Source organism: Ranitomeya variabilis, chromosome 7, assembly GCF_051348905.1.
Source record: "Ranitomeya variabilis isolate aRanVar5 chromosome 7, aRanVar5.hap1, whole genome shotgun sequence".
Classification (NCBI taxonomy): Eukaryota; Metazoa; Chordata; class Amphibia; order Anura; family Dendrobatidae; genus Ranitomeya; species Ranitomeya variabilis.
Window position 1 is genome coordinate 67,347,606 of NC_135238.1, and position 144,179 is coordinate 67,491,784.

The 144,179-nt window shown below is 43.3% G+C and overlaps 1 protein-coding gene across 4 annotated transcripts; it reads left to right on the plus strand.

The window, feature by feature from the left end:
- Window positions 1-6,830: 6,830 nt before the first annotated feature.
- Window positions 6,831-90,628, plus strand: LOC143786052 (lipopolysaccharide-induced tumor necrosis factor-alpha factor homolog). Of its 4 annotated transcripts, none has more exons than XM_077275227.1 (10): window positions 6,832-6,932; window positions 7,089-7,129; window positions 14,807-14,877; window positions 40,908-40,967; window positions 50,096-50,155; window positions 53,214-53,273; window positions 63,751-63,810; window positions 64,167-64,193; window positions 87,468-87,630; window positions 89,940-90,628. In XM_077275227.1, exons 3-10 carry the CDS (start codon window positions 14,823-14,825, stop codon window positions 90,046-90,048), a joined length of 594 nt encoding a protein of 197 aa, XP_077131342.1. In that variant the 5' UTR covers window positions 6,832-6,932; window positions 7,089-7,129; window positions 14,807-14,822; the 3' UTR covers window positions 90,049-90,628. The 4 variants fall into 4 exon arrangements, with proteins under 4 accessions (XP_077131345.1, XP_077131342.1, XP_077131344.1 ...); XM_077275228.1 differs by having other exon boundaries at window positions 6,897-6,932; window positions 7,086-7,129; XM_077275230.1 differs by lacking the exon at window positions 53,214-53,273 and having other exon boundaries at window positions 6,831-6,932.
- The last annotated feature ends 53,551 nt before the right edge of the window (window positions 90,629-144,179 follow it).

Sequence of the window (144,179 nt, forward strand, 5' to 3'; positions counted from 1 at the left end):
TTTTTGTGCACATGCTGCGTTGTTTTCCTGAGCGGAATCGCATTCCAGAAAAAAACGCAGCATGTTCATTAAATTTGTGGAATCGCGGGGATTCCGCACACCTAGGAATGCATTGATCTGCTTACTTCCCGCATGGGGCTATGCCCACCATGCGGGACGTAAGCAGATCATGTGCGGTTGGTACCCAGGGTGGAGGAGAGGAGACTCTCCTCCACAGACTGGGCACCATATACCGTATTTTTTCGGCCTATAAGACGCACCGTACTATAAGACGCACCCCAAATTTGGGGTGAAAAATGCAGAAAAAAAGATTTTTTATAAGATGGGGGTCCGTCTTATTGTCCGAATTTAAGATCTCTTACCTGAGGGCAGGCAGTGGCAGAACAGGGTCACAGGAGGCATGGTGGTGGCAGAGGTGAGGTGATGCTGAGGTGCGGTGGGCGGAACGGCGTGCACCTGAGCAGGGTCCCATCCTGCTTAGGTGGGCGACGCCATGGCCTGGTGTCCATGGGGAGGTTGCTGTGGCGGTGGCAGACGTGCGGTCACTTCCTCAGGTGGCAGCGGCCAGGGTCCCTTCCACATTTGAGGTGACGCCACAGCAGTAGTGAAGGAGAGCAGCAGAGCTGGGTGGTTTTCCTGGTGGCGGCGGGCTTACCGGCATTGTGGCGGCGACAGAGGTGCGGGCATGATGTGGCACGGTGAGCTGTATGGCGTGAGCAGGTCCCATCCATATTTGAGGTTAATCCGCGGCCCGGCATTGATGGAGAGCAGCAGCGCAGGTGAGTTACGGTATTTTCCGGTGGCGGCGGCCATCTTGCTGAGGCCGCGCGTGCGCAGATTCACTACTCTGCGTCCCAGGGCTTCAGGAAAATGGCCACCGCGATCTCCATCTGCGCACACGCGGCCTCCCGCGGCCATTTTCCTGAAGCCCTGGGACGCAGAGTAGTGAATCTGCGCACGCGCGGCCTCAGCAAGATGGCCGCCGCCACCGGAAAATACCGTAACTCACCAGCGCTGCTGCTCTCCATCAATACCGGGCCGCGGATTCACCTCAAATATGGATGGGACCTGCTCACGCCATACAGCTCACCGTGCCACATCATGCCCGCACCTCTGTCGCCGCCACAATGCCGGTAAGCCTGCGTTCCAAATATAAGACGCACCCCCCATTTTCCTCACAATTTTTTTGGGGAAAAAGTGCGTCTTATATGCCAAAAAATACGGGTAATTGTTAAAATAAAAAGAATTACAATAAAAAATCGTGATATACTCACCCTCTGATGGCCCCGGAGTCTTCCCGCCTCTCAGCGGTGCACGTGGCCACTTCCGTTCCCAGGGATGCTGTGTGAAGGACCTTCGATGATATTGCGGTCACATGACCGCGATGACGTCATCGAAGGTCCTGCACACAAAGCATCTATAGGAACGGAAGCCGCTGAGAAGATCGGCTGCCTGCGGAAGGTGAGAATAACCATTTTTTAAATTATTTTTAATATTCTATCTTTTAGTATTGATGCTGCATAGGCTGCATCAATAGTAAAAAGTTGGTCACACTTGTCAAGCACTATGTTTGACAAGTGTGACCAACCTGTCAATCAGTTTTCCAAGCGATGCTACAGATCGCTTGGAAAATGGTAGCATTCTGCAAGCTAATTATGCTTGCAAAACGCTACTTTTTAGAGGGAATATGCATGCCAATTCCGCATGCGATATACCCGCGGCAGGAGTTGCAGAATTGCCGCGGAAATTTCCGTGGCAATTCTGCAACGTGTGCACTTAGCCTACCCCTAGCCACAACCCTACCCCTAATCCTAACCCTACCCCTAGCCACAACCCTAATCCTAAAGGCCCCGTCACACACAGCGACGCTGCAGCGATACAGACAACGATGCTGATCGCTGCAGCGTCGCTGTTTTGTCGCTGTGTGGTCGCTGGAGAGCTGTCACACAGACCGCTCTCTCCAGCGACCAACGATCAGGGGAACGACTTCGGCATCGTTGAAACTGTCTTCAACGATGCCGAAATCCCCCTGCAGCACCTGGGTAACCAGGGTAAACATCGGGTTACTAAGCGCAGGGCCGCGCTTAGTAACCCGATGTTTACCCTGGTTACCAAAAAAAACAAACAGTACATACTCACCATCTGATGTCCGTCAGGTCCCTTACCGTCTGCTTCCTGCTCTGACTGAGATCCGGCCGTACAGTGAGAGCAGAGCGCAGCGGTGACGTCACTGCTGCGCTCTGCTCTCACTGTACGGCGGCACTCAGTCAGAGCAGGAAGCAGATGGCAAGGGACCTGACAGACATCAGATGGTGAGTATGTACTGTTTGTTTTTTTTGGTAACCAGGGTAAACATCGGGTTACTAAGCGCGGCCCTGCGCTTAGTAACCCGATGTTTACCCTGGTTACCAGTGAAGACATCGCTGGATCGGTGTCACACACAACGATTCAGCGATGTCAGCGGGACCTCAACGATCAAAAAACGGCCCAGGCCATTCCGACACGACCAGCGATCTCGCAGCAGGGGCCTGATCGCTGGTACGTGTCACACATAGCGAGATCGCTACTGAGGTCGCTGTTGCGTCACAAAACTTGTGACTCAGCAGCGATCTCGCTAGCGATCTCGCTATGTGAGACGGGGCCTTAACCCTAAAGTTTGGGAGCTCTAGGTGTGATAATAAAGGGTTAAATCACGGAAAAAAATGGCGTGGGCTCCCGCGCAATTTTCTCCGCCAGAGTGGGAAAGGCAGTGACTGAGGGCAGATATTAATAGCCTAGAGAGGGACCATGGTTATTGGCCCCCTCCCGGCTAAAAACATCTGCCCCCAGCCACCCCAGAAAAGGCACATCTGTAAGATGCACCTTTTCTGGCACTTAGCCTCTCTCTTCCCACTCCCGTGTAGCGGTGGGATATGGGGTAATAAAGGGTTAATGTCACCTTGCTATTGAAAGGTGACATTAAGCCAGGTTAATAATGGAGAAGCGTCAATAAGACACATATACATTATTAATCCTATAGTAATAAAGGGTTAATAAAACACACACATTCTGGAAAAAGTATTTTAATGAAATAATGACAACAGGTTTTTGACCACATTTTTTATTGCACATCAAGGGTTAACAAGTTTACAACGGGACCGATGCTAATGCAACCAGCCCCGCTGTAAACCACTCCCATGGCTGCCCGGAGATGAACTGATAAGCGTGGGAAATTTTCCCACGCTCCAGAGTTCACCTCCGGTCAGCCGGGGAGTCCGCGCAGCCGCAGTGACTACCAAACGAGTTCACCCAAGCAGCGCGAGCTGCCTTCAGGAGAACTCGGTATACAGTGAACGGGATCGCTTTACGATCCTGTTCATTGTATCGGTGGCCGCGGTTTAGAGCAGCCGCATGTTATGTGGCTGCTCTAAACTGTAGATCATCGTGGGACACTCGTTTAATTGGATGCTGCGGAGGGTAGGTATACATTGTGGTTTGTTTTTTTTACTTTTTTTTGGGACGAGGGCTTTGTGACCGCGAAGTCATCGAAGGTCCTGCACACAAAGCATCTATAGGAACGGAAGCCGCTGAGGAGATTGGGGGCCATCAGAAGGTGAGAATAACCATTTTTTTATTATTTTTAACATTCTATCTTTTACTATTGATGCTGCATCAATAGTAAAAAGTTGGTCACACTTGTCAAGCACTATGTTTGACAAGTGTGACCAACCTGTCAATCAGTTTTCCAAGCGATGCTGCAGATCGCTTGGAAAACGCTAGCATTCTGCAAGCTAGTTATGCTTGCAAAACGCTAGTTTTTAGCGGGAATATGCATGCCAATTCCGCATGTGATATACCCGCGGCAGGAGTTGCAGAATTGCCACGGAAATTTCCGTGGCAATTCTGCAACGTGTGCACTTAGCCTAAAAGGTGCTTTTTTTTACAAGAACAGTCTTTGCATTTCATTATACTAACTATAATTTCTTATATTTCTACTGACAGAGTCATGTGAGGGTTTGCTTTTTTGCAGGGCAAGTCAACATTTTTAGGCCGGCGTCACACTAGTGAGTTTTACGGACGTATGAGAGGTGCAGAAAATACGGATTGCATACGGTTCAATAATTCTCTATGGCCCAGCTCCTATCTGCCGTATTTTACTGATCAGTATTATACGGTCTTGTACGGCCGTAGAAAATCGCAGCATGCTGCGTTTGTCACCGTATTGCGCAAAAAAAAATCGCCAATGAAAGTCTATGGGGGCGAGAAAAATACGGATTACACACGGACCAGCAGTGTGACTTGCGAGAAATACGCAGCGGTGTTCTATAGAAAAGTCGGTAATTCAATTGCCGGCTTTTTCTTTCTCCTTCACAAACCCGACATGATATGAGACATGGTTTACATACAGTAAACCATCTCATATCCTTTTTTTGGGGATATTCCACACTACTGTTAGTAGTGTGTATGTGCAAAATTTGAGCGCTGTAGCTTGTAAAATAAAGGGTTAAATCGCAGAAAAAATTTGCGTGGGCTCCCGCGCAATTTTCTCCGCCAGAGTGGGAAAGCCAGTGACTGAGGGCAGATATTAATAGCCTAGAGAGGGTCCATGGTTATTGGCCCCCCCTGGCTAAAAACATCTGCCCCCAGCCACCCCAGAAAAGGCACATCTGGAAGATGCGCCTATTCTGGCACTTGGCCACTCTCTTCCCACTCCCGTGTAGTGGTGGGATATGGAGTAATGAAGGGTTAATGTCACCTTGCTATTGTAAGGTGACATTAAGCCAGGTTAATAATGGAGAGGCGTCAATTATGACACCTATCCATTATTAATCCAATAGTACGAAATGGTTAATTAAACACACACATTATTACAAAGTACTTTAATGAAATAAAGACACAGGGTGTTTCAATATTTTATTATTCTCTTAATCCACCTGAAGACCCTCGTTCTGTAAAAAAGGAAAAATAAAAAATCAACAAGGGGTTAAATCATTTTACAGCCAGGAGCTGTGCAAATGCAGTCGCTCCGGTCTGTAAAATGTTGTGAATGAATGTAATGCAGGGGAATGTGCTGTAGTTACCTTGAGTTGCGGTGATGTCCTCATATGAACTCGAGCATGGGAACTTTTCCCAGGCTCGGGTTCATATGAGTTCATCCAGCAAGGGCGCATCACCGCAACTCAAGGTAACTACAGGAGAGCAGTAACTTTTCTATTTTTACACTAATGGAGCTGTATGGCAGCTTGTTTTTGTCATTTTGATTGCGTTTTATTCTACTTTTTTCCTAGCAATATGATGAAAAACCATAGTTTTGCCACGTTTTTTTTTCATGACGTTCACTCTACGAGTCAACGAGTGTGACAGTTTTATAGATCAGGTCGTTCCAAATATGTGTACTTTTTTTTAACTTAAAAATGCATATGTATAGGTATAATTTGTTTATGTTTTATTATTTTGTGATTTTTTTCCATATTTTTTTTTTAAAATGTAAATGTTTTAAAAATATTTTACTTATTCCCTCTATGGGACTTTCACTTTTTTCACTTTGATCGCTGGTACAAAGCCGTGGACAGCATGAATCAGAGCCTGGCTGTATGATGGCAACCAGGTATATTCTTCTAATAAAAAAGCTCTGACGTTTCAGAGAAAAAGTTATTTTACAGATCCGGCCAGGGACCATAGCCAGAGATGAGCATAAATGGATGATGCCCCTAGTCAACTCTTCCCAGTGCTGTTGCAGGTGATTGATAGGTCTCTCCTTCATATATACATAGCGAGGCACCTGCCATTCACCTGCGCCAGCAATGGCATTATTTAAATACTGATGTTAGTAATTGACAGCAGCATTTAACGGGTTACAATTCAGCAATTGCATCATCTGTCTGAAGGCCTGTGCTTCATACAGCCCTTAGCAACCTGTGACAGAAATGTAGGTCATGGGTTGATATGAGGTTAATCATGTTTCAAATGGCAGCTGGGTATAATATAACAAGGATGACTAGTTGACTAGTTGAAGGGGCAAGATCCCGGTGGCTTCTCCAGTTGACTTACAGGACTCTCAGTATACTTTATTTTTGTCTTGAACTCTTTTTACACGTTTGGCAAAAGATTGCAAAAATGTTTGATGTATATAAAATCGCTTGGTAAGGGAGTACATTTACAAAAAAACATCAGACTTTCGGAAAAGTTGGAAATGATGACTCAGGTAAAATCGTCTGGAAAGTCTAAACTGAACACAAAAAAATGGCTTTAATAAATATGCAAATGAAAAGATAAAAATGGCACAAATCAAAAGCTAGTTAAAAATATATATAACTACAAGGTGGGCCCTTTATATGGATACACCTTAATAAAATAGGAATGGTTGGTGATATCAACTTCCTTTTTGTGGCACATTAGTACTGCATATGGGAGGGGAAAACTTTTCAAGATGGGTGGTGACCATGGCGGCCATTTTGAAGTCGGCCATTTTTAAATGCAACTTTATAAATGGCCCACCCAGGTGTATCCATATAAATGGCCCACTCTGTAGACAAGTAAAAGATGCAAAAGCAAGGATGAATTGGCCCCTTTATATCTATTTTTATTAATTTCCTAGTCTCCGTTGATACTATAGAAGAGCAGGAGGCATGGGAGTAATTGCTACGGACATTGATAAGTAGAGCCCTGCCGGTACTGTTGAGAAAGAGGAGGTACGGCAAAGAGAGAAGGGAACAGGGAAGGGCGAACCGTTCAGGGAAAGAATAGGAGGCACGGAAGTTACTGCTTTATTTCACAGATGCCTTAGAGCAACAAGACAACTTACTGAAAACTCTATGCAAATTTACTTTCCCTTGCACTCCTCTTGTTTGACCTGTTTTCCATCGATACCGCATTCCTATGTTTTAAAGTTGAAGCTTTAGTTCACTGTTGCCATTACAAGAAAGTACAGCAGCAAGGATTAGTCTTTGCAGGTATTCATATTGGGCATTTCATACGAATTACTTAAAAGACTTCAATTTTTGCTTTTTTAAAATGTAGTTTTTATTTTGTTTGCCTTTGTTAAGGGGGTTTGGAAGACACAAATGCTTTTGTACTGATTGTTCCTAAATGTTGTTTTGTTAAAGCAGATGTGAAACTACGTGAGGGTTGAATCGTCTCCCGAATTTTGGTATGTACAAGCTCCTCTGCCCATACTTAGGGTGTAGAAAGAATACCTTGCTTTAGTTTCTATAGTTTATTTTAGTTGATTTCTTAAAGTAAGGGCCATTGTGAATACCTCTCCCAGTAGTCCTGATTTAACCTGTTACATGTGATCGACAGAGCTTTATTATATAATCTGTTACTATTTCTTTCCTTTTTTGTGATTGATGGGGCTTGGTTACATATTTAATGTAACAAAAATGCTAATTATTGGAATCAGTTACAATTTATAATGATGCTCAATGCTAAAGCCAGGGCCGTTTCTTCAACAGGGCGGGCAGGGCGGCCACACGGGGCGCCGTGGGGCCGGGGGGCGCAGGAGAGGCCTCGGGCCCCGGTGGTCCCCTGCCCGCTGCTGCTGCTGTTTAAGGGCTGTCAGGGGCGCGGATGCCGCGCTCAGTGCTGAGCGCGGGCGCGCCCTGCCCGAACTCAGCTGCAAATCTGACAGCTGAGCGGTCAGATCATCGCCTCGCGTCGCCGCGCCCCCCCCCCCGCACCGCACATAATGGTTGCGGCCACCTCGGCGCCGCCACTCACCTCCGCTCCGCGCTGGTATGTGGAAACATTTAGCTCCTGCTGATTTCTACTTGGCACCAGGCGACAATGCAAAGGTGTCAGTGACAGCGACATGCCCCAGTTATCTGCCTCTTCTCTCAAAAGTGACTGCCCCGATATACTATGCCATTCACATGCCCCCCAATATACTGTACCATTCACTTGCCCCCAATATACCGTGCCGTTCACCTGCCCCCAATATACCTTGCTGTTCACCTGCCCCCCAAATTACTGTGCCATTCACCTGCCCCAATATACCGTGCCGTTCACCTGCCCCCAATATACCGTGCCGTTCACCTGCCCCCAATATACCGTGCCGTTCACCTGCCCCAATATACTGTGCCATTCACATGCCCCCAATATACCGTGCCGTTCACCTGCCCTAATATACTGTGCCATTCACCTGCCCCAATATACTGTGCCATTCACTTGCCCCCAATATACCGTGCCATTCACCTGCCCCAATATACCGTGCCGTTCACCTGCCCCCAATATACCGTGCCGTTCACCTGCCCCAATATACTGTGCCATTCACATGCCCCCAATATACCGTGCCGTTCACCTGCCCTAATATACTGTGCCATTCACATGCCCCCAATATACTGTGCCATTCACATACCCCCAATATACTGTGACGTTCACCTGCCCCCAATATACCGTGCCGTTCACCTGCCCCAATATACTGTGCCATTCACATGCCCCCAATATACCGTGCCGTTCACCTGCCCTAATATACTGTGCCATTCACATGCCCTAATATACTGTGCCATTCACCTGCCCCAATATACCGTGCCATTCACCTGCCCCAATATACCGTGCCGTTCACCTGCCCCCAATATACCGTGCCGTTCACCTGCCCCAATATACTGTGCCATTCACATGCCCCCAATATACCGTGCCGTTCACCTGCCCAAATATACTGTGCCATTCACATGCCCCCAATATACTGTGCCATTCACATACCCCCAATATACTGTGACGTTCACCTGCCCCCAATATACTGTGCCGTTCACCTGCCCCAATATACTGTGCCATTCACATGCCCCCAATATACCGTGCCGTTCACCTGCCCTAATATACTGTGCCATTCACGTGCCCCAATATACTGTGCCATTCACCTGCCCCCAGTATACCGTGCCATTCACCTGCCCCAATATACCGTGCCATTCACCTGCCCCCCAATACACTGTGCCATTCACCTGCCCTAATATACCATGCCGTTCACCTGCCCCCAATATACGGTGCCATTCACATACCCCCAATATACCGTGCTGTTCACCTGCCCCCAATATACCGTGCCGTTCACCTGTCCCAATATACTGTGCAGGGGCGCCGCGCTCTCGGCTGAGCACGGGCGCTCCCTGAGACAGTGATCAAAGAGCTAAGCACACACACTATCACTGTCAGACTAGGCTGCCTGGCTGTTGCCAATTTCAATGCTGGACAGGACAGGCTGCAGTCTAGTCTGACAGTGGTAGCAGTATAGCAAAAATGCCCACCCCCTGCCTATGGATTAGTCCTTCCCTTCCCAGCAGCCCCAATATCCGGAAATTCACGAGGCTCTCCTAGATTTGGAGCAAAAGGTTGATGATCCCACTCTTGCTTCTGAAGCAAAGTCACTGTCAGTGATGTTGGAAGACTTTGCCTTTCTAATCACACTGGTAGTATGGTATGACCTTTTATTTCAGGTACAAATCGTAAGTAAATCTATGCAGTCAAAAAATATGGAGATGACTCGATGCAACGATTTGTTGAAGAAGTGTACCATATTTGTAAAAGAATATCGTGATTCTGGCTATGAATCTGCAAAGACCGTGGCCACTGAAATGGCTACAGACTTGGGCATCGAAGCTAAATTTACAATAAATAAAAGGCCCAGTAAAAAAAAAAAATTGTTTGACTATGAAAGTCAGGATGAGTTAATTACAGATGCAGAGCAACATTTTAAGATTTCTGTTTTCTACCCTCTTGTAGATAACATGGTTGCATCACTGGAGAGGCGTTTCTCACAACTGTCTGAGCATAATAAATGTTGGGGCTTTCTATACAACATTAAAGATTTGCCAGAAAAAGAACAACTTAAAAATATGTGCAAATCGTTGGAAAATATGCTAAGCCATACTGCAGAGGTAGACAAACTACAATGTGACATTGACGGCAATGAATTGCTGGAAGAATTAAAACATATTCAGCCAATGATTTCAAATTCTTCTATAACACCACTGGAGGTTTTGAAGCACATAAATTACACGCACTCTCATGACCTGTTTAAAAACATATGGATTGCCATGAGGATATTACTAACTATTCCGATTACAGTTGCAAGCAGTGAGAGAAGCTTTAGCAAACTGAAGCTGATAAAAACATATCTTCGTACCACAATGACAGATGAGAGGTTATCATCTCTTGCTATTTTATCAATAGAAAATGAACTGGCAGAAAAGCTGAATTATTCGGAAGCTATTAATGCTTTTGCAGCGGCTAAATCTAGAAGAGTCAGTTTCTCATAAATCTGCAACCTACAATTTTTAGGATCTGTTTCCAAAATAATTAATAGATATTATTTACCTACAACTTTGTTCTCACCGTTAATAATTAGCATACTTGTCCCTTTTCCCCAAGTTCTATATAAGTTAAAGGCAAATTATAATTTATTAAAAAAAGGGAAGATACAAGCCTGCTCTCTATTTATTACTCAAGCCCACAAAAATAATGTTTATTATTTTCGGTGCCGGGGGGGGGGGGGGGGGGGGGAGAAATTTCCTACTCTCGCCCTGTGTCATTTTTGGGCTAGAAACTGCCCTGGCTAAAGCGTTGGTGTTTTATCCCTTGTGGCTTACATCATCGATAAATATTATTTTAATGAGTGGCTTCCATATCATATTGTTGTTATATCAGAGTAGTATTGCAGAATTTCCTGTAAATATGACTGTTCAGCTAATGGCTACATATTGGATTCACGTTGTACGTGCCACATGCAGGGGTAAGTTATCCCTATGGACAATTTGTAATTATCATGTTTCATTTGCAACACACTGCTGGGGTGATATATTAAGATCAGAGTTTTTTCAAAGGTCATTTTTTTCCTTTTCATATTTTTTGGAATATTTTTTATGCTGGTCTTAATACGAAGCCCCCTGAAGTGTAAGGTCCCTAATTTAGTAAGAGGTTAATGCTTCTTAGGCCGGTTTCACACGTCAGTGTCTCCGGTATGTGTAGTGACAGTTTTCTCACGTACCGGAGACACTGACACACGTAGACACATTAAAATGAATGAGAGCTGGGAGCAGGCAGACATTTGAAGTATGCTATATGCACACGCCCGGCCACATTCTGACTAGACATGTGGTGCCTTACTAGAGTCACTTGTATAGAGCAAAGCCTCACACGTCTAGTTGGAATGTGGTCACAGATACGCATGTTGCATACAGTCATATGAATGCCAGTCTCGTCGCCTGCATGCTGTGCACGAGTAAATTGACTGTAGACTTTTGTGCTAAACCCGGACACCCCCCTTTAAGGAGAAATATAAAGCTAGGATCTTATCTCCATTTTGAGCACTGAATTTCTCCACAAAATTATTTTCCCTGTGTACTTAAAAATTATGATAATTTTGCCCACATCTTTTCCGGCACATGTTAGCTGATTTCAACAGTTGGCATCAAAACCTGGGGTCTGCACGAGACCCCTGTGCTTGTCATATCTGGATAGCTATGAGCGCTGCCCAGTGCCCATTGTTGCAACAAAGTAGTACAAGCGAACGGATGATCGCAGCTTCTAGACTCCCATGGAGACAATTGAAGCAAGAGTAAAGTAAAATAAAGTTTTTAAAAATATAAAAAAATAAAAAATATTATAAACATTTAAATCACACCCGATTCGCCACATTTAAAATAAAACAATAAAAAAATAAAATACACATATTTGATATCGCCGGGTTCAGAATCGCCTGATCTATCAATATATAAAAAGAATTTATCTGATCGATGAATAGTGTAATGAGAAAAAAAAATAAAAATGCCAGAATTAGGATTTTTTGGTCGCAACAAAATTGCATTAAAATGCAATAACGCGTGATCAAAAGATCATATCTGCACCAAAATGATATCAATAAAAACATCAGCTCGACGAGCAAACAAATGAGCTCTCACCCAGCCCCAGATCACAAAAAATGGACAAGTTACGGATATTGGAAAATGGCACGGTTTGTTTTTTTTTAAACAAACTTTGGATTTTTTTTCCACCACTTAGATAAAACGTATACATATTTGGCATCTACGAACTCGTAATGACCTGGGGAATCATAATGGCAGGTCAGTTTTAGCATTTGGTGAACATGGTAAAAAAAGACCCAAAAACAATTGTGGGATTGCACTTTTTTTGCAATTTCACAGCACTCGGAATTTTTTTCCCATTTTCGAGTACACGACATGGTAAAACCAACAGTGTCGTTCAAAAGTACAACTCGTCCCACAAAAAAAACAAGCCCTCACATGGCCAATTTGACCAAAAAAGTTATGACTCTGGGAAGAAGGGGAGCAAAAAATGAAAATGCTAAACTAAAAATATCTCTGGTCATTAAGGAGTTAAATTAGGTAACTTTGGGGGTTTTTGTTTACATTTTTGTGTGCCTTTTTTTTTTTAAATGCGCTTTTTTAGTGTTTTTGATGCTGCGGTTTTGTCTCTTCTTCGTGTATTGCTTTAAATAAAGCTGCGTTGTTTTTGATACTACCTGGTATTTGGCTATGACAAAACCTTATTGATACACTTAGGCCGGCGTCACACTAGAGAGTTTTACGGACGTATCAGAGGCGTAAAAACAACGCATTGCACACTGACCAATGATTCTCTGTGGCGCAGCTCCTATCTGCCGTATATTTCTCGGCTGTATTTTACTGGCTGAGAAAATCGCAGCATGCTGCGTTTGTCACCGTATTGCGCAAAAAAATCCGCCAATGAAAGTTTATGGGGGCGAGAAAAATACGGATTACACACGGACCAGCAGTGTGACTTGCGAGAAATACGCAGCGGTGTTAGTGAAAAGCCGGTAATTCAGCACGGTGTACAGTAAAATCACACTGACATGTTAGAATAGAATAGATCAAATAAATGTCTACACATAGACTAGGTATATATGAGACACATATATACTGTACATATATATTTATATTTAATACAGCGCTAGATAGTAGAAAAGCCGGTAATTCAATTGCCGGCTTTTCATTTCTCCTTCCCAAACCCGACAGGATATGAGACATGGTTTACATACAGTAAACCATTTCATATCCCTTTTTTTGCATATTCCTCACTACTAATGTTAGTAGTGTCTGTGTGCAAAATTTGGGGGCTGTTAAAATAAAGGGTTAATTCACGGAAAAAACTAGCGTGGGCTCCTACGCAGTTTTCTCCGCCAGAGTGGGAAAGCCAGTGACTGAGGGCAGATATTAATAGCCTAGAGAGGGACCGTGGTTATTGGCCACCTCTAGCTAAAAACATCTGCCCCCAGCCACCCCAGAAAAGGCACATCTGGAAGATGCGCCTATTCTGGCACTTGGCCTCTCTCTTCCCACTCTCGAATAGCGGTGAGATATGGGGTAATAAAGGGTTAATCCCACCTTGCTATTGTAAGGTGACATTAAGCCTGGTTAATAATGGAGAGATGTCAATAAGACACCTATCCATTATTAATCCAATAGTAACAAAGGGTTAATAAAACACACACACATTAGGAAAAACGTATTTTATTGAAATAATGACATAGGGTGTTGTAATAGTTTATTATACTCTTAATCCAAATGACAACCCTTGTTCTGTAAAAGAAAAAAAAGAAAAAAACAACAATATCCCATACCTTTCCGGCGCTCAGTCACGTCCCACGCTGTAAATCCATCTGAAGGGGTTTAAAATTTTTACAGCCAGAAGCCTGCTAATGCAGCTGTGCTCCTGACTGAAAAATCTGGGGAATGAATGGAAAGCGGGAGCCAACGCCAGTTTTTTCCACGATTTAACCCTTTATTTTAACAGCTAGAGCCCCCAAATTTTGCACACAGACTCTACTAACATTAGTAGTGAGGAATATGCAAAAAAAGGGGATATGAAATGATTTACTGTATGTAAACCGTGTCTCATATCATGTCGGGTTTGGGATGGAGATAGCAAAAGCCGGCAATTGAATTACCGGCTTTTCTGCGATCTTGTGCTGTATGAAATATAAATATATATATGTGTCTCACTGACATATATATATATATATATATATATATATATATATATACAGTGTATAAATATAGCCTGTATATATGTTTTCACGAATATTTGAGCTCATGGATCCATTCTATGTCCATTTTGCAGGCCGGCGAGAAAATCTCGCCGTACGGATGCCATACGGAGGTTTACATGCGCAAAATACGCTGCCACACCCTGCCTACGGATGACATACGGATCACTGTTTTGGGATCATTTCTGTGTATTACGCCTGTAAAATACGGACCGTATTTCCCTATGCTGAGTGTGACGCTGGCCTTAGGTGTGGATTGCATGCGTTTTTGATGTGCTTCCACAGTGGAAACGCACTTAAAATGCATGTGTTTTTCACCTGTGGAATTTCTGCACTTAATTCAAGTCAATGGGGAAATTTGGCACATAAAACTCAACGTACCCACCAGAGAAAGTGACATGCTGCAGATTTGAAACACACTGCCGGTCAGTTTACACAGTGGGCATGAGATTTCTATAAATCCCAACCAATTTGCTGGAACTGTAAGACGCTGCATTTTTTGATGTAGAAAAAACATGCAGTGTCAAAAGTGCACCAAAAGCTCATCATGGGAACGTAGCCTAATAGGGGATTATACAAGTGCTGTCCAACCAAGATAGCCTTTAAGAGATATTAGTTTTAAATTGTTTTCACCATAATTTACTCATCATTGGTCCTATTTCAGTGAAATCATATCGCTATTTTCTAACAATTTCATTATGTTCTATATCAATTATAAATAGTGATAAGCGACATTATAAATTTGGGCTGATACTTTGTTATCTGTTATCATGGGATGACGATTTTTGAAAATCTAATTTTTCTTCTCTGCAGATGAAAATAAATAATCATGTATGAGCATGGAAAGGGATACCCACCATCCGCTCCAGTCTACTCACAACCAGGTGGGTTTATCAGTGGTTAGGTTACTATTTCCAGCATTTATTTCAGCTCTAATATTTTACGCACATTTTTGGGTTAAGAAGCCGTGAATTGTGATAAAGTGTGTCCTCATTGGTTTTGCAGTCATAAAAGCCTATTTTGAATCAGAGACTAAACATTTTGGCTAGGTGTCTGCAAATTGAGATACTGGTTTGGCTTTTATCTTAAGTCATGTGACAAGGCTCGTTAAAGGGTCGACATTGACTGTTAGGATTACTACTTCCAATAGGTGGCACTAGAGTTCTAGTCCTCTTCCTCTCTGAAGAGACAATTTGCATATTTCCCAGAGGAGCATTGTGGCTTTAAGTCTCCTCACCTCAATATGCTTAACATGTCACTCTCCGCAAGGAGAAACGATACTTCTTGGATCCTGGCTTGATTTCAGAAAACTCTAATCAACATTCTTCCAACTTCAAGACACTCACGTTTCTAAGAAGCTGATATATGGAGGTCATTTTGCTGCATCTCCAAAAACTGAAGATCATCTTTAGTTTGTTTTTTGCTTTGTTTTTGTACTTACTAACAAAAATGATTGACAAGGTCAAAAGTAGAGATGAGCGGTGTTCGAGTCGAACTGTTCGCCAATTTCAAATTCGAGCTGTTTTGGGCGGTGTTCGAGTCATTCGACGAACCCGAACAATTTGCTTAAAATTCGGCTGTTCGAGTTTCTGTTCGATAACTGTTCATTCACCAAAAGCCTAGCTTGATTTGCACATTAAAACTGTTTATCATTGTTAATGGACTGTTTCAGTGTATAGTGGGCAGGGGAAGGGGGGGGCGGGGGATAGATCTGTGCTGAAATAACGCCGATCTCCGTTTTTATTTTTTCTTTCCCGCATTTACAGAGGGGCAGTGATGCACACAAGCAAGGGCATGTGTCATTGGCTGTGTATGTCACATGTCCTTGCCCTAAAAGAACCAGCCATTTGCCCCATCGCCACCATTTCCTCACTGCTGCAGCTTAGTGTTAGACGGCACCGCTGCTGCTGTGGGCGCTATACAGACTAAGTGTTTTTTTGGAGCGAATTGTCGGAGAGATAGGTTTAGGGAGTCAGGAGGAGTCGAGACTAGTTGTAATATCAGCCCTTTTCAGGGTAGGTTACAGCAGTTCATAGCACTTTTGCCAGGCAGGTCTGTGCCAGTGCTGTGCAAGTGTTAGTCACAGCATTCGGTGTAATCTAGCTCAGCCAATCCTTTTGGGCTAGTAGCATTGTCTGATAGTCATCTGAGTAGCCCGCCTGTGAAGCTAGCTACACCGCCTGTGTATCTCTATTTTCACTGCATCTAATCCAGTTGATAGTTTTTGGCCTAGTAGCATTGTCTGCACGTCAGCAGAGTAGCCCGCCTGTGAAGCTAGCTACACCGCCTGTGTATCTCAATTTTTACTGCATCTAACCCAGTAAATCGTTTTGGGGTTTTGAGCTTAGTAGCAATGTTTGCACATCAGCAGAGTAGCCCGCCTGTGAAGCTAGCTACACCGCCTGTGTATCTCTATTTTCACTGCATCTAATCCAGTTAATAGTTTAGGGCCTAGGAGCAGTGTCTGCACGTCAGCAGAGTAGCCAGCCTGTGAAACAAACTATACCGCCTGGGTATCTCAATTTTTACTGCATCTAATCCAGTTATTAGTTTAGGGCCTAGGAGCAGTGTCTGCACGTCAGCAGAGTAGCCAGCCTGTGAAACAAACTATACAGTCTGTGCACTATGCACTTTATTAATGGCTTTTGATGGGGAACCAGTGTATTAACTTTGTATGGGCACTGCCCTTTGTTTACCATATAGTGGCAACAATTGTCTATAGGATTATGCACTTTATATGTGGATATAAAATCCTCCCAAATTTGCACTAAATTGGTGGCTCTCCCCTTATTTATGTGACCTCTTGCCAGAGCTCATGTCTATTTATATTCATATATGAAAATATGCAGGGGCGTTAACAACAATACATTTTGAATACTGAATACTATTATAATTTGTCCCTTGCATAGCCTCATTTGGCAAATAATGTCCTGTGCCTCTCTGAGATTTTCTGTGTATTGTTTTAGTTGGTGTCTTATGTGTTATAATAAAACATTCTGGTTTTACTAAGTTGTCAATCAGTATTTTTTCAGGTAGTGGTTTTTGGTTATATGTTTCTGGTTCTACTTGGAATGCTAAAATTTTGGGTTTGAATTTTCTCCTTGGTTTTTGGTTAAAACGTTAGCAGAGTAGCCCGCCTGTTAAACAAACTATACCGCCTGTGTATCTCAATTTTTACTGCATCTAATCCAGTTAATAGTTTTGGGCCTAGGAGCAGTGTCTGCACTGTCCGACGAGCCCTGGTGCAATATGTTATGACGTTCAGCCTGGGCCAACGAGCTCAAGAGGTGGGGCAAATCACGCTTCAGGAGTGGTCTCAGATCAGGGACCTATGCACCCTTCTGCACAGTTTTGAAATAGCAACAAAGATGTTTAGTGCTGACGATGCCATTATCAGCATGACTATTCCGGTGATTTACATGCTGGAGCACACCTTACACAGTGTTCGGAGTCAGGTGGTGGAACAAGAGGAGGAGGAGGAACAGGAGGAGTCGTATGCGGAAGGGATCATATCTCCAAGGTCAAGATGGTTGGCAGCACCAAGGCGGCTGGCATTGGAGGCTGGGGGAGAGGGATTACCGAGGGCGCATGTAGCAGCCAAACTGTTGAGAAAGGTGCAGGAGGCGAGGAAGAAGTGGAGGACGAACTGGCGCTGGGCATGGAAGACTCATCAGATGAGGGAGACCTTGATCAAATTTCTGTTGTGCGAGGTTGGGGGGAGAGGGCAGCCGAAGGAGGCATGATTCTCACCTCGCCACCACCAAGACAACAAGGACTTTGTCCTCCTGGATGCGCAAGACACATGAGTGCCTTCTTGCTGCACTACCTGCAACATGACCCTCGGATTGTCAGAATCCGAAGTAATGCCGACTACTGGGTTGCCACACTCTTAGATCCCCGGTACAAAAGCAAATTTGGCGAAATAATTCCTGCCATAGAAAGGGATTCACGCATGCAGGAGTATCAGCAGAGACTGTTACAGAATCTAACATCTGCTTTTCCACAAAACACCAATCGTGCACGTAGTCAATCTCTGAGTTCTAACTTGCCAACCATGGGACTATCAAGTCATCACTCTAACCGTAACAGTAACATCGTATCTGGTGGTAACAGCAATTTTTTCCAATCGTTTCAAGATTTTTTAGACCATCGTTTGCAAGGCCACAGGAGACAAGAAGTCTGACACACAGCCAACGCCTAGAGAGGATGGTACAAGAGTATCTCCAAGTTAACATCGATGCCATGACTGTGGAACTGGACCCTTGCTCATTTTGGGCTTCCAATCTTGAAAAATGGCCTGAGATCGCCACTCATGCCTTGGAGATCTTGTCCTGCCCCGCAGCCAGCGTTCTCTCTGAACGTGTGTTCAGCGATGCTGGTGGTGTGCTGACAGATAAGCGTGCGCGGCTATCCAGTGACAATGTAGACAGACTAACGTTCATCAAGATGAACAAATCCTGGATACGCAAGGACTTTTTGACCCCTGTGTCATCTTGGGGAGACTAAAAGCTTGATGATTTTTGAAAATCACCTCACCAACCATTTTAAAAAAACTCTGGCGAAATTGATGCCACTTAAGTGGTGTCTGTGGCCGAATTTTTTTGAAAAAATGGATACTCTTTTATTTAGTCCCCTTGCTGAGTTTTACATGACGTTGCCATTGTCAATTCCAGGTGGGTGGGGTCGTCTGCAGAGTTGTTTACTCATACTATGGCCTGGGATTCAGAGGTCTGCTCCAAAGCTTCAGTGTCTGCTAGTCAGCAGAGTAGCCCAGCCACCCACCGCCTGTTTACCTAAGTACTATTTTTAACGGCATCTGGCCCAAGAAATCCTTTTGGGCCTAGTAGAATTTGGTGCTACTCAGCAGCGCACCCCACCCATGAAGCAAGCTACACCGCCTGTTTACCTAAGTACTATTTTTTAACGGCATCTAGCCCAGGAAATCCTTTTGGCCTAGTGGAATTTGGTGCTACTCAGCAGCGTACCCCACCCATGAAGCAAGCTACACCACCTGTTTACCTAACTACTATTTTGTAACGGCATCTAGCCCAGGAAATCTTTTTGGGCCTAGTAGAATTTAGTGCTACTCAGCAGCGTATCCCACCTATGAGGCAAGCTACACCGCCTGTTTACCTAAGTACTATTTTTAACAGCATCTGGCCCAGGAAATCCTTTTGGGCCTAGTAGAATTTGGTGCTACTCAGCAGCGTACCCCACCCATGAAGCAAGCTACACCGCCTGTTTACCTAACTACTATTTTGTAATGGCATCTGGCCCAGGAAATCCTTTTGGGCCTAGTAGCAATTTCTGCTACTCAGCAGAGTACCCCATCCATGAAGCAAGCTTCTTTCTTTCTCAATCTAACCCCTCAGCTCTGGGGTGTCCACTCTCCTTCCAGCTCTCTCCTTCTCACAGGTGGGCTACCGCATGTTTTCACACTGTGGCGAATCTTTTGGGCCCAGGCATAAGAAGTCGTCGAGGTAATGGATAATATGTGCCGCCTTACAAAAGTCCATGACGACACATTCGAGGAAGCAACTAAATGCCTCAAATGGTGAGCAGGATATGGAGCACCCCATGGGCAAACAGCAATCTATGTAGTATGCTCCTTCACAGAAGCAGCCCAATGGGAGGACACTATTCGGAAGCACAGGTAGTAACCGGAACAATGTCTGTTTTGGCCATTAGGGTGTCCCTTCCCAACTTCTTGACCCGCCTGATTGCCTCGTCAAAGGAGGTACAGTACAGTGTACTGTACTTGCTTCCGCGTCGATGTTGTCGTTTACTGACCTGCCTCTTGGATATGACAAATGGTGGATTAGTCTGAATGTATTGGGTTCCTTTTTTGGCACAATTCCCAACGGGGGTACCACTACGTCTTCTAAGGAAAGTGTTCTGAATGGACCCGCCGCCATTCTACCTAAATTAAATTACCTTATTTTTTAATTTTTTTTGCCACGATGTCTGGGTGTTGGTAGGGTGATTTTAGATTTTACTCCAGCCTTTCTTGATTTTAGAAGGGCATGACATGGAGACATGAGACAGGAGAAGCCATTATTATGGGGGACTTCAACTACCCTGAAATAGATTGGGGGACAGAAACCTGCAGTTCCAGCAAAGGTAATCGGTTTTTGACAACTATGAGAGACAATTACCTTTCACAACTGGTTCAGGACTGTTATGATCCCAATGGCAGGGGACCTCAAAGATTACAGCAAAGTCTGCAAAACATAAATACCAGCTCATAGGGAAGTGGTAACTAGGCTGACCATATACCTGATCCTAGCGCAAACACTAACAGCAGCCGGGGAACGTGCCTACGTTGATTCTAGACGTCTCGCGCCAGCCGGAGAACTAACTACCCCTATCAGGGAAAATAAGACCTCTCTTGCCTCCAGAGAAAAGACCCCAAAGTAATACAAGCCCCCAACAAATAATAACGGTGAGGTAAGAAGAAAAGACAAACGTAAGAATGAACTAGATTTAGCAAAGAGAGGCCCACTGACTAATAGCAGAATATAGTAAGAAGACTTATATGGTCAGCAAAAAACCCTGCAAAATATCCACGCTGAATATCCAAGAACCCCCAAACTGACTGACGGTGTGGGGGGAGAATATCAGCCCCCCTAGAGCTTCCAGCAATAACAGGAATCACATTTGTACAAGCTGGACAAAAAATATGAACAATGCAAATGATCAAGAGTACGAAAGCAGGACTTAGCTTATCTTGCAAAGAACCAGGACCTGAAGACAGGAGCAAACAGAAGTGAACTGATTACAACGATGCCAGGCACTGGACTGAGAATCCAGGAAGTTTAAATAGCAACACCCCAGGCCTAACGAAGCAGGTGAGCACAAACCTGGTAAAAGACAATCCAAGTGCCAAATCACTAGTGACCACAAGAGGGAGCCAAAAAGTATAGTTCACAACAGTACCCCCCCTTTAAGGAGGGGTCACCGAACCCTCACCAAGACCACCAGGGCGACCAGGATGAGCAGCGTGGAAGGCACGAACCAAATCGGCCGCATGAACATCAGAGGCGGCCACACAGGAATTATCCTCCTGACCATAGCTCTTCCATTTGACCAAATACTGGAGCCTCCGTCTAGAGAGACGAGAATCCAAGATCTTCTCCACCACGTACTCCAACTCACCCTCAACCGACACCGGAGCAGGAGGCTCAACAGCAGGAACCACAGGCACAACGTACCGCCGTAACAAAGACCTATGGAAGATCCAAACGAAAAGAAACCGGGTTAAGAACTTCCAAAATTTTATAAGGACCAATAAAGCGAGGCTTAAACTTAGGAGAGGAAACCTTCAGAGGGACATACCGAGAAGACAACCAAACCAAATCCCCAACACGAAGTCGGGGGCCCATACCGCGGCGGCGGTTGGCAAAACGCTGAGCCTTCTCCTGTGACAACTTCAAGTTGTCCACCACATGATTCCAAATCCGCTGCAACCTATCCACTACGGAATCCACCCCAGGACAGTCAGAAGACTCAACATGACCCGAGGAGAAACGAGGATGAAAACCAGAGTTGCAGAAGAATGGCGAAACCAAAGTAGCGGAACTAGCCCGATTATTAAGGGCAAACTCCGCCAATGGCAAGAAGGTCACCCAATCATCCTGGTCCGCAGAAACAAAACATCTCAAATAAACCTCCAGTGTCTGATTAGTTCGCTCCGTTTGACCATTAGTCTGAGGATGGAAGGCAGATGAAAACGACAAATCAATGCCCATCTTAGCACAAAAAGATCGCCAGAATCTGGACACAAACTGGGATCCTCTGTCGGACACGATATTCTCCGGAATGCCGTGTAAACGAACCACATTCTGAAAAAACAAAGGAACCAGATCGGAAGAGGAAGGCAACTTAGGCAAGGGTACCAAATGGACCATCTTGGAAAAACGATCACACACCACCCAGATGACAGACATTCCCCGAGACACCGGAAGATCAGAAATGAAATCCATGGAAATGTGCGTCCAAGGCCTCTTCGGGACGGGCAAGGGCAAAAGCAACCCGCTAGCACGAGAACAACAAGGCTTAGCCCGAGCACAAGTCCCACAGGACTGCACAAATGACCGCACATCCCGTGACAAGGAATTCCACCAAAAGGACCTAGCCACCAAATCTTGGGTACCAAAAATTCCCGGATGCCCTGCCAACACCGAGGAATGAACCTCGGAAATGACTCTGCTGGTCCATTTATCAGGAACAAACAGTCTGTCGGGTGGACACGAGTCAGGTCTACCAGCCTGAAATCTCTGCAACACACGTCGCAAATCCGGAGATATGGCCGACACGATCACTCCCTCTTTAAGAATACCAGCTGGCTCCGAGACTCCAGGAGAGTCAGGCACAAAGCTCCTAGAGAGAGCATCAGCCTTAACATTCTTCGAACCAGGCAGGTATGAGACCACAAAGTCAAAACGAGAGAAAAACAATGACCAACGAGCCTGTCTAGGATTCAGGCGCTTAGCAGACTCGAGATACATCAGATTTTTGTGATCAGTCAAGACCACCACACGATGCTTAGCACCCTCGAGCCAATGACGCCACTCCTCAAATGCCCACTTCATGGCCAACAACTCCCGATTACCAACATCATAGTTCCGCTCAGCAGGCGAAAACTTCCTAGAGAAAAAGGCACATGGTCTCATCACAGAACAACCAGAGCCTCTCTGCGACAAAACAGCCCCAGCACCGATCTCAGAAGCATCCACTTCAACCTGAAAGGGAAGTGAGACATCAGGCTGGCACAAAACAGGCGCCGAAGTAAACCGGCGCTTCAGCTCCTGGAAGGCCTCCACGGCTGCAGGAGCCCAATTAGCCACATCAGAACCTTTCTTGGTCATATCCGTCAAAGTTTTAACAATGCTAGAAAAATTAGCGATAAAGCGACGGTAGAAATTAGCGAACCCCAAGAACTTCTGAAGACTCTTAACAGACGTGGGCTGAGTCCAATCATGAATAGCTCGGACCTTGACTGGGTCCATCTCCACGGCAGAAGGGGAGAAAATAAAACCCAAAAAGGAAACCTTCTGCACTCCAAAGAGACACTTTGAGCCCTTCACAAACAAAGCGTTATCACGCAAAACCTGAAACACCATCCTGACCTGCTTTACATGAGAATCCCAATCATCCGAGAAAACTAGAATATCATCAAGATACACAATCAAAAATTTATCCAGATACTTCTGGAAGATATCATGCATAAAGGACTGAAACACTGAAGGGGCATTAGAGAGCCCAAAGGGCATCACCAAGTATTCCAAATGACCTTCGGGCGTATTGAATGCAGTTTTCCATTCATCTCCCTGCCTAATGCGCACAAGGTTGTACGCACCACGAAGATCTATCTTGGTGAACCACTTGGCGCCCTTAATCCGAGCAAACAAGTCTGACAATAGCGGCAACGGATACTGAAACTTAACAGTGATTTTATTCAGAAGCCGATAGTCTATACAAGGTCTCAAAGACTCGTCTTTCTTGGCCACAAAAAAGAATCCCGCACCGAGAGGGGAAGAGGATGGACGAATATGCCCCTTCTCCAAAGACTCCTTGACATAAGAACGCATCGCGGCATGCTCGGGTACAGACAAATTAAATAATCGTCCCTTAGGAAATTTACTGCCAGGAATCAAATCTATAGCGCAGTCACAGTCCCTATGAGGAGGAAGAGCACTGGACCTGGACTCACTGAATACATCCTGATAGTCACACAAATACTCAGGAACTTCTGAAGGAGTAGAAGTAGCAATAGACACCGGCGAAGAATCGCAATGAATTCCCTGACAACCCCAACTTGAGACAGACATAGCCTTCCAATCCAAAACAGGATTATGGGTCTGTAACCATGGCAGACCTAAAACGACCAAATCATTCATTTTATGCAGAACAAGAAAACGAATCACCTCCCGATGTTCAGGAGTCATGCACATGGTCACTTGTGTCCAATACTGCGGTTTATTTTCCGCCAATGGCGTAGCATCAATTCCTCTGAGAGGAATCGGAACCTTTAAAGGCTCCAGGACAAAACCGCAGCGCTTGGCAAACGACAAGTCCATAAGACTCAGGGCAGCACCTGAATCCACAAATGCCATAACAGGGTAGGAAGACAATGAACAAATTAAAGTCACAGACAAAATAAATTTAGGCTGCAAATTACCAATGGTGACAGGACTGACAACCTTGGTTAGGCGTTTAGAGCATGCTGATATAACATGTGTAGAATCACCACAGTAAAAACACAGCCCATTCTGACGTCTATGATTTTGTCGTTCGGTTCTAGTCAGGATTCTATCGCATTGCATTGAGACAGGTGTCTGTTCAGACAACACCGCCAGAGGTTTAGCGGATTTGCGCTCCCACAAACGCCGATCAATCTGAATAGCCAGCGCCATAGAATCATTCAGACTTGTAGGAATTGTAAAACCCACCATCACATTCTTAATGGCTTCAGAAAGGCCATTTCTGAAATTTGCGGCCAGAGCACATTCATTCCATAGAGTAAGCACGGACCATTTCCGAAATTTTTGGCAGTACACCTCAGCTTCATCCTGGCCCTGAGAGATGGCCAGTAGAGCTTTTTCTGCCTGAATTTCAAGATTAGGCTCTTCATAAAGCAATCCGAGCGCCAGAAAAAACGCATCAACATCCGCCAATGCAGGATCTCCTGGCGCTAACGAGAAAGCCCAATCCTGAGGGTCGCCACGCAAGAAAGAGATAATAATTTTGACTTGCTGAGCTGAATCTCCAGACGAACGAGGTTTCAAAGATAGAAACAATTTACAATTATTCCTAAAATTCCTAAATTTAAATCGATCTCCAGAGAACAGCTCAGGAATAGGTATCTTAGGCTCTGACATAGGACTGCTAACAACAAAATCCTGAATGCCCTGCACACGTGCAGCAAGCTGATCCACACTAGTAATCAAGGTCTGAACATTCATGTCTGCAGCAAAGCTTCAAGCCACTCAGAGATAAAGGGGAGGAAGAAAAAAAAAAAAAAAACCTCAGAACTTCTTTTCTTTTAATCCCACTTCAGCAATGCATTAACTATTTATTGGCCTGGCATACTGTTATGCTCCCAATGGCAGGGGACCTCAAAGATTACAGCAAAGTCTGCAAAACATAAATACCAGCTCATAGGGAAGTGGTAACTAGGCTGACCATATACCTGATCCTAGCGCAAACACTAACAGCAGCCGGGGAACGTGCCTACGTTGATTCTAGACGTCTCGCGCCAGCCGGAGAACTAACTACCCCTATCAGGGAAAATAAGACCTCTCTTGCCTCCAGAGAAAAGACCCCAAAGTAATACAAGCCCCCAACAAATAATAACGGTGAGGTAAGAAGAAAAGACAAACGTAAGAATGAACTAGATTTAGCAAAGAGAGGCCCACTGACTAATAGCAGAATATAGTAAGAAGACTTATATGGTCAGCAAAAAACCCTGCAAAATATCCACGCTGAATATCCAAGAACCCCCAAACCGACTGACGGTGTGGGGGGAGAATATCAGCCCCCCTAGAGCTTCCAGCAATAACCGGAATCACATTTGTACAAGCTGGACAAAAAATATGAACAATGCAAATGATCAAGAGTACGAAAGCAGGACTTAGCTTATCTTGCAAAGAACCAGGACCTGAAGACAGGAGCAAACAGAAGTGAACTGATTACAACGATGCCAGGCACTGGACTGAGAATCCAGGAAGTTTAAATAGCAACACCCCAGGCCTAACAAAGCAGGTGAGCACAAACCTGGTAAAAGACAATCCAAGTGCCAAATCACTAGTGACCACAAGAGGGAGCCAAAAAGTATAGTTCACAACACAGGACCCAACAAGGAGGGGGGCACTGCTAGACCTAATATTAACCAACAGGCCAGACCGCATATCAAATATAAGGGTTGGGGGTCACTTGGGGAATAGTGATCACAAAATAATAAGTTTTCATGTAACCTTTAATAAGATGGGTAGTAGGGGGGTGACAAGGACACTAAACTTCAGGAGGGCAAATTTCCAACGGATGAGAGAGGATCTTGGTGCAATTAACTGGGACGATATCCTGAGACACAAAAATACACAAAGAAAATGGGAGACGTTTATTAGCATCCTGGATAGGACCTGTGCACAGTATATACCGTATGGGAATAAACATACTAGAAATAGGAGGAAACCAATATGGCTAAATAGAGCTGTAAGGGGCGCAATAAGGGACAAAAATAAAGCATTTAGAGAATTAAAGGAAGTAGGTAGTGAGGAGGCATTAAATAAATACAAAAAATTTAATAAATTCTGTAAAAAGCAAATCAAGGCAGCAAAGATTGAGACAGAGAGACTCATTGCCAGAGAGAGTAAAAATAATCCCAAAATATTCTTTAACTATATAAATAGTAAGAAACTAAAAAATGACAGTGTTGGCCCCCTTAAAAATAGTCTGGGTGAAATGGTGGATGAGGATGAGGAAAAAGCCAATATGCTAAATGACTTTTTTTCATCAGTATTTACAAAAGAAAATCCCATGGCAGACAAAATGACTAGTGATAAAAATTCCCCATTAAATGTCACCTGCTTAACCCAGCAGGAAGTACGGCGGCGTCTAAAAATCACTAAAATTGACAAATCTCCGGGCCCGGATGGGATACACCCCCGAGTACTGCAGGAACTAAGTACAGTCATTGATAGACCATTATTTTTAATCTTTAAAGACTCCATAATAACAGGGTCTGTACCACAGGACTGGCGTATAACAAATGTGGTGCCAATATTCAAAAAAGGGGCAAAAACTGAACTCGGTAATTATAGGCCAGTAAGCTTAACCTCTACTGTGGGTAAAATCCTGGAGGGCTGTTGTGAATTTGGATTCTGGGCTCCCCCGGTGGCTACTGGTGGAATTGAACTGGTGTCTTCATCTTCTCTGTTCACCTGTTCCCATCAAGATGTGGGAGTCGCTATATAACCTTGCTGCTCTGTTAGTTGCTTGCCGGTCAACAATGTTATCAGAAGCCTCTCTGTGCTTGTTCCTGCTCCTAGACAACTACTAGATAAGTTGGACTCTTGTCCATGTTTGTTTTTGCATTTTCGTTCCAGTTCACAGCTGTAGTTTCGTTACTGTGTCTGGAAAGCTCTTGTGAACAGGAATTGCCACTCTGGTGTTATGAGTTAATGCCAGAGTTTTAAAGTAATTTCTGGATGGTGTTTTTGATAGGGTTTTCAGCTGACCATGAAAGTGTCCTTTCTGTCTTCTGCTATGTAGTAAGTGGACCTCAAATTTGCTAAACCTATTTTCATACTACGTTTGTTATTTCATCTCAACTCACCGCCAATACATGTGGGGGGCCTCTGTCTCCTTTCGGGGTATTTCTCTAGAGGTGAGCTAGGACTAATATTTTCCTCTGCTAGCTTTATTTAGTCCTCCGGCTGGTGCTGGGCATCTAGAATCAACGTAGGCATGCTACCCGGCCACTGCTAGTTGTGCGTTAGGTTTAGTTCATGGTCAGCTCAGTTCCCATCTTCCAAGAGCTAGTTCCTATATATACTTATGCTATGTTCTCTTGCCATTGAGATCATGACAGTTTGACCGGCCCACAAAGTGTTAATTGTTTGGGCTGAAGCAGGAGAAAAAGAAGTGTTGAAGGGAAATTTTTTTTTTTTCCCCTCAGAGTTTTGCTGCCTAGCCCTTAATTGCTGTCTAGCTGCTTCTTACCTCCTCTTAACCCTTGAATGGCTCTGGGTCCACCTGTTTGTAATGGATCTTCAGAGTGTAACTGCAGGTTTGAATAATCTCGCCACGAAGGTACAAAATTTGCAAGATTTTGTTTGTCATGCACCTGTATCTGAGCCGAGAATTCCTTTGCCGGAATTTTTCTCGGGGAATAGATCCGGGTTTCAGAATTTTCGAAATAATTGCAAATTATTTTTGTCCCTGAAATCTCGCTCTGCCGGAGACCCTGCACAGCAGGTCAGGATTGTGATTTCCTTGCTCCGGGGCGACCCTCAAGACTGGGCTTTTTCATTGACACCAGGGGATCCTGCGTTGCTCAATGTGGATGCGTTTTTTCTGGCCTTGGGGTTGCTTTATGACGAACCTCATTTGGAGCTTCAGGCAGAAAAAACTTTGATGTTCCTATCTCAGGGGCAAGATGAAGCGGAAATTTACTGCCAAAGATTCCGTAAATGGTCTGTGCTTACTCAGTGGAATGAGTGCGCCCTGGCGGCGACTTTCAGAGAGGGTCTCTCTGATGCCATTAAGGATGTTATGGTGGGGTTCCCTGTGCCTGCGGGTCTGAATGAGTCCATGACAATGGCTATTCAGATCGATAGGCGTTTGCGGGAGCGCAAACCAGTGCACCATCTGGCGGTGTCCACTGAGAAGTCGCCAGAGAGTATGCAGTGTGATAGAATTCTGTCCCGAAGCGAGCGGCAGAATTTTAGACGGAAAAATGGGTTGTGTTTCTATTGTGGTGATTCTACTCATGTTATATCAGCATGCTCTAAGCGCACTAAAAAGCTTGGTAAATCTGTTTCCATTTGCACCTTACCGTCTAAATTTATTCTATCTGTGACCCTGATTTGCTCTTTGTCATCTATTACCACGGACGCCTATGTCGACTCTGGCGCCGCTTTGAGTCTTATGGATTGGTCCTTTGCCAAACGCTGTGGGTATGATTTAGAGCCTTTGGAGACTCCTATTCCTCTGAAGGGGATTGACTCCACCCCATTGGCTAATAATAAACCACAATACTGGACACAAGTAACTATGCGTATTAATCCGGATCACCAGGAGATTATTCGCTTTCTGGTGCTGAATAATCTACATGATGATTTGGTGCTAGGATTGCCTTGGCTGCAATCTCACAACCCAGTCCTCGACTGGAGAGCTAGTTCTGTGTTGAGCTGGGGATGTAAGGGGGCTCATGGGGATGTACCTGTGGTTTCCATTTCATCATCCATTCCCTCTGAAATTCCTGAGTTCCTGTCTGACTATCGTGACGTCTTTGAAGAATCCAAGCTTGGTTCGTTACCTCCGCACCGAGAGTGCGATTGTGCCATAGATTTAATCCCGGGTAGTAAATACCCAAAGGGTCGTTTATTTAATCTGTCTGTGCCTGAACATGCTGCTATGCGAGAATATATAAAGGAGTCCTTGGAAAAGGGACATATTCGTCCATCGTCATCTCCCTTAGGAGCCGGTTTTTTCTTTGTGTCAAAAAAAGACGGCTCTTTGAGACCATGTATTGATTATCGGCTTTTGAATAAAATCACTGTTAAATATCAATACCCATTGCCGTTGCTGACTGATTTGTTTGCTCGCATAAAGGGGGCCAAGTGGTTCTCTAAGATTGACCTTCGTGGGGCGTATAATTTGGTGCGAATCAGGCAGGGGGATGAGTGGAAAACCGCATTTAATACGCCCGAGGGCCACTTTGAGTATTTAGTGATGCCTTTTGGTCTTTCTAATGCTCCGTCAGTTTTCCAGTCCTTTATGCATGATATTTTTCGCGATTATTTGGATAAATTTATGATTGTGTATCTGGATGATATTCTGATTTTTTCGGATGACTGGGACTCTCATGTCCAGCAAGTCAGGAGGGTTTTTCAGGTTTTGCGGTCTAATTCTTTGTGTGTGAAGGGTTCTAAGTGTGTTTTTGGGGTACAGAGGATTTCCTTTTTGGGATATATTTTTTCCCCCTCTTCCATTGAAATGGATCCTGTCAAGGTTCAAGCTATTTGTGATTGGACGCAGCCCTCTTCTCTTAAGAGTCTTCAGAAATTTTTGGGCTTTGCTAACTTTTATCGTCGATTTATTGCTGGTTTTTCGGATATTGCTAAGCCATTGACCGATTTGACTAAGAAGGGTGCTGATGTTGCTGATTGGTCCCCTGATGCTGTGGAGGCCTTTCGGGAGCTTAAGCGCCGTTTTTCCTCTGCCCCTGTGTTGCGTCAGCCTGATGTTGCTCTACCTTTTCAGGTTGAGGTCGACGCTTCTGAGATCGGAGCTGGGGCAGTGTTGTCGCAGAAAAGTTCTGACTGCTCCGTGATGAGGCCTTGTGCCTTCTTTTCCCGTAAATTTTCGCCCGCTGAGCGGAATTATGATGTTGGGAATCGGGAGCTTTTGGCCATGAAGTGGGCTTTTGAGGAGTGGCGCCATTGGCTTGAGGGGGCCAGACATCAGGTGGTGGTATTGACTGACCACAAAAATTTGATTTATCTTGAGACCGCCAGGCGCCTGAATCCTAGACAGGCGCGCTGGTCATTATTTTTCTCTCGGTTTAATTTTGTGGTGTCATACCTACCGGGTTCTAAGAATGTTAAGGCGGATGCCCTTTCTAGGAGTTTTGAGCCTGACTCGCCTGGTAACTCTGAGCCCACAGGTATCCTTAAGGATGGAGTGGTATTGTCAGCCGTTTCTCCAGACCTGCGGCGGGCCTTGCAGGAGTTTCAGGCGGATAGACCTGATCGTTGCCCACCTGATAAACTGTTTGTTCCTGATGATTGGACCAGTAGAGTCATCTCTGAGGTTCATTCTTCTGCGTTGGCAGGTCATCCTGGCATTTTTGGTACCAGGGATTTGGTGGCAAGGTCCTTCTGGTGGCCTTCCCTGTCACGAGATGTGCGAGGCTTTGTGCAGTCTTGTGACGTTTGTGCTCGGGCCAAGCCTTGTTGTTCTCGGGCTAGTGGATTATTGTTGCCCTTGCCTATTCCTAAGAGGCCTTGGACGCACATCTCGATGGATTTTATTTCAGATCTGCCTGTTTCTCAGAAGATGTCTGTCATCTGGGTGGTGTGTGACCGTTTTTCTAAGATGGTCCATTTGGTTCCTCTGCCCAAGTTACCTTCTTCTTCCGAGTTGGTTCCTCTGTTTTTTCAAAATGTTGTTCGTTTGCATGGTATTCCTGAGAATATCGTTTCTGACAGAGGGACCCAATTCGTGTCTAGATTTTGGCGGGCATTCTGTGCTAGGATGGGCATAGATTTATCTTTTTCGTCCGCTTTCCATCCTCAGACGAATGGCCAGACCGAGCGGATTAATCAGACCCTGGAGACATATCTGAGGTGTTTTGTGTCTGCTGACCAGGATGATTGGGTTGCTTTTTTGCCATTGGCGGAGTTCGCTCTCAATAATCGGGCCAGCTCTGCCACTTTGGTGTCCCCGTTTTTCTGTAATTCGGGGTTTCATCCTCGATTTTCCTCTGGTCAGGTGGAATCTTCGGATTGTCCTGGAGTGGATGCTGTGGTGGAGAGATTGCATCAGATCTGGGGGCAGGTGGTGGACAATTTGAGGTTGTCCCAGGAGAAGACTCAGCTTTTTGCCAACCGCCACCGTCGTGTTGGTCCTCGGCTTTCTGTTGGGGATTTGGTGTGGTTGTCTTCTCGTTTTGTCCCTATGAGGGTCTCTTCTCCTAAGTTTAAGCCTCGGTTTATCGGCCCGTATAAGATATTGGAGATTCTTAACCCTGTTTCCTTCCGTTTGGACCTCCCTGCATCCTTTTCTATTCATAACGTTTTTCATCGGTCATTATTGCGCAGGTATGAGGTACCGGTTGTGCCTTCCGTTGAGCCTCCTGCTCCGGTGTTGGTTGAGGGTGAGTTGGAGTACGTTGTGGAGAAAATCTTAGACTCTCGTGTTTCCAGACGGAGACTCCAGTATCTGGTCAAGTGGAAGGGATACGGCCAGGAGGATAATTCTTGGGTGAATGCATCTGATGTTCATGCCTCCGATCTGGTTCGTGCCTTTCATAGGGCCCATCCTGATCGCCCTGGTGGTTCTGGTGAGGGTTCGGTGCCCCCTCCTTGAGGGGGGGGGTACTGTTGTGAATTTGGATTCTGGGCTCCCCCGGTGGCTACTGGTGGAATTGAACTGGTGTCTTCATCTTCTCTGTTCACCTGTTCCCATCAAGATGTGGGAGTCGCTATATAACCTTGCTGCTCTGTTAGTTGCTTGCCGGTCAACAATGTTATCAGAAGCCTCTCTGTGCTTGTTCCTGCTCCTAGACAACTACTAGATAAGTTGGACTCTTGTCCATGTTTGTTTTTGCATTTTCGTTCCAGTTCACAGCTGTAGTTTCGTTACTGTGTCTGGAAAGCTCTTGTGAACAGGAATTGCCACTCTGGTGTTATGAGTTAATGCCAGAGTTTTAAAGTAATTTCTGGATGGTGTTTTTGATAGGGTTTTCAGCTGACCATGAAAGTGTCCTTTCTGTCTTCTGCTATGTAGTAAGTGGACCTCAAATTTGCTAAACCTATTTTCATACTACGTTTGTTATTTCATCTCAACTCACCGCCAATACATGTGGGGGGCCTCTGTCTCCTTTCGGGGTATTTCTCTAGAGGTGAGCTAGGACTAATATTTTCCTCTGCTAGCTTTATTTAGTCCTCCGGCTGGTGCTGGGCATCTAGAATCAACGTAGGCATGCTACCCGGCCACTGCTAGTTGTGCGTTAGGTTTAGTTCATGGTCAGCTCAGTTCCCATCTTCCAAGAGCTAGTTCCTATATATACTTATGCTATGTTCTCTTGCCATTGAGATCATGACAGAGGGCATTCTAAGGGATGCTATGCTGGAGTATCTGAAGAGGAATAACCTCATGACCCAGTATCAGCACGGGTTTACTAGGGACCGTTCATGTCAGACTAATTTGATCAGCTTCTATGAAGAGGTAAGTTCCGGACTGGACCAAGGGAACCCAGTGGACGTAGTGTATATGGACTTTTCCAAAGCTTTTGATACGGTGCCACACAAAAGGTTGTTACATAAAATGAGAGTAATGGGGATAGGGGAAAATATGTGTAAGTGGGTTGAGAGTTGGCTCAGGGATAGGAAACAAAGGGTGGTTATTAATGGAGCACACTCGGACTGGGTCGCGGTTAGCAGTGGGGTACCACAGGGGTCAGTATTGGGCCCTCTTCTTTTTAACATATTTATTAATGACCTTGTAGGGGGCATTCAGAGTAGAATTTCAATATTTGCAGATGACACTAAACTCTGCAGGGTAATCAATACAGGGGAGGACAATTTTATATTACAGGATGATTTATGTAAACTAGAAGCTTGGGCTGATAAATGGCAAATGAGCTTTAATGGGGATAAATGTAAGGTCATGCACTTGGGTAGAAGTAATAAGATGTATAACGATGTGCTTAATTCTAAAACTCTGGGCAAAACCGTCAATGAAAAAGACCTGGGTGTATGGGTGGATGACAAACTCATATTCAGTGGCCAGTGTCAGGCAGCTGCTACAAAGGCAAATAAAATAATGGGATGTATTAAAAGAGGCATAGATGCTCATGAGGAGAACATAATTTTACCTCTATACAAGTCACTAGTTCGACCACACTTAGAATACTGTGCACAGTTCTGGTCTCCGGTGTATAAGAAAGACATAGCTGAACTGGAGCGGGTGCAGAGAAGAGCGACCAAGGTTATTAGAGGACTGGGGGGTCTGCAATACCAAGATAGGTTATTACACTTGGGGCTATTTAGTTTGGAAAAACGAAGACTAAGGGGTGATCTTATTTTAATGTATAAATATATGAGGGGACAGTACAAAGACCTTTCTGATGATCTTTTTAATCATAGACATGAGACAGGGACAAGGGGGCATCCTCTATGTCTGGAGGAAAGAAGGTTTAAGCATAATAACAGAAGCGGATTCTTTACTGTAAGAGCAGTGAGACTATGGAACTCTCTGCCGTATGATGTTGTAATGAGTGATTCATTAATTAAATTTAAGAGGGGACTGGATGCCTTTCTGGAAAAGTATAATGTTACAGGGTATATACACTAGATTCCTTGATAAGGCGTTGATCCAGGGAACTAGTCTGATTGCCGTATGTGGAGTCGGGAAGGAATTTTTTTCCCCATGGTGGAGTTACTCTTTGCCACATGGGTTTTTTTTGTCTTCCTCTGGATCAACATGTTAGGTTAGGCTATGGGTTGAACTAGATGGACTTACAGTCTTCCTTCAACCTTAATAACTATGTAACTATGTAACTATGACATGCCTATATCTGTGTCTCCTCCTCCTTTTACTCCTCCACCTCTTTTCTTTTCCCATGACTATATGTAGTTGTGACTTTTCCATGTGTTTGTTGTGTCTTCTGAGCAGTTTGTCAGCTTTTGGACACCTTTTAAGGTGTTTTCTATGTGTTTTTCATGTGTTTGTATGTGTTTGTGTTTTCCTGCCATTGGTTTCAATGGGGTTCGACGGTGTTCGTCGAACGTTCGACGAACAGTTCGTCGAACACGGCCCTGTTCGACAAACTGAACCGAATCTGAACACTAGGGAGGTGGCTCATCTCTAGTCAAAAGACAATTAGTGGTGTTCTTCAAGGCAACTTTGTTAGTAGTCGGAGAAATAAAGCACTGGTCCATTGGGGCTCAATCGGGAAGGGGTCCATTGTTATTTTCAAAGAATCCTGCTACTGACTTTCAGACTGTATGTAAAGATTGAGCTCTCCTATCATATCTGTTCTAACAAATATTGAAAATAGCAATACTGGAGATTTGTAGTTTGTTGTTGATGTAGTTTTGCTTTATTATGACGTAACAACAGTACATAAATGTCTCCTAGATGTCTTCTAAATGGTATCCGAAAGATAAAATATACTAAGAATATAAAAGTTAACTTGGTAAATGGCTAGGTATGGGACCTCTAGAAAAAAGAGTGACTGGTCAGAAAATTCAAAAGATCTCGCATCTTTACGCTCATTAAGACAAGCGTATAAACAATCCATGTGCTGTCCATGTGCACTACAGACTACGCACAAAGAGCACACGGACAGTCTCAATGGAAAAAATTGGAGCATGCATTCCTTTTTTTGGTCCATTTATGGACCAGAAAAATGCATGCAACATAGTGACAGCTCCTGCACGCATTCGCAATACAGACACGCACACAAAGCTAGTAGATACATCTTAAATTTGGGGTTGTGACTGGCCTGATTTCCAACACAGCCAACTAAACTCAACCTTAGGGGAAAAAGACAGAATGGAGGGTATTCTAGGCAGGATGTTGTAGCAACATTGAGGTGTCACGGTTCCACCTCTCAGTGTGTCTGGGATGCAGATACTGACAGCTCAGCCGTCCAATCTGGTACAGGGGCAAGCTGCGCTTGTGCCGTCATTGAGTGACGGATCCTGGGACTCGGGCTGCAGCGCTTCCAGGTCCATCACCGCTAGCGCAGATAGAGCATCTGCTAGCTCTATCTGCGCTAGCGCGATCACATTTCGGCACTTGCGTTAACGCAGCCCGTTTCACGCAGGTGTTGAACGAGCTGCATTAACGCAATGTGAACCTAGCCTTATACATGGGCATGCAGGTCGTTGAATAAAGGGATACTTTGATATCTGCGATACTATGACTTATTCCAAAGAAATCCATATTTTGCTTATTTGTAAATGAGCTGTTCAGGACTATGGGCCGGACACTGATCTGCATAAGACTCTGCTTTTATAGCTTATTTTAAATAAAAGGGGGGGTTATGTAGAACAGTGTATGACTATATCTGACACATCTGCAGGTTCCGCTCTGTTCTTCTGCTTCCATCTCACGGGCATCCAGTGTTCCAATAGTTTTGCATTGCAACAGAGCTGTGAGAGCTGCAGTTGCTAACGTGTTTGGTATGAAACAAAGTTCAGTTCTACTGTTCTGTGCTGGTTACATATCTCACACTGGTAATAATGCCCTCTTTCATTTAAAATAAGCCCTGGAGGCAGATTCTCAGGGAGATTGGTGTCCTGCCCCATAGCTTTGAACAGCTAATTTACATATAAGAAAAAGGTGGATTTGTCAGGAATATATTGTATTTTTTGGACTATAAGATAGACTAGACCATAAGATGCACCACACATTTTCAGAAGGAAAATAGGGAAAAAAAAATAATGTGTCAAATGAAATTATAGGCCAGTAAGCTTAAGCTCTACTGTGGGTAAAATCCTGGAGGGCATTCTAAGGGATGCTATACTGGAGTATCTGAGGAGGAATAACCTCATGACCCAATATCAACATGGGGTTACTAGGGACCGTTCCTGTCAGACAAATCTGATCAATTTCTATGAAGAGGTAAGTTTCGGACTGGACCAAGGGAACGCAGTGGACGTAGTGTATATGGACTTTTCAAAAGCTTTTGATACGGTGCCACACAAACGGTAGATACATAAAATGAGAATAATGGGGATAGGGGAAAATATGTGTAAGTGGGTTAAGAGCTGGCTCAGGGATAGGAAACAAAGAGTGGTTATTAATAGAGCACACTCGGACTGGGTTGCGGTTAGCAGTGGGGTACCACAGGGGTCAGTATTGGGCCCTCTTCTTTTTAACATATTTATTAATGACCTTGTAGGGGGCATACAGAGCAGAATTTCAATATTTGCAGATGACACTAAACTCTGCAGGGTAATCAATACAGAGGAGGACAATGTTCAATGTTATATAACAGGATGATTTATATAAACTAGAAGCTTGGGCTGACGAATGGCAAATGAGCTTTAATAGGGATAAATGTAAGGTCATGCACTTGGGTAGAAGTAATAAGATGTATAACGATGTGCTTAATTCTAAAACTCTGGGCAAAACCGTCAATGAAAAAGACCTGGGTGTATGGGTGGATGACAAACTCATATTTAGTGGCCAGAGTCAGGCAGCTGCTACAAATAAAATAATGGGATGCATTAAAAGAGGCATATATGCTCATGAGGAGAACATAATTTTAGCTCTTTACAAGTCACTAGTTCGACCACACTTAGAATACTGTGCACAGTTCTGGTCTCCGGTGTATAAGAAAGACATAGCTGAACTGGAGCGGGTGCAGAGAAGAGCGACCAAGGTTATTAGAGGACTGGGGGGTCTGCAATACCAAGATAGGTTATTACACTTGGGGCTATTTAGTTTGGAAAAACGAAGACTAAGGGGTGATCTTATTTTAATGTATAAATATATGAGGGGACAGTACAAAGACCTTTCTGATGATCTTTTTAATCATAGACATGAGACAGGGACAAGGGGGCATCCTCTACGTCTGGAGGAAAGAAGGTTTAAGCATAATAACAGACGCGGATTCTTTACTGTAAGAGCAGTGAGACTATGGAACTCTCTGCCGTATGATGTTGTAATGAGTGATTTATTAATTAAATTTAAGAGGGGACTGGATGCCTTTCTGGAAAAGTATAATGTTACAGGGTATATACACTAGATTCCTTGATAAGGCGTTGATCCAGGGAACTAGTCTGATTGCCGTATGTGGAGTCGGGAAGGAATTTTTTTCCCCATGGTGGAGTTACTCTTTGCCACATGGGTTTTTTTTGTCTTCCTCTGGATCAACATGTTAGGTTAGGCTATGGGTTGAACTAGATGGACTTACAGTCTTCCTTCAACCTTAATAACTATGTAACTATGTAACTATGACATGCCTATATCTGTGTCTCCTCCTCCTTTTACTCCTCCACCTCTTTTCTTTTCCCATGACTATATGTAGTTGTGACTTTTCCATGTGTTTGTTGTGTCTTCTGAGCAGTTTGTCAGCTTTTGGACACCTTTTAAGGTGTTTTCTATGTGTTTTTCATGTGTTTGTATGTGTTTGTGTTTTCCTGCCATTGGTTTCAATGGGGTTCGACGGTGTTCGTCGAACGTTCGACGAACAGTTCGTCGAACACGGCCCTGTTCGACAAACTGAACCGAATCCGAACACTAGGGAGGTGGCTCATCTCTAGTCAAAAGACAATTAGTGGTGTTCTTCAAGGCAACTTTGTTAGTAGTCGGAGAAATAAAGCACTGGTCCATTGGGGCTCAATCGGGAAGGGGTCCATTGTTATTTTCAAAGAATCCTGCTACTGACTTTCAGACTGTATGTAAAGATTGAGCTCTCCTATCATATCTGTTCTAACAAATATTGAAAATAGCAATACTGGAGATTTGTAGTTTGTTGTTGATGTAGTTTTGCTTTATTATGACGTAACAACAGTACATAAATGTCTCCTAGATGTCTTCTAAATGGTATCCGAAAGATAAAATATACTAAGAATATAAAAGTTAACTTGGTAAATGGCTAGGTATGGGACCTCTAGAAAAAAGAGTGACTGGTCAGAAAATTCAAAAGATCTCGCATCTTTACGCTCATTAAGACAAGCGTATAAACAATCCATGTGCTGTCCATGTGCACTACAGACTACGCACAAAGAGCACACGGACAGTCTCAATGGAAAAAATTGGAGCATGCATTCCTTTTTTTGGTCCATTTATGGACCAGAAAAATGCATGCAACATAGTGACAGCTCCTGCACGCATTCGCAATACAGACACGCACACAAAGCTAGTAGATACATCTTAAATTTGGGGTTGTGACTGGCCTGATTTCCAACACAGCCAACTAAACTCAACCTTAGGGGAAAAAGACAGAATGGAGGGTATTCTAGGCAGGATGTTGTAGCAACATTGAGGTGTCACGGTTCCACCTCTCAGTGTGTCTGGGATGCAGATACTGACAGCTCAGCCGTCCAATCTGGTACAAGGGCAAGCTGCGCTTGTGCCGTCATTGAGTGACGGATCCTGGGACTCGGGCTGCAGCGCTTCCAGGTCCATCACCGCTAGCGCAGATAGAGCATCTGCTAGCTCTATCTGCGCTAGCGCGATCACATTTCGGCACTTGCGTTAACGCAGCCCGTTTCACGCAGGTGTTGAACGAGCTGCATTAACGCAATGTGAACCTAGCCTTATACATGGGCATGCAGGTCGTTGAATAAAGGGATACTTTGATACTTTTTAACATATTTATTAATGACCTTGTAGGGGGCATACAGAGCAGAATTTCAATATTTGCAGATGACACTAAACTCTGCAGGGTAATCAATACAGAGGAGGACAATGTTCAATGTTATATAACAGGATGATTTATATAAACTAGAAGCTTGGGCTGACGAATGGCAAATGAGCTTTAATAGGGATAAATGTAAGGTCATGCACTTGGGTAGAAGTAATAAGATGTATAACGATGTGCTTAATTCTAAAACTCTGGGCAAAACCGTCAATGAAAAAGACCTGGGTGTATGGGTGGATGACAAACTCATATTTAGTGGCCAGAGTCAGGCAGCTGCTACAAATAAAATAATGGGATGCATTAAAAGAGGCATATATGCTCATGAGGAGAACATAATTTTAGCTCTATACAAGTCACTAGTTCGACCACACTTAGAATACTGTGCACAGTTCTGGTCTCCAGTGTATAAGAAAGACAGCTGAACTAGAGTGGGTGCAGAGAAGAGCGACCAATAATAATAATAATCTTTATTTTTATATAGCGCTAACATATTACGCAGCACTTTACAGTTTGTACACATTATCATTGCTGTCCCCGATGGGGCTCACAATCTAAATTCCCTATCAGTATGTCTTTGGAATATTAGAGGACTGGGGGGTCTGCAATACCAAGATAGGTTATTACACTTCAGGCTATTTCGTTTGGAAGAACGAAGGCTAAGGGGTGATCTTATGTTAATGTATAAATATATGAGGGGACAGTACAAAGACCTTTCTGATGATCTTTTTAATCATAGACCTGAGACAGGGACAAGGGGGCATCCTCTACGTCTGGAGGAAAGAAGGTTTAAGCATAATAACAGACGCGGATTCTTTACTGTAAGAGCAGTGAGACTATGGAACTCTCTGCCGTATGATGTTGTAATGAGTGATTCATTACTTAAATTTAAGAGGGGACTGGATGCCCTTCTTGAAAAGTATAATGTTACAGGGTATATATATTAGATTCCTTGACAGGGTGTTGATCCAGGGAACTAGTCTGATTGCCATATGTGGAGTCGGGAAGGAATTTTTTTCCCCAGTGTGGAGCTTACTCTTTGTCACATGGGTTTTTTTGCTTTCCTCTGGATCAATATGTTAGGGCATGTTAGGTTAGGCTATGGGTTGAACTAGATGGACTTAAAGTCTTCCTTCAACCTTAATAACTATGTTACTATGTAAATGGGGGTCCATCTTACAGTCCAAATTCAGCTTACTGAGGGGGTAATCAGCAGCGCTGGTGGAGCGTGGTCACAGGTGGTGTTCGGTGGTCCGGTGATATGACTCCCATCCCAGACTGGTGCGGCAGGTTTGGCAGTGCTCTGTGGTGCGGGGACAGCGCCGGCATTTTGTGAAAGCCCGGAGGCCCCCGTACATCCATTGCTGTGATGCCTCCGGGAAATCCCATCCAAGGCTTCTTCGGCGGTGTTCTGTGGTTGCCGAGATCTCAATCTGAGCATGTGCCGCCCCCGGCGGCCATTTTCCAGCGGGCCAATGCATCGCAGCAATTAATGTGTGGGAGGCCTCCACAAATTGCTGGCGGAGCCCCCAGCACCACAGAGCACCGCCGAAAGTGCTGCACCAGCCTGGGAAGGGAATGTGATCATCGCCCTGCAGCATCGGACTGGGACCGCTAGAGAATCGCCTGCCGCCACACTACTTGTAAGTATATTCCGACTATAAGAGACACACCCATTTTCCCTAAAAAATTTTGGGGAAAAAAGTGCATCTTATAGTCCAAAAAATACGGTAGATATTAGATCACAGATATCAAGGTATCATTTTATTTAGCAACTTATGACCTGCATTAACATATAAATGGCCTAGAAGAGTTGATTTTACTGACAGATTCCCTTTAAATGTTGCTGCAGATATTGTAAAATTGAAGTTGAACGTTGCATATCTGGACTAGTCTGACACCACTGCCACTCATTCCAGCATTGCACTATTATTACACTCACAGTGGTGTGACTGATATCCCAAAGTGTGAAGGAAGGAGGACATAAGAACATATTAACCTTTTATCGTGGCTTGGATATGATGCTATCTGACAGTAAATCCTTACATATCACTGTAAATGTCCCTTTCATTTTTGTTTTTTTAACAGATTTTGGAGGAGCTCTTCCACCCCCACCACCATATGAAGTTGGAGGGGCACAGCCCACAGGTATAGTGCAGTAATTACATGTACATACAGTATATGCATAATTTTTCTTTTGGTGTCCTGCACTGTTATGAACTGGTGGCCTAGGAGCAGCATAAGACGTACTCTGGAGAAGGTGGTACCTGTACTGACCGCAGACCCTGAACTTAACACCGCAACTAGAAGTAGCCGTGGAATGTACCTTTCACTCCCTAGACATCTCGACACAGCCGGAGGACTAATTACCCCTAGAGATAGAAAGGGGAAAACTATCTTGCCTCAGAGAAAATCCCCCAAAAGGATAAACAGCCCCCCACAAATATTGACTGTGAGAAGAGAGGGAAATAACATAAACAGACTGAAATCAGGATTTAGCAAAGGAGGCCAATTCTAGCTAAATAGAAAGGATAGGACAGAGTACTATGCGGTCAGTATTAAAACACTAGAAAATATCCACCACAGAAAAAACAAAAACTCCACATCTAACTAAAGGCATGGAGGGTATATCTGCATCTCCAGAGATACCAGCTTGGCTAAACAAATCCTTATACAGACCAAGCTGGACAAGACAAAACATGGAAAGTAACTAGAACGATCAGGCCCACAGCATGTGGACTGCAGAAAACAAAGCCAGCACTTATCTTTGTTGACATGAACAGCAAGCAAGAGAGACCAGGCAGGGAAGTGAATCCTCCAGGAAACAATGGACAACTGGCACTAACCAAAGGGTCAAGCAAGACTAAATAGCCCAGTCAGAAATGCACTAAGTGGACACACCTGATGACTGCTGCGATCCAAAGACAGCAGCACTACCACTTATAAACACCGGAGGGAGCCCAAGAGCAGAATTCACAACAGTACCCCCCCTTGAAGAGGGGTCACCGAACCCTCACCAGAGCCCCCAGGCCGATCAGGACGAGCCAGATGAAAGGCCCGAACCAAATCAGTAGCATGGACATCCGAGGCAAAAACCCAAGAATTATCCTCCTGGCCGTAACCCTTCCATTTGACAAGATACTGAAGTTTCCGTCTCGAAAAACGAGAATCCAAAATCTTCTCAACCACATACTCCAACTCCCCATCAACCAACACCGGGGCAGGAGGATCAACAGAGGGAACAACAGGCACCACATATTTCCGCAGCAAAGATCTATGAAAAACATTATGGATGGAAAAAGAGGCCGGAAGGGCCAAACGAAAAGACACCGGATTGACAATCTCAGAAATCCTATAAGGACCAATAAACCGAGGCTTAAACTTAGGGGAAGAAACCTTCATAGGAACATGACGGGAAGACAACCAAACCAAATCCCCAACCCGAAGCCGGGAACCAACACACCAACGACGGTTAGCAAAACGCTGAGCCTCCTCCTGAGACAACACCAAATTGTCCACAACATGAGCCCAAATCTGCTGCAACCTGTTAACCACAGAGTCCACCCCAGGACAATCAGAAGGCTCTACCTGCCCTGAAGAAAAACGAGGATGAAAACCAGAATTACAAAAGAAGGGTGAAACCAAGGTAGCAGAACTAGCCCGATTATTAAGGGCAAACTCGGCCAATGGCAAGAAGGCCACCCAAATCGTCCTGATCAGCAGACACAAAGCATCTCAAATAAGTTTCCAAGGTCTGATTAGTTCGTTCGGTTTGGCCATTTGTCTGAGGATGAAATGCGGAAGAAAAAGACAAATCAATGCCCAGTCTAGCACAAAAAGCACGCCAAAACCTAGAAACAAACTGAGACCCTCTGTCGGACACAATATTCTCCGGAATGCCATGCAAATGAACCACATGCTGAAAAAACAACGGAACCAAATCAGAAGAGGAAGGCAATTTAGGCAAAGGTACCAAATGAACCATCTTAGAAAACCGGTCACATACCACCCAGATAACCGACATCCTCTGGGAAACTGGAAGATCTGAAATAAAATCCATAGAAATATGCGTCCAAGGCCTCTCAGGGACCAGCAAAGGCAAAAGCAACCCACTAGCACGGGAACAGCAAGGCTTGGCCCGCGCACAAGTCCCACAGGACTGCACAAATGAACGCACATCCCGTGACAAAGAAGGCCACCAAAAGGACCTACCAACCAAATCTCTGATACCAAAAATCCCAGGATGGCCAGCCAACACAGAACAATGAATTTCAGAAATCACTTTACTAGTCCATCTGTCAGGAACAAACAATTTCCCCACTGGACAGCGATCAGGCTTATCGGCCTGAAACTCCTGAAGAGCCCGACGTAAATCAGGGGAGATGGCAGAAAGAATCACCCCTTCCTTCAGAATGCCGACCGGCTCAAGGACCCCAGGAGAATCAGGCAAAAAGCTCCTAGAGAGGGCATCCGCCTTAACATTCTTAGAACCCGGAAGGTACGAGACCACAATATCAAAACGAGAGAAAAACAGGGACCATCGGGTCTGTCTAGGATTCAGCCGTCTGGCAGACTCGAGGTAAATCAGATTCTTATGATCAGTCAAGACCACAATACGGTGCTTGGCCCCCTCAAGCCAATGACGCCACTCCTCAAATGCCCACTTCATAGCCAACAACTCACGATTGCCGACATCATAATTGCGTTCCGCAGGCGAAAACTTTCGATAAAAGAAGGCACACGGTTTCATCAAGGAACCATCAGAATTCCTCTGAGACAAAACGGCCCCTGCCCCAATCTCAGAAGCGTCAACCTCAACCTGAAAAGGAAGAGAAACATCCGGCTGACGCAACACAGGGGCAGAAGTAAATCGGCATTTAAGCTCCTGAAAGGCAGAAACAGGCGCAGAGGACCAATTCGCCACATCAGCGCCCTTCTTCGTCAAATCGGTCAGGGGTTTAACCACACTGGAGAAGTTGGCAATAAAGCGGCGATAAAATTAGCAAAGCCCAAAAATTTCTGAAGGCTCTTCACAGAAGTGGGCTGGATCCAATCATGAATGGCCTGAACTTTAACCGGATCCATCTCTATAGATGAGGGAGAAAAAATGAAGCCCAAAAAAGAAACCTTCTGTACTCCAAAAAGGCACTTAGACCCCTTCACGAACAAAGCATTCTCACGAAGGATCTGAAATACCATCCTGACTTGTTTCACATGAGACTCCCAATCATCTGAAAAAAATCAAAATATCATCCAAATATACAATCATGAATTTATCAAGATAATTCCGAAATATATCATGCATGAAGGACTGAAACACAGATGGAGCATTAGAGAGCCCGAATGGCATCACAAGGTATTCAAAATGGCCTTCGGGCGTATTAAACGCAGTTTTCCATTCGTCACCCTGCTTAATACGAACAAGATTATATGCCCCTCGAAGGTCAATCTTAGTAAACCAACTAGCCCCCTTAATCCTAGCAAACAAATCAGAAAGCAAAGGCAAAGGGTATTGGAATTTGACCGTGATCTTATTCAAGAGGCGATAATCAATACAGGGTCTCAAGGAGCCATCCTTCTTGGCAACAAAAAAAAAACCTGCTCCCAATGGTGAAGAAGATGGCCGAATATGCCCCTTCTCCAAAGATTCCTTTACATAGCTCCGCATGGCGGTATGTTCTGGCACAGACAGGTTAAAAAGTCGACCCTTAGGGAACTTACAACCTGGAATCAAGTCGATAGCACAATCACAGTCCCTATGCGGTGGAAGGGAACTGGACTTGGGCTCATCAAATACATCCTGGAAATCTGACAAAAACTCAGGAATTTCAGAAGAGGGGGAGGAGGTAATTGACATCAAAGGAACGTCACCATGAATCCCCTGACAACCCCAACTAGTCACAGACATAGATTTCCAATCTAATACCGGATTATGCACCTGTAACCATGGGAAACCCAGCACAATAGCATCATGCAAATTATGCAACACCAGAAAACGACAATCTTCCTGATGAGCTGGCGCCATACACATGGTCAGCTGTGTCCAAAACTGAGGTTTATTTTTTGCCAGTGGTGTAGCATCAATGCCCCTCAAAGGAATAGGATTCTGCAAAGGCTGCAAAGGAAACCCACAACGTCTGGCAAATTCTAAGTCCATTAAGTTTAAAGCGGCGCCTGAATCCACAAATGTCATGACAGAAAATGAAGATAATGAGCAGATCAGGGTCACAGATAACAGAAATTTAGGTTGTACAGTACTGATGGTAACAGAACTAGCGATTCTCTTAGTACACTTAGGGCAATCAGAAATAACGAGCAGAATCGCCGCAGTAAAAACACAACCCATTCTGACGTCTGAATCCTTGTCGTTCCGCTCTAGACACAATCCTATCACATTGCATAGGCTCAGGACTCCGCTCGGAAGACAACGCCACAGCGCGCACAACTCTGCGCTCGCGTAAGCGCCGATCAATCTGAATGGCCAAAGACATAGAATCACTCAGACCAGCAGGTTCCCACCATAACATCTTTAACAGATTCCGAAAGACCCTTTCTGAAAATTGCAGCCAAGGCATCCTCATTCCACTTAGTCAGCACAGACCATTTTCTAAATTTCTGGCAATATAATTCTGCCGCTTCTTGACCCTGAGACAGAGCCAACAAGGTCTTCTCAGCATGATCCACTGAATTAGGTTCATCATACAATAACCATAGCGCTTGAAAAAAGGTGTCTACATTAAGCAAAGCAGGATTTCCAGCTTCCAGGGAGAACGCCCAATCCTTAGGGTCACCGCGCAGCAGAGAAATGACTATTTTAACCTGCTGGATGTGATCACCAGAGGAACGGGGTTTCAGAGCTAAAAACAGTTTACAGTTATTTTTAAAGCTCAGAAATTTGGACCTGTCTCCAGAAAACAAATCAGGAGTTGGAATTCTAGGCTCTAAAACCGGAGTCTGAACGATATAATCGGAAATACCCTGTACTCTAGCAGCAAGCCGATCCACACGAGAAGCCAATCCCTGAACGTCCATATCAGCGCCAAACTCCTGAACCACCCAGAGGTAAAGAGGAAAGAAGAGGCACAACAGACTACAGAAAAAAAATGGCTCAGCACTTTCCTTTCCTTCTTCTGAGATGCAATTAACTCATTGTTGGCCAGTTGTACTGTTATGAACTGGTGGCCTAGGAGCAGCATAAGACGTACTCTGGAGAAGGTGGTACCTGTACTGACCGCAGACCCTGAACTTAACACCGCAACTAGAAGTAGCCGTGGAATGTACCTTTCACTCCCTAGACATCTCGACACAGCCGGAGGACTAATTACCCCTAGAGATAGAAAGGGGAAAACTATCTTGCCTCAGAGAAAATCCCCCAAAAGGATAGACAGCCCCCCACAAATATTGACTGTGAGAAGAGAGGGAAATAACATACGCAGACTGAAATCAGGATTTAGCAAAGAAGGCCAATTCTAGCTAAATAGAAAGGATAGGACAGAGTACTATGCGGTCAGTATTAAAACACTAGAAAATATCCACCACAGAAAATACAAAAAACTCCACATCTAACTAAAGGCATGGAGGGTATATCTGCATCTCCAGAGATACCAGCTTGGCTAAACAAATCCTTATACAGACCAAGCTGGACAAGACAAAACATGGAAAGTAACTAGAACGATCAGGCCCACAGCATGTGGACTGCAGAAAACAAAGCCAGCACTTATCTTTGTTGACATGAACAGCAAGCAAGAGAGACCAGGCAGGGAAGTGAATCCTCCAGGAAACAATGGACAACTGGCACTAACCAAAGAGTCAAGCAAGACTAAATAGCCCAGTCAGAAATGCACTAAGTGGACACACCTGATGACTGCTGTGATCCAAAGACAGCAGCACTACCACTTATAACCACCGGAGGGAGCCCAAGAGCAGAATTCACAACACTGCACAGAATATGGCTCCCTAAACAAAACCCAATTTAGTGCTCCACCCTAATAATATATATATTTGCTATAAGTTTCCATAGCCATATACAGTATAAGGTTTTGCTGTAAGGCCGGCGTCACACTCGGCGTAAGACAATACAGTCCGTTTTTTACGTCCGTACTACGGCCGTAATACGGAGAAATGTTCCCAAAATAGTGATCCGTAGTCAGGGTGTGTCAGCGTATTTTGCGCATGGCATCCTCGGTATGTAATCCGTATGGCATCCGTACTGCGAGATTTTCGCGCAGGCTTGCAAAACCGACATCTAATGGATTTATGTGCTCAAATGTTCGGGAAAACATGTATACAGTATATATATATATATATGTCATTGAGACACATATATATATATATTCTGTATTTAGATTTCATTCAGCGCGATATCTGTGAACAGCCGGTAATTCAATTACCGGCTTTTCATTTCTCCTGCACAAACCCGACAGGATATGAGACATGGTTTTCATACAATAAACCATCTCATATCCCCTTTTTTTTTGCATATTCCACACTACTAATGTTAGTAGTGTGTATGTGCAAAATTTCAGCGCTGTAGCTGCTGAAATAAAGGGTTAAATGGCGGAAAAAATTGGCGTGGGCTCCCGCGCAATTTTCTCCGCCAGAATGGTAAAGCCAGTGACTGAGGGCAGATATTAATAGCCAGGAGAGGGTCCATGGTTATTGGCCCCCCCTGGCTACAAACATCTGCCCCCAGCCACCCCAGAAAAGGCACATCTGGAAGATGCGCCTATTCTGGCACTTGGCCACTCTCTTCCCACTCCCTGTAGCGGTGGGATATGGGGTAATGAAGGGTTAATGCATTAACTTATTACAACAACCGCTGTGTTTATTTCATTAAAATACTTTTAAATCATGTGTGTGTGTGTTTTTTAACCCTTTCCAACAATTGGATTAATAATGGATAGGTGTCATAATTGACGCCTCTGCATTATTAATCTGGCTTAATGTCACCTTACAATAGCAAGGTGGCATTAACCCTTCATTACCCCATATCCCACCGCTACAGGGAGTGGGAAGAGAGTGGCCAAGTGCCAGAATAGGCGCATCTTCCAGATGTGCCTTTTCTGGGGTGGCTGGGGGCAGATGTTTGTAGCCAGGGGGGGCCAATAACCATGGACCCTCTCCAGGCTATTAATATCTGCCCTCAGTCACTGGCTTTACCAGTCTGGCGTAGAAAATTGCGCGGGAGCCCACGCCAATTTTTTCCGCCATTTAACCCTTTATTTCAGCAGCTACAGCGCTGAAATTTTGCACATACACACTACTAACATTAGTAGTGTGGAATATGCAAAAAAAAGGGATATGAGATGGTTTACTGTATGTAAACCATGTCTCATATCCTGTCGGGTTTGTGCAGGAGAAATGAAAAGCCGGCAATTGAATTACCGACTTTTCACTAACAGCGCTGCATATTTCTCGCAAGTCACACTGCAGGTCCGTGTGGAATCCGTATTTTTCTCGCCCCCATAGACTTTCATTAGCGATTTTTTTGCGCAATACGCTGACAAACGCAGCATGCTGCGATTTTGTATGGCCGTAGAAAGCCGTATAATACTGAACCGTAATATACGGCTAATAGGAGCAGCCCCATTGAGAATAATTGTGCCGTATGTTATGCGAGTTTTACGGACGTAGTTTCTGCGCTCTTACGTCCGTAAAACTCGCCAGTGTGACGCCGGCCTTAGTCTGTATATCTCAGATCTCACTCATAAGAATCTAAAAAAAAAACTTTGAATTTTCCATGGCATCCAATAAGTAACATGGTGGGTGAAAATCTCTCCCATATACGTCATCATCTGCCATTGGCTCTGTCATTTGTATCAGGATTTTGGCGTACTTTTTCATTTCAGCTTTGGTGCATTAGTAAGCTGAAAAAATGTATGCCACTACATGCAATATTTATAATGGCTTTATTCATATGTTTTGCTAAAGAAGCAGTTTTCACATCAATTTTTCTCAAAAATGCAAATTTTCCCTTTTAAAGTCAAGAGGAAAAGAAATGAAGGCCATGCTGACAGCTAAACTTACATTCAAAACGTTTTTCCAAAAATAATGAGTTTCCTAAATGAGTCAATATAATGTTGAAATCATGAAGAGTTAGAGTATTAATCACGTTATTGGACAAATCTCCCAATGATAACAGTATTTTTTCAAAGATAAAACAAACTCAAAATGCACTGTACCAGAATTTTATACACAACACAATTTCCAAACATTTTATAGGCTGCAAAGAACTGAAATTGTAATTTCTTGAATTTGAAGCAAAAGATCACATTTACTGAAATCAAAAGCATTTTCAAGTAAAAACATCGTAACAGGCCAAGATGCATGTTAACATGACCCATTCTTTGATATCATCTTCACAATTCTTGAATCCATTGATTTTTTTTTGGAGTCTTTGGATAGTCTCTCCTTGAATTTCTTTGCAGGATGTCAGAAGAGCCTCCCAGAGCTGCTCTTTTGATGGGAACAACCTCCTATACTTTGCAGAGGTCATTTACACACCTTCAGGAACCATAAAGGGGCCTCCTAGCATCGCTCCCCATGATTCCAGCCCAAACAGTCTGCCACCTCCTTACTGATATCACAGCCTTGTTGGGACATGGTGGCCATTCACCAACCTTCCACTACGCCATCCTTCTGGACCATTCATGGCTGCATGGCCCTCATCAGTAAACACAACTGATTTAAAATCAGTCTTTAGTGCTTGTGAGCACTGTTTAGTGGTGGCCAAATGATAGATTTATGCACAGCTGCAAGCCTCTGGTGGATCCGGTTTGTTGAACTCCACAGGTTGCAGCAACGTTCAATACCTATTTGCTTCTTTGTAATGATATTTTAGCATCTGATCTCTTAATCTGATTAATTTGCCTGGACAAAATCTTCCTCATTATGCCTTTATCTGCATGAACATATCTGTGCTCTGAATCAGCCACAAATGTTTTCTAAGTATGATGATAACGCTTAAATTTGTGTGAAATATCTTATGTTTTCATACCTTTTCTAAGGCATTCCTCTATTTGTAGAATTTATATTTTTTATTCCTAAATATTAAAGTCAGTGCTTTTTCTATCACGGTACTTTTTGCTGCAGAACTAAGAGGTATAGGCCTAATGATTTGTCTATTTTAGTGTCTTTTTGAGGTGGCATCATACTTCTTACTGGGTAAAGTAGGTGACATTAAGTGGGAATTCATAGTATATCCAAACATGTCATCTCAGCATACATATCCCTAGTTGCCCTGTCTTCTGAAACATTTCATTTTTATTGTTTCTCAGATTTAGGAGGAGGATATCAAACCTCACCACCTTCTGGATTTGGAGGGTTTCAACACCCAGGTAGAGCCTAATAGTTCCTTCCTTGTACTTATTTGATTGCTATTGTCATAATATACCACATTATAGTCAAATATTAGAAATCAGTTGCGATGGTTTGGTTTTGGGACTCGATCCGATAACCTTTTGCTGTGTGGTTTGTTTCCCTCTCTATTGAGCCACAGCCCACTTTGTCTCTGTCCAAATGATGATTGTTCTTTTGTCCTTGCTTACCTTTTCTTGGTTTGCTTCTTTTCAGTTGTTTTCTAGTTTCTCTTTTGGTTTTGTCCTATCACATTTTTGCATGGGCTTTATAAAATCATCTCATACTGACTTTCTTTGCTGGCTATACTTCTATGTAGATGGTGGTAGAAGTTCCATCTCCTCAACTAGGGACTATCTTGCTCGATTAAACCCATTTGCTTTTCCAATGGTCTGTCTGTGAGTCCTCTTTCCCACCACCCTTCCCTTTCTTTTACGTTTCTGGGTCAGGTTTTTTTTCCAGTCAGTTGGTTTATTTGTTGGTACTCTGTATTTATTATAATCTGCGTTTAGTTTCTTACTCTGGGTTCTTGTGTCTCACTTCATGGTCTTCTTTTCCTTTGTAGGAGTTGGGTTGTGGCCTCCCCTCTGGTTCCTCAGGAGTAATGAGAAACCCCTGGACTACCTTTTAGGGAGACAGATTTGAGGAGGTGTTTTGTAGTTGTGTGATTAGGGACTTTCCTACTTTGTACAGGGACCAGATGGGTGCTGGTACATTGTCTATCTTTTTCAAGTTCTTTCCTTCAACCATTAGCAGTGTGAGTGTGTGAATGTGTTCATAACATCAGTAACCAAAAATATCATACTGTACCCATATAATATGCCACACTGTAATCAAATCATATGCTATAACAAGCAGTCATAATACAGCAATATTGTGTCTTACTTTCCATAGATGTGGATAAATATTAATGCAGTTGTTACGGATATGATTCTATTTTATCTTAAAGGGCTTTTACCACGAACGGATGTAATTTTAATCAACATTTTAATCAATTCAACCTTGAATAATAAATAAGTTCCATAATTGGATGTGTTTGAAAAAAATGTTCCTGTGCTAAGATAATCTTATAAATGTGACCCTGCTGTGTACTGTGTAATGGCCGTGTCTGACAGTGCAAAGACATGGTCTGATCATACCACAGCTCCTGGCCAGGGGAGGAAGCAAAACACAATCTGCAGACAGGACAGCAAAGGGTTCACTGATAATTCTTTCTTTGAGGTAAAACATTGATTAAAACAGGCAGAGAAATAATTTGCCCCACAAAAAGAATCAGCTGTGATCCCGTGCTGTAATGTCTGTATACTCTCTTTTGCTTCCTCCCCTGCCCAGGAGCTGTGGTATATCAGACCATGTTCCTGTACGGTCAGACACGGCCATTACACAGTACACAGCAGGGGCACATTTATAAGATTATCTCAGCACAGGAACATTTTATTTTAAACATCCAATTGTGGAAATTATTTTTATTCCAAGATCTGTTAGTTAAAATGTAATTTGTTTGCGGGAAAACACCTTTAAGTATCGTTTTTTGGTTACTCTTCTTTAAAATCTTGTTTTTTTCATACAGGTCTAGAATAAGCTTACCCGCCGATAGGACCAAAGTCCATAGATATAGTCCTAAAAAATTGGTGTAGAATTATTTTTTTGTTTGAGGGGAGTATAAAATAAGGATTTATTGAGTAAATATGCAATGCTGTATAACACTTGACAGTTTAACGTATCATAATTAGTGTTCCCATGTGATGAGCAATAAGATCTTGGACTATATTTTCATAATGGATCAAACTGTCTGCTGTAAAAGCACCTAGCTTTAGTCCTATTGCTTATGTAATTAAAAAATATATTTTTACTCTTTTGAAAATGGAATATGACTTATTGTAGATTGGCGTGGCTTAAAGGGACTCTGTCGACACAGAATGACTTTAAACTATGTCCCACATTCACGAAGGGTCAATCTTTTATATACACCTTCCCACCTGCTTGTTTTCTCCCAATCTGCTCACCCTCTTCTTTGATTGACAGCTCTGGCTTCATAGAGCCGGAAAAGGGAGAAGATAGATGGAAACCAAGCAGGTGGGAAGGTGAATTGAAATGATCATGGTCATGGAGCACCGAGCGCCTGTACAAGGTTTGAACAGACATCCTGTGCTGACAAAGTCCCTTTAAGATATACCAATATATTCCAAACTTTTGATGCAAAAATTGGCCTAAAAGTAAGTGAACCAATAGGTGGAGTAAAGTTAGATAAAACAAACAATGAAGCCATAGCTGTATCCAACAGGTAATTATGGAGGTTGGACCATGACATTTGTGCGCAGGAGGCTGTAGACCAGCACTCAGGGTCATTGTAGTGTCTTACTATGGAGTCCTCGGCAAGTTACATGGTTCCCTATTCAAAGCTGTATATAGGGACCCCATCCCAGCGAAAGAAGGGAAGATGTGTTCTCTTACCAACGCTGTGTCTGAGACTATGTGTAAAAAGGTTCCATAGACATACAGAGAACATTATCTAGCAATGACCTTTCTGTCTGCCAAGTACAGGAGCCTAATCGATCCTACCTCTGCTTATCAGTATAAGGTGTTAATCACAAGTTAGTATTTTTCATCAAAATTTGTAAGTCAAAACCAGAATAAGCTCCAAAATTCAGAAAAGTTGTGACTCTTTCAGTCATAGTTTATCTTTCTATAAGTTCTACTCTTGATTTGGGCTAACATATAATACTGATGCAAAAACTTATTCATATCAAGTATGCCCCTGATGGAGCATTTGTGCTCCGTTTATGCTCTTTTATCACAGTGTTCATCTTTATGTTCTTGTGCCCAACTAAAGTTGACATGCCCACTATATAGGTCAAACTTACAGGTGGACCCAGGGATTTATACATTTTAGTGTTTTCGAGGCTGTACTGCATTGCTTCCTAGAATAAGCTGGAGACATTTAATGGGAATTTACAGCATCGCTAAACACATCATGTCAGCATAAGCATCCCCTGTAGTCCAGTCTTCTTGAAATTGTCACTTTTATTTTTTATAAAGGAGTTGGAGGAGGATATCAAACTTCACCACCATATGCAGTTGGAGGGGCACAGAATCCAGGTATGTAGTAATTATACCATATTGTACCAAAATAATAGTACTCAGTTCCCCATCATGCTCAGATAATATACCACAGATTCAAATAATCATCTAAATATTAAGTCATAACTGTGACGGGGTGTACGGCAGAGCAGGAAGGGACAACAGGCCGAGGGACAATCCAACGAGATTTATTAAAGCAGGGAGCATACAACATCAAATATCCATAATGTCCTTCAAGTCCACGAGAAGTCCACAATAAGTCCAAGTAAAGAAACAGATCTGGAGGTGCTTTCCAGTAATCCCGCACCCGATAAACGAAACAATAGTCCTTCCACGAGTCCAACAGATCCACCACAATCACACGGATACCGATTGCTTCCTCAGACAGCTTCGGTTCCTTCTCTTCCAGTATCCAACACACAACTGGCTATATCACACATGGGTCTCTTGTCTGTGCTCCTGGGGTCAGCCCATGTGTGTGTAGGGGAGGAGGGTTCATCCGAAGCTTCCAGAATGGTAGGCTCCGGTGTGTCTAGAAGTTTGTGTATTTGGAGTTATCTTATACATAAATTACAGCTAATAGAAACCAGAGAACAGTTACATACATCAAATGGCATATTATTCAAATACAGGACAGGGCAAAAGTACATATCATGACAATAATGAACACAGATAACATGATATTCTTTGTCAACATAAAATGCAATACAGTGCACAAATAATAAACCAATTGTTACATGGACACAATGCTCACAATAATAATAAAATTATAATAAATATATATAAATAAATAATAATGTCTCATAATAAATCTTTGCAAAACAAGTATCCTTTTTGATCTGCCTTGAGTGAGTGGCACTGGCAGATCATGCTGCAGTCTCCAGCAAATATATTATACTTCAATGCTGGATTCACAGCCACACGGCTCAGTACTCTTAGGCCGGCGTCACACATGCGTGTTTTACGGACGTAAGAGCGCAAAAACTACGTCCGTAAAACTCGCATGACATACGGCACAATGATTCTCAATGGGTCTAGTCCTATCAGCCGTATATTACGGATCCGTAATATACGGCGTTCTACGGCCGTACAAAATCGCAGCATGCTGCGTTTGTCAGCGTATTGCGCAAATAATACGCCAATGAAAGTCTATGGGGGCGAGAAAAATACGGATTCCACACGGACCAGCAGTGTGACTTGCGAGAAATACGCAGCGGTGTTAGTGAAAAGTCGGTAATTCAATTGCCGGCTTTTCATTTCTCCTGCCTAAACCCGACAGGATATGAGACATGGCTTACATACAGTAAACCATCTCATATCCCCTTTTTTTTTGCATATTCCACACTACTAATGTTAGTAGTGTGTATGTGCAAAATTTCAGCGCTGTAGCTGCTAAAATAAAGGGTTAAATGGTGGAAAAAATTGGCGTGGGCTCCCGCGCAATTTTCTCCGCCAGAGTGGTAAAGCCAGTGACTGAGGGCAGATATTAATAGCCAGGAGAGGGTCCATGGTTATTGGCCCTCCGTGGCTAAAAACATCTGCCCCCAGCCACCCCAGAAAAGGCACATCTGGAAGATGCGCCTATTCTGGCACTTGGCCACTCTCTTCCCACTCCCTGTAGCGGTGGGATATGGGGTAATGAAGGGTTAATGCCACCTTGCTATTGTAAGGTGACATTAAGCCAGATTAATAATGGAGAGGCGTCAATTATGACACCTATCCATTATTAATCCATTTGTCTGAAAGGGTTAAAAAACACACACACACATGAATAAAAAGTATTTTAATGAAAGAAACAAACAGGTTGTTTTAGTATTTTATTGCTCTCTCAATCCATCAGGAACACCCTCGCTTGGCAAAATAATAAACACACAAGATACATACCTTCTGATGTCCTATCACGTCCCACGAGGTAATCCATCTGAAGGGGTTAACTAATATTACAGGCAGGAGCTGCGCTAAACCACTCGCTCGTGCCTGTAATCCCCGGGTGCTGAAAGGAAAGCAGAGTGATCTATACTTACATTCAGTCGCTGAATGTATTTTAGCAGCTACAGCGCTGAAATTTTGCACATACACACTACTAACATTAGTAGTGTGGAATATTAAAAAAAAAAAAGGGATATGAGATGGTTTACTGTATGAAAACCATGTCTCATATCATGTCGGCTTTAGGCAGGAGAAATGAGAAGCCGGCAATTGAATTACCGGCTTTTCACAGATATCGCGCTGAATGAAATATAAATACAGAATATATATATATGTGTCTCAATGACATATATATATATATATATATATATATATATATACACTGTATATATGTTTTCCCGAACATTTGAGCACATAAATCCATTAGATGTCGGTTTTGCAAGCCTGCGAGAAAATATCGCAGTACGGATGCCATACGGATTACATACGGAGGATGCCATGCGCAAAATACGCTGACACACCCTGCCTACGGATCACTATTTTGGGAACATTTCTCCGTATTACGGACGTATAATACGTGGCGTATTGTCTTACGCCATGTGTGACGCCGGCCTTATACTGAGCTGCTGCTGCTGCCTCCGATTACAGAGAAGGAAGATTCCTTCTCTCTATGTGAGCTGTGTGATGGGTATATCAGCAGCTAGTTTCCCCCCACTAGTTAAGAGACAACGGAAACTCAGAGACAGAGCTAGTGGATGAGAAAACTGGTGATAACAGCAGGACACATGTCATATAATTGCCAGAAATAGTGATATTTCTCATGTACAAACATGACAACTTTTTTTTAAAAGTAACCTGAAAGACCTGGTCCACTTTAAATACAGGAATGCAAGACTATATTCTACCTGGATATCTATATGTTTTACATAGTTTTCAATTCTTTCAAGTTAGCCATAACTTTTTTTAATGTTTTCCAAAAAATAACCAAATAAGGGCTTGATATTTGTGGGATGAGTAGTAGTTTTTAACAACACCACTTATGTTACCACACAATGAATTTAAAACTGGAACAAAAAATTGCAAGTAGGGTGAAATGGTAAAAAAAAAAAAAAAGTTCTTTAGCTTTGTTTTTACAAAAACAGTAAAAAATAACCTGGCAACATGATTCTCCAGGTTGGTCCATATACAGCCTCACCAAACTTAAGGCTTTATGTTTTTACATTTTAAAAAAAATTATTAACATTAAAAAAAAAAGTTTGTGTCACCATTTTCTGAAACCCATAACTTTTTGTTTTCCCGCCCACATGAAGCTGGTTGAGAGCTAGTTTTATACATTCTTAGCTGTGTTTTTTATTGATATCATTTTTGGGCACATAAATAATTTTGATTTCTTTTTTTTTTTGTATTTTTAGGGAAGTGCAGCGACCATACTGTAATTCTGATATTTTGGTTTTTTTTTTCCACTTGATGTTTACCATATGTTTTAACATAGATTGGACATGGCAATACCAAATATGTTTATTTTTTTCATCTTTTCAGTTTATTTTTGAATGGGAAAAGGTGGTAATTAAAAGGGGTGTCCACTACTAAGACAACCCCATCTTGATCAAAATGCTTGGCCCCCACAAAATAATAAAGCTTATACTCACCTCCCATACCGACACTGTTCCCACAGTGTTGGCACTCACAGTCCCGGGGTTTTCATACGGTTTGGGTGACATGTGACGCCAGTGCCCAATCAGCGTTGGCATCACCAGCCCCATCTTCGAGCAAATCGAACATCGAAGAGGAAGTCCATGCTGGAGATGATCTCTGACTTCCTCTTCATACTCAAATAGACAAGAGGCGGTGTCAGTGATGCCAGTGCTGATTGGGCACCTGGCTCACGTGTCACAACAACAGCGTGGGAGCCCCGGGAGCCGAGTGCCGACACCATGGGAACGGCACCAGCACGAGTCTCTCGCATCAATACCCAGGCTTTATTATTTTATGGGGGCCAAGTGAGGGGTATGAAAAGAAGTTGTCCAAGTAGTGGACTAGAGATGGGTGGACACCTGGATGTTCGGGTCTGGCAGGTTCGGCCGAACAGTTACCAAATGTTCGGGTTCGGGTACCAGAACAGTACCCAATCCCCATTCACTTGAATGGGGGCCCCGAACATCCAGTGTTTGCTATCATGTCATGTGCATGCGGAGGTAACCTCGATGACGTCACCGCTGGTCACTGAGGCTGCGCTCTCAGCAGTTCAGTCACCAGTGGTTCTCAGCCTGGACAGTTGCATCTTAGCATCTGGGATATTTTCTGTCTTATAGACCCCTCAAAGTCACTTAAAATGTGATGTGGTCTCTAAAAAAATTGTTTTGTAAATTTTGTTGGAAAAATGAGAAATCGCTGGTCAACTTTTATCCCTTATAACATCCTAACATAAAAAATTACAGTATGTTTCCAAAATTGTGCTGATATAAAGTTGACGTGTGGGAAATATTATTCATTAACTATTTTGTGTGACATAACTCACTGATTTAAGGGCACAAAAATTAAAAGTTTGAAAATTGCAACATTTTCTAAATTTTTGCTAAATTTCCATTTTTTTCATAAATAAACGCAAGTGATAGTGAAGAAATTTGACCACTAACATGAAGTTTAATATGTCGCAAAAAAGGTAATTCTCAGAATCTCTGGGATCTGTTGACGCGTTCCAGAGTTATAACCTTATAAAATGACAGTGGTCAGAATTGTAAAAATAGGCTTGGTCATTATGGACAAAATTGGCTCTGTCACTTAGGGGTGAACAGACAGAGCCTAAGATAAAAACAAAATGAGCATATAACCTGTAGTAAGTAAGTGAATAGTCATAGTACATATAAATAAAACAGATTACTTAAAAAAGGCATAAATGCCATCCTACCGTGTACCCAATCTGGACAGTTAGTATCTCTGGTTGGTCATCTCACTATGTCTCAGCACTCAGCAGACGTACAAGTAGATAAAGGCAGAGTAGGGCAGGGTCCCAACTGTGTGCCACCTATCCATGGAAAGCTATATTAACAAAATGGATGACCCAAAATGCTAATGATATGCAAACAGGGTAGGGTGGATCGTTTGAAATTCAAATTTGCTAGGTACTTCAAATTTTCCCCAAAATTGATTTGTGAATCACTTTTTATATAAATGAATACAGGAAAGCTATATACAGTATCTTGGTACCGTGTTAGCCAGTAGATAGAAAAATAGTTCCATAAAGAGGCGGTACATTCTGGTATCCTCCTATTTTTCTATATAAATGAATAACACTCTGAGGTCTCCTGGGTATTTTGGTGCCATGTATAAAATTAATACTACAACAAGGAAATGTGCAAATATATATCTACTATATAATTGTCTAAGGGGTACTTCCGTCTGTCCCGGATATTCATTGGTCGCGGCCTCTGTCTGTCACGAAAATCCAACTCGCTGATTGGTCGTGGCAAAACGCCCACGACCAATCAGCGACGCGCACAGTCCGGAAGAAAATGGCCGCTCCTTACTCCCCGCAGTCAGCGCCCAGCGCCCGCATACTCCCCTCCGGTCACCGCTCACACAGGGTTAATGCCGGCAGTAACGGACCGCGTTATGCCGCGGTGTTACGCACTCCGTTACCGCTGCTATTAACCCTGTGTGTCCCCAAATTTTTACTATTGATGCTGCCTATGCGGCATCAATAGTAAAAAAATGTAATGTTAAACATTATAAAAAAACAAAAAACCTGCTATACTCACCCTCGGTAGTCCGCCGAGCCGGCCGCCATCTTCCCTTCCCGGCGATGCATTGCGAAATTACCCAGAAGACTTAGCGGTCTCGCAAGACCGCTAAGTCATCTGGGTAATTTCGCAATGCATCCTGGGAACGGAAGATGGCGGCCGGCGCGAGCGGCTCGGCGGAGCTTCGGTGGATCCCAGGGGGTGAGTATATAACAATTTTTTATTTTAATTATTTTTTAACAGGGATATGGTGCCCACACTGCTGTATACTACGTGGGCTGTTAGATACCGCGTGACTGCTATATACTACATAGGCAGTGTTATATACTATGTGGGCTGTGTACTGCGTGGGCTGTGCTATATATTACGTGGCTGCTATATACTGCGTGGGCAATGTTATATAGTACGTGGCTGCTATATACTGCGTGGGCTGTGTTATATACTACGTGGCTGCTATATACTGCGTGGGCAGTGTTATATACTACGTGGCTGCTAAATACTGCGTGGGCTGTGTTATATACTATGTGGCTGCTATATACTGCGTGGGCTGTGCTATATATAACATGGCCCGTGTTATATACTGCGTGGCCTGTGTTATATACTACGTCGCCTGTGTTATATACTGCGTGGCTGCTATATACTGCGTGGGCTGTGTTAGATAGTACGTGGCTGTGTTATATACTGCGTGGCCACTGTTATATATTGTGTGGCCTGTATTAACGCATCGGGTATTCTACAATATGTATGTATATAGCAGCCACATAGTATATAGCACAGGCCACGTAGTATTTGTCTGCTATATACTACATGGCTCCTATATACTACGTGGCCTATGCTATATACTATGTGGCTGCTATATACATACATAAATACATATTCTAGAATACCCGATGCGTTAGAATCGGGCCACCATCTAGTATATATATACAGTATACGTACAGTGTATATATATATATATATATATGTATATTTTTTTTTTTTTTACAATGTGCAGACTTTGTAAGTTAAATAGTTATGTTAAAATTTATGAATTATGGGGATTTATCTTTACAATATACAATATGGCATGCGATTAGGGATCAGCTAACGCCGCACAATATGAAGAAGGCAGAGGGAGATGAGTGAGAGGCGAAGATATGCACTGCGCATACCCAGGAATCCCAGGCCCGCAGTGTGAATAAATCAGAAGACACTGCGGGGTGGGATCTCGGGCAGCGCGGCCGCACAGGCGCAGTCAGCCTGACATCAAATGATGTCAGAAGACAGGCAATGCTAACTGCGCATGGCCAAGGGATAACATAACAGCGCAGGCTCCGGGACAGATTCAGACAACGCTGGGGAGGCAAAGGGACACGAATGACGGCTGTGCTGCATCTGATTAGGAAGGAAAGTCCCGCCCCCCTGGCGATTTCACGGTATGAGGGGGCACATTTTATAAGTGTTTATTTCAGCATGTGCAAGGAGCATAACTAAAAGAGTCACCTTGTCCAAATGCAGCATTAGTGCTGCACAAGGTGGCTTTTAGTTACAAATGTCTGGGGGGGGGGTGACAGGTTCCCTTTAAGTGGCGAAAACAAAATTCAGAAATTTGTATGAAAATTTTTTGCGCTTGTCGCCATTTACTGAGACCAGTAACGTTCTAATTTTTAGTGATCAAGGGCTGAGTGAAGGCTTATTTTTTGCTCCCCAAACTGACGTTTTTATTGATACCATTTTTAGGTAGACACAATGTTTTGATCGACTATTAATACATTTTATTGCAAAACGTAATTCTGGCATTTGAATTTTTTTTCTCGTTACGCTGTTTGCCGATCAGATTAATTTACTTTATATTTTGATAGATCAGAGATTTCTGAAGTCAGCGATACCAAATATGTGTATTTTTCATTTTTTTAATTGTTCTATTTTTAATGGGGCCAAAGGAGGATGTTTTAAACTTTTGTATTTCTTTTCTTTTTTAATACTTTTTTCACTTGTTACTGTATTTAATAATCCCCTTATGAGACCTGAAGAAGCGATCGTCTGATAGCCTGTGCTATACATAGCAGTGCTTCAGCCTGGATCTCGGATTCACCTGAAGCTGTTCGAGGTGTCTAATAAATCAACCATACAGTGCAGCGAATGATGCGGGCTCAGCGTCGGAGCCAGCATCAAAGGCAGGGACAACAATGATGACGAAAATATGCATAATTGATCGTGAAGAGGTTAATAACCTCATTAATAGTGTGCATTTCTGCACTTGGCGTTCATACTCAATACTGAATAAATCGAAATATTTTGAAAATGTTACTATGCCTATCAATCCTATGATTTCCATTACCTTTCCTTCTTGATGTTGCAATTTTAATGTTGAGATGTACATATTTAATAGACAAGAATATAGTTTGCAGTGCACACATGGCTAAAAAAGCAAACAATCAACAGCAACGGAATAAAGAAACCAGCAGGGAACCAGAAATCATTGAACCGGAGTGGTGGGATTGACTGTAGCAAGTAAAGTAAACAAAGATCAGCAAGGAGAACCGGAGCTTTGATGCTGGGGTGATGGCAATCTTACTTGTTAGCATAGATTCTCTCATTATTTCAGCACATTTCTCCCATTTGTCCAGTTTGCCTGCTGAACTTGAAAAACTCCTTTCAGATCCTGAGTCAAATTATGAGATACAACTGAGAACTGTAGTTAAAGGGAACCTGTCACCAGTTTTGGCCGATATAAGATACAGCCATCACCTTTCAGGGCTGATATATTAGCATTCCATAATGCTGTATATAAGCCCCCAATCCGACCTGCAAGAGAAGAAAAATAACTTTTATTATACTCACCTGCAGGGTGGTTTGGTATGAGGGGTGTCGATCTTCTTGGTCCGGCGCTTCCCATCTTCTTGTGATGCCGTCCTCCTGCTTGCTTCATGTGGATGACACATCCCTACGTCATCCACACAGTCTCCTCGACACCGTGCTCCTGCCCATGCGCACTTCTCTGTCCTGTTGAGGGCAGAGCAAAGTACTGCAGTGCGCAGGCGCCGGAAAAGGTCAGAGAGGCCCAGCGCCTGCGCACTGCAGTACTTTGCTCTGCCCTCAACAGGTCAGATAAGTACGCCTGCGCAGGAGCGCTGTGCTGAGGAGACTGTGTGGATGATGCAGGGTCGCGTTATCCAAAAGAAGCAAGCAGGAGGACAGCATCGCAAGAAGATGGGAAGCGCCGGACCAAGAAGACCGACACCCCTCATACCAGACCGCCCCGAAGGTGAGTATAATAAGTTATTTTTCTTCTCTTACAGAATTATAGAATGCTGTAGATAAGCCCTGAAAGGTGGTGGCCATAACTGGTATCGGCCAAACCTGGTGACTGGTTCCCTTTAAAAATAGAATTATTGCTGGGTTTCCAGAACATTTCCAAAAAGATTTCTAGAACGCTCCATTTAAATCAAGCATTAAACCAATAGTGAGCTCTAAGAGATAATTATCAGCGTTGAGCGAACATGATTGGATAAGGTGTAATCCCAGCATGCCCGGGTGTTATCTGAGTGTCTTTGGCATGCTCGAATAATTATGTTTGAGTCCCCACAGCTGCATGTGTTGTGAGTGGTCGACAGCCTGTTTCTTAGGGCTCATTTCCACATGCGAGTCACAAGTCCGTATCTCGCATGTGGAAATCAAGCAGTGGAGCCGCGGCACTCCAGAGCGGAGTGTACGGCCGCATAGGAACACATGGAGCTGCACAGCTCCGCTCCTGAGTGCCGGCACCAGGGCTTGGTTTCCACATGCGAGATACGGACGTGTGACTCGCATGTGGAAATGAGCCCTTAGGTAATCCCTGCATGTGATGTGTCTTTTGAACAGCCGTGAGACATGCAGGCTCGGAGCCTCGAACATATCATTTGAGCATGCTGAAGACCTTCAGTTAGCCCCGAGCATGCTCAGATAGCACCTTATCCAAGCACGTTCGCTCATCACTAATAATTATATAAGGACAAGGATGATGCCCCCAGCAGAGTTGTGTGTAGGAGACTGTATAGCGGCAGTAAGCAGATAAGTATCCCTTGTCATCCTTCATTTTTATATGTTATATGGTTGGAGACGCTTATAAAATTGCATCATCGTATGGAGATGGAGGGGCGCAGCTCCGTGTATAGTGCAATAATTACTTGTACATATATAATCTTATTATTTTCTAATTAAATCAATTTAATATTAAGTAATGTACTCAACAGTAGAAGGCCAGGTTCTAGTAGGCCATCACATGTGACAACGGGTGTTGACGCCTCCGAATTTCCGATGTCTGTCCTTGTCTGCAGTGCTGACAGCAGCGCACATGCCAATATATCGGGCAGAGCTACTGACAGCCTGCAGGGCCGACAATGTGACATCAGCGCTGCAGACAATAACAGACACCAGGATCAGTGGCAGTCATTCACAACTGGATCCAGGGAGAGTAGGAAATCACAGGATTAATGCAGGAACGGTGTTTCTGAAACCAGAAATCCCATCCCCTTTAGAATGCTATTGTTGCTACACAATGTGTCTACAATTACACCAGACCCTGCAGGTTGTGATGGGTAAAGGTTGATTTTTACATACAGTAACATTGGGGGTCGTATATTAAGTGTAAGAAATGATCCAACAATTTTACAGGAATACCGTAAATTAAACTTCTATATACCGTATTTGTTTTTTTTTAAACATGGACGGTCCGAGCGATTAGTCCGTTATAATGCTTAGCGGTGCTGCTAGGCTATATCTACTGATAATTTAGGAATTAATACCCCATTAACTTTGGATTGTTATAATGTTGTGCTAAACTTTCCTTTTGGTTTTCTATATAGGCGTTGGAGGAGCTTATCCACCCCCACCACCATACGGAGTTGGAGGGGTACAACCATTAGGTATGGTGCAATAATTTCCTGCACATACACAAAGGTTTTCTTTAAAGGGAACCTGTCTTGAATATATAAATAAAATAAAAATAAAGACTTGAATATAAAAATATCAATCATAGGACATATAAAGCGTATAGAGCACATCATATGGCATCATTTCACAAATAATACAGTGCACAAGGTCTTCACAATACACCATACTAAGCAATAATAACAAGGCATACAGTACTCTGCCATGATGGGAATATATTAACATTTACATGACTATGATGCCATCTCATATTCAGTTAATCCTCACTTATCGGTGTATTTATTCCTTGTTCGCAGTCTTCTTTAAACTGTTGTATATATTTTTTATACAGGTGTTGGAGGAGGGCCACAGACCACAGGTATAGTAAAATAACTACATCTACATGTATGAACCATTTTTAACACATAAGATTGCAGTTTACACTTAGTAGTCCAGAGTGACCATCTTGAGTTAGTCCTAAAAAAATTAGATCCAAAAAGGATCATCACTGGGACTAAAAACGCTTCCATAAAGTGAAATGCCATTGCAAACAAACGTTGGTTATAAAGTAAAGTACTATATGTAAGGACAAGGATAAGGTCCCCTGCAGAGCTGTGTGCAGTAGGCTGTATTGTGATACTGTAAGGAGATGGACATATTGCCATATTCCCCTTGAAGACATAAATAATGTAAAGTGTGATATTGTGATGTGGTGTATTGTAATGTTTTGCACAGTAGTGTTGGGAAGCTGATTTCTGTCCAGCAAAAGAGTAAGTAAGGTAAGACATAGTTACGTGTTGGGACTAGCCCATAGAAGGAGGGGTTATGTAACAGGATCAGAGAGGACTTCCTGATAGTGACTCAGACAGGGGCTCACTTGCAGCTAGAGCAGACATTTGATCTGAATGCTAAGCAAGACCACGTGCAGTGGGTGGTCTGTGGCAAGAGAGAGAGATCTGGACAGAGGTAGCGTGATCCTGAGGAACGGACACAGAGAGTTACAGAGATGCAGGACAGAGAGAAGGACAGTGACAGCTCAGAGGACTGACCAGAGAGCAGAGTGACCAAGCGAGAGTTGGGAGTTGGGATTAGGGTTAAAGGTGTGTTTGGGTTAGGGTTTCAGTTAGAATTGGGGGCTTCCATTGTTTAGGCACATCAAGGGCTCTCCAAACGCGACATGGCGTCCGATCTCAATTCCAGCCAATTCTGCGTTGAAAAAGTAAAACAGTGCTCCTTCCCTTCCGAGCTCTCCAGAGCGCCCAAACAGGAGTTAACCCTAACATATGGGGTATCAGCGTATTCAGGACAAATTGTACAACAACTTTTGGGGTCCAATTTCTCTTGTTACCCTTGGGAAACTAAAAATTTGGGGTGCTAAAAAACTATTATTGTGGGAATTTTTTTTTTTATTTTTCACGGCTCTGCGTTATAAACTGTAGTGACACACTTGGGGGTTCAAAGTTCTAACAACACATCTAGATAAGTTTCTTGGGGGTCTAGTTTCCAATATGGGGTCACTTGTGGGGGGTTTCTACTGTTTAGGTACATTAGGGGCTCTGCAAACGCAATGTGACGCCTGCAGACCATTCCATCTAAGTCTGCATTCCAAACGGTGTTCCTTCCCTTCTGAGCTCTGCTATGCGCCCAAACGGTGGTCCCCCCCACATATGGGGTATCAGCGTCCTCAGGACAAATTGGACAACAACTTTTGGGGTCCAATTTCTCCTGTTACCCTTGAGAAAATACAAAACTGGGGGATTAATAATTTTTGTGAAAAAAAAAAAGAATTTTTATTTTCACGGCTCTGCATTATAAACTGTAGTGAAACACTTGGGGGTTCAAAGCTCTCACAACACATCTAGATAAGTTCCTTATGGGATCTACTTTCCAAAATGGTGTCACTTGTGGAGGGTTTCAATGTTTAGGCACATCAGGGGCTCTTCAAACGCGACATGGTGTCCCATCTCAATTCCAGTCAATTTTGCATTGAAAAGTCAAACGGCGCTCCTTCCCTTCCGAGCTCTGCCATGCGCCCAAACAGTCGTTTATCCCCACATATCAGATATCAGCGTACTAAAGACAAATTGTACACCAACTTTTGGGGTCCAATTTCTTCTCTTACCCTTGGGAAAAAAAATTGGGGGCGAAAAGATCATTTTTGTGAAAAAATATGATTTTTTATTTTTACGGCTCTACATTATAAACTTCTGTGAAGCACTTGGTGGGTCAAAGTGTGCACCACAAATCTAGATGAGTTCCTTAGGGGGTCTACTTTCCATTATGGTGTCACTTGTGGGGGGTTTCAATGTTTAGGCACATCAGGGGCTCTCCAAACGCAACATGGCATCCAATCTCAATTCCAGTCAATTTTGCATTGAAAAGTCAAACGGCGCTCCTTCCTTTCCGAGCTCTTCCATGCAACCAAACAGTGGTTTACCCCCACATATGGGGTATCAGCGTACTCAGGACAAATTGCACAACAACTTTTGGGGTCCAATTTGTTCTCTTACCCTTGGGAAAATAAAAAATTGGGGGCAAAAAAATAATTTTTGTGAAAAAATGATTTTTTATTTTTACGGCTCTGCATTATAAACTTCTGTGAAGCACTTGGTGGGTCAAAGTGCTCACTACACATCTAGATAAGTTCCTTAGGGGGTCTACTTTCCAAAATGGTGTCACTTGTGGAGGGTTTCAATGTTTAGGCACATCAGTGGCTCTCCAAACGCAACATGGCGTCCCATCTCAATTCCAGTCAATTTTGCATTGAAAAGTCAAATGGCGCTCCTTCCCTTCCGAGCTCTGTCATGCGCCCAAACAGTGGTTTACCCCCACATATGGGGTATCGGCGTACTCAGGACAAATTGTACAACAACTTTTGGGGTCCATTTTCTCCTGTTACCCTTGGTAAAATAAAACAAATTGGAGCTGACATTTTTTGTGAAAAAGTTAAATGTTCGTCTTTGTTTTTTTTAAACATTCCAAAAATTCCTGTGAAACACCTGAAGGGTTAATAAACTTCTTGAATGTGGTTTTGAGCACCTTGAGGGGTGCAGTTTTTAGAATGGTGTCACACTTGGTTATTTTCTATCATATAGACCCCTCAAAATGACTTCAAATGTGATGTGGTCCCTAATAAAAATGGTGCTGTAAAAATGAGAAATTCATGGTCAACTTTTAACCCTTATAACTCCCCCAAAAAAATTTTGGTTCCAAAATTGTGCTGATGTAAAGTAGACATGTGGGAAATGTTACTTATTAAGCATTTTGTGTGACTTACTGTATGCCTGAGATTTAAGGGCATAAAAATTCAAAGTTGGAAAATTGCAAAATTTTCGCCAAATTTGTTTTTTTCACAAAAACACAGGTAATATCAAATAATTTTACCACTATCATGAAGTACAATATGTCACGAGAAAATATTGTCAGAATCATCAGGATCCGTTGAAGCGTTCCGGAGTTATAACCTCGTAAAGGGACAGTGGTCAGAATTGTAAAAAAAAATTGGCCAGGTCATTAACGTGCAAACCACCCTTGGGGGTTAAGGGGTTAAAATGCTCTGTATTAATGAAGAAACCTGCGTGAAGTTGTGTACATTTTAAATGGGAGTTGGCCGGTTTAAAATGACATATCTGCACTCATTCCATGCGACTGCAGACTTGTGAATCCTCCCAGCGCACACTGCTCGCTGTAAGAATTCTCCGCTGTCAGCACCGGGAACAGCTGCCACGTGCCCGCAAGTATGCGGTATGCAAACTCCTGGCCAGAACCTGACTAGACTTTCCAGCCTTTTGCAATATACTAACATTGAGCGTGGCAAATGCAGTCTAGTCAGGTTCTGGCTAGGAGTTTCCATAATGCATCGCTGTTCCCAGCACTGACACCGGAGAATCCTCACAGCTTTAAGTGCATGCACTAATGGGATTCACAAGTGTGCAGTCACACATAGTGACTGCAGACTTGTCATTTTAGACCAGACAACACCTTTAACCCCTTCAAAACATATGACATACTTATATTTGTCGATAATGAAAAACGTCCTCAATTGTAGACATTGTTTTAATAAATGTCAAGGTCAGCTCGCGACTTTGTCCAAGTTTTTAATTTTGGCCCTCTGTGTATTTGAGTTTGACAACCATGGTCTAAAACAACTCCTACTTATCCAGTTATAAAAGACTTTATCTTCTAACCCTGGGGGAGGTGGGGAATTGGATTGCCCAAAATAGGAAACACAGAGGAAGATAATGGTAAGATATAAGAACATACCATGAGTACAACAGGCAAGGGTGGCCCCAATCGTGCGGAGTAGCTGTCAAGGGGATATTTACAAAGCTTTGCTCAATACCAACCAATGCATTCCCCTTATCATTCCTAAACTAGTCCAAGATTCTAGACAGGTAAGAGGCTATATAATGAGATCTGAAATCAGGCAAGGCTATACCCCCTGAGGACTTTGAATTATAAATTATGGTTTTGCTGATATGGGAGAGTTTACCAGACCATATGAACTTGGTTTGGATGGAAAAAAAGCATCCTGAAGAAGGACGTGGGGACCGCAACTAGGAGGGCTTGAAAGATATACAAAATCCGCTGGAGAATGTTCATTTTAAAGAATGTGCTTCTAGCAGAGCATGTGAAAGCATTCTGTCATGCTGCTGCAGTGCAGTATAATGCAATCTCCACCAGAGGGAGCTTGAGAGGGAAGTGAGACTGCATACACAGAGAAGCACCACGGAGCAGCAGCATAGGCGCCACCAAGTGGTGAGAGAGTGGTCAAACAAGCCGAGTAAAAAAAGAACAATAGGAAGAAGTACTAAAGGGATCAGCAATACATGTGGTCAGGAGCAAGCCAGGAGGTTCAGCAACGGTCAGAAGCGGATAAGACAAAGTCAGAAGGCAGAAGAGAGTCCGAATACAAGTAAAGTCAGAAGCCAGAGAATCAAAACCGAAACACAGGGAAACGCTGGGAAAAGGGCAGACAGAGGGAGACAACAGACATGGGGCAAGTCAGGGATCACAGCAGGACAAACCAAGAGCTACCAGAGTCAGGTTCACACGCCGAAGGCAGAACTATAGCTGACACCGCCAGCAGGATGCATGGGAACTAAATAGCAAACCTGAACCCAGAATGAGGCAAAGTTAACCTTTGACATGATCCGCCCGGAAAAAGGGCAGACAGGATTAAACCCTGGAACGGATCATGACACATTCTTCATTCATCTTGAACAGCTCCCATGTACTGAGTGAAGGAATTTAGGGAAATTAAGAGAGTATGTCAAATCTATGTCTCTCGGTAATAGTATGCTTAGGAATTTTATTGCTGAATTGCCCCATTTGAGCTTTTAGGGGCACCAAGATAGATGGGGATGTGTTGATGTTCAGGCCATGTGCACACGTTCAGGATTTTTCGCGTTTTTTTCACGTTTTTTCACTATAAAAACGTGATAAAAACGCGAAAAAAAACGCTAACCTATGCCTCCTATTACTTACAGTGTATTCCGCATTTTTTGTGCAAATGTTGCAATTTTTTCCGCGAAAAAATCGCATCGCGGAAAAAAAAGCAACATGTTCATTAAAAATGCGGAATTGCGGGGATTCCGCACACCTAGGAGTGCATTGATCTGCTTACTTCACGCACGGGGCTGTGCACACCATGCGGGAAGTAAGCAGATTATGTGCGGTTGGTACCCAGGGTGGAGGAGAGGAGACTCTCCTCCACAGACTGGGCACCATATAATTGGTCAAAAAAAAAGAATTAAAATAAAAAATAGTCATATACTCACCTTCGATGTCCCCGGAGTGTTCCCGCCTCTCACCACTGCATGCTGCCGCTTCTGTTTCTATAGATGGTGTGGTTCAGGACCTGCGATGACGTCACTGTCTTGTGATTGGTCGCGTGACCGCTCGCGATCAATCACAAGCCGTGACGTCACCGAAGGTCCTGAACCACACCGGCATCTATAGGAACGGAGGCTGCAGAGGGTGAGTATAACCATTTTTTTATTTTTTTTATTATTTTTAAACATTCTATCTTTTACTATAGATGCTGCATAAGCAGCATGTATAGTAAAAAGTTGGTCACACTTGTCAAACAGTATGTTTGACAAGTGTGACCAACCTGTCAGTCAGTTTTCCAAGTGATGCTACAGATCGCTTGGAAAACTTTAGCATTCTGCAAGCTAATTACGCTTGCAAAATGCTAAAAAAAAATGCGAAATAAACGGAAAACAAAACACACAAAAAAAAATGCGGATTTCTTGCAGAAAATTTCCGGTTTTCTTCAGGAAATTTCTGCAAGAAATCCAGACGTGTGCACATACCCTCAGGGTCTCTGATTTGGAGAAGTGGATTTTAAATTAGATAGGCCTTTGTATGCATGGAGTTCTGCCATTAAATTTGGGAGTAAACTGGCCAGGCTATTGCTGAAAAAAGCATATTATCTGCATAGGCCGCAATCTTGCAAGGAGACCCTTGAATACAAGGGCCATTATGCTCCTGTTGGGACGAATCCTTCTGAGGAGAGGCTCCAGTGTGAGTATGAAAATTAAAGGAGATAATGGGAATCCTTGACCCGTACCGTTGCATATAACGAGCTCCTGAGATAAGACCCTATTCACCTTTATGCTGGCTGTCGGCTTTGTGTATAGGGCGGATATCCTACGTAGCATGTTAGATTTTAGGCCTACACCTGAAATTGTCTGAAATTGAGTAGAGATGATGTTGTCCATAGTAAAAGAAGCGATATACAATGGGAATGTGAGAAATTGTTTTATAAAGTTAGAGGACAATGTAGTTACCCTGCGTATCTGAGATAAGTATTCCTACATTTGCATAGGCATCAGTGGCCTACTGATTGGGTTTCTCTGTTGCTTATTGTTGTTTCTCTGTGTTTCCAATGTCTCTCTTTTATTCCACTCCTCCTCCCTCCTTCCCAGCATATCATTGATCAGACTTATGCTCACCTCAGGTGGAGGGTAGTTGAATTTAGTGTGATTTAGGAGAATCGGGCGTATTTTAGGGGCATAAAAGAAGTGAAGAGTTAGGTGGTTGTTAGTAGTTGTGAAGATTGTTAAACTAGTAAGGCAGTAGATGGCAGTCTTGTGCTGTGAATAGATCAAAATAGCCAATAATGTAGAATTTACTCTTCTGGAAAATATGACCCGCAGGAAGCATGCAGAAGAAATACACTGTAGTTATGTCCCATGCAGAGTCAGTAAGGGACAGGATTTGCTGGAGGTTACTTCTGTGTCCTGATATATTCTTCTACAGTACCCCTGAGTGTGAGTGTTTTGTGGGGGTTTGCTGCTTACCCCTTTTCAGGCCACAAGTATTATGATGGAATGGGGACCTTAAATTCATGTGAGCAGGGAGACCAACAACAGATTTAAAATGTTAAAAACAGCTTAAGGCCCCTTTCACATGTCTGTACTTTATGTCCTTATATGGTCCATTTTTTAAGGACTGCAAATATGGACATACGCACACCTATTGTATTCAATGGTTGTGTGCACTTGTCAGGTTTTTCACACATACCGTGTGTCTGTGTGAAAAGCAACAGATGTCCTTATTTTTGTGCAGCATGGAAAAAAAGTGTGTATCATCCATGTGCCATGTACCGGCGCCTGGGAAAAAGCTGTACAGTTACCTCTGTTGCCAGGTGCCGGGTGTTGAAGGGAGCCCTGATCATTGTTGCCTGGTCTTCCTGAGATCAGTGTGACCAGGAGACAGTGATGGGGGTTGTAATCAGCACCCGCTGTGTACATCGTATATAAAATAAATGACTAAAATTAAAAAATGGCGTGGGCTCCCTCACAATTTTTTGCACCAGCAGAGGGAAAGCCGTCTGCTGGGGTCTGATGTTACTATTGTGAGAATGGGCCAATAGCCATAAACATTCCCAGGCTATTAATATGTTTGGACTGGCGGAACGCACCAAATAATAATTGGAGATGATATAAGGTGCGTTCGCAGTCCAGGGTCCACTGTGCAGCTAAGACATCTGCTGCTTGGTAATGATGGACTATATGGCGGTATAATATGAGTACACACACGGGTTAGCTTCATCCAGTATGAAGGAAGCGAACCCTGTTGCGTCACAGGGCCGCGATACCGTACAGAGAGTGCAAGCAAGGCGACACAGTACTCTGCCCCAAGACTCGGGGTAAGAGTCCTTCTAGATCTCTTGTGCTCGACACCGCTACTGCGGTGCCAGGGAAACAATGAAAGTAAATATTTACTGCACAGGAGTGCGTGCAGTGCCTCTCTGGCGGACGCCACTAACCACCCTAAACAGGGCCAGGAAAGCTGCTCACTATCTGCGCACGGTGCCGCTCTGGCAGTCACTACTAACTGAATTCAGCAACTTGTGCAATTGTGCAGGATAGCACTGTCGGGCGCTAGGTAGCTCTACCATTCGCGAGCAGGCAACAACATTAGGGATGGGAATGATTTGGAGCTTTCATCCATCGACAGGCATTCATCCACACACACAAGTTAATACGTTTACACTAGAGCATGGCAAAGCGGCCATGCGAACCTTTTATAGCAGTAGTGCTCCAGGACCTTCCTGATGGTCCAATAGGAGCTGCAACAGGACCTGAGCATGTGACCCCCGACCTAAAATGGGAGGTCATCCCGTGGGCATGCTCAGTGTGGGAAAAGCAGGACTTAGTCTCCAAAACCCCTGCTCGCTGCTGAACAGTGCTGGCTACAAAGGCAGAGCCTGGAAAAGTAGTAGCACCCAAGCGCACTGTCTCAGCTTGAGCCAGACGCTGGGAACGATGTCTCTGCTGAGCAGGTTCCACTGCGGCTGGAGGACAATGGGAGACAACAGTGGACATGGTTCGAGATTTTCCCTGTGCAGCGGCGGGAACTCGACACCTAACAATATCAGCCCACAACTGTTTGTTTAGCCTTTACTGGTTATTATAGGGGAGACTCCCCAAAAAATTTGATGTGGGTTCCCCGATATACCGTTGTCAGGACTCTGAAGATTTTTTACCTTTTGTGCATTACTGCCCTTTTCCAAGATGGCGTCTTTGGTCTCATGTGCACTGTGTCTTCCTGCTATAAAACTCCACCCCAGCCTTCAGTCTGTGCTAGAGTATTCTGCCTTGCATCCAGCTCCTGACCTCTGATTACTCCCTGGCTATATACCTGCTCCTGTGAACCTGTGTGCTGATCCTGCTACTCTGCTCTGAGTTCCTGCTGCATACACCAGTTCCAGTAATCCTCCTTCATCTGCTGCTCGTGTTTACTTCCATCTGCATTTGCTGGAAATGTAAGCTGTTTCTGCTCTGCAAAAACCTGAGACTATTAACCAGGCCTCCCTGGTTGAGCTAAGATATGATTTGAACTGCCTTATAAGCTTATCTATCTGTGTTTGGACTAAGACAAGGATTTATTCGTGTCAAGTATCCTCAAGAATAATTGTGCTTCATAGACTTTCTGCGTGATTGCATTTTCCTCTGAGGTTTCCTATAGACTGCTAAGCTGCGTTTAATATTTACTCCGTGTTGTGGACTTGAGTTTCTCTCTGCACCTGTTTGAATCACCGTGTGATAATATAGACTTTACCACTTATAAAACTGTGTCCTGTAGTTTTCTTGTTCCACGCAAAGAGTCTCCTGAGTTATCCCCTATAATTATTACAGGATACTGTAGCCATAAAAAAAAGGAGACTGCTGGAACAATGACTGCAGAAAGCAGATTAGAGCAGGTGTTTTCCATAATTAGATCACTGCAGAAAGATGTTGAAGGTCTGCAAAAGAAGTTTGGAAGCTTTGAACACAATCAACAAGTGTTTGGACAAACTTTGCAGGACTTAAGCAACCGCATGGCAGCCCAGGAAAACAAACTTGCTGGCATAGAGTCCCAGTATGGACGGGCTTTTCAGGACATAAGCACGCAAATAGCTGCAAAAGTGACTTTACCCACTGGGCAACCGCCACCAGCTAGCCCACCTAAGTTGCCCCCATTCAGATTTAATGGTGATCGCGACAAATTTTGTGGCTTTGTGAATCAATGTATGCTATATTTTGATGTGCATGCTGACCGTTTTCCTGCTGATAGATCCAAAGTATTGTGTGTAATAATGCTACTGACCTCACGAGCGCTCGCCTGGGCGAATCCGATGATTGAGTCTCGTGACCCACGGTTAAATAACTTGGATGATTTCTTGGCCACTATGGCATTAATGTTTGATGACCCTAATCGCCGTGCAACAGCTGAATCTGCTTTGTTGTCTTTACGCCAGGCTAAACGTTCTGTTATTGAGTATGCCACTGACTTCAGGAGATTAGCGGTAGATACCAATTGGGACAGTTATGGACAATTGGCTATTTTTAAAAGGGGTCTGTCTAGTATTATAAAAGATGAATTAGCTCGCTCTGAGTCACCACAAGAGCTAGAGACATTTATACAGCATTGTGTGTGCATAGACATTCGCCTTACTGAGTGTAGGCAGGAGAAATTTGCTGCATATAACCGTATTTCTAACTTTTCCCTTCCTTCCAAAGAGCCTGCAGGTAAAACCTCTCGGGAGGTGGAGGAGGTGCCCATGCAAATTGATTCCGTTCAGAGGCGAGAGATCAATGAGCGCCGGGAGCATCGCCTTCGTGAAAGTCAATTTTTCTACTGCGGCCAGTCTGACCACTTCTTGATCAATTGTCCTAAGTGTCCTAGAGGGCCTAACAAGGTGCTAGCAGAAGTAGGGGAGTATGACAACTGTGATGATGAATCTGACATCTCTGAATGTAGCCTGCCTTTAAACGCTGTATTCCATTCACTTTCTATGACTTCACCCCCAGGAGCTCACTGTTCTCACTATTCACTGTTCTCTCCCTATTAAGATCCTGTGTTCAGGACAGTGGATTTCCAGTGCAGCTATGATTGACTCAGGTGCAGGTGGCAATTTAATGGATATCACATTTGCCACGGAACATGATATTGAAATTCAGCAAAGAGCCTCTCCAATTACCATGGAAACAGTGGATGGGTCACCTTTAATCTCTGGGCCTGTGGATCAGGAGACTGTACCCCTTGAAATTTTGTTGGAGCCTAATCATCAGGAGCAACTTTTTTCTTGCTAATTTCTTCTCCTCATTTTCCTGTGATTTTAGGCATTCCTTGGTTGCGTTCTCAGAACCCAATTATCAACTGGGAGACCAAGGAGATTATCTTTCCAACAAGGAGCAACTCAGCGTTAACAGAAGCTGTCCCTGAGTCCACGGCTACGGAACCACATGTACAAGTATTTTCTTTACCTCCAGCATATAAAGAGTTCTCTGACATCTGTGACAAGAAGAATGCAGATCAGCTTCCTCCATACAGGCATTATGACTGTCCCATTGAGCTGCTTCCTGGGGCAGCTATTCCTTTTGGTAACGTATACCCTTTGGCGGCACCTCACCAGCAGGGGCACCTATATTTTTTGTAAAAAAGGATGGGACCCTGAGACCCTGTGTTGACTATCGGGAACTCAATAAGGTAACCGTACAAAACAGTTACCCTTTGCCTCTGATTCCCGAATTACTGGAAAGAGTCCACCATGCTAAGGTGTTCTCTAAACTGGATCTTCGTGGGGTTTATAATTTGGTGCGTATTCGTCCAGGGGATGAGTGGAAGACAGCATTCCGATGCCGGTATGGACACTTTGAATATCTTGTGATGCCCTTCGGGCTTTGTAATGCCCCTGCAACGTTTCAACACCTTGCTAATGACATTTTCAGAGATTTGTTGGACCAGTTTGTGGTGATCTATTTGGATGATATTCTAATCTTTTCTGACTCTCTACAGAAACATGAAGAACATGTCAAAGCTGTTTTAAGACGTCTGAAAGAGAACCATCTGTATATCAAGCCGGAGAAATGCGAGTTCCATCGTTCTGAGATACAGTTCTTAGGTTATATCATCTCTCCCCAGGGGCTGAACATGGAATCTGGTAAGATTCAGGCAATTCTTGACTGGCCGGTATCCAAGAATGTTAAGGAGGTCCAACGTTTTATTGGTTTTGCAAATTTCTACAGACGCTTCATTCGAAATTTTTCTGATATTGTCCGTCCCATTACTTCCTTGACAAAGAAGGAAAAGCCCTTTAAGTGGTCATCACAGGCTCAAGAAGCTTTTGATCGGCTTAAGATCTGTTTCACATCAGCACCGTTGTTGATACACCCAGATCCAACACTTCCTTTCATTGTGGAGGTGGACGCTTCTGATAATGCTTTGGGGACTATTCTCTCCCAAAGAACTGGAGAGAAGGGTCTGCTACATCCTTGTGCTTTCTTTTCCCGTAGACTAAACTCACCAGAGAAGAATTATGGCGTGGGAGACAAGGAATTGCTGGCTATTATTGCGGCTTTCAAGGAATGGAGGCATCATCTGCAAGGAGCTGCACAACAGATCAGAGTGCTAACTGACCATCGCAATCTAGAGTTCCTTAGATCCGCTAGATGTCTTTCTCCTCGTCAGGCTCGTTGGAACTTATTTTTAAATCAATTTAACTTTGTTATCTCGTACCGTCCAGGATCTCGTAATGGGAAGGCTGATGCTTTATCCCGAATCCATGCTGCGGATTCCGTACCTGGAGCCCCGTCCAAGACCATTCTATCTGATGCCAATTTCATCGGAGTTATCCACGATCAGGACTTGTGGAAGGAGTGCAGGGAGGCCTATGAAGGTGATGTATTTCTGGCCAACCCACCTGTGGATATTAATCTTGTCTTTAAGGGTGGCATGTGGTTCAGAGATCGACGTATCTACGTCCCGGAGGTCGTCCGTCTGCAGATCCTCAACTTGGTACATGACTCCAAGTTGGCTGGTCACAGGGGGGTACAGAAGACACAAGAGTTCCTGAGCCGATTCTTCTGGTGGCCAACTTGCCTGAAGGATACCAAGGACTATGCTCTCTCTTGCGAGGTATGTGCCCTATACAAGACTTCTCATGTGGCACCTACGGGTCTTCTACAACCATTACCTGTTCCGTCCCGCCCTTGGGGGTCTATATCAATGGACTTTATTGTGGAGCTGCCTACATCAGGGGGCATGAATACAATCATGGTGGTAGTTGATCGCCTGACTAAAGCTGCTCATTTTGTTCTGTGCACCGGCCTCCCCTCAGCTAAAGATACAGTGAACTTGGTTATACAGAATGTCTTTTGGTTGCACGGGGTTCCGGATGAGATCATCTCTGACCGTGGAGTACAGTTCACTTCAAGATTCTGGAAGGGGTTTTGCTCTGCACTCAATATTAATGTCTGTCTCTCTTCTGCTTACCATCCCCAGACAAATGGTCAGACTGAGCGTACCAACCAGACGCTGGAACAATATCTAAGATGCTATGTCAGCCATCTCCAGGATGATTGGTTGGAGTTGTTGCCGTTAGCCGAATTTTCATATAATAATTCTCAGAGCACCTCCACTAAATTTACACCTTTCTTTCCCAATCTGGGTCATCATCCGTGTATTTTACCTAGGTCTCCAATTAATTCTCCAGTTCCGGCAGTGGAGGAAAGGCTGACTGCGATGAGACAAAATCTGGAGGTTCTGAAAGAATCCCTGACCACAGCTCAAGAACGTTATAAGAGATCGGCTGATAGATTCCGTAAACCTGCACCCATGTTTAAGGTAGGAGATTCTGTGGGGTTAGCAACTAAGAATCTGAAGTTAAATGTTCCTTCACAAAAACTTGGACAGAAATTCATTGGCCCGTTCAAGATCAACGGTATTGTGAGCTCTGTGGCCTGCCGGCTGAAGCTGCCTAGGACTATGAAGGTACACCCAGTTTTTCATGTATCTTTACTAAAGCCTGTATCTCCTAATACCTTCCAGGGACGTGTTGTGCCACCTCCGCAGCCTGTGGTGATTGATGGGCAAGAAACATTTGTGGTGGAGGAAATTATTGATTCCAGGATTCGCAGGAATCGGCTCCAATATCTGATAAGATGGCAGGGATATCCCCCTGAGGAAGACTCTTGGGAACCTGCAGAAAACATCAATGCCCAACAGAAGATTTCTCGTTTTCATCAGAGATTCCCTGAGAAACCAGGTCCAGGATTGTCCTGAGGCCGCTTCTAAGGAGGGAGTAATGTCAGGACTCTGAAGATTTTTTACCTTTTGTGCATTACTGCCCTTTTCCAAGATGGCGTCTTTGGTCTCATGTGCACTGTGTCTCCTGCTATAAAACTCCACCCCAGCCTTCAGTCTGTGCTAGAGTATTCTGCCTTGCATCCAGCTCCTGACCTCTGATTACTCCCTGGCTATACACCTGCTCCTGTGAACCTGTGTGGTGATCCTGCTACTCTGCTCTGAATTCCTTCTGCATACACAAGTTTCCAGTAATCCTCCTTCATCTGCTGCTCGTGTTTTCTTCCACCTGCATTTGCTGGACATGTAAGCTGCTGCTGCTTTGAATTAACCTGAGACTATTAACCAGGCCTCCCTGGTTGAGCTAAGATATGATTTGAACTGCCTATAAGCATATCTATCTGTGTCTGGACTACGACAAGGATTTATTCGTGTCAAGTATCCTCAAGAATGACTGTGCTTCATAGACTTTCTGCTTGATTGCATTTTGCTCTGAAGTTTCCTATAGACTGCTAAGCTGCGTTTATTATTTACACCAAGTGTTGTGGACTTGAGTTTCTCTCTGCAACTCTTTGAATCACCGTGGATAATATAGACTTTACCACTTATAAAACTGTGTCCTGTAGTTGTCTTGTTCCACGCATAGAGTCTCCTGAGTTATCCCCTATAATTATTACAGATTGTTTTATCGGTCTTTTTTGCACCTGTGTTTTTGCCATCATTTATCAGGTCCGCTGCACCCTGATAGTGCATTTGTTTGGAGGCTTCAGCAGGTAATCATCTCTGCTTTTTTCTCTGTGATTCATATACCACAACTGCAGCCTCCTGGGGTGCCAAGTACAAGGTGTTTAGTGCTCAGAGAAATGGCCAACGTAAGGAAGACTGAAACCAACCACCACTGAACAAAACACCGAAGTTGAACCATCAAGACTAGGCCAAGAAATATCTGAAGACAGATTTTTTAAAGATTTTACTGAATGTTGAAATGAGAGTGTCTCTTGACGGACCAGATGGATGGGCCTGTGGCTGGATCAGTAACGGACACAGACCTCAACTTCGACTTATACGCCAACAGGGTGGAAGTCGGTTACTGCTATGGGCTGGCATTATTAAAGATGAGCTAGTTTGACTTTTTTGTGTTGAAGATGGACTCAAAATATACTCCCAAACCTACTGCTAGTTTTTAGAAGACACTTTCTTCAAGTAGTGGTACAAGAAAAACTCTGTATCTTTTAAGAAAACCATGATTATTAAAAAGGAAATGCTCCATTGAAGCATCGAAGTCTCCACTGCTCGGCTGCCAGTAAAGACCTTAAAGATAAAAGAACAATAACATTGAGTACTTGTGGGCCCTACTTAAACAAGAGATTTAGGTTGAAGGAAAACTGTCACCTTTCTGACCAGTGTCTGGGAGGCTGTGGTTGGTGCCGCTCAAAAAGTTGATCATCAATAGATTATGAAACCGGTAGACTCCATGGGTGGAAGGCTTATTGCATGACTGTTATTGATTAAAAGGGTGGCTATATTGGTCACTGATAGTTTTTTTTTTTAAATGTCAGAAATGTATTTAGTACATTTTGAGTTGTTTAATTATTATTCTCCCTTTAACAGATGAAAATAAACAACTGAGATGGGTAAATTTACATTTTTAATTTAGTTCCATAAAAAATCTGCACACTAATAGTAGCCCGATAATTCTCCACACATAGATATTCTCCTAAAAAAGACTAAACCTCACTTTTACTTTCCTAAATATTCAAGATTTCAGGTATTAACCTTTTGGATTGACTGACAGCATTGGAGTTGTTCAATAATAAAATTAACAATCAAAAATACAAATTGCCCAATAATTGTGCACATAGTGAACATTCTTTTTTTTATTTTGGAACATTTTTCCCTTGTGGCTAATTTGCTCGCTGAACTTGATAAACTCTTTTAAGATATCAGATATTGAATCAATGGGTTCCAGAAAGTCCCATTCAAAACAAGCAATAAATCATTACTTGGATCTAATAGATTACACTCCTTAACATTAAAATTTAAACACTCGTGGTATTATGAAAATCACAGGATGGATAGACATGATCGTGCAGATGATGAAAAAATGGATACAGAATTTTCAAAACTTTAAATATTTATCCAGTATTCAGACTTTTATGTGTAATATTAAACTGTGACTTGGATCAAAAGCTGACATGTCTCTGTGATTTTTTGTGGACCATTTGGCCTGCAAAACAACCCATAAATATGTGAACAGCGCATGTGTTGTGTTCGGGAAACACATAGCGCATGTGCGTGATTCATGGATGTCTGAATAAGACCTTAAAGAATCCCTCCCATCAAAATTGCTATCCTCTTAATATATTGGAATCACCATATTATATGGCACTGTGTACTTACAATTGCTCATTTTGCCCTTCTACCCAGTTAATTCTTCTCTTTTCTCTGCTCTATGTAGAAACAGGAAGTGTCTTTTCCCTGCATGAGTCATCCCCCTTTTCTACTCCTGACCCAGTTGCTCTACTCCTCCCCCTGCTATGGATGTTTGCAATGATGACTCATGCAGGGAAAGGAGACTTCCTGTTTTCTACATAGAGCTTAGAAGGATTCAGCTAGTCAGTTTTTAATCAGGTGATGTCATAGACCGAATGGGAAAGAGAAGAATTAGCTGGGTAAAAAGGCAAAATGAGCAATTGTAAGTGTTGTGAACTCTATTTTTGGGCTCCCTCTAGTGGTCACAAGCGGTACTGTGTAGTGTTGTCTTTCTGCAGGTTGGCTTCATCACCTGGTTCGTTATCCTTGGTTGGTTTCCTATTTAGCTCACCTGGATACTCAGTTCCTTGCCTGCTATCAATGTATTCAGTGCTCTTCAGATTCCTGGTGACTACCTTGCTCCCAGTCTCTCCTAGACAAGCTAAGTTTTTGTTTGTTCAGTTTCTGATTATCAGCGTTCATCATGTTTTTTTGTCCAGCTTGTTAAAATGTGATTTCTTACTTGCTGGTTGCTCTAGGGGACTGAGTTTCTCCCCTCACACCGTTAGTTGGTGTGGGGGTTCTTGAAATCTCAGTGTGGATATTTTGTAAGGGTTTTTTACTGACCGCATAGACCCCTTTTCTATTTTCTGCTATCTAGAATTAGTGGGCCTCTTTTGCTGAAACTGCTTTCACCCCTGTGTATGTGCCTTCCTCTTACCTCACCGTTATTATCTGTTGGGGGCTTCTATATCTTTTGGGGATTATTTCTCTGGAGGCAAGAGAGGTCTTTCTTTCTCTCTAGGGGTAGTTAGTTCCTCAGGCTGGCTCGAGACGTCTAGGATTTTAGACACGTTCACCGGCTGCCTCTAGTGTGGTTGGATAGGTTCAGTTTTGCGGTCAGTCCAGTTTTCCACCTCCCTAGAGCTTGTCCTATGTTTAGTCACCTTGCTGGAGTAATTTGTGATCCTCAACCACTAAGGATCATAACAGTATAGCAGGCCAAAAAGTGTTTTATGCATCGCAGAAGTGGGATTAAAAGAAGACCTGAGTACATTTTTTTTTTTTTTGTGCTGCAGTCTGTCTAGCTTCTTTCATCCCCTTGAACTCTGAGTGGTTTTGAGCTCAGCTGCAGACATGGATGTTCAGACTCTGACTTCTAGTGTGGATCATCTTGCTGCACGGGTGCAAAGTATTCAGGATTTTGTTATTCATAGCCCTATGTCAGAACCAAAGATACCCATTCCTGAGTTGTTTTCTGGAGATAGATCTAGGTTTCAGAATTTTAAGAATAATTGTAAGTTATTTCTATCTCTGAGACCTCGTTCCTCTGGTGATTCCGCTCAGCAAGTAAAAATTGTTATCTCCTTGTTGCGTGGCGACCCGCAGGATTGGGCTTTCTCTCTGGCGTCAGGAGATCCTGCATTGCTTAATGTGGATGCGTTTTTTCTGGCTCTTGGATTGCTTTATGAGGAGCCTAATCTTGAGAATCAGGCAGAAAAAGCGTTGCTGGCCCTCTCTCAAGGGCAGGATGAAGCAGAGGTGTATTGTCAAAAATTTCGGAAATGGTCAGTGCTTACTCAATGGAATGAGTGTGCCCTGGCTGCAAATTTCAGAGAAGGTCTTTCTGAAGCCATTAAGGATGTTATGGTGGGGTTCCCCACCCCTACAAGTCTGAGTGATTCTATGGCTTTAGCCATTCAGGTTGATCGGCGTTTGCGGGAGCGCAAATCTGCTCATCCTTTGGCGGTATTTTCTGAACAGGGACCTGAGTCTATGCAATGTGATCGAACTCTGACCAGAATTGAGCGACAAAGTCATAGACGTCAAAATGGGTTGTGCTTTTACTGTGGTGATTCTGCTCATGTTATCTCAGCATGCTCTAAACGCTTAAAAAAGGTTGCTAAACCTGTCACCATTGGTACTATACAGCCTAAATTTATTTTGTCTGTTACTTTGATTTGTTCTTTGTCGTCCTACTCGGTTATGGCCTTTGTGGATTCGGGTGCTGCCTTGAATCTGATGGATTTGTCATTTGCCAGGTTCTGTGGTTTTGTCCTGGAGCCTTTGGAATTTCCTATTCCTCTGAGGGGAATTGATGCTACGCCATTGGCTGAGACTAAACCTCAGTATTGGACGCAAATGACCATGTGCATGACTCCCGTTCATCAGGAGGTGATTCGCTTTCTTGTTCTGCATAATTTACATGATGTTGTCGTTTTGGGTCTGCCATGGCTGCAGGCTCATAATCCAGTTTTAGATTGGAAAGCTATGTCTGTGTCTAGTTGGGGTTGTCAGGGAATTCATGGCGATACTCCATTGGTGTCTATTGCTTCTTCCACTCCTTCTGTGGTCCCTGAGTTTTTGTCTGACTACCAAGATGTATTTGATGAGCCCAGGTCCAGTGTCCTGCCCCCTCATAGGGATTGTGACTGTGCTATAAATTTAATTCCTGGTAGTAAATTCCCTAAGGGACGACTTTTTAATTTGTCTATACCAGAGCATGCCGCGATGCAGAGTTATATAAAGGAGTCTTTGGAGAAGGGACATATTCGCCCATCCTCTTCCCCTCTTGGTGCAGGATTCTTTTTTGTGGCCAAGAAGGACGGTTCTTTGAGACCGTGTATAGATTATCGCCTTCTGAATAAAATCACAGTCAAATTTCAGTATCCTTTGCCACTGTTGTCTGATTTGTTTGCTCGGATTAAGGGTGCCAGTTGGTTCACCAAGATAGATCTCCGTGGTGCGTATAATCTTGTGCGCATTAAGCAGGGAGATGAATGGAAAACAGCATTTAATACGCCTGAAGGCCATTTTGAGTACTTGGTGATGCCTTTTGGACTCTCTAATGCTCCTTCTGTGTTTCAGTCCTTCATGCATGACATTTTCCGAGAATATCTGGATAAATTTATAATTGTTTATCTGGATGACATTTTGGTTTTTTCTGATGATTGGGAGTCCCATGTGAAGCAGGTCAGGATGGTGTTTCAGGTCCTGCATGCTAATGCTTTATTTGTGAAGGGCTCAAAATGCCTCTTCGGAGTACAGAAGGTCTCCTTTTTGGGTTTTATTTTTTCTCCTTCTACTGTGGAGATGGACCCAGTCAAGGTCCAGGCTATTCATGACTGGACTCAGCCCACGTCTGTTAAGAGTCTTCAGAAGTTCTTGGGTTTTGCTAATTTTTACCGTCGTTTCATCGATAATTTTTCTGGTGTGGTTAAACCTTTGACGGATTTGACCAAGAAGGGCTCTGATGTGACTAATTGGTCTCCTGCGGCCGTGGAGGCCTTTCGGGAGCTTAAGCACCGGTTTTCTTCAGCTCCAGTCTTATGTCAGCCAGATGTCTCTCTCCCCTTCCAGGTCGAGGTTGATGCTCCCGAGATTGGAGCAGGGGCTGTTTTGTCACAGAGAAGCTCTGAGGGCTCTGTGATGAAGCCGTGTGCTTTGTTTTCAAGAAAGTTTTCGCCTGCCGAGCGAAATTATGATGTTGGTAATCGGGAGTTGTTGGCTATGAAGTGGGCATTTGAGGAGTGGCGACATTGGCTCGAAGGAGCTAAACATCGTGTGGTGGTCCTGACTGATCACAAAAATCTGATTTACCTCAAGTCTGCCAAGCGCCTGAATCCTAGACAGGCTCGTTGGTCGTTGTTTTTCTCCCGTTTCAACTTCGTGGTCTCATACCTGCCTGGTTCGAAGAACGTGAAAGCTGATGCACTTTCTAGGAGTTTTGTGCCTGACTCTCCGGGAGTTTCTGAGCCGGCTGGTATTCTCAGAGAGGGAGTGATTTTATCTGCCATTTCTCCAGATTTGTGACGAGTGCTGCAGAAATTTCAGGCGGATAGACCTGACCGTTGTCCACCAGAGAGACTGTTTGTCCCGGATAGATGGACCAGCAGAGTTATTTCCGAGGTTCATTCTTCGGTGTTGGCGGGTCATCCTGGGATTTTTGGTACCAGAGATTTGGTGGCTAGGTCCTTCTGGTGGCCTTCCTTGTCACGGGATGTGCGTTCCTTTGTGCAGTCTTGTGGGATTTGTGCTCGGGCTAAGCCTTGCTGTTCTTGTGCCAGCGGTTTGCTTTTGCCTTTGCCTATCCCGAAAAGGCCTTGGACTCACATTTCCATGGATTTTATTTCGGATCTGCCAGTATCTCAGAAAATGTCTGTCATCTGGGTGGTGTGTGATCGTTTTTCCAAGATGATCCATTTGGTGCCCTTGCCTAAGCTGCCTTCCTCCTCCGATTTGGTTCCTCTATTTTTTCAGAATGTGGTTCGCTTGCACGGCATTCCTGAAAATATTGTGTCTGATAGAGGATCCCAGTTTGTGTCCAGGTTTTGGCGAACTTTTTGTGCTAAGATGGGCATTGATTTGTCTTTTTCGTCGGCCTTCCATCCTCAGACTAATGGCCAAACCGAGCGAACTAATCAGACGTTGGAGAGTTATTTGAGATGTTTTGTTTCTGCTGATCAGGATGATTGGGTGACTTTTTTGCCATTGGCCGAGTTTGCCCTTAATAATCGGGCTAGTTCTGCTACCTTGGTTTCGCCTTTTTTCTGCAATTCTGGTTTCCATCCTCGTTTTTCCTCGGGTCAGGTTGAGTCTTCTGACTGTCCTGGGGTGGATTCTGTGGTGGATAGGTTGCAGCAGATTTGGAGCCATGTGGTGGACAATCTGGAATTGTCACAGGAGAGGGCTCAGCGCTTTGCCAACCGCCGCCGCGGTGTGGGTCCCCGACTTCGTGTTGGGGATTTGGTGTGGCTGTCTTCTCGGTATGTTCCTATGAAGGTTTCATCTCCTAAGTTTAAGCCTCGCTTCATCGGTCCTTATGAGATCTTGGAAATCCTTAACCCGGTGTCTTTTCGTTTGGATCTCCCGGCATCGTTTGCCATCCATAATGTGTTCCATAGGTCTTTGTTGCGGAGGTATGTGGTACCTGTGGTTCCTTCTGTTGAGCCTCCTGCTCCGGTGCTAGTCGAGGGCGAATTGGAGTACGTGGTGGAGAAGATTTTGGATTCTCGTATCTCTAGACGGAGACTTCAGTATCTGGTTAAGTGGAAGGGCTATGGTCAGGAGGATAATTCCTGGGTTGTCGCCTCTGATGTTCATGCGGCCGATTTGGTTCGTGCCTTCCACGCAGCTCGTCCTGATCGCCCTGGGGGTCTTGATGGGGGTTCGGTGACCCCTCCTCAAGGGGGGGGTACTGTTGTGAATTCTATTTTTGGGCTCCCTCTAGTGGTCACAAGCGGTACTGTGTAGTGTTGTCTTTCTGCAGGTTGGCTTCATCACCTGGTTCGTTATCCTTGGTTGGTTTCCTATTTAGCTCACCTGGATACTCAGTTCCTTGCCTGCTATCAATGTATTCAGTGCTCTTCAGATTCCTGGTGACTACCTTGCTCCCAGTCTCTCCTAGACAAGCTAAGTTTTTGTTTGTTCAGTTTCTGATTATCAGCGTTCATCATGTTTTTTTGTCCAGCTTGTTAAAATGTGATTTCTTACTTGCTGGTTGCTCTAGGGGACTGAGTTTCTCCCCTCACACCGTTAGTTGGTGTGGGGGTTCTTGAAATCTCAGTGTGGATATTTTGTAAGGGTTTTTTACTGACCGCATAGACCCCTTTTCTATTTTCTGCTATCTAGAATTAGTGGGCCTCTTTTGCTGAAACTGCTTTCACCCCTGTGTATGTGCCTTCCTCTTACCTCACCGTTATTATCTGTTGGGGGCTTCTATATCTTTTGGGGATTATTTCTCTGGAGGCAAGAGAGGTCTTTCTTTCTCTCTAGGGGTAGTTAGTTCCTCAGGCTGGCTCGAGACGTCTAGGATTTTAGACACGTTCACCGGCTGCCTCTAGTGTGGTTGGATAGGTTCAGTTTTGCGGTCAGTCCAGTTTTCCACCTCCCTAGAGCTTGTCCTATGTTTAGTCACCTTGCTGGAGTAATTTGTGATCCTCAACCACTAAGGATCATAACATGTAAGTACACAGGGATTTATAATATGATTACTGTAAAATATTAAAAGGATACAAATAATTTTAATGGGAGTGTTTCTTTAAATATGTTAAGCTACCTGTACAAGAAGTAACTGTCAGCTTAATGTTCTTCTAGCCGACAGCTGTCTCTCCAGACTCCCTGATGCACATGAGCACTCGGCTCAGACAATCTTTTATTTCTCTTCAAGGGTTGAGAAGATCAAGTCTTCATTGGCATTTTAGACTATGATACTGATACCCAGTATGCACTTCAGACAATTGCTCCTTGTCCTTTGGGGCATAGTTTTCCATATCGCTCTGATAGTTGTAGAAATCACTCAGACAGTGGTTTATTTAATTCTGGAATATATAGATCTGATCCTAGGCAGGGACGCTTGTTGTGTGTCTACATCCGCTGGTAGCTCTGCCTGATATGCAAATCGCAATGACGACTTTTGCTAATTAGGCATTCTTATCATTCTATCATTCATTCTATCATTGATGGGTGCATGCACTCCCTATTATATTTGCTAGCTAACGAATAAAGATAAGGTTCTGATTCCCTGGCTGCTTGATATGAGCATGCATATTCTCCCAAGTGCATGCACATATTCTCCATAGTGCATGCGCACAGCCCTATGACATTTTATGACCATAACAATAGTAGGTGCTCCTTTCCGAGATCAAGATAACTGTTAAGTGCCTTTATCTTTTTTTTCAGTGTAATTTATTGTGTTTCACAGTTTTGATGCTGATGCATTTTTTATTGGGCTGTACTGGCTCCTTTTTTGTGAATATTTAAAGCCCACTAGCTTAGGGAATATACACCCTTCTCTTTTAGTTGATTAAGGAGCCTTGAAATGTCTTGTATGGTTGATTCATCAATTACAGGATGTTTTTCATCTGTACCACTTTGGTTTCTAGTGGATTTTGCTGCATTGTTCTCTTACTTAGGTCCACACACTTTGGGGTGTTCTTGTCTGCTCTTCCTTATGACCACTGAAGAAACTTTTCCTAGAGTTGTTTCCTTATCTTACTAATATAATGCAATGGTGGCTGGAGCCAGCTTTGTGTTCCTGCAATTATCCTTTCTATGTACAAAGTTATTTCATCTTTATATTTTTTTATCCTTTCTTTCACAGTAGTTACAGCTCCTGTCGCTTCAATTGTGATCATCGGAACATCATTTGCTGATACGCCAGTAAGATGCACCTGTCCTGTGTGTCATCAGAGCATAGTGACACGTACAGAACATAAATCAGGACTCTTGACATGGCTTGTCGCTGGCAGTCTAATTTTACTTGGGTAAGTACTAAAATAAAAGGACAACAATAAATAATCCTGGAAGACTGCAAGCAGGAGAAGTTGAATAAGGCAGTTAGTTGTCCATGCGCTCGGCCATTTTATTGTAGTCTCTGATACTGAAAGTACCAGATGATAGCTTATATATTTTTTTGTCAATCACAAACTTTAATACAGAGGAAAGTCACATGTGTAACTAGCCACACAATTAAATTCCTCCTGTCCACGGTCTAGTGGCCATAGGACAATATGAGACTTAAGTTCTGACAATTGTAGGTGATAACATTTGACATATCCCAGTGATTCTGAGATTGTTTTTTTCGTGACATGTTGTACTTTATATTAGTGGTAAATGTAGGTCAATATGATTTGCATTTATGAAAATATAAAAAATTTGACAAAAAAAGTGAAAATTTTGCAATTTTCAAACTTTGAATTTTGACGCCCTTAAACTTGATAGTTATACCACACAAAATAGATAATAAATATCATATCCCACATGTCTACTTCACATCAGCATCATTTTTTAAACATATTTTTTTTTTGCTAGGAAGTTAGAAGGGTTAAAAGTTTAGAAGCAATTTCTAATTTTTCCAACAAATTTTACAAAACCCATATGTGGTGGAAAACTATTGTTTAGGTACATGTCAAGGATCAGGAAAGGAATGAGAACCCTTTGTCTTTTGGAGTGCAAAATTGGCTAGAATGAATAGCGGATGCCATGCCACGTTTGCAGAGCCCCTGATGTGCCTAAACAGTGGAAACCGCCCACAAGCAAACCAATTTTGGAAACTACGCCTTTTAAGAAACTTATCTAAATGTGTGGTGAGCACCTTGAACCTGCAGGCGTTTCACAGAATTTTGTATCGTTGACCCGTGAAAATAAAAAATCATATTATTTCCACAAAAATGTTGGTTTAGCCCCAAATTATTCATTTTCAAAAGGGTAACTGGAGAAAATGGACCATACAATTTTTTGCACAATTTCTCCTGAGTACACTGATATTCCCACTTGTGGTGGAAAACTACTGTTTGGGCACACAGCAGAGCCACTGATGTAAATTTTATAACATTGAGCCATTAAAATGAAAATAATGTATTTTTCCTGCAAAAATGTTGCTTCAGGCCCATATTATTCATTTTCACATGGGCAACAGGAGAAAATGGACCATACAATTTGTTGTGTAATTTGTGTAGTACACCTATACCCCCAAATGTGGTGGAAAACTACTGTTTTGGTGCACAACAGGGCTTGGAAGGAAAAGAGCATCATTTGACTTTTGGAGTGCAAAATTGGAATAGATAGCAGATGCCATGTCAGGTTTGCAGATTCCCTGATGTGCCTAAACAGTGGAATCCTCCCACAAGTAACCCCATATTACTACACCCCTCAAGGAACTTATCTAGTGATTCTGTGAGCACCTTAAACCCACAGTAGCTTCATAGAATTTTCCAGTGTTGAGCAATGAAAATGAAAAAATACATTTTTCCCACAAAAATGTTGCTTTAGCCCCAGATGATTCCTTTTCTCAAGGGTAACAGTAAAAAATGAACCCCAAAATATGTTGTGCGACTTCTCCTTTTACACAATGAAAACTATTTTATTGAAAAAAACTATTGTTTTTGCATCACTGTATACTGAGAGCTAGAACTTTTTTTATTTCTCCACTGACAAGAGCTCCACGGCAGCTTGTTTCTTGAAATGATACAATATCATTGCATTTGTCAAAGTCCAAACTATTAAAATATGGCATTAATTAACCCGATCAGTAAACACCATAAAGAAAAAAAAATAACAAAATTCCAAAATTAAATTTTTTTGGTCACCTCAAAAATTTAATAATAAGTAATGAAAACAAGCCCTCACTTTAGACCCATCAATAGAAAAATAAAAATATCATGGGGCTTGGAAAGTGAAGACACAAAGCAAAAACATTTTTTTTAGAATAATCTGATTTGTTTTTCATCATTTAGATAGAAAAAAAAATTATGCATGTTTGGTATCTCCGTAATTGTAATGCCATTGACAATCATGTTTTCAGAGCATTTTTACAACATAATAAATGCCATAGAAACAAAACTCAAAAAACAATTGCAGAATTTAATTTTTTTCACCAATCCATCACACTTGGAATTTTTTTCCTGTGCTTCAGTGAAGTAGAAACACCCTATAACAATATCACTGTGTGTCTGATCAACAATAAGTATCATGTTCAAACCATGAGAGGAATGAACCCTCACCCAGGATCTGTATCACCTGTTCTCAGTGTATGATGGATTCATGTATTATCTTATTCTGTTGTCTTCTTCAGTTGCTGGTTAGGATGTTGCCTGATTCCTTTCTTTGTGGACGGCTGTAAGGATGTGGACCATTACTGTCCCAGCTGCAATCATCATATATCAAAATACAAAAGGATTTGAAGAAATGAAGAATTACTATTTGTACAAGAATATAAAGCTGGGGATATATGTCGATTTTGGCAAAAATACAAGTCACAAGGCCAGTTTTCGGTAGAGATGGGTCAATTTTATTATGGTCATGTTCCTGTGACCTGCATTGAGCAGAGGGTTAGACACGATGACCCTGGGGATCCCTTCCAACTCTAACATTCTATGGTTCTATGATTTGACAATTCTTCTGGAAGTTCTCCTCATTTTCCATTTTCTGCAGTTTCAGGAGAGATGGAATCATGATAAAAATAATCACTTTGTATGAGCACTTAAGAATATGTGATCGGTTTTACTAATCAAATGCTTTGTAAACTGTCTTTGTTTAGATTTCTTTATATGTTCTTTGGGATATTTAAATCACTGGCTAAACCGTGCCAAAATATTGTTGAAGAGAATTCTGCAAATACTTATATTAATTATGAAGTAATTAAAGGAGTATAATTAAACAATATAGATACCTTCTGATTAAAGTTGTCTTTATTTATTTGCATTTATTGTTGGCTGAAAATTATTTTTGCAATTGGATTTCATTAAAAAAAATCATGCATCATTTGACTTCTACTGCCCGTGTCTTGTACAGGCTGCAATCTGAGAAAAAGGGTTAGTCTCAGCTTCATTCTTCAGAAGCACATCACTCTCCTCCCTCTGAGCTCCCTGCCTGCCAGAGATGGTGCGCACCTAAAGATATACAGCGTGGTTGTGCCACTCGTTCAAACTGAGCGCTCTCCCATGGTGATGACAGAAGCAGCTTTGCCTGTGCAGCATGGGAAAAATGTAGGGTCACTAAGACTGATCAGATCCAGCCAAAGTTCAGAATAACACGAGCAGGCTGTAAGCTATAAAGTATGAGAAAAACAGCAGAAATGGACTAAAACGTAACTTTTACTCGTATTAAATAGATAAAAAGTGAAAATATGTCACCCAAAGTGTTATATAAAAAATGGGGTAGGGTCCTACCATGAGACCTAACCAAAAACCCCAATTAGGATTCCAAGCAACTCCGCCTGCATTAGTCTTTGCGGAGTGAACGCTGACCAAAGTATGGTTTTGAAGCCACAACTACCAAGAATCATTAACACTTGGGTGGCAGGGCCATACTCCATACAGATGGTTACATGCAAGAAAATTATCACTATTAGTTAAAAGAATGCAGCAAAGGTATTGCTAGTGATTAACACGGTAGAACGGTAAAGGAACAATCTCACCGGTTTCAAGATGAAAAGGGCAGGAGCACCGGAAAGCCTCTGGTCAAGGAGTGATCCGGATCTTGATAAGTAGGGACGACAATACCCTGTCATTCCCTATGGGGCTACAAATACACTAACCCCAGAGCTCCCGCCCTTACAAGGGCAGTCCACAGCTACCCCTGCAATATCATGCCCTGCACTCTCCCTGTAGTCAGTCCCGACGCGTTTCCTCCAAGCCAATCATCAGGGGACCTGCTTGTGCAGAGAGATGAGTGCCTACGTGCTCGAAAGGGAGACAAATGGTGCTGCCACCCCCTATGCTGTCTTGCAGAGAGTGGACGGACCATAGGGCCAGACTATAAATAGGAAGTGGTTCATTAGTCTATAAAGTATGCCCTTCAAGTGCCACACACTCCTTGTCTGGGTTGCAGACCACTCTAAAACTGCAAGGTGGTCAATACACAAAAAACAGTACACAATTGAGATAAAAGTCCCTTCATTCTTGAGAAGAAAGAGGTGAAATGTAAAGTTGCTTATTTTTATGAGACCACCTCTCTAAATGAGAATCTACAAGAAAGTTGGCTCTGATGGGAGCGTCCATAACTCTTTCTTTCCTTCCTCTGAGCTCCGCTCTAGTGATGCGCCGTCCAGCTCTTTTTGGTGATCTGGCTCACTTGGACCTGCTCCCTAAATGGATCCCACATGAACACATATTTAAGATGAAGCTAACATGACCAAATCTGTAAAGCTATGTGCACATGTTGTGTTTTACCTGCGGATTTCCTGCGGTTTTTGTGCGGATTCTACCTGCGGTTTTACACCTGCGGATTCCCGTAGAGGAGCAGGTGTAAACCGCTGCGGAATCCGCACAAAGATCCGCAGCCAAATCCGCAACGTGTGCACATAGCCTTAGCAAATTAAATTGATGAGAAGATGAGGGTTGGTTTGGATGGAATGGTTTTTATCCTTGGAACACGGTAATTTTATGCCCAGTGAGAGCCATTAAGAGAATTTGGTGGCTCTCACTGTAGTGCCAGCTCCCGTCGTTCACAGCAGAGAGATGGCTATTTGCCTTAGTTCGTTCACGAACAACTCATCACTACTCTTCTCCGCTGAATTGTTAGGAACAAAAAGTTTAGTCCAATTTTCATATTTTATACCATACAACGTGAAATTTAGCTACAAGACAAGAATAGAGGACTTTATAAAAAACCAAAGAAAGAAAAAAAGAGCCCTGCAGACATAAAGTGAGGAATACTTATGATTCAGATAAAGTTTATATATTTTTTGAGGGGCCGTGTGTTAAGTCATCTGTTCTGGTAACTTGTGGTACTGTTGAGTATTGGAAGATAACAGGCACCCCTGAAGAGATTTGCCCTGTGATGTAACACTGTATTTGTGTGTTGTTGAACGATATACTGTGTGTGACGCTAATCACTACTCGCGGACATGCTGTGAGGTGGAGAAGTCAAGGACTTCAAAGTCAAAAGCCAAGAAGGTACATCCTAAACAGAGGATAGAAGCAAAGATGGAGTCAAGCTACAGTCCAGGGTCAGAATTCCAAGAAGGTAGTGCATCAAGACAAAGGGGATAGGCAAATGTTGGTGGTCAAAGGCAAATCCAAGATTGGTCACCAAAGATCAAAGAACACAGCAATCACACACACCACTTGAGCAGAGCTACAATTGGCAGAGATAAGAGGAAGACAGCCAGCTAGATAGGCTGGGAATCATTCTGAACAGGAGACACCTGTAGGAAACCCAGCACTCCCCGTCAATGATTGGGTGACTGTACTGTACCCACCACACTGATGTCATGGCTCGGCTCGATACAGTGATCTCTGACTGTGGATTTGTTTCCCTCTTTATTTTACCGTAGATTGTTTTTGCATCTGTCCAACTGCTGATAAGGTTCTTGCCTTTGCTTTGCTGGTTGCTTTTATGCATGTGTTTTGATTGGGGAAGAATTAATATGTGACTCAGCAGTCTGACCTTCACCAATAAGTAAGTAATACTTCATACCAGCATTATGACTTTACTGGCATACGTCAGACAATCCCTGATATAAAATAATGGCATGGATCAACAGCTCCCCTACACCCCTGACTTTGTTCCCTTGTATTCCCAGACGTTTGAAAGAATATTTTAGAGTAAGAATTTATTGGAAAGCATAGATTTACTCAAAAAAACAAAAAATATTTTATTAAATATATTTAATAAAATATTTTTTGTTTTTTTGAGTAAATCTATGCTTTCCCTTGTATTCCCAGTCTCTTTGTGATAGCATTGATGTATATTACTTGCTTTGCCACTGGGTGGTGCTTTAGAACCTCCTGAGTATAGAGAGTTATAAAAATGTATGAAAGTGTATCGAAAATCAGAATACAATCTTAACTTTGTATTAGAAGTAATTTCCTGTTAAAAGTTCAAAAGTCCTAAAAGTCATCAGAACTGTCACCATCAGATAAACAGGACTTGTAGCCGTGAGCTTGCCAAACGTGAAGCTTAACTTTTGCACCTTTTCTGAAAACAGTCCATAGGTGTTTCGCTCATTCTTCCAGAATGAAAAGACAATTCCATACTATGGCTGTGAAAATATATGGGGTAATAAAAGAAGCTGTCCCCAGAAAAAAAGGAAATTAGAATTACAAAATAGGCAGCTGAGATGTAGACTTAGGTTGTATGAGCTGACGAGACTAAATACTACATACTTGAGTAGCAAGAACACTTCAAACCTTGGGTACAATCACAAGAGGAGCATGGAGGAGGATCAGTTCAGGTCCAGAGAACATGGCTCTTGTAACTTACAGTAAAAGAGCTAGGGACCATTAGGTGTGACTTCCGGACAGTCACAGTTGTGATCACAAGATGATAGAGAGGGACCGGGGCGGCGCCAGAAACTGTATAAGACGGACACTGGTAAGTATTTTACTATTCACAGGGAATAAATGAGTCGCCCGCCAGGGCCGTGGGGTACCCAGTACCGGGTCCGTTGTTCACAGGGGGATGTCATGGTGGCGGCCACCCGGTCCATGGCCCTGGGCACCCATGTAAAAGGGGAAAGTCTTTAAAGGGATTTGGTGAATAGAGTTTGTTCGTGATGCCACCTGTGGTATTCGGTGAGTGGGGACCGACGCTGCTTGAAGGGGTCCTCTGGGGTGATGTTATGGCAGCTAGATGGTATAACTTCCCACAGGTGAAGTGTGTCCCCAGGGCTCCCGGTGTGTAGATGGAAGATGGTGAATGGGGCAGTAAAGAACAATGACACAGGTTTGCAGTCTCTTTACCTGGTTTACTGAAGACTTCAGGCAGCCACAGTCCAGGGTACCAGATCACAGGTACAGGCAGAGTATTGCTGGCTTGGAAGCGAATCCAGAGTTCCCCTTTACCAGGTGGAGTTAAAAGCCTTCCTCTAGCGCAGTGGTGTTGTAGTCCCTTACTGCCTATGGCTTCTGATAAGGCCCTCACTGTTCTTCTCTGTCCCCCATATAGGATAGGACACAAATCCATATGGCAGGTGACTCGAGCCTTTTTATAGGGACTCTATCATGCCCTGGGCTCTATGCGTCACTGTGCCTCCTGGGTATTGAGGCGGACAGGTAACTTGCAGTTCAGCTGTCCTGCCGGTCTCTGCTGTAAGTCATAGAGTCCCTTACAACCTCGGTGTTCCGGCTACCGGTTATCTGCGCTTCAGAGGGAGGCAGCCTGCTCGCAGCTGGTCTCCCCTGATATCACTCTCCTGTGCTTCGCTCTCCTTCACGCTCACTGAACGATGTCCTTTCCTTCTGTATGTCTCTTTCTCCAGGGGCTGTAGTACTTCAGACTACAGGGACCCTTCAGACCTTCTGACACTCTGTCGGTCTGCTCTCTCCTCTGCCTCTCTCTGACAGGAACTGACTGAACTTTCCCTCCAAACCACAATATATATATAGGGGAGTCATCTAGGAATAGGATCAAAAGCTCCCCCTTGTGGCCTGGAGTGTGAACATGTTGTGTGCATTGTGGTTACCTGATATAAAGATATCCTTCATCGATTCCAAGCGTAACATCTCTCCCCATGAAAAAAGCAATGTCACTGTGATGACCAGGACCCTGGGGTGCCACATAAACATTACTGATACCTATCTGGGGTTGAAATTAAAAAATGCCCTGGAATGGTACTTTAACCCCTTAATCCCATATGACGTACTATCTCGACAAGGTGACCTGGGACTTAATTCCCAGGGACGGGATAGTAAGTCATAGGCGATCGGCCACGCTCACGGGGTTGGGGCTACAGTTAGGGTTAGGGTTGTGGCTAAAGTTAGGGATAGGCTACAGTTAGGGTAGGGGCTACAGTTAGGGTTGGGGCTAAAGTTAGGGTTAGGGCTACAGTTAGGGTTGGGGCTAAATTTATGGTTAGGGTTGGGGCTAAACTTAGGGTTAGTGCTAAATTTAGGATTAGCATTGGGGCTAAAGTTAGGTTTGGGGCTAAAGTTAGGGTTTGGATTACATTTACTGTTGGGATTAGGGGTGTGTCAGGGTTAGGTGTGTGGTTAGTTATGGTTGGGATTAGGGTTAGGGGTGTGTTGGAGTTAGGGGTGTGGTTAGGGTTGGGAGTAGGGTTAAGGGTGTGTTGGGGTTAGGGGTGTGTTGGGGTTAGGGTTGTGGTTGGGATTAGGGGCGTGTTCATGTTAGGGGTGTGGTTAGGGTTATGGTTGGGATTAGGGTTAGGGGTGTGTTTGGGTTAGGGTTTCAGTTAGAATTGGGGGGTTTCCACTGTTTAGGCACATCAGGGGCTCTCCAACGCCAATTCTGCGTTGAAAAAGTAAAACAGTGCTCCTTCCCTTCCGAGCTCTCCCGTGTGCCCAAACAGTGGTTTACTCCAACATATGGGGTATCAGCATACTCAGGACAAAATGGACAACAACTTTTGGGATCCAATTTCTTTTGTTACCCTTGGGAAAATAAAAATTTGGGGGCTAAAAAATCATTTTTGTGGAAAAAAAAAGGATTTTTTATTTTCAAGGCTCTGCGTTATAAACTGTAGTGAAACACTTGGGGGTTCAAAGTTCTCACAACACATCTAGATAAGTTCCTTGGGGGGTCTAGTCCCCAATATGGGGTCACTTATGGGGGGTTTCTACTGTTTAGGTACATCAGGGGCTCTGCAAATGCAACGTGAAGCCTGCAGACCAATCCATCAGTCTGCATTCCAAACGGCGCTCCTTCCCTTCCGAGCTCTGCCATGCGCCCAAACGGTGGTTCCCCCCACATATGGGGTATCAGCGTACTCAGGACAAATTGCACAACAACTTTTGGGGTCCAATTTGTTCTGTTACCCTTGGGAAAATAAAAAATTGGGGGTGAAAAAACCATTTTTGTGAAAAAATATGATTTTTTATTTTTACGGCTCTACATTTTAAACTTCTATGAAGCACTTGATGGGTCAAAGTGCTCACCACACATCTAGATAAGTTTCTTATGGGGTCTACTTTCCAAAATTGTGTCAATTGTGGGGGATTTCAATGTTTAGGCACATCAGGGGCTCTCCAAACGCAACATGGTGTCCTATCTCAATTCCAGTCAATTTTGCATTAAAAAGTCAAATGGCGCTCCTTCCTTTCCGAGCTCTGCCATGCACCCAAACAGTGGGTTACCCCCACATATGGGGTATCAGCGTACTCAGGACAAATTGCACAACAACTTTTGGGGTCCAATTTCTTCTCTTACCCTTGGGAAAATAAAAAATTGGGGGCGAAAATATAATTTTTGTGAAAAAATATGATTTTTTATGGCTCTGCATTATAAACTTCTGTGAAGCACTTGGTGGGTCAAACTTTTGGGGTCCAATTTCTCCTGTTACCCTTGGTAAAATAAAACAAAATGGAGCTGAAGTAAATTTTTTGTGAAAAAAAGTTAAATGTGAGGGGTGCAGTTTTTAGAATGGTGTCACACTTGGGTATTTTCTATCATATAGACCCCTCAAAGTGACTTCAAATGTGATGTAGTCCCTAATAAAAATGGTGTTGTAAAAATGAGAAATTGGTGGTCAAATTTCAACCCTTATGACTCCCTAACAAAAAAAAATTTTGGTTCCAAAATTGTGCTGATGTAAAGTACACATGTGGGAAAAGTTACTTATTAAGTATTTTGTGTGACATATCTCTGTGATTAAAGGGCATACAAATTCAAAGTTGGAAATTGTGAAATTTTCAAAATTTTCGACAAATTTCCATTTTTTCCAGAAATAAACGCAGGTAATATCAAATAAATTTTACCACTATAATGAAGTACCATATGTCATGAGAAAACATTGGCAGAATCATCAGGATCCGTTGAAGCGTTCCAAAGTTATAATCTCATAAAGGGACAGAGGTCAGAATTGTAAAAATTGCTAATAAATAACTGTGAGTGGCGCTATAAGGCACAAGGCAGATTGCCTGCAGCGGGTACAACAATCACCACAAAAGATTGTAATTGGTATAAATAATGTTAAATAGATGATTACATAAAAATGTATACATCAGTACCTGCGCTGGTATGACTGCCTATCGGCACAAATCTCCCACAATGATGAAAAAAAGGAAGAATAATATAAACTAGAAGCTATAGTAGTATACTTTGAAATCCAGTATTGAAACAAAACGGGCCAGCACGCATGCGTGGTGAAAAAGAGTACTTGGTTCTTACCCTTAACAAGAATCCATAAGGGAAATGATGACGATCCGGAATGAGGATCCGCTGCTAGGAAAGTCCTCAGGGTGCCGCTTCGCTGCCCGGGCTGGTGACAGGACGTTACACCCCCGTAAACAGCGCGGCAATAACTTGGAGACAAATCGAATCCCCCTCCGGTGCGGGTAGTGCAATCGGCGCCTGCACAGGACCTGTGAGCCGTAGTATGCAACGTGACCGCGCACGTGACGAGGGGTAAGGTACGGATGGCTATATGGACCAAAAGAATAGACAACGCGTTTCGGAGACGTCTGTCTCCTTCCTCAGGTATGGTCCATACCTCCACATAATGGTCCTTTTATAGACGCCAGCCGTACCAATAGTTATTGGAACCCAAAAAGTTCTATCCCACAATTCAGACCCTTAGGGATAATGGTGTCCAAGGTGAAAATCCATTTGGTTTCTGATCTTGACATGGATTTGATGAAACTTCCTCCTCTCCAATGCGGATGTACTCTTTCAATTCCCGTAATCTTCATGCTTTGTGCTTTTCCCTCATGTTGCTCAACAAAATGCTTCGAGAGTGGGTGACCCAGGAATTTACTATTAATATTCCGAATATGTTCGTTTATTCGAACCCGCAAGGATCTTTTGGTACGTCCGACATATATTTTATTACAGGGGCATGTGATGGTATAAATAACCCCTGTAGTTGAACAAGTTATAAATTCTTCAATCCTCAATTCAGTATTGCCAATCTTCTGTTGTTTATGTGTTTGAGTTTTTTTACACATGTTGCATTTTTTGCAAGGAAAAAAACCTTTTAAAACATTCTGTGAGAGGGTAATTTGAATGGGTACTGATTTATTTTGCACTGTCCGAGCAATGTATGTACCTAAATTACGGCTTTTCCTATAAATAAAGCGAGGTACTTCCGTAATACTGCCCCCCAGAATCTTATCCTTTTTCAATAAATGCCAATGTTTTCTCACTATTCTCCGCAGAATATTTGAGTTTGCATTGAACTGGGTGATTATTGGGATACAATCCAGATCGTTATTTTTTAATTTGGGAGTAGGATTTATCAATTCCTGACGTGGTTTCAAAAGTGCTGCATCCCTGGACTCCTTTAACACATCTAGGCTGTACCCCTTTTCCAAAAATTTCCGCTTCATCCTCAAAGTCCTGCGGCTTGGAACAATTCCTGTTTAATCGCATGTATTGGCTTTTTGGGATGTTCAGGAGCCATTGTGGGAGGTGGCAACTGTTTAAAGGGATAAAACTGTTAGTGTCAGACTCCCAAATTAAAAAATAACAATCTGGATTGTATCCCAATAATCACCCAGTGGATAATCACCTCCTGCAGTAGTGCTGTTCAAGGTTGTTGGCTCTGCCATTCTCAGTTTCAATTTTTCTGGGGGGTCTGAATATTTTTGGCATCCACTGTATATATATCTATATATGCATTCCCCTCTGATCCTAATGATAGCCATAAATATATGACTTTCCATACAGTATACAGTCTGTAGGTGACAGTACCCATTCATCACCAGCCATTTGCTTAGTAAAATAGTGACCTCATGAGCTTTGATTCTGTAATTTGCAAAGTCAAACATACATCAGTGATTTCCTTAATCTCACAAATTACACATTGTCTATCAGCGTCTTTAAACTTTAAGCAAAAATGTTAAACTCTTTGCAAGACGACTGATATTAACCAATATTATATATGAAGTGACAAAGTGTCCACCGCAGGACAAGCTTCCAATGATGATTGTGCCGTATGGGTTAAAATAGAAGGGATTGCCCGAAATGTGTCCTTTTTCCCCTAAGTAGCAGCTTTAAAAATCATTCAATCAGCATTGTGTTCATTCATAGGGTGATTGTCGGCCTATTTAGACAGACAGAAAATCGTAAAACGAGTATTCCTAGAAAAGCTCGTTGCTGGTTATCAGGTAATATAAATGGGCATTTAGCCAGCCCGATCACAGCCATTAAATGAATGCCGATTGGCCCCATGTATACTGATCGGCAATCTTATAATGGCCTCTTTGGATGGCAGGCCGACTGTACTTCCATGTGCACAGAACTACCCTTAATACTATCATTCCTTGAGTAAAGAATACCATTGTTCTCGACAGCACATATCCTGTTTACACATGAAGATGTGCCGCCGAGAACTATTATTTTTCACGAGCTTAAAAATCATTTCACCTGATGAATGAGCATTCAGTGATTGCCTGACTGTGGCCGATAATCTAAAAACGAGTGCTCCTGATTGTTGGCAGTGTAAATGGCCGTAAAAGTAGTAATTCACTAAATGACATAAGATTAGATTAGATTAAGATTAGATAACAACGAATCCAGTTCTTCAAGTCTACATCATGGTCGCGAGTTTCGGTACCGTACCTCTAAGGGTGCAATGACTAATCCCACAAAACTTAATGATTTACCAGTCTCATTAATACAGTACAAAATGCATGGAAATGATTGGGATTGCGGGACTGCAGTTTTAATACGCACCTAATAAAAATTACTTTCTGAACTTCTCTTCACAGAAGTTTTGTAGCTTTTACCCAGTTCAAAACCAGAATATTTTCAGTTGTTTTTGACCGACACATTTTCACTTTTTTTATTTGTTTTTTTTTTTTTGCATCAGTGGTTTTAAATGGTCTGTTTTTTTTCTTTCCTTTTTTTATTTTTACAGTTTTTGTGATACTGAGGAAAAATATAAAGTAAAAGGAGAAAATACTTTGTTTGTTTTTCATGTTTTTCATTACCACGAAGTACCACTAATAAAAATTGTGTCTTGTGTTCTCCTTTCAGCTATGCATATTTTTATTTTTATCTTTTTTTTTTATCCCTGGTGAGGCTGGGAACAATGGTTTGGACTAGCATTGGTTTTCTTGAAATTCTCTTTCTTTTTCTTGTTTTTGTTTTAACAGGAAACAGTATTATTCATTCATGAAAGCAGAGATGGTAAAGAAACATTTTGTATGGAGTGGGGCTCGATGGGCTGAAGTGAGGAAAATGTGTGCGTATTTGTCGCAAGCTACACGAATGGTCCATGTGGTGTCCGAGTTTTTCTCGCACCCATAGACTTACATTAGCGAGTCTCGGACGATATACATGTACAGTTGCGGCATGCTGCGATTTTACACACACGTCGAATACGACTGAGAAAAAATACAGTGACGTGAGCTGCCCCATAGATAAACCCTGGTCTGAGTGCTATGCAATGTTTTCTCGCGTAGCACTCGCCCGTATTCTACAATAGTGTGACTCTGGCCAACTCTTGAACATCTGTGCTTGCTCCCCTGCCTGTGTATCACTCTGCTGTTCACTCCTTTGCACCCTCCCTTTTCCAAAGACTTCAATTCACTGTGTAACGTCACGTCTTTATGCTGGAAGTCCTTCTCGCTTTCACCAAGATGGATTTGACCTATTCTTCAGAGTAGATAATAAGATCAGGAGGCAAGGGAAATATGAGTAGTGAAGAAAAAAAACTATTCATCTGATAAGAAATATTACAAAGTTTCCTATATTCACCTGTGCTATAGACTTATGCAAAGGTTGTTGAACCGGAAAATGGTCTCTCCATTTAAAACAGTGGAAAAATAATCACATGAGAAACAATGAGTCACGGTCATATTCCTGGTCTAATCTAATCTAATTCTATGCGATATTACATAATGGAAAGCATATTAAAATCTCCGTTGACTAATATTGTAACATGTCATCTTAGAAAGAAAATATATATGTGTGTGTGTGCGTGTACTGTGTTTTTATATATACATACTAGATGGCGGCCCGATTCTAACGCATCGGGTATTCTAGAATATGTATGTAGTTTATTTATGACATTTTCAGAATAATGCGATTTATACACAGGATTCGGCCGGGCAGGCGAGACCAATTAGCGAAGTGTGGTTCAAATTCCGCGCCAATTCGTGGCCGGACTGCGCCTGTCGCTGATTGGTCATGCCCGGCCGCGAACAATCAGTGAAGCCAGGGCCTGCTCCAGGTTTTTGAGGGCCCTGGGCGAAAGAGTCTCAGTGGCCCCCCTCTTTAACACATACCACGATTCATGATGCACAGATACAGCAGAGAAATATAGCACAGCCAAGTAGCATACAGCCCACGTAGTATATAATACAGCCCACGTAGTATATAACACAGCCCACATAGTATATAGCACAGCCCACGTAGTATATTGCCCAGCCACGTAGTATATAGCACAGCCCCAATAGTAAATAGCAGACACATAGTATATTGCCCAGCCCCGTAATATATTGCACAGCCACGTAGTATATAGCACAGCCACGTAGTATATAGCACAGAGACGTAGTATATAACACAGCCCATGCAGTATATAACATAGCCCACGTAGTATATAGCAATGTGGGCACCATATCCCTGTTAAAAAAAAGAATTAAGATAAAAAATAGTTATATTCTCACCTTCCGTTGGCCCCCGGATCCAGCCTAGGCGTTTACCGATGCTCCTCGCGACGCTCCGCTACATCATCATCTTGCGAGACCGCAATGCATGGACCGGAGCATCGCGAGGAGCAGCGGGAAAGGCGACGGAAGGTGAGAATATAATGATTTTTTATTTTGTTTATTATTTTTAACATTAGATCTTTTTACTATTGATGCTGCATAGGCAGCATCAATAGTAAAAAGTTGGTCACACAGGGTTAATAGCAGCGTTAACGGACTGCGTTACACCGCGTTATGCCGTGGTGTAACGTATCCATTAACCCTTTGTGAGCGCTGACTGACGGGGGCACTGACAGAGAGTAGGAAGGGGCTAATTCGCGGCCGGACTGTGCCCATCGCAGCGACGCGGGATTTCCGTGACATACAGACAGACAAACAGATAGACAGACAGACAAACAGACGGAAGTACCCCTTAGATGATTATATATATAGATATATATACCTCTGTTACTTTCTCATAGCTTACATATGGCTGAGATACTTGCTAGAACAATGTGAGCCCAACTATATGGCCAGTGTCACACTTGCGAGCGCAATGCGAGAAACTCGCACTCGGGACCGGAGCGATCAGCTGCATAGAAATACATACAGCCATACACTCGGTCCTGAGTGCCGGCGGCAGTGCCGGGTATTGAGGCGAGAAACTCGCATGAGTTTCTCACATTGTGAGTGTGACCCTGGCCTATGAAACAGATTGTGCAGATTGCACAGATACAGCTTGCAACCTTGCAATGTACAGTAAATGCACGTTATGTTTTGCGGTGAACTACTATTCACCATCCTGGATGCAGATACAGTTGAAAGCAGTGATGGATTAAGGAACCACCGACTCCTTCCTCCATCAATCTCCCTCTGGGTCTGAGCTCTGGCATCTCAGCGCAGCAGGCGTGATGACGTCACTACATTGTGCCCGCTGTGCAGCCCTTCAGACGATAAACTGCAGAGACCGGAGGGAACAGGGAGAGGTGAGTTGTTTTTGTTTTGTTTTAAATCAATCGGAACATTATGGGGGCCATAATAGAGTTCTGTGGGGACCATAGTATTACTTGAAAGGCTTGTGGACACCATAATACTGTTAGTAGTGCTATGTTTAGGGCATTATACTATTTGAAGGGTTATGTGAGGCCATTATACTCTTTGGAGGGCTATAGGGGATCCTTATGCTATTGGGAAGAATTTGTGGGGGACCACGATACTCTTTGGAAGGCTATATGGGGGCCAACAAACTGTGTGTTGGCCATTATACTGTTTGGAGGGTTGTGTGGGGGTCAATTTTACTGTTTGCAGGTCTATGAGGAGACCAATTATACTGTTTGGAGGGCTATTTGAGGGCCATTATACTGTTTGGAGAACTATGTGGGGCCATTATACTATTTGGAGGGCTATGCAGGGGGGGGGGCATTATATTGTTTGGATGGCTAGTGGGCCATCAGAATGGCACCACCATTTTTTTAATGCAGAAATAAATGTGAAGTTTTAAATCCACAATTTGTATCATTGGTGGAGGATTTCCTTTCCCAACATAATATGATGTACCAACTGTGATCCCCATGCAGCTCTCCACAAATTATAATGGGTCCAACATAGTCCTCCATACATAATAATAGGCCTCACATAGTCCTCAATACAGTATAATGGCCCCACATAGTCCTCCATACAGTATTATCGATCCAACATAGTCATCCATACATAATAATGGGCCACACATAGTCCTCCATACAGCACCTCCATACAGAATAATGGGCCCCAGATAGTCCTCCATACAGTATAATGTGCCCCACATAGCCCTCCATACAGAATAATGGGCCACAAATAGTCCTCCATACAGCACCTCCATGCAGAATAATGGGCCCCAGATAGTCCTCCATACAGTATAATGTGCCCCACATAGCCCTCCATACATAATAATGAGCCACACATAGTCCTCCATACAGCACCTCCATGCAGAATAATGGGCCCCAGATAGTCCTCCCTCTAGGCTTAACCTAAATCCCCTCCTCTTGACTGTAGCAGATAAAAACTCCAAAACCTAAGATGTGCCATAACTCTTTAATGGACGGTCCTAGGAAGGCGGTTTTGGTGCCATTGGATCCGTCCGATCCCTTGCTACGCATTGAGACCAAACACATCTTTTCTATCTGGTTCCTACCAGTCATTCTACGTAACTCCCCTCCCTGGGGTGCTAGAATGGATTGAGACCCTGGAAGGCATTTGGTCCGTTCAAGAGATATTGAAAATGTAACCAGTGTGTGGCCTGGACGTACAATAAGTCCATATTCTCCTTATGAAATGATAGCAGTCTGAACAAAGCAGTTAGACCACATGTTGGATTCACAGGGGGGGGTCTTCCTGTACTAGCAAGTTGGTGGGGGTGTGAATTCCTTCTCTGAAGATTTAGAATGCTGGGCCCCCTGCTAAGCCAGACGTCCTGTTACTGCACACCTTTCAGGAGGATTGTAAGCTTTCATTACATCCACCCATGCTTCACATGGGCCCCTTTACCTATTGGAACCCTGTGAGGCTACACAAGTTCCATCAATGGTATGTCTGCTCCTGGTATTAGTATTGGCAGCTTTTAGATGTTTGCACAGAGAAGTGGTAGCAGATGCTAACTGCATTTACTTTTGCAAAATTTGCACATCTGTCAATATATGAGATAAATGGTTAATTTAAAGGGGTTGTCCAGATTTACAGATTTGAATCTGACCATGAATAGACCAGTGGTGGTCTGACACTTGGCCCACCTACTGAACAGCTGTTTTTCGTTCCAGGGGAAGTTGAATGTTAACACTTTGAATGCAGCTGTTGAGCGCAGCTCCATGCGGTGTTGTGGCAGCTCCCATCTTCTGCCAGCTCCTGCAGCACAGTTTCTATAAAAACAGGAGGTGCGCTTCAGTAGCAGGCAGCGTCTCGCAGCATCTGCTACATTTTGAATGTAGAAGCTCCATACAATGTGTTTACATCTGGCTGCTGCTTGATCAAAAAGCAGCTGATCACTGGGGCGCCTGGTGTCAGCCCCCACCGATCTGTTATTGATGAGTTATTCTGTAGATAAGTTATCAAATACCTGTGCTCAGACAACCACTTTAATGAAGTTTATGGTTTTCAGTACAATGCATACCTCCCAACTTTTGAAGAACAGAAAAAGGGAAAGATAATGTGGTGCATGTAGCGGCACATTTCGGCCATGCCCCTAACCACACCCCAATCCGCACCAATTTACCATTCCTTTGTCCCCTGGCAAGAGGAGTTGTCAGAGGGGAGCTGGAAGTGCGGGAAAATCAGCAGATGCCTGAGACTGCAGGACGTAGACCCAAATCTGGGACTGTCCACTGTATCCTGGGCAGATAAGACTAGAGATGAGTAGAGGGATTCACAGGTCTCTGGGTCAGCGTGCAAGTCAGTGGTACCTGGCGGCTGGACGGGAGTCAGTGAATCTCTAACCTTCTGGCGTCTCTGGTCAGGTTTTTGATTAGCTAGAGCTGGCTAGACCCCATCTGTATGTCCTGCTCATCTCTACTTGGGACCTGTGAATTTATTTTTTATTCCTTCATTCACAGTCGGAGCCGCCAGAACTTTCTCATCTTTCTGTATCTTCACTATATGGCATCTTTTTTTTTTGTGTCTGTAAGGCTGTGTTCACACATTTCAGAAATGCTGTGTTTTTTGTTTTCTGCAGGACCTGCATCAACTACACAAAAACAATCTTCTCTGCCTTATTTGATGCGTTTTTGGTGCAGATTTGAAGCCGCATTTTAATGTGTTTTTTTATATTACAGAAAAGCTTTGATTCTGCACTTAAAAAAGTAACTGTAGATTTTTACACGTGTTTTTTTTTTAGGTTCCACATAGAATATAACAGAGAAAAAAAAACACCAAAACCGCAGAGTTCAGTAGTGTCCTCGGGAGCACGAGTGCCTTTTTTGTTATAGTAGTTTTTATTAAGGATTTTTTACATAAATGGGGTAAAGAAGATGGGGGGAAACATATTATAAATATACAGTAATATAGACACAAACAAGAAAATAAAAGCAAAAAAGCTACATTTATGGGATGGAAGATAGAGGCAAAATAAAAGGTGGAATGGGTTAAGGATGAGAAGGGGGAATAAAAAATATGGTTTATTAAGAAACATGGGGGAAAGGGATAAAGAAAAAATTAAAGAGATTAAAGGAAAATGAAAAAGATTGGTATGTACAGGATAGGTAAGGAAGAGGGGTTACCATGCACACATATAAGATACCTTATATATAAAACATTTAAGAGGTGGGGGGGGAAGAAAGGGAAAGAGAAAGGGAAGGAAAGAAAAGGAAAAGAAAGAACAACTGTAAAACAGGTGGTGAAGCAAGCATATAGAGAAAACCGCAGTTGCATTTTTAAGCGCAGAATCAAAGCTTTTCTGTACTATTAAAAAAAGCGCTAACAATTCTGCTTAATATCCGCCCCAAAATCACATCAAACAAGAGGGAAAATACATAAAGGAAACGCAGCAAGCACGTAATAATCCAAGATTATTATTGCATAGTCTGATGCGGACACCTGCAAATAAATAAAAAGCATCAGAAAGAACACAGCATTCATGCAACACGTGAACACAACATCAGCATTACAGTTTTATTACATTTTCTATGCGTATAATAGAGAAAAATATCAATCAGGCCATTTTTGTACGTCATTTACCAATGCCCGTAAATAATCTGACAGCTGTGATGTGCGGGTCCTTACTATTACAGGGATACCAAATATGTCCATATTTGCTGATTTTTGATGGTTATTATTTTTTTTAAAGCGCAATATAAACTACATTATTTTGTCATTATCAAGTGTTTTTCATTACATTTTTTAGTAATTTTATAGTATGAAAAAATCTCTTATTCTCAGTGTACAATACAGAAACTTACATTGTAGACAACAGTGTATCTCTCTCAGTATAATCTGCCTGTAGTCAGAGCCTGCAGTACAGATCAAGTACACTAAAGTCTTAAGGCCCCGTCTCACATAGCGAGATCGCTAGCGAGATCGCTGCTGAGTCACAAGTTTTGTGACGCAACAGCGACCTCAGTAGCGATCTCGCTATGTGTGACACGTACCAGCGACCAGGCCCCTGCTGCGAGATCGCTGGTCGTGTCGGAATGGCCTGGACTTTTTTTGGTCGTTGAGGTCCCGCTGACATCGCTGAATCGGTGTGTGTGACACCGATCCAGCGATGTCTTCACTAGTAACCAGGGTAAACATCGGGTTACTAAGCGCAGGGCCGCGCTTAGTAACCCGATGTTTACCCTGGTTACCAGCGTAAATGTAAAAAAAAAAAAACAGTACATACTCACCATCTGTTGCCCGTCAGGTCCCTTGGCGTCTGCTTCCTGCCTTGACTGAGCCGCCGTAAAGTGAGAGCACAGCAGTGACGTCACCGCTGCGCTCTGCTCTCACTGTAGGGTGGCTCAGTCAGAGCAGGAAGCAGACGCCAAGGGACCTGACGGACATCAGATGGTGAGTATGTACTGTTTTTTTTTTTTACATTTACGCTGGTAACCAGGGTAAACATCGGGTTACTAAGCGCGGCCCTGCGCTTAGTAACCCGATGTTTACCCTGGTTACCCGGGTGCTGCAGGGGGACTTCGGCATCGTTGAAGACAGTTTCAACGATGCCGAAGTCGTTCCCCTGATCGTTGGTCGCTGGAGAGAGCTGTCTGTGTGACAGCTCCCCAGCGACCACACAGCGACGCTGCAGCGATCAGCATCGTTGTCTGTATCGCTGCAGCGTCGCTGTGTGAGACGGGGCCTTTAGCACATGAAAAAAGAACGGTATTTCAGCTCACCCGTAGTTCAGACGAGATAGTAGAAGTCAGTCTGAGCACGGATACAGAGTGTTGCTGCCACAACACTGATTGGTATGTAGAAAGAAACGGTGTGGATCCAGCTCCGGGATAAAAATGCAAAGTTTTACTTAAACATTTAAAACGCTGCTAGAACATGACCAGCATGAAGGTGACGGAGAGCAACCAGCACCTGGACGCGTTTCGGGCAACAAAGATGCCCTTAGTCCTCAGTATGCTGACAAGAACACATGGTTGCAATAAAACAGTTCACAGCAGGTGAATGCAATTAAAATAAACACATGATTCAAATACAAACATAATAAACTCTGCAAAGGTGAACAAAATTACAAAACAAGAAGGTTGGCAGAAATAAGTATAAAGAAAATATACATCTATATATGAAGAACATGCAAAATCACAAAGAAAATATAAAAAAAAATAATAATAATTATGATGATGATGATGGAAAAAAAAATAAAAATAAAATACGAACCGCAGAGAACTTTAGTAATGGAGCATAATTTCCTTCCTTAAATTTAACCCTAATGGAACTCTGGTATTGAGTCTAAAGATCCAAAAAGCCTCTCTATCACGCAGTTTCTTTTCCCGATCACCACCACGTATATCTTTTGATATCTGCTTAATGGCAAAGGTTTTGAGATGTGTAGTTTGCCTATTATGAATATTAATGAAGTGATTTGAAACATTAGAAACATGTCGGAGTGTGGGATGCACTATATCATAGAGATGCTCCCTGAATCTTTCTTTAAACCTCCTGATGGTGGATCCAACATAAAACAATTTACAATCAGTGCATTCCACAATATAAACTGTATAATCAGAGTTACAATTAAGAATTTTTTTTATAGAAAACGTGGTTATGTTTTGTGAACAATTAAAGTGTGCGGTTTTTTTCACGTACGTGCAAGTTTTGCAGGAACGTGAACCGCACTTGAAACAGCCTGTAACAGACAACCAGTCTGCACTATTTTTAGTTTTTTTAGATTGTAAAAAACTAGGGTATAAGGCATTCCCTAAAGTGGGGGCTCGTCTGGGAACAATACTAATACCATTTTGTAAAATACAATCCATGATATGATCATCTTTAAGTAAATTTAAATTGCGTGTGACAATTTGAGAAACTGATTTAAAAAAAGTGCTGTACGTCAAAACCAACACAGGCTGTGTCAAATGCGCTCTAACAGAAGAATTAGTGTTGGATACAATATCTGTTTGAGTGCGGCTATTAGTCCTAGCGGGTTCAATAAGCTCTGACCTTTGTTTGGAGTCAGCAATATCAAAGGCTCTATTTACAGACCAATTAGAATATTTTCTCTGATGGAACCGCTGTCTGATAATTGTTTTTTCACGGCTGAATGATGACTCGGAGCTGCAGTTTCTGCGCGCTCTCAGAGCCTCACCCACGGGAATTGACTGAATGGTATGTGGGGAGTGAAAACTTTTGGCGTGTAAGATGGTGTTACCTGCGGTTTCTTTTCGGTAGGTATAACTTCTGATGTTTTCAGAGGGGATACCCTCAAGACAAAGATCCAAAAAATTAATACAGTTTTTGTTCCATGAAGGAGTGAAACTTAAGTTGAAAGGATTGTTATTGATATAAAAAACAAAATTAGAAATGGATTCTTGATCACCTTGCCATACAAGCAGTAAATCATCTATATATCTAGAGTACCATTTGATGTTGTTTAAAAAAGGATTATCATTAGAATAAATGTAGTGTTCCTCCCACCATGACATGGTTAAATTTGCAACTGAAGGGGAAAATTTAGCACCCATTGAAACACCACTGGTTTGGATAAAGAATTTGCCATCAAATAAAAAATAATTATGTGATAGAAGAAAAGATAATACTGATAAAATAAAAAACTGAAAATCTGAAGAAAAATTGCTGTACTTAGATAAATGAAAATCAACCGCTGTCAATGCCACTTTATGTGGAATGGAAGTGTATAAAGAAGAAACATCAGAAGTTAACCAAGACCATTGTTCACTCCACAAAACCCCATTAAACATGTTCAATACATCTTTAGAATCTTTAAGATACCCAGGGACACGTTGTGCCAATGGTTGTAAGATCGTATCCAGCCATTCACCAAGGTGTTCACTATATGAACCTATACCTGAGATGATAGGACGCATTGGAGGTGGAAAAACACCTTTATGGGTTTTCGGCAGCGCATGCAATATGGGAATGATTGGATTATCAACATACAAAAGTTCAGATTGTTTGGTAAAAAAACCATATTCAAAACCCTCATCAATAAGTGCTTTAATTAATGACGTGAATGCAGAAGTAGGATCTGAACTCAGAACACTATATATTTCACTTTCTGCAAGCATGTCATGAATGGCTCTAAAATAATCATCCTTGTTCAGAATAACCACCGACCCCCCTTTATCAGACATTTTAATCACTATGTCCGGGTTCGTTCTAATTTTTACTAAAGACTCCCGTTCACTTCTGGAGAGATTAGATTTTTTTGGAGAACAAACAGTATTATTAGCTAGATGACAAATGTCTCTTTCCACTGACTCCTGAAAACGATCCATAGCTTCCGTTCTGGACTGGATCGGATAAAAAATGGGATTTTTAATTCTAAACGATGGAATAGAATTGATGTCCTTTACTATCGTTTTTTCAGAATCCATGTCCATAAGCATAGTGAGTGTGAACTGTTCACAAAAGTCTTTTTTAGAAAAATCATTAGGAAAAAATTTTTTTTTAGTAAGGTGAGCTTCCTGATCATGCTCTTCATAAAAGTGTCTTTTGACTGTGAGGTCTCGGACAAATTTATTGATGTCTTTGAGAGTAGCAAATACATCCAATTCTTTATTGGTAGGTGCAAAATTCAAGCCGCGGGATAACAGTTTAATGTCATCGTCAGAAAAAATAGTAGAAGATAAATTGAGAACACTCAGTGAAAGGTTCTGTTCTGACTCCTGAGACGGTTCTGGAAAATGGTGGGGGCGCTTGGAGTGTTTTCTTCCGCCCCTCCTGGGACGTTTCTTGGTCCATTTTTTGAAAAATGCGACTTAGATTTATTTTTTCTGTAATAACGTGGTTGAGTTTTAAAGTTCTCATTAGGTGCAGGTGGGTCAATATCTCGACTAGATGGACCTGCCGATGTGTCAGATGATTCAAGATCCGAAGAAGAGAATGTGACCTGACTGCGTCGTGTGTATGGTGACTCACAATCACATCTTTTTAAAATTGATCTAGGTGTGGTTGATTGTCTCTCCCACCTTCCCCATTCATAAACCTGGTCATTGGAGTAGTCAAATAAATCTCTGTTGAATTTTTTCTTCTTTACTAATATAATGGACTCCTCCAGAGATTGTAATTTTATTTTCAGGTTTTTTTGAAAATCTTCATAATCCTGATTATTGACCAGCGATTTATATGTCATCAAACCTTTGTCTAAGTCAGATTTTACTTAAGTTTAAACTTAAACTTAAGTTTAAACTTAAGTTTCACTCATTCATGGAACAAAAACTGTATTAATTTTTTGGATCTTTGTCTTGAGGGTATCCCCTCTGAAAACATCAGAAGTTATACCTACCGAAAAGAAACCGCAGGTAACACCATCTTACACGCCAAAAGTTTTCACCCCCCACATACCATTCAGTCAATTCCCGTGGGTGAGGCTCTGAGAGCGCGCAGAAACTGCAGCTCCGAGTCATCATTCAGCCGTGAAAAAACAATTATCAGACAGCGGTTCCATCAGAGAAAATATTCTAATTGGTCTGTAAATAGAGCCTTTGATATTGCTGACTCCAAACAAAGGTCAGAGCTTATTGAACCCGCTAGGACTAATAGCCGCACTCAAACAGATATTGTATCCAACACTAATTCTTCTGTTAGAGTGCATTTGACACAGCCTGTGTTGGTTTTGACGTACAGCACTTTTTTTAAATCAGTTTCTCAAATTGTCACACGCAATTTAAATTTACTTAAAGATGATCATATCATGGATTGTATTTTACAAAATGGTATTAGTATTGTTCCCAGACGAGCCCCCACTTTAGGGAATGCCTTATACCCTAGTTTTTTACAATCTAAAAAAACTAAAAATAGTGCAGACTGGTTGTCTGTTACAGGCTGTTTCAAGTGCGGTTCACGTTCCTGCAAAACTTGCACGTACGTGAAAAAAACGCACACTTTAATTGTTCACAAAACATAACCACGTTTTCTATAAAAAAAATTCTTAATTGTAACTCTGATTATACAGTTTATATTGTGGAATGCACTGATTGTAAATTGTTTTATGTTGGATCCACCATCAGGAGGTTTAAAGAAAGATTCAGGGAGCATCTCTATGATATAGTGCATCCCACACTCCGACATGTTTCTAATGTTTCAAATCACTTCATTAATATTCATAATAGGCAAACTACACATCTCAAAACCTTTGCCATTGAGCAGATATCAAAAGATATACGTGGTGGTGATCGGGAAAAGAAACTGCGTGATAGAGAGGCTTTTTGGATCTTTAGACTCAATAGCAGAGTTCCATTAGGGTTAAATTTAAGGAAGGAAATTATGCTCCATTACTAAAGTTCTCTGCAGTTCGTATTTTTTTTTTTTTCCATCATCATCATCATCATTTTTTATTTTATTTTTTTATTTATTTTTTATATTTTCTTTGTGATTTTGCATGTTCTTCATATATAGATGTATATTTTCTTTATACTTATTTCTGCCAACCTTCTTGTTTTGTAATTTTGTTCACCTTTGCAGAGTTTATTATGTTTGTATTTGAATCATGTGTTTATTTTAATTGCATTCACCTGCTGTGAACTGTTTCATTGCAACCATGTGTTCTTGTCAGCATACTGAGGACTAAGGGCATCTTTGTTGCCCGAAACGCGTTCAGGTGCTGGTTGCTCTCCGTCACCTTCATGCTGGTCATGTTCTAGCAGCGTTTTAAATGTTTAAATAAAATTTTGCATTTTTATCCCGGAGCTGGATCCACACCGTTTCTTTCTACACTAAAGTCTCCCCATTACATCATCATGGCTTGTGGCTCAGTAGACTTAGTGCTCTGTCTGTAATGTTTTACGGTTATGGATTCAAGACCCTGGAAACTGAAATTGATATTTTTACTACTTTTATAAGAGCAAACAAATCTTTTTTCTTTACCTCAGTATTTAGGCACTATAAAACTACATTGTTATAAATACCATGTATTTTATTGGATGTTTATAACCTGCTTCTGGATTCATTGCCTGCAATAGAGGTCACGATAGCCAAAATCTCCTGTCAACATCATTGCCGACTGTATCTCAGCGGTAGAGCAATAACCTGCGAACACAGACGTGAGGATTTGTGAACTTGAGTCGTGGGGAGACCCGATCACAGGAGTAAGAAAAGGTGACTAATAATTTAATTTCTGCACTGAGCCCCACATGACCAAATCGGGACAGTCTGGTTGAATCCGGGACAGCTGGGAGCTATGTTACAACAATACACACCCATCTTATCCATGTGATAATACTTGTTCAGCTTCTTCAGAAATCTATTAAAGACAGGAGCCAAAGAGTTGATCATTTCATCTTGGCCCATAGCCTGGAGGAAAATGTACTCAGCGTGGAAATCAGATTAAACAAGGAAATTAGTATATCAATTTAGATAAGTGAGTTTGCATAATAGTCTGTCACTGCCAAAACTCATTGTAATCTACTTGTAAGGGATATAGCCCTTATGCAGATTTTACTTGTTTTGTTTTTCAGAAAAATCTTGTGTTTCATATACAAATGAGGGCTCGTTCTGTGCTCCGTTCCCCCCTCAGTTAGTATGCCGCACACCTTTCCTTAGCTTGATTACCCAGAGTGAGTATGTCGATGCTAACAATACAGGAGCCCAAGGAATGTGCTTACACGCAGTGTTAGTGCGGCTGCGTTCTTATAGCTCTCTCATATGTATTGAGAGGAAAAAGATAGGCCTTATAAACGGGAGTCACCACTTACACGAATACATAAATAATACAGCTTTATTTAAACAAATATGCAGAAGACAAAAACACACTAAAACCATTTAAAACAAAGGGATATACAATACCCCCATCTTAGCACAAAGCCTATAATAAGGCAAAAAACCGCACCTCCCACAACAGGGTATAATTCACATGTCAATAATTCAATACCACCTAAATGGCGCAAAAAATGTAATAACCACCTGGCCAGTCCCAAAAGATAGTCTTGTTAAGCACCGTATGGACACACTACCGTGAATGCTACAAAAGACGTAATAATGTGCAGGACAAATGGTTGCTCATATACACTGTAGAGTGCAGAAATACAGGTTAATAAGCACTACTATACAGGTGAATATACTGACCCATATCCATCTTACATATAACCAACAGCCCGAACTAAAGATACACCAGTAGCTGTCGTGTCCCTCAGGTGCCAATATAAAGCAGGGTCAGGCCAGGTCAATAAAGCATGTGTGCCCTATGGAAAAAGGAGGTGCGGACAGAGGCACCCAACGCGTGTCGCCACTAAGCTGTGGCTTCGTCAGGGGTAGTGCCCCACTGTCCTGCCTCCTGCTAAAATACCAGATGAACGATGCACTTACCAAAAACAGCTGTGTGGCTGCTGGGAGCGCCGCATGGAGTTTCAGAGATGGCGTCTAAGTGTGCCGGGCCCGGCGTGTAGGCACTGCGCATGCGCCGGTTTCACAGAGCGGAAGTGTACAGTCCGCTCTGAGTTACCAAGACAGCACGTCACTGCAGGGAATGCGCTTGCGCAAAGTCACTAAATACCATGGAATGAATGTAGGCGGGTAGAGGCCACAAGAGACAAATTAATATTGCAGCCTACAGAGCTGAAAATAGAGACTGTTAAATTCAATGGCTGCGAAAGACCTATATAAGTATGAAACAGCAGTATAACAAGAGTTGAAGATAATAATAAAAATAAATATAAATAAAAAATTATTAAATAAAGAAAAAAAAAAAATAAATAAATAAATAAATAAATAAAAATAAATAAATAAATAAATAAATAAAGAAATAACAATAAGTAAATAATTGAATAAATAACACTGAACAGTGAAAATGAGAAAAAAGTAATAAATAAAAAATAAAGAAATTACCTATTTCCAAAAAGAAAAAAGGCAACTAAGAGAGTCAACACATATGTGCAAAACATGCACTATATGTAGAAGCAGTATACATGTTTACGCATTATAAAAAAGAAAGCGGGATGCACATTTGTACAATATGCAACCATATTCAGCGGTAGCTTATAAAGGATGTGCAGAACCGTGGAGAGGATATCCAAAAGACTACCCACCAAAAGGAAAAACACAAACAATTATTATGTGTAACCCCTGATGGGGTGTGACCTGTAAAAGAGTACAAATAGAATATATACAACCATAGACCTGCAAATACAAGAACGATGTCAAATGGTGATGAAATTCATTGTTTATAAAAACCGGTAAATAGTAGATCTTCGTTTATGCCCATGGGTATGACACAGTTCAAATCAAAAATCCACTTGGATTCCCGTTTTAACAGTTCAAGAGTAGCGTTTCCTCCCCTAATGTTCATATGTACTGCTTCAAGTCCAAGCACCTTCGTGCCAGCCCAATGCGAATTGTGTTCAGCCAGGTAGTGCGCAGCCACAGAAGTAAGTGTTTTTCCTTTTGACTTGTCCCTTTGTGCTGTTGTAATAGTCGAAAAGTGTTGCTGTATGCGTCTCCTGAGCTCTTGTGTGGTTTGGCCCACGTATACTTTCGGACAAGGACACACCAACGCATAGACCAAGTTCCGGGACCTGCAATTGAAGTAGGCCTTGGTGGGAGTCTGTGGAAACAAAGAGGGCACCGTGATTCTTTCATTGCCACTGGTATACGGGCAGATGCTGCAATTTCCACATGGAAAAGTACCCATCAGTCTACCTCCCCTGCGAATTTTTGTGACAGGACGCTGGAAGTGACTGTGACTCAAACAGTCCCTAAAGCTCCTGGCCCTTCTTGCGACTAGATTTGGATAAGGGGCAATATGGGGAAGCAATTTGGATTCGCTTTGTAAAATACCCCAATATTTCGATAGAATGCCCCGCAAATCTTGCCACTGATTATTAAAAACTGTAACAATTCCAAGTGGTTTCTCCGCAATTTTGGCATGACTTTGTAGGAGATCCCCCCTATTGCTATGATTAGCGGCCGAAAACGCACGGGAAATAACCCGTTTAGGATAACCACGTTCTCGAAAACGCGCTGTGAGATCGCGAGAGTGTGTAGTGAAATCCCTGTGATCACTGCAGTTTCTCCTAATCCTAAAAAATTGGCCCTTTGGAATACCTGTTTTAAGGTGCAGCGGATGAAAGCTGTTGAAATGTAACAGGCTATTTGTGGCCGTGGGCTTCCGATACAAGGTTGTAGAAACTTTTGGTCCATTGATTTGCAGTTTTAGGTCTAAAAACTCAATAGCCGTCTGGGAGTGTTGTGAGGTAAGCCGTATGTTCCAGGGATTATCATTCAGTGTGTCCACAAATTCTTTGCATTGTTCAAGAGTACCTGTCCAGATAAACACAACATCGTCAATATAGCGGAGCCACTTTATGACATGTTCAGAGAAGTGTTCCAGACAGAAAACCCTCGTGACCTCCCACCACCCCAAAAAGAGGTTGGCGTACGCGGGGGCACAACGAGCCCCCATGGCAGTGCCCCTTACTTGTCTATAATAGACACGATCAAAAATAAAATAATTCTGGTCCAAAACAAACAGCAACAAATCAAGAATAAAAGAGTCATGTCCTCTGTCCCCAGTGGTGTTAGAATCCAAAAAGAAGGCCACAGCACGTATACCTAGTTCGTGTGAGATGCACGTATATAGTGACTCCACGTCCAGGGTAACAAGCCACGCCCCCGCTGGTATCACCAGATCCTGAAGTTGTAAGATGAGAGAGGTGGAGTCCTTAACATGAGACTTGAGGGACACAACTAAGGGCTGAAGAAAAAAATCAATATATATACACGGCCGCTCAAGTAACCCACCAATCCCAGAGACTATCGGCCTACCCGGAGGGGCCTGTAGGGATTTGTGCACCTTCGGAAGCATGTAGAAGGTGGGAGTCCTGGGATGGTGGTTACTTAGAAAATCCTGTTCTCGTTTATTGATGATGTTCCGTGTATACGCTGCCTCCAATAGACGCTTCAGTTTACCCTGAAAGACACATGTGGGATCAGAGGGAAGTACCTGGTAACACTCCTTATCCCCCAGTTGGCGCAAGGCTTCTTGTGTGTAGAGGTCAACCGGCCAGATCACCAAGTTGCCCCCCTTATCCGCCTCACGAATGACAAAATCCCTATTAGAGCCCAATTTCGCCAAAGTAATCTGGTCTCTTTGACTTATGTTTTTACCTCTAATGGGATCAAGCTTAAGGTCGTGTACCTCTCTACATACGGCGTTGAAGAAGCTCTGTACCGCCGGGCACAGCGTGAATGGAGGTGTAGCTTGTGAGGGAAGTCTTCCAGTAAATTTTCTTCTGGGCTGGCACTCATCCCCCTCTTCCAGTAGGTCCAGAAGATCTCTCAGAACCAATCTATCAGCCAAGGGCAGTTCATCTAGGGTGGAAGGGCGATGGTAAAGTAATTTAAATGTTAGCTGTCTGCAAAACAGGTAGACATCCTTTATAAATGTGAACTTATCAAGCCCACTGGTAGGACAAAACGAAAGACCTTTTTCCAAAAGCTTGGTTTCACACTCTGATAAAACATAATTGGATAAATTAATGATCCGTAGCTTACCAGTGGTTGGTGATGGTTCTAATATTGACGTCTCCTGTTCTGACGTGTCTCCCGTGGATACCGGGGCGACCAAACTTTGCGATTCCGGGTACGCCTCTTTTGGGCCGTATCTCCTCCTGCGGCCCCTCCTCCTGCGCCTTCGGTGTCGCTCGTTTCGGAGGATAAAAAACCGTCACTGGAGTGTGTATCTGACTGCGCGGCCGTACCAATCTCGGCCTGATCTACCCTATTTCCAGGTCTCCTGTTCCCCTTATGCGACCACTTGAAAGCTTGACCATTTTTAAAGTCCAACTGATCTCTTTTGAATTTCTGTCTTTTTTTGCTAGTAATTTCTTTTTCAAAAGCATCAAGGGTCGTTTTAAGTTGGCCCTGAAACGGTTCCACCAAGGTTTTGTGGTCAAAACCACTTAGTTTACCCTCACATGTCTGGAGTTTGTCCTTCACAGTCCTCAAAACTCCCTGGTCATGTTCAATCAGCATGTCCAGGATGATAAATGAACATTTAGAGAGACCCGACTCCCAGGTCTTCTGAAACCCGGCATCTACCTCCCAAGCGGGAAAAATTTGTACCCTAAGGCCCCTGGGAATGATGCCAACTCGCTTGTACTCTTCCAGGGTTTTTAGGTTCCACCAAGTTTTGGCATATATTTTATGCAAATTCATTAACTCCCTGGTCACCTGGTGGAAATCATCAGTTCCAGAGTCATTGTCTAAGGCAACCAAAAAGTCATCATGAAATAGATTCTTAGCCTGACTACTCCATGCAGCCTCCCTAGCTGCCAGATCCATGTCGAAAATAACAATCTTATAAAAACCAAATTTATAAGTAATCAAATAGCCAATATAAGCAACGCGACCATGTGCCAACACCCCGAAGATGCGGACAAAAACACCCACATGTATGCACTTAGAACCAAATAAAGATAAATGGGGGCACCACGGTCACTGGGACTCAAACCAAGGCCTGATAAAGTGCCACATATGTATTGAGAGGAAAAAGATAGGCCTTATAAACGGGAGTCACCACTTACACGAATACATAAATAATACAGCTTTATTTAAACAAATATGCAGAAGACAAAAACACACTAAAACCATTTAAAACAAAGGGATATACAATACCCCCATCTTAGCACAAAGCCTATAATAAGGCAAAAAACCGCACCTCCCACAACAGGGTATAATTCACATGTCAATAATTCAATACCACCTAAATGGCGCAAAAAATGTAATAACCACCTGGCCAGTCCCAAAAGATAGTCTTGTTAAGCACCGTATGGACACACTACCGTGAATGCTACAAAAGACGTAATAATGTGCAGGACAAATGGTTGCTCATATACACTGTAGAGTGCAGAAATACAGGTTAATAAGCACTACTATACAGGTGAATATACTGACCCATATCCATCTTACATATAACCAACAGCCCGAACTAAAGATACACCAGTAGCTGTCGTGTCCCTCAGGTGCCAATATAAAGCAGGGTCAGGCCAGGTCAATAAAGCATGTGTGCCCTATGGAAAAAGGAGGTGCGGACAGAGGCACCCAACGCGTGTCGCCACTAAGCTGTGGCTTCGTCAGGGGTAGTGCCCCACTGTCCTGCCTCCTGCTAAAATACCAGATGAACGATGCACTTACCAAAAACAGCTGTGTGGCTGCTGGGAGCGCCGCATGGAGTTTCAGAGATGGCGTCTAAGTGTGCCGGGCCCGGCGTGTAGGCACTGCGCATGCGCCGGTTTCACAGAGCGGAAGTGTACAGTCCGCTCTGAGTTACCAAGACAGCACGTCACTGCAGGGAATGCGCTTGCGCAAAGTCACTAAATACCATGGAATGAATGTAGGCGGGTAGAGGCCACCAGAGACAAATAAATATTGCAGCCTACAGAGCTGAAAATAGAGACTGTTAAATTCAATGGCTGCGAAAGACCTATATAAGTATGAAACAGCAGTATAACAAGAGTTGAAGATAATAATAAAAATAAATATAAATAAAAAATTATTAAATAAAGAAAAAAATAAAAATAAAAATAAATAAATAAATAAATAAATAAAAATAAATAAATAAATAAATAAAGAAATAACAATAAGTAAATAATTGAATAAATAACACTGAACAGTGAAAATGAGAAAAAAGTAATAAATAAAAAATAAAGAAATTACCTATTTCCAAAAAGAAAAAAGGCAACTAAGAGAGTCAACACATATGTGCAAAACATGCACTATATGTAGAAGCAGTATACATGTTTACGCATTATAAAAAAGAAAGCGGGATGCACATTTGTACAATATGCAACCATATTCAGCGGTAGCTTATAAAGGATGTGCAGAACCGTGGAGAGGCCAGGTGGTTATTACATTTTTTGCGCCATTTAGGTGGTATTGAATTATTGACATGTGAATTATACCCTGTTGTGGGAGGTGCGTTTTTTTGCCTTATTATAGGCTTTGTGCTAAGATGGGGGTATTGTATATCCCTTTGTTTTAAATGGTTTTAGTGTGTTTTTGTCTTCTGCATATTTGTTTAAATAAAGCTGTATTATTTATGTATTCGTGTAAGTGGTGACTCCCGTTTATAAGGCCTATCTTTTTCCTCTCAATACATATGTGGCACTTTATCAGGCCTTGGTTTGAGTCCCAGTGACCGTGGTGCCCCCATTTATCCTTATAGCTCTCTCCTGACTGCAATGGTCACTTGTCAATGTTTGCAATAAGCTGCCGCAGACATGAGGGAGGAATGAGAGTGCACCCGTACTGACACCGTGTGCGCTCGCTGTGCTCCTGTAGTGTCAGTGAGGATGTGCAGAGATCGGGGATTCAATACAGGCAGCACTGGCTCTGGGCAAGCAAGCACTGTTAATAAAAATAAGAGAGGATGAGATGGTTCATGGCACGTTGTTTGAGCAATTTTTCTGTACAATTAAAGCCAATCTGTCATCAGTTTTTTGCTTTAGAACATGATAGCATCCTAAAATAAGGCAATAAATCTTCCAGCGGAGGAATATTGCGATGGGGTCCACTTGCTAGAAGTGATGTTCTATTTTCATAGATGCAAATTACTCCTGTCTCTGTGCTCGATTTGGTATGCAGAGATCACCAATGTCATATGCGCTGTCTAAGCACAGTTAATTGGAGAAAATGAGATAAGCATGTTAAATGAAAAAAAAAATTGGAATCTATTAAATGGAAAAAACAATATATTCTAGGTACTTTTGGCTATTATATTGTATATGATAATTGACTAGCAAAAGGTAAAATAGACAAATATGCCAACACGCAAACTGAATTTATTATAGATAGTATTAATTTTGGTTTAGTACACAATTATTTGTTTATGATCATGAGCTTTTTCTGTAAACATGGGGAACTGCTATGGGGACTGAGTTTACCCCCAGTAACACCAACCTGAATGTAGGCAAATGGGAGGAGGCTACAGTCTATTGGCAAAGTGTATTACAAACAGGTCTGGTCGTGTAGCATCATTTTGTTTGACATTTTTTTTCATACAGGAAGGATCCCAAGATGCATTGACTATTTTTTTTATGGAACTGAAGCACAATGATTTTGGTTTAGAATTTAGTTCTGTAAATGTGAAGTTTTTGGACATTACCATTTTTGTGGAGAAGGACTGTCTATCAACTAGGAGTTACCGTCAAGAGGTTGACTTGAACAATTTTATACATGTAACTACCTGCCAACTCCCAACTTGGCTCATCGATATCCCTGAGGGACAATTCACCTGGATTCTCAGAAATTGCACTCATTTATCTAACTTTATTGTGGAGGCAGAGTTTCTGAAGAAGCAATTTATGAGTAAAGGATATTACTCAAACTTGTTAGGAACTGCACTGAAGGAAGTACAATCTATCCCAAAAGTTAACTTGATTCACACTACCACAGTGCCTCCAGTACCTCTTAATGTACAGCAACAAATTATTCAGGTCTACATCATCACACAATATCATAGTAATCACGAGATCTTTAAAAGAATAATCCAAAAACACTGGCTTATTCTCAAACAAAACAGGGCATTGGTGAATTCCTTCCCAACCAACCTAAATTTGTATATACTGTACATGGGCATAAACTCTGGGCAACTTAGTTGCACCAATTATTAAAGGAATCAGTATACATAAAATACATCCTTGATGGACATTCGCTTTTTATCCAAGAAGGTTGGTTTTCTGCCATGTGGAAAATGTTCCTGGTGCAGGAAGTCTCTGATGAAGAGGACCATTCAAAAAGATTTCACAAACTCAGATGAAACAGATATTTTCAAAATAATCTCTTACTCCACCTTAGGTGTCATTTACATAATTGAATGTCCATGTAAAAATTATTCGTGGGTCACACCAAATGTTTTTTATCAAAAAGATTGAAATATCATTTTTATAATTTTCTACAAAGCTTATAAAGGGCACCCACTTTAATGTCTTTACCGAGATGTCCACAACCAATCCTGCAAGGGAACACATTTTTGTGGGATCCAAATAGTTAAAAAAATGTTGGGGTGATGACTACCTTAGCCAAATATCTAGAATAGAATCTAAATGGATTTCTATGCTGAATAGTCTAGATCCCAAGCCTTGATCATGAAATTGAGCTACATGGCTGCTAATGCATAGCTCAAAGGCCCTTTTCATTTGCGTTCTTGCCCATATTCAGAGGTCCAGGAGGGGCTTGCGTCCGAACCCCCATCCTCACCCCAACCCCCGCAAAACAGGATTTGGGCATATGCGCAGATGGGACCATTGACTATAATGGAGACAACATCTGTTCTATGACAAAAAGTGGTTTGGTACTGTGTTAGAAAAAAAAGATATAGAGTGCTCTCAGTGGGAGAAACAAAACAGGAATCTCGTGGGTGTGATACCATTTTTTTGTTAGCCATTAAAAGGTATCACACAAACAAGATTCCTATTTTGTTTCTCCCGCTGAGAGCACTCTATATCTAACATCTGTTCTTGTCATGCTTCATTTTTGGGCATATAAGCCAACTAGAGTAGGTCACTTAGATGCAGTCTACAACATCTGATTGTCCCCCTTGTGGCACTGCTGGAAAGGACAGGGTTAAATCCCAGCTCTGCAGTGTTTGATTAGAACACATGCAGTGTTTCTATAAGAAGCAAGAAATAGGGTCAATGTGTGACATTCTTCTGAAGGAGTATCCATCTGCTGGATGGAGCAGAGATGAATGTACTTGCTGGTGAACGCACAGGCCATATGCATCAGACTGGATATATCTTGCAGCTGAAGCAAGAGACAGGGCAGAATCCCTATCTGAGATGAGACTACAAGGCAGTGTGCAGAGAACCGCAATTAACAGTGGTTGCTATGGAGAACAGTGCTTTGTTTAACTGAGCTGGGGTTAGCTGAGCTGTGTATGAAAAGCCAGGGTCGGTTCTGTGTAGTTAGTGCCTAGACAAGGATAGGGATTTATGTTCTTTATTTTATTTTGGTGCTGTGCAACCTGTGGAAAGCAATAAAAACTGCATGTATTTGGACCAAAATTGTACTGCCTGTGTGAACTTTACCTAAGGCCAAATGCCTACCAGAGAGAGTGAAACATAACAATCAGTGGATGAAATGCGGCCATGAAATCCCAGAGAGCACTGGCGATCGCAGAGTAAGGATTGGATGTCCTGGTTACAGGTGGCTACAGTGTTTCTGACGTGGTCTGAAAGCAATGAGGAGCTGTCTGGCCGGAAGGTGACATTGCCTTGGTGTTATGGCATGTGCAGTTCAAGGGAGCACTGGGAGCTGTCTCTTTAAGTGATGTTGTGCAGAGGAGAACTGGGGTCTACAATGCCGTGGGAGCAGTGGACTGCAGCATTGGCCAGCGCAACTTCTATGCTGCCTACCCTGAGACATGCCAGTTGACTGTGTAATGGTGTCCAAGCGACAAGACTGCAGGACTCGTAGTTTCGGAAACCTTGACTGGAAAGGGCCACAGTTCTGCATGTACAAGTCCATAAGGTGGGGTTAAAGTGTATTGACGCCAAGACCAAGAACTATCCCATGGCGCAGGTCGACATACGCAAAGACTGTAGTTCCGTGTCCCATGAAGTGGGAGTAGTCAAGGACTTGTTGCATGCTATGAACTTGCGGAATGGAGTGGTAACGCCCAATAGTCTGATATGCTGCTAGGAGTCATGTGTGGTGACAAGAAGGTCACATGACATATGGTGACAAGGTTACATGAAGTGCGTTGCTGTACACAATGTGTGCAGTGCGTAGGACAGTGTGCAAAACGTTATAGGACTGTGCAGCGTTTAGGATTGTATGCAATGTGTTTGCAGCTTTATGATGTGTCGGTATTGGTAGTACAGTGTGCACTGTGTGTGAGGCTGTGTCTGCAGAGCAGTATGGTTATGTGCAGGCAGAAGAGGCTGTGTGTGCGATATACGAAGCAAAGCATTGTGTGTGGTCTGTAGATAGCAGGGCCCTGTGTGTAAGCTGTAAATAGCAGAGCCCTGTGTGAATGGTGTTCTCGCGGAGCTGGGAGTCTTTAATAAGTTTTGGTAGAATGCCCCCCTCCCCCCGTTAGCACTGTGGGTTGGCAGATGGTGCCCAGCATTGGCTTTCAGCAGATGGGGGTATGCAAAATAGTTGAGAAGGACAGGGTTAAATCCCAGCTCTGTAGTGTTTGATTAGAAGCATCTGCAGTGTTTCTTTTAAAAGCAGGAAGTAGGGTCATTGTGTGGAAGTCTCCTGAGGGAGTGTCCATCTGTTGGATGGAGCAGATGTGAATGTGTTAGCTGGTGAATGCACTCACTGGCTGTGTGCACCAGACTCGAGGTGTCCTGGAGATAAAGAGAGAGAAAAGACTGAATCCCTCTCTGAGAAGAGACTGCACAGGCCTTGTGTAGAGAAGTGTCAGTGGTTGCTGTGGGCAATAGCTGTTTTGTTTCACCGAGCTAGGACTAGCTCAGCCGTGTATGAGTAGCCAGGGTCTATTCTGTTTAGTTAGTGCCTGGACAAGGCTAGGGATTAATGCTTATGATTTTGTTTTGGTGTTGTGCAACCTGTGGAAAGCAATAAAAACTGCATGTTTGGACCAAAACTGCATTGCCTGTGTGAATACTACCAAAGACCTAATGCCTACAAGAGAGAGCAAAATCTGTCACATCCAGTGGGCATATATATCCAAAAATGATGCATGACAGAGCACACGTTGACTCAGTCGGAACCAATATAGTCAATTTCCCCGTTGGTGAATAACCCCAAATCCCGTTTTGGGCAAGTACGCACTGTGAAAGGGGCCTTGTTGAAACAGGACTCTTGCTTCATTGCCTTACGGTCTAAGATTGTAACTGCATAAACATGTATGGTTATGCTTTATATACACTGCTCAAAAAATAAAGGGAACACTTAACCCCTTCACCCCGAAGCCTGTTTTCACCTAAGTGACAGGGCCAATTTTTAGAATTCTGACCACTGTCAATTTATGAGGTCATAACTCTAAAATGCTTCAACGGATCCTGGTGATTCTGACATTGTTTTCTCGTGACATATTGTACTTCATGATAGTGGTAAAACTTCTTCAATATGACTTGCATTTATTTGTGAAAAAAACAAAAATTTGTCGAAAATTATGAAAATTTAGCAATATTCAAACTTTTAGTTTTTATGCCCTTAAATTAGAGAGTTATGTAGCGCCCCCACTGCCGCAGGGCCGAGGGGTACCCGGTACCGGGCCTCTGAGTCTCTGCTCTGGGGTTGTCACGGCGGCTAGGCCCCGGTCCGTGACCCTGCCGTGGGGCGCACAGGGAATTACTAGGAGTGGATGATGTAGATGGGGAAGCTGTAGTAAATAACGAGGACACCAGGTTGCAGTCTCTTTACCTCTTTACTGAAGATCTCTGAGTCCACAGTCCAGAATACGGTTCACCAGGCTGCGCAAGTTCGGCCGGTCTGATGGCACCTCCAGAGTTCTCTTCACAGGTGGAAATCGGTGCCTTCCTTCTAGCGCTATGTGTTGCGGTCCCTCCCTGCTATGCTTACGGAAAGTCCCCACAACCGTTGTGTCTGTTTCTTAAGTTCCCTCACAACTCGATTAAATGATGTTCTTCTAATCCTCCGTCCCTCCCTGTTGTTCTGGTTGGGACGGCACCCGTTTGACGGGTAGGCTCGGAGCTCTTCCGGGACCCTAGAGTCGCCCCTCTCCACAAGTTGCCCCCCAAGACTGCATAGGTGATTTGAGTTAGACAGCCCGCCTTAAACTGACTGTCCTGCCGCTGTTTAGAGTATTGCTTGAAGCTGAATGTTATGATACTCCCTCGGCGTTCCGGCCACCGGTAGTGCGCCTCAGTGGGGTGTTGCTCCGGTCTTACAGCACGACCCCCACTGGTATTTCTCCTTTTGCTTGATCTCGTTTCTCACTCAGCACAATCTATCTCGCTTCTAGTCCTTCCTTGGGCACCGCCGCTACCCGGAGCAGGCGCGGTCCCATTACGTTCGTTCAAGTTGCCAAGCCTCTGTCAGGATCCCACCCCTGACAGAGACCCTACTGTATCTTCCCCTACAACACCCTCTGCCACAAGGTGTTGCCTGGTTCCAACCCAGTCAGCTTTCTGATCTAACTTCCTGCCTGACCCCCAGTTTACCCACTATGGTGGGGAGTGGCCTAATGAATAGAACACTTAGCTCCCCCCGGAGGCCCAGCTGTGAAATGTATTGGTGTCTGTGATACCTGGTCAGATGAACTCCTTCAGTGCCATCAGATGCACCATAGCTCCCCATAGTGGCGGAGCCACAGTACTGCAACGACCAGGACTCTGGGGCGCTGCACTTATATCTCATAATATAGTTAATAAACACATTTCCCACATGTCTGCTTTACATCAGCACAATTTTGGAAACATAATTTTTTTTTGTTAGGGAGTTATAAGGGTTAAAAGTTGACCAGCGATTTCTCATTTTTGCAACAAAATTTGCAAAACCATTTTTTTTTACGGACCACCTCACACTTGAAGTGACTTTGAGGGGTCTATATGACAGAAAATGCCCAAAAGTGACACCATTCTAAAAACTGCACCCATCAAGGTACTCAAAACCACATTCAAAAAGTTTATTAACCCTTCAGGTGCTTCACAGGAATTTTTGGAATGTTTAAAAAAAATTGAACATTTAACTTTTTTTTCACTAAATTTTTACTTCAGATCCAATTTGTTTTATTTTACCAAGGGTAACAGGAGAAATTGAACTAAAAAAGTCGTTGTACAATTTGTCCTGAGTACGCCGATACCCCACATGTTGGGGTAAACCATTGATTGGGCACATGGCAGAGCTCGGAAGGGAAGGAGCGCCATTTGACTTTTCAATGCAAGATTTGCTGGTATTGAGATCGGAACCCATGTCGCGATTGGAGAGCCCCTGATGTGCCTAAACAGTGGAAACCCCCACAAGTGACACCATTTTGGAAAGTAGACCCTCTAAGGAACTAATCTAGATGTGTGGTGAGCACTTTGAACCTCCAAGTGCTTCACAGAAGTTTATAATGTAGAGCCGTAAAAAAAAATTCATATTAATTTTCACAAAAAATGATCTTTTTGCCCTAAATTTTTTATTTTCCCAAGGGTAACAGGATAAATTCGACCCCAAAATTTGTTGTGCAATTTGTCCTGAGTACGCTGATACTTCATATATGGGGATAAACCACTGTTTGGGCGCATGGCAGAGCTCGGAAGGGAAGGAGCGCCATTTGACTTTTCAATGCAAAATTGGCTGGAATTGAGATCGGAACCCATGTCGTGTTTGGAGAGCCCCTGACGTGCCTAAACAGTGGAAACCCCCACAAGTGACACCATTTTGGAAAGTAGACCTTCTAAGGAACTAATCTAGATGTGTGGTGAGCACTTTGAACCTCCAAGTGCTTCACAGAAGTTTATTATGTAGAGCCGTAAAAAAAATTCATATTAATTTTCACAAAAAATGATCTTTTTGCCCCAAATTTTTTATTTTCCCAAGGGTAACAGGATAAATTGGACCCCAAACGTTGTTGTGCAATTTGTCCTGAGTACGCTGATACTTCATATATGGGAATAAACCACTGTTTGAGCGCATGGCAGAGCGCGGAAGGGAAGGAGCGCCATTTGACTTTTCAATGCAAAATTGGCTGGAATTGAGATCGGAACCCATGTCGCGTTTGGAGAGCCCCTGATGTGCCTAAACAGTGAAAACTCCCCAATTCTAACTGAAACCCTAACCCCAACCCTAACCCCAGCCCTAACCCTAGCCCTAACCCCAACCCTAACCCTAGCCCTAACCCTAGTCCTAACCCTAGCGCTACTTTCACACTTTTTTGCATACGTCGCAATGCGTCGTTTTGGCGAAAAAACGCATCCAGCAAAGTCATCTGCCGGATGCGTTTTTTCCCCATAGACTAACATTAGCGACGCATTGCGACGTATTGACACACGTCGCAACCGTCGTGCGACGGTTGCATCGTGTTGTGGCGGACCGCCGGCAGCAAAAAACGTTACATGTAACTTTTTTTGTGCCGACGGTCCACCATTTCCGACCGCGCATGCGCGGCTGGAACTCCGCCCCCACCTCCCCGCACCCCACAATGGGGCAGCGGATACGTGGAAAAACAGCATCCGCTGCCCCCGTTGTGCGGCGCTTGCACAGTATGCGTCGGTACGTCGGGCCGATGCAGCGCGACGGCCCCGTACCGACGCTAGTGTGAAAGTAGCCTAACGGGAAAATGAAAATAAATATATTTTTTTAAATTTTATTATTTTTCCCTAACTAAAGGGGTGATGAAGGGGGGTTTGATTTACTTTTATAGTGTTTTTTGGGCGGATTTTTATGGTTGGCAGCCATCACACACTAAAAGACGCTTTTTATTGCAAAAAATAGTTTTTGCATCACCACATTTTGAGAGCTATAATTTATCCATATTTTGGCCCACAGAGTCATGTGAGGTCTTGTTTTTTGCGGGACGAGTTGACGTTTTTATTGGTACCATTTTCGGGCACATGACATTTTTTGATCGCTTTTTATTCCGATTTTTGGGAGGCAGAATGAACAAAAACCAGCAATTCCTGAAATTCTTTTAGGGGGGGGCGTTTATACCATTCCACGTGTTGTAAAATTGATAAAGCAGTTTTATTCTTCAGGTCAGTACGATTACAGCAATACCTCATTTATGTAATTTTTTAACGTTTTGTCGCTTTTACACAATAAAAACTATTTTATATAAAAAAATAATTGTTTTTGCATCGCTTTATTCTGAGAGCTATAACTTTTTTATTTTTCTGCTGATGATGCTGTATGGTGGCTTTTTTTTTGCGGGACAAGATGACGTTTTCAGCGGTACCATGGTTATTTATATCCATCTTTTTGATCGCGTGTTATTCCACTTTTTGTTTGGCGGTATGAGAATAAAGCGTTGTTTTTTGCCTCGTTTTTTTTTTTTTACGGTGTTCACTGAAGGGGTTAACTAGTGATATAGTTTTATAGGTGGGGTCGTTACGGATACGGCGATACTAAATATGTGTACTTTTATTGTGTGATTTTTTTTTTTTATTTAGATAAAGAAATGTATTTATGGGAATATTTTTTTTTTTCTTTATTTAGGAATTTTTTTTTCTTTTTTTTTTTACACATGTGGACATTTTTTTTTTTTACTTTTTCACTTTGTCCCAGGGGGGACATCACAGATCGGTGATCTGACAGTGTGCACAGCACTCTGTCAGATCACCGATCTGAGGGGCATGTTCCAGAGGCTTGCCGGCGCCTGCTATTAGGAACTCTCAGCAGGCGCCGGCAAGCAGGGTCATCTCATAACCCGGAAGGAGTCCCGTGGCCATCTTGGATCCGGGGACTCCTTCCAGGTCACCGGAGCAGCGCGATCTCATCGCGTTGCTCCGGTGGGAGAGCGCAGGGAGCCCCCGTCCCTGCGCGATCCCCCTCTATGCCGCTGTCACTATTGACAGCGGCATCAGAGGGGTTAAATGCCCGCGATCGGCAATAGCGCCGATCGTGGGCATTGCTGCGGGGTGTCAGCTGTCATATACAGCTGACACCCGCACCCGATCACCACGGCGCTCAGCGCGAGACTGCGGTGATCGAGCCGCCGTACTAGTACTGCGGCTGAAACAAATGCAGTGCCGGCAGCGCCGTACTAGTACGGCGGGTGGTGCGAAGGGGTTAAACAACAGAATCTAACTCCAAGTAAATCAAACTTCTGTGAAATCAAACTGTCCACTTAGGAAGCAACACTGATTGACAATCAGTTTCACGTGCTGTTGTGCAAATGGAATAGACAACAGATAGAAATTATTTGCAATTATCAAGACACACTCAATAAAGGAGTGGTTCTGCAGGTGGGGACCACAGACCACATCTCAGTACCAATGCTTTCTGGCTGATGTTTTGGTCACTTTTAAATGTTTAAAGATTTACAACTGGAATATTTCATTCAGAGATATCTAGGATGTGGAATTTTAGTGTTCCCTTTATTTTTTTGAGCAGTGTATATTACACGCTATATACTTTTAACATACTATACCATTAGTGCCATTACACTTTAATATTACCCCTTGTAACAACTCGCAGGAACGGACCCCCTTTTTTCCTTCTTTATTCACAGTAACAACTATTAGTGAACATTAGGTAAAAAATGCCGGCTACCAGCCAGACCCTGATGAAGAAGAACCACAATTCTATTAAACATGTTGGTCTTTTGGCACTTACAGGACAAGATTGTTAGCAGCCGAGTGACGTCACATACCTTCCCACAATCCACACGCCACGCGTAGTTACCAGAGACCCTACCGGCGGGAGCGCCCTGGTTCTCATTACCCACTGTACAACCAGGATATCGGAGGATATAATTTTACTGAGCATGGACAGTGCAAAGGACAATGGGGATCTTTGCACACCCAATTGTGCACAGCGACAGGAGTACTCAGCATTTCTGGGTATAGGACATCACTTCTACTAGGTGGACTCCACGGCAGTATTGGTCGCTGTGCTTTTAGTTGTACAACAAATCAGCCTTTTACATTACATTGCACATATCATTTGTCCCAATCTCTAGGACCCTGGAGCTTTTCCACCAAGCTAAATTGGTGGGTGCGCCCCATAGCACTGAGATCATTACAAATGGCAAGAATTATTACTGTGAATTCGAGTACAGAGGAACATCATGCGTTTTAACTACTGTTGTGGTGGTTTTATTTCTCTGATGTCACTGAGTAAAGAACAGAATAGAGACTTTATATGTGTGTTAACTGGTTAGCGAAATTACAATTTTTAAGTTGAAAGACTTTTCATGTATTTTACCACCATAAAAGCAGAATACATCACATCACCCACTTTCACAGTGTTCCAGTTTGCTCCAATCTGGTTTTATCGAAAGGAAAAGCACAAAGAATTTAAGGGAACTTGTCATTAGATTTGTGCTTTTCAGACCACAGACATGAATCAGAGCCTGGCTGCACAATCACAATCAGGTATGTTTTCAACTAAAACATTGCAGGGTTTAAGAGGAAATATGGTTTGAAAAAATGGCCAAGGACTATAGAGAGACCTGAGTATTCTGATGTGGCACACATGGGAGAGATCTGTCAATCAACTTTAGAGGGGCATGGAGATGCCGTGTTTGCTCATTTTTCCTAGCTTTTCTTACAGCTTTAGCAGTACAACGACTAAAAAGTGTTTTACACAGTGCAAAGCAAAAGGTTTCAACAAGCTCTTCACAGAAACGGACAGAGTTCATTCCTACTCTTCCAGAAGAAATAACAGAAGAACAGCACAACACAGAGTTCTAAGAAAAGATGGTTTAGAATTCTTATTTTATGAGGCACACAAGACAGCATGCTCTTTAAAATAAATGACCCAATTACACATTCTAATAAATAGCAATCTCTGCTTCTTAATAAGAAAAATCAGCTGACCCAGATGTGGATCTAGGGACCTGAACTGACAGCTTCAAAACTGCTGTCAGGAAATATTTTAACCCTTCAGGTGCTACACAGAAATGATTGCAAAGTGGAATGAAAAAAATATAAATGTAATTTTTTCCTGTAAAATTTTGCTTTTGTCCCAATTTTTTTTTTCCTTTTTTAACAATGGATAAAACGTCAAAATGGACAGCAAAATGTGTTTGCCAAAACAGCAGAACCCACCCACAAGTGTGGTTATTTTGGAAAAATAGATCCCTAAAGAAATTCAACTAGGGGTGTACTGAACATTTTTAACCTACAGGTGATTCCCAAAACTTTAAAACATTTAGATATGAAAACAAAAAAATATTATTTTTTCAATAAAATATTGTTTTAGCCTGAAATGTATCACGAGGGGTAATAGGTGAAAATAGACCCCATAATTAATGGACCTCTATAAATTTGTTATCACCATATATACGCACTGGCCCACCAAATAAAATTAACCCCTTGTTTGTGCAGCATATGGACAGCAAAAAATATAAAACATCAAAAAACACCAGAATTGCTGTTTTATTCTGTTTTCCCCTTTAAATAGTTAATAAAAGTTAGGTAATTAGTTATAAAATCCAAAATGCTGCCACTGACAAATACAACTTATCTTGAAAAAAAACAAGTCCTCATACCGCTACATTGATGAAAAAAAAAATACTATTTGTCCTGGAATGTGTCAATGGAAAAAATGAAAAAGAAAAATGATTTTGTTCTAAAGGCCTAAAATAAACAAGTCCTTCAGGGGTTAATCCCATTTCGAAAAGTGTGTTGCCCTGCCCTAGCAATCAGAGATCCAGCGTGAGTGTTTATGGTGTTGGCTATCCTGACTTTTTCATAGTATTATATCACAAATGGAATTTGATCTGTTCGTGACTGTATGTGTGACTAAGGCCTGAGCCGTCACACCTAATGCCTTTGTATAAGGGCCTGACCCAGCTTGTTACGGTTGTGTAAGAGCCTGTAAAATGCCTTATTGATTCAGACCCCAATCCTGTAGTCACAAAAAGTTCCCACTTAAAGGGAAACTATCATCTTCCCAAACATGTCTCTTAGTAATTCCTCTTTAGACTTTTTGGGAGCATCTCTTCTTAGAACCGAGTGGGTCGCTGGGGCAGTGATGTGTACAGGAAATGCAAGCCGTGGTTAGCTGAAATGAAAGCAGAAAAGAACTACACACACTATGGCGCTCGCCACAACACGGGAAAAGGGGAGGGGGGGTAGAGTTGGTGACAGGATGATTGGGCGATCAAATAGGCACCCCTAGCTGCTGGAACCACACAGGATCTGTGCCTACCCTGGGAAAGAAGTATGTGTACAAGATATCACAAAGTGGATATGGTGGACCGCGCTCAGGGGTACGTGCTTTGTGGTAATGGGCAGCAGAGGGCTTGTATTAGTATACGATGAATAGTACCTGGATCACTAACATGTACACAGACCTGCTGTGACTGCTGCACGAATCTAATGACAAAGAGGTGTATGCCTGTGACGGCTATACAAATGGTGCTTACCTAGCTGTAATTGCTGTAACACTCCAGCGTCCTAAGTAGACCCCGACCTGGCGTCCGCGGTAGAGTAAGGTGCGGCGTCCGTGAAGGGCGGGGGAAGTAGAGGAGGACTCTGCAGCTGACGCGGTACCTGGGAGCCCCGGCCGAAGGCGTCCCTGGTAACCGCGAGGAAAAAAAAAGAGATGGCCGCTAGCGCCGGCTCGTAGGTGCCTAAGAAGTGACGTCACTAAGGTACGGAGCGGCGTTGGAGCCAAAAAGGTGGAGACTAACCAACGCGTTTCGAAGGTGCTCAGCCTTCTTCGTCAGGGTTACCGCCTGTCAGTACTTCTTCTCCCTTTATACGCTGCAGATGGAGTGTCTCCCCGCCCTCGGCCCGCCTTTACAGAAAAAATAACCTTTGGACAAATAGTGTGTGTATACTCAGGATGGTGCAAAGTGCAAGGCGTTCTATATATATATGCCTATACCTATCTAGTGTATGGTTGGTATAGGTCCATAAAACATTTACTACCACATAAATACGTGGTTGCTGATAAAAAATAATAAATAATAAATACTTTATTAGAAATACATGGTTAAAAACGAGTGGCATGTGATACAAGAGCATTACGCTCAGGCACTTATAAAAACTGGTTACTAAAAGAAAAACAACTTGCTTGTGGAGCGCCCCCACACCGCCGCAGGGCCGAGGGGCACCCGGAGCCGGGCCTCTGAGTCTCTGCTCTGGGGGTTGTCACGGTGGCTAGACCCGGTCCGTGGCCCTGTCCGTCAGTGGGGGACGTCCGGTGAAATAGGTGGTAGTAATGGTAGCGATGTAACGGTGCGGTTATGGGGTGTAAGTCGCGGTAAATAACGAGGACACCAGTTTGCAGTCTCTTTACCTCTTTACTGGAGATCTCTGAGTCCTCAGTCCAGAATACGGTTCACCAGGCTGCGCAAGTCCGGCCGGTCCAATGGCACCTCCAGAGCCCTCCTCTCAGGTGAAAATCTGTGCCTTCCTTCTAGCGCTATGTGTTGTAGTCCTTCCCTGCTGTGCTCACGGAAAGTGACCCCACAACGGTTGTGTCTGTTTCTTAAGTTCCCTCACAACTCGATTTGATGTTCCTCTGTAATCCACCCCTTCCCTGTATTCAGGTTGGAATGGCACCCGTTTGTCAGGTAGGCCTGGAGTTCTTCCGGGACCCTAGAGACGCCCCTCTCCCGCAATTGCCCCCCAAGACTTCATAGGTGATATGTGGTAGACAGCCCGCCTGAGACTGACTGTCCTGCCGCTGTTTGGAGTATGGCTTGAAGCTGTATTCTAATCCACTCCCTCGGCGTTCCGGCCACCGGTATTGCGCCTCAGCAAGGTGCTGCCTCTTTCAGCACAACCCCTGCTGGTATTCTCCTTCTGCTTGATCTCGTTTCTCACTCAGCACAATCTGTCTCGCTTCTAGTCCTTTCCTTGAGTCCCGCCGCTTCCAGGAGCCTGCGCGGACCCGTTACGTTCTTTCAATGCCAAGCCTCTGCCAGGATCCCACCCCTGGCAGAGACCCTACAGTCTCTCCCTTCACAACACCCCCTGCCACAGGGTGTTGCTCCGTTCAATCCCGTCAGCGTTCTCTCTAACTTTCTGCCTGACCCCCAGTTTACCCACTATGGTGGGGAGTGGCCTAATGAATAGCACCCTTAGCTCCCCCCGGAGGCCCTGCTGTGAAACATATTGGTGTCTGTGATACCTGATTGGAGGAACTCCTTCAGTGCCATCGAACGTACCATGGCTCCCCTTAGTGGCGGAGCCACAGTACTGCAACGACCAGGACTCTGGGGCGCTGCACTCCCCCCTGGTTAAACACAGTACTCCGGGACTGGGAAGAAAAACAACAATACAGATTAGCAAAAAGACATACAATTTTGTTGAGTGCAAAACAATAAGCATACTTGAACAGGCTTCCCTTTATGGGAGGTGAGGACACTTTTAACGTTACAAACATAGTCAACTTTATAAATTACAGGCTATACATAACTCCTGTTACCCAACCGGGTATTCTACTTAGTGCAAATACTAGAACAATAAATTAACATTGCCTTTAAGAAACATACACTCTTAGTTTACCAAAGGCCTTCCTATAATCACATTACAGGGTAGGGTAACTTCACATTCTCCTACTTTGAACCTGCAGGACCGCCTGTCCCTATGGCACCAGACCTACTGCCTCTCCTTTCTTTTACAGGACCGCCCTGTTCATCCAGGGCCTACTGCCTTTCTCTACTATACATGGTATAGACATAACATTCCTTTCGTTTAAAGAACTCTGAGCCAGCTCTACTCGGCTCCTTTAAGGACTCACTCTCTAACCCCTACGGGTTCACTCTCTGTCCTTAGTAACAAAGTAACTTTCAATGGGGACGCGGGGTTTACCTTCTATCCTCACCTTCATTATTACTTTGCTTACTTTCAACTATGCAGACCTCTATCTCTACCCCTACGGGCTCTCTGCATCTTTTCTTTCTGCAAAACATTATTTAGACATTTCAACAAATTCAACACATATAACTTAGCATGTAAAACAGTTACATTTCTTTTCAAGGCATCATTATGGCATTACTGTTCTGCAACAGTATCTCTCTCAAGTTCAGTTTCTCACATCCCCTTTAAGAGGAGACCAAGTCTTTCTAAGGTAGCTCGTCTTCTCAGCCTACCGGCCCATGCAAAGGTTCCGGCATGGTATCTTCGCAAAGTGTCTTTAACTAGAACCGGTAGGAAAGGTATCTTCACAAAGTGTCTTTGGCTCAAACAAATAGGGCAAATATCTTCGCAAAGTGTCTTTGGCTAAAACCAGTAGGGAGCACCTTTAAGAAGGTGCAAACTATTTACAAGGGAAGTTCGAATCATGCACAGTCCATGATTTCTGCAGTTCTTTAAACTTGTGCAAAAATTTTAGGAAAACTCAGAACAAACACAGGGATCCCGGGTCAACAAAGGGATCCATTAACCCTGGGCGGGTTTAGCAGCAACAGGAACAGTTAAAACAATAAAGTAGCAACTATGTACATTTTCATAACATTGGAAGCTATATCTTACTGAGGTTCTACGGGAGGTGACCTTCTTTCTGGCTTCACCAGACTCACAGATCGGCCCGGTGAGCCAGGACGCCGTTCTGGTCCCAGTAAGGATAGAATCCCTCTCCGGGAGGTCCTTCTCATCGGTAGGCGTACCCGCCTCTCCGGGGCGCGGTGAGGTCGAACTTCCCCTGGTTCCGCGGGGTCAGGTCCCGCTGCCTTTCCTCCAGGACTATCCTCTTCTGGTGTCCCAGCAGCAGCCTGGAGGGCGACACATCGTTGGACCCCCCGGGCAAACCAGCCCGTCTCACTGGTGTTCTTTCTCCACCTCGTATAGGTGACGGCGTCCCCCGGCTCCAGATTGCAATCAGACCGCCTGCCAGAAGGTTCCACCTCTTCTCGGTCCACCCGGACCTGGATCGGCTCCCCGATCTCCTGTATGACCCCTCTCCCTTGCTGGGGATGGAAGGCCACCACAACACCCCAGTGTGAGGGCGAAATCTCGGGGACACTAACCAAGTCCACTTGTTCTGCAGGCTGGGGCCGGCTCCGCCACTCTGCCATAAGGCGCCGTAAGTGCTCCGCATCCGGCATGATCTTCAGACCCGGTGCAGGTAGGGCGCCTTCAGCCGGGTCCGGGTAAGGAGCAATGGGAGACAGCTTAATCTCGGTGGGTTGGCCCACCCGGGTGAGCACGCGGGCATCGGCCCTCAGTCGGCGGGTCAGCTGGCGGGCCTCGGCCGCAGCCACACGTTCCTCCGATAACGGCGTCGGAGGTCAGCCCATCGGGGACTCGGTAAGGGTCAGACCTCCCAGCAGCGGTGCCTCGGAGCCTATCTCGGACGCCGCGGCCTCAGACTGAGCCGACTCAGCTCCGCGTGGTGCTTCGGGTGCCGCCATCTTTTTCTCCTCTCCCGCGTCTTCTTCCCGCGGTCTCTTCCGTGGGCGGCCCCGTCCCCATGGTCTCCACCCTCCGACCAAGATCAGGAGGCGTACCTCAGCTGTTGACGGGCACGTCCTCAGGACACAGAAATACTTAGACTGGGCGGCCATTACTGTTCGCGCTCTCCAGCTCGTCTACGCCCACTCCACGCCCCTCTTCTCTTCCTGCGCTTTCCTCAGCGCTGCAATGGCGGCGGATTTTGGCGGCAAATGGCACAGCACACAGTCTTGCAATAAAGTACAGTCCAAGCACAGTAAATCACAGTCTCTAGGCACACATGACCTGATTCTTCAGGCTTAAGTAGATCCTGTTCGTGACGCCAAGTTGGAGCGCCCCCACACCGCCGCAGGGCCGAGGGGCACCCGGAGCCGGGCCTCTGAGTCTCTGCTCTGGGGGTTGTCACGGTGGCTAGACCCGGTCCGTGGCCCTGTCCGTCAGTGGGGGACGTCCGGTGAAATAGGTGGTAGTAATGGTAGCGATGTAACGGTGCGGTTATGGGGTGTAAGTCGCGGTAAATAACGAGGACACCAGTTTGCAGTCTCTTTACCTCTTTACTGGAGATCTCTGAGTCCTCAGTCCAGAATACGGTTCACCAGGCTGCGCAAGTCCGGCCGGTCCAATGGCACCTCCAGAGCCCTCCTCTCAGGTGGAAATCTGTGCCTTCCTTCTAGCGCTATGTGTTGTAGTCCTTCCCTGCTGTGCTCACGGAAAGTGACCCCACAACGGTTGTGTCTGTTTCTTAAGTTCCCTCACAACTCGATTTGATGTTCCTCTGTAATCCACCCCTTCCCTGTATTCAGGTTGGAATGGCACCCGTTTGTCAGGTAGGCCTGGAGTTCTTCCGGGACCCTAGAGACGCCTCTCTCCCGCAATTGCCCCCCAAGACTTCATAGGTGATATGTGGTAGACAGCCCGCCTGAGACCGACTGTCCTGCCGCTGTTTGGAGTATGGCTTGAAGCTGTATTCTAATCCACTCCCTCGGCGTTCCGGCCACCGGTATTGCGCCTCAGCAAGGTGCTGCCTCTTTCAGCACAACCCCTGCTGGTATTCTCCTTCTGCTTGATCTCGTTTCTCACTCAGCACAATCTGTCTCGCTTCTAGTCCTTTCCTTGAGTCCCGCCGCTTCCAGGAGCCTGCGCGGACCCGTTACGTTCTTTCAATGCCAAGCCTCTGCCAGGATCCCACCCCTGGCAGAGACCCTACAGTCTCTCCCTTCACAACACCCCCTGCCACAGGGTGTTGCTCCGTTCAATCCCGTCAGCGTTCTCTCTAACTTTCTGCCTGACCCCCAGTTTACCCACTATGGTGGGGAGTGGCCTAATGAATAGCACCCTTAGCTCCCCCCGGAGGCCCTGCTGTGAAACATATTGGTGTCTGTGATACCTGATTGGAGGAACTCCTTCAGTGCCATCGAACGTACCATGGCTCCCCTTAGTGGCGGAGCCACAGTACTGCAACGACCAGGACTCTGGGGCGCTGCACTTGGAATAAAAATATATAAATATATATGTAAAATGTGTTAAAAGGAGGATACCACTTTGGCTGTACGGGGACAAGTACGACAGGGGTGTAGTCCTATCCCAGTCCCTACAGATATACTAGCCCATTGTTAGAATAATGCCAGTCCCTGCTCACGCTTAAACTCTAATTTATACCCCCTAATCCACATATGTCCCTATTTATAAGAATGGGACGAGGTGGTGACCCCTAAATGTCAATGTATATCCCTATTACGGGGATGTATAGGAGTAGGCACATACACGCCCTGACATATCTACACAGGGAGGGGTTTTTTTGAGGGAGAGATAAATGGCTGATGCAGGGGTAGGTGGGCTGCAGTAGAGGGCTGGACCCCCTGTGTAAAATTAATTTAATTTAAAAAAGCCATCAATTTTAAAAAAGCCATCAATTTTAAAGGGCATACAATTCTAACTCGTGATTGAGACCCCTCGGAGCTAGGCTATCTAGTGAAAATATCCATTGGGACTCAATCCTTGACATCTGTTTAAGGAAGTCCCCTTTCCTAGCATTCGGCTGGATTTTCTGGATGCCACAGAAATATACGTCTTTTAGTTTCTTCCCATGATGCTCCACAAAGTGCCGCGATAAGGGGTGTCCCATATATCCCTTCTGGATGTTGGTGAAGTGCTCCTTAATTCGTATCCTTAATTCCCGCTTGGTACGACCAACATACAGTTTCTTACAAGGGCAAGTAATAATATATATAACCCCCGTTGAGAAGCAGGAAATTTTATTTTTAATCTTGAAGGTCTTAGTATTATTACTGTCTGTAAATTGGACTTGGCGGGTTTTTTTAAAAGTTGTATTGATGCAATTGAAGCAACTACCACAAGGTGTAAACCCCACATCCAAACCTGGGGGAGCCCTAGTATGCTGTGTTACCTTGTTGAGGGCTAGTTTCTTGTTGGGGCCAGAAGATTGCCCAAATTCTGGGCTTTCTTGAAAACGAACCTGGGATGTGGGGGTAGAAATTCCCCCACCACTTTATCCCTTAACAGAATTGTCCAATGTTTACGTATGATACTCTGGAACTTCCTGTATCCTGTATGGAATTGGGTCACAATCGGTAGTTTTTTTATTTGTTCAGGAATGCTAGCGATCTCCGCCACTGCGGGTTTATTCCCGCCTATTAGTGAGTCTCTCGGTGTGTCCCTTACTTCAGTTCTGGCTCTCTCCAGTGCAGTTAGGGGATACCCTTTTTCTACGAATTGCTGTTTAAGGTATTCTGATTCGTTCTCATAGTCCTTTATGTTCGTGCAATTCCGTCGGACTCTGGTGAACTGGCCCTTGGGGATGTTATTGAGCCAGACTGGCAGGTGACAACTGGTTAGATGAATGTAACTATTCGCATCAACCTCCTTGCGATAGCATTTGGTTTGCAATTGGCCTCCTTCAATGTATATGGTGAGGTCCAGGAAGTTAATACTACTAGAGCTTATAGTAGGCGTGAATTCGAGACCAAAGTCATTGGTGTTAAGGTTAGATAAAAATGATTCCAGCGACTCATATGAGCCGTCCCAGATGATTATTACATCATCTATGAACCTCCGCCATAATATCAAGCCCTCGTTTAGATGTCCGTTCTCATATATATGGGATGCCTCCCACTCCGCTACGTATATGTTTGCGAAACTGGGCGCAAACCGCATGCCCATCGCGGTCCCCCATGTTTGCAGAAAGAATCCATCCTCGTACATGAAGTAGTTATGTTTTGTAATAAAGGTAATCCCTTCTTGGATAAACTGGATCTGATTATCCTGATAGATTCCCAGTTTCTGGAGGAAGCCACCCGCCGCTAGACATCCTTTTTCTTGATTGATCACGGTGTATAGGGATTTTATATCTAGGGTTGCTAGCAGATATTGCGGTTTCCAGGTGATTGTACTCAAAATTTGTAGCACGTGTCCTGTATCCTTCAAATATGCCGGGATGAGTGACATGCATTTCTGCAAATGAGTATCCACATATCGGGATAGATTTGCCGTCAGGCTATCTATCCCGGAGATAATAGGTCTTCCCGGTGGTTTCGTTTTATTTTTGTGTAACTTTGGTATGTGGTAGAACACGGCTATGCTTGGGTTCTCCCTATACACAAACTGGTACTCTTTTTTATTCAGGATACCCTGGGCTTTACCCCTCATGCACAGAACCTTGAGTTTGCTGACATAATGCGGGGTCGGGTCTCCTAGTAATTTCTTATATGTCGTTCCATCACTCAGAATTCTCTCAGCTTCCTCCTGGTACATGGTGCGATCAAGAACCACAATCCCACCTCCTTTGTCCGCTGGACGAACAATGATGTCATTATTGGTCTGGAGCATCTTTAGGGACTTCCTTTCTTTCTGATTAAGATTCTGGGAGACATATGTAGGCCCTTGCTTCTTGTGATGTAACTTCCTAATATCTGCGGTTACTAGCGTGTCGAATGTGTGAAACGCATTGGAGTATTCTTGTACCGGGTTAAACGCAGAAGGGTTAGCCAGTGATGTATGGATGAACTTGGATGAAGCCTGGATATTATTTCTAATTCCGGCCTGTTCTTTTTTCATAAAGAACTTCTTCAACGCTAAATTACGTAGGTACTTTTTGCTGCTTACAAATAAATTAAATGGTCTAGCCGCGTTTGTAGGGGCAAATTTCAATCCTCTTTGCAGTAGGGCAGTCTCCATGTCCGTCAACTGATATGAGCTTAGGTTGTGAATTTCCTGGGTATCTTTGGATGAATTTATTTTCTTTTTGGAGAGTTGCCTGCCTCTCTTGCCTCTTTTGGTTTTCTGTTGTTTCCTACCCGAAAAAAATCCCGATTTAGGAGTGTGGTTGAATTATTTACTTTTCTCTTCTGGGCTGGGCCTGAGATTTTCTTGCTGTTGTTGCTGGTTACACTTTTGTTCTTACTGGTCGTACTGTGACCCGTGTTATTATCAGTTTTATCCGTTTTACTTGCTACAGGAGTTGGAATCCTAGCCGGGAGGAAAGTCTTGATATTCCTCTGAGTCTCCCTATTTATCCTTTTAGTGTGGAGAATTGTTGGTACTGGGGTAGTATTTGAACATGCTGGTGTCCCTTCGTCCTGGTCTAGTTCCCCACACCTATTAAGGGGGGAATATCTATTGGTGTTTTGGGTAGATAGAGAGATTGGGATGCTTCTACCCACACAAGGGCTTGAATGTACTTCAGATGGTGTATCTATATACACCGAAAACTCCAGGGTTCTATCTGGACTATGTGGCCTATGTGTCCCGCCCATATCTGACGTTTCATAGTCCAAAATGTGAGATGAGTGGGGTTGGTCTCTTCTGCGTACCGGCGTATATTGTGTGGAATTTGAGTTGGCACACGAGAGGTTGATTGAAATGTCCCTCTCCTCTTGGATTTCTGCAGAATTGTACTCATCCAGAATGACTAGTTCGCTCGTGTTGATCTGTGAGTTGTTTGATCTGTCTGCCCCCATATCCATAGCAGAATGATCCATATACGTCTGCTCGGGGACATGGTCGCGTTGGAATTTTCTCACTTTCTTACTCATAATGTCGGTTTCTCTCTCTCTCAACCTATGTACTATATTATCTGCCAGTTCCTGTGCTTCCTCAGTTATAGTACATGTTTTTAACTGTGTGAACGTGTTTGTGATCTCATTACCTATTTTTTTCAAATTACACATTCTTTTATCAATAATGAATTGGAGAGCTTTGAAAGAGAATTCCTCAAACATATGTTCCCATTCTTGTTTAGTGGCCGGATCTCCAAAGTCCCCAGTGAGGGTTCTATGGATAATTAAACCTTTGGGGATGATTCGGCATTGTAGGTATTTTTCTAAGGAGACTACCTCCCACATATCCCTCATCTCAGTATAGAGTAATTTCTCTAAGGTTTTAAGGAGATTGATGGCTACTTTTTGTGTGGAAAAGATAGAGGTGTTGGTGCTGAAACGTTCTTTGATAAACCGTAAACGTAAATTCCTGTCTTCCAGTAGTGTCTGAAACACCATTGTGGGGCTGCCTGGCAGTGTGGAGGCACAGAATTAGGTAGACTAGATGCAGAAAAGAACTACACACACTATGGCGCTCGCCACAACACGGGAAAAGGGGAGGGGGGGTAGAGTTGGTGACAGGATGATTGGGCGATCAAATAGGCACCCCTAGCTGCTGGAACCACACAGGATCTGTGCCTACCCTGGGAAAGAAGTATGTGTACAAGATATCACAAAGTGGATATGGTGGACCGCGCTCAGGGGTACGTGCTTTGTGGTAATGGGCAGCAGAAGGCTTGTATTAGTGTACGATGAATAGTACCTGGATCACTAACATGTACACAGACCTGCTGTGACTGCTGCACGAATCTAATGACAAAGAGGTGTATGCCTGTGACGGCTATACAAATGGTGCTTACCTAGCTGTAATTGCTGTAACACTCCAGCGTCCTAAGTAGACCCCGACCTGGCGTCCGCGGTAGAGTAAGGTGCGGCGTCCGTGAAGGGCGGGGGAAGTAGAGGAGGACTCTGCAGCTGACGCGGTACCTGGGAGCCCCGGCCGAAGGCGTCCCTGGTAACCGCGAGGAAAAAAAAAGAGATGGCCGCTAGCGCCGGCTCGTAGGTGCCTAAGAAGTGACGTCACTAAGGTATGGAGCGGCGTTGGAGACTAACCAACGCGTTTCGAAGGTGCTCAGCCTTCTTCGTCAGGGTTACCGCTTGTCAGTACTTCTTCTCCCTTTATACGCTGCAGATGGAGTGTCTCCCCGCCCTCGGCCCGCCTTTACAGAAAAAATAACCTTTGGACAAATAGTGTGTGTATACTCAGGATGGTGCAAAGTGCAAGGCGTTCTATATATATATGCCTATACCTATCTAGTGTATGGTTGGTATAGGTCCATAAAACATTTACTACCACATAAATACGTGGTTGCTGATAAAAAATAATAAATAATAAATACTTTATTAGAAATACATGGTTAAAAACGAGTGGCATGTGATACAAGAGCATTACGCTCAGGCACTTATAAAAACTGGTTACTAAAAGAAAAACAACTTGCTTGGAATAAAAATATATAAATATATATGTAAAATGTGTTAAAAGGAGGATACCACTTTGGCTGTACGGGGACAAGTACGACAGGGGTGTAGTCCTATCCCAGTCCCTACAGATATACTAGCCCACTGTTAGAATTCGAAACGCGTTGGTTAGTCTCCACCTTTTTGG

Bases quoted from the DNA above. Each gene is read 5' to 3' on its own strand.
- LOC143786052 (XM_077275227.1), top strand. From the start codon at position 14,823: ATGTATGAGCATGGAAAGGGATACCCACCATCCGCTCCAGTCTACTCA. The intron at 14,878-40,907 runs GTGGGTTTATCA...TTTTTTTAACAG, and splicing joins TCCAGTCTACTCACAACCAG to ATTTTGGAGGAGCTCTTCCA. The intron at 53,274-63,750 runs GTATGTAGTAAT...TTTTCTATATAG, and splicing joins TGGAGGGGCACAGAATCCAG to GCGTTGGAGGAGCTTATCCA.